This window comes from Hypomesus transpacificus, chromosome 10, assembly GCF_021917145.1.
Source record: "Hypomesus transpacificus isolate Combined female chromosome 10, fHypTra1, whole genome shotgun sequence".
Lineage (NCBI taxonomy): Eukaryota > Metazoa > Chordata > Actinopteri > Osmeriformes > Osmeridae > Hypomesus > Hypomesus transpacificus.
In genome coordinates, this window is record NC_061069.1 from 12,648,417 (window position 1) to 12,764,418 (window position 116,002).

General features: G+C 49.6%; 1 protein-coding gene across 6 annotated transcripts; it reads right to left on the bottom strand.

Annotated features, from left to right (window-relative positions):
• Positions 1-34,928: 34,928 nt before the first annotated feature.
• LOC124472491 (partitioning defective 3 homolog) lies at positions 34,929-112,502 on the bottom strand. 6 transcript variants are annotated; one of them, XM_047027366.1, is made up of 21 exons: positions 112,066-112,502; positions 110,881-110,964; positions 108,125-108,250; positions 105,659-106,041; positions 103,053-103,192; positions 102,505-102,633; positions 100,506-100,541; positions 97,639-97,692; positions 94,016-94,201; positions 93,674-93,844; positions 91,358-91,508; positions 86,631-86,817; positions 85,158-85,309; positions 84,281-84,325; positions 80,203-80,433; positions 79,622-79,877; positions 76,675-76,803; positions 72,755-73,015; positions 43,611-43,731; positions 39,438-39,571; positions 34,929-36,305 (listed from the first exon to the last, which is right to left on the bottom strand). In XM_047027366.1, the coding sequence occupies exons 2-21, from the start codon at positions 110,958-110,960 to the stop codon at positions 35,909-35,911; spliced, it is 3,369 nt and encodes a 1,122-aa protein (XP_046883322.1). In that variant the 5' UTR covers positions 110,961-110,964; positions 112,066-112,502; the 3' UTR covers positions 34,929-35,908. The 6 variants fall into 6 exon arrangements, with proteins under 6 accessions (XP_046883322.1, XP_046883321.1, XP_046883324.1 ...); XM_047027365.1 differs by having other exon boundaries at positions 94,016-94,204; XM_047027368.1 differs by lacking the exon at positions 84,281-84,325 and having other exon boundaries at positions 94,016-94,204.
• Between the last annotated feature and the right edge of the window lie 3,500 nt (positions 112,503-116,002).

The following is a 116,002-nucleotide window of genomic DNA, read 5'->3' on the forward strand; positions in this document are numbered from 1 at the left end:
TTTTCTCTCACTTCTTTCTCTTATCAAATCCATCTGACTTCTCCCACTCTCTCCCTGTCTATCTCAGCCTCTCTCCCTTTCTCTCTCCCTCCATCCTCTCAGGCCAAACTAAGCTGAATCATTCTCAGGTTCGACTAAACCCAAGCTATCGCAGGCTCCAGAGAAGTGCCCTTAATAAGACTAAAGTAATAGTGGACATGAAAAGGAAAAGTAATGAAAAGGTTCTCAGCTTTAATTGGCTCTCCCAGGTCTATTAAACACTCGCTGTAGTCGGGTGTAATTTCTCTCGATCCCGGCACTCGATACGCAAGTTCAAAACGGGAGTTAATTATGGCGGATAGAGCTCCGTTGTTTCATCACAAAAGATTGCACAAGAGGATTAATGGCGCGCATTTGAGGGAAATCCAATGGAGCAGCGATTAACGTTCATTTGAGATCTAGCACTTGCAGGTTCGGTGTATATGCTCGATAATCAGATCATATTACCTTTCTTCATCTGAACACACAACATGTAATTTCGTCCCTGAGGGAGTGTATTTTTCATCAACTTATAAGGGCAAAATCATCTTGTTGAAGAGTGATTGTAGATTACAGGAGAGAGAAAATAAAGGCTTTCTGGCAGTCCAGGGGATTGTTCAATGTGTAGCCTACTCTGTCATGTTGTAGACATATAGCTTCAACTGGAAAGGTTGTTGGAAATGACAAATCTTTAAGGGACAATCAAGTCTCTTTGTGTGTGTGTGTGTGTGTGTGGGGGGGGTCAATCAGGGTAACCAAACCTCTCAATGCCTTCTCATCATCAGAGATCTGACCATTAGGTTACCTGTAGTGTACAGTAGGCTAGTTGTTCAGGAAGCCTGACCACTTGTTAGTTTTTATAACAAACCTTGCAGCAAAGATCACGTTTCTCCTTTTCTTAACCCACTTCTCCATCACAAACACACACACACACACACACACACACACACAAAACATCCCTCTAGAGGCCTGAATCCTTCAGAGTCATGTCACCGTGGGCAACTGTGTTCTAAGCGTTTCCACCGCCCCGCCCAACTGCTGATCCAGCATTCAAACTCTCCGCCCCGTCTGAAGCTGTGGGCTCATTTCATTTCGATTCATTAACATGAATTAATATGTATGTGCCACTCCCCCCTCCACCGAAGATCCAGGATATGGTGAATGGTAATAAGAAATGGATGTGTTGTGGGAATACTCAGTGGTCATGGCGTCCCTGGTGAAACTGGGATGGTAAACCTGAGGTATTTCTATTGATGTTTCTCTGCAGGGTCTGAAAACCCACAGCAGTTCACACACAAGCAGCCGTCGTCGTCGTCGTCATCTGCCGCTTGTCCGGGGATCGGGTCGCGGGGGCAGCGACCTAAGCAGGGAGGCCCAGACTTCCCTCCCCCCGGCCACTTCCGCCAGCTCTTCCTGGGGGACCCCAAGGCGTTCCCAGGCCAGCTGAGAGACATAGTCCCTCCAGCGTGTCCTGGGTCTTCCCCGGGGCCTCTTCCCAGTGGGACGTGCCCGGAACACCTCACCAGGGAGGCGTCCAGGAGGCATCCTAATCAGATGCCCGAGCCACCTCAGCTGGCTCCTCTCGACGCGGAGGAGCAGCGGTTCTACTCTGAGCCCCTCCCGGATGACCGAGCTTCTCACCCTATCTCTAAGGGAGAGCCCGGACACCCTACGGAGAAAGCTCATTTCGGCCGCTTGTATTCGCGATCTCGTTCTTTCGGTCACTACCCATAGTTCGTGACCATAGGTGAGGGTAGGAACGTAGATCGACTGGTAAATAGAGAGCTTCGCCTTTCGACTCAGCTCCTTCTTCACCACGACGGACCGATGCAGAGCCCGCATCACTGCGGACGCCGCACCGATCCGCCTGTCGACCTCGCGCTCCATTCTTCCCTCACTCGTGAACAAGACCCCGAGATACTTGAACTCCTCCGCTTGGTTCAGGATCTCCTCCCCGACCCGGAGATGGCACTCCACCCTTTTCCGGTCGATTACCATGGCCTCAGATTTGGAGGTGCTGATTCGCATCCCAGCCGCTTCACATTCGGTTGCGAACCGCTCCAGTGAGAGCTGAAGGTCACGGCCCGATGAAGCCAACAGGACCACATCATCCGCAAAAAGCAGCGACCCGATCCTGAGGTCACCAAACCGGACCCCCTCAACACCCTGGCTGCGCCTAGAAATTCTGTCCATATAGGTAATGAACAGAATCGGTGACATAGGGCAGCCCTGGCGGAGTCCAACCCTCACCGGAAACAAGTTCGACTTACTACCGGCAATGCGGACCAAACTCTGGCACCGGTCGTACAGGGACCGGACAGCCCCGATCAGGAAATCCGGTACCCCGTACTCTCGGAGCACCCCCCACATGAGCCCCCGAGGGACACGGTCGAACGCCTTTTCCAAATCCACAAAACATGTGTAGACTGGTTGGGCGAACTCCCATGTACCCTCCAGGACTCCGCGGAGGGTATAAAGCTGGTCCACTGTTCCACGGCCAGGACGAAAACCACATTGCTCCTCCTGAATCCGAGGTTCGACAATCCGACGGACCCTCCTCTCCAGGACCCCTGAATAGACTTTCCCAGGGAGGCTGAGGAGTGTGATCCCCCTAAAGTTGGAGCACACCCTCCGGTCCCCCTTTTTAAAGAGGGGAACCACCACCCCGGTCTGCCAGTCCAGAGGCACTGTCCCCGATGTCCACGCGATGTTGCAGAGTCGTGTCAACCAAGACAGCCCTACAACATCCAGAGCCTTAAGGAACTCCGGGCGGACCTCATCCACCCCAGGGGCCCTGCCACCGCGGAGCTTTTCAACCACCTCGGCGACCTCAGCCCCAGAGATAGAAGGGCCCCCCCCGATGTCCCCAGACTCTGCCTCCACGTCGGAAAGCGTGTTGGTGGAATTAAGGAGGTCTTCGAAGTATTCCTTCCACCGATCCAGGACGTCCCCCGTCGAGGTCAGCAGCGCACCATCCCCACTGTATACAGTGTTGACAGAGCACTGCTTCCCCCTCCTGAGCCGCCGGATGGTGGTCCAGAACCTTTTTGAAGCCGTTCGGAAGTCATTCTCCATGGCCTCGCCGAACTCCTCCCATGCCCGGGTTTTTGCCTCCGCGACCGCCAAAGCCGCGTTCCGCTTGGCCTGCCGGTACACATCAGCTGCCTCTGGAGTCCTACCAGCCAATAAAGTCCGATAGGCCTCCTTCTTCAGCTTGACGGCATCCCTCACCTCCGGAGTCCACCACCGGGTCCGAGGGTTACCGCCGCGACATGCACCGACCGCCCTGCGGCCGCAGCTCCGGTCAGCCGCTTCAACAATGGAGGCCCGGAACATGGCCCATTCGGACTCAATGTCCCCGGCCCCCCCCGAGACATGATCGAAGCTCTCCCGGAGGTGGGAGTTGAAGCTCCTTCTGACAGAGGGTTCCGCCAGACGTTCCCAGCAGACCCTCACATTACGTTTGGGCCTGCCAGGCCTGACCGGCGTCCTCCCCCACCATCGAAGCCAACTCACCACCAGGTGGTGATCAGTTGACAGCTCCGCCCCTCTCCTCACCCGAGTGTCCAAGACATGCGGCCCCAAGTCCGATGACACGACTACAAAGTCGATCATCGAACTGAGACCTCGGGTGTCCTGGTGCCAGGTGCACATATGGACACCCTTATGCTTGAACATGGTGTTCGTTATGGACAAACCGTGTCTAGCACAGAAGTCCAACAACAAAACACCACTCGGGTTCAGATCGGGGGGGCCGTTCCTCCCAATCACGCCCCTCCAGGTCTCACTGTCATTGCCCACATGAGCATTGAAGTCCCCCAGGAGGACGAGGGAATCCCCAGGAGGAGCGCTTTCCAGCACCCCCCCCAGAGACTCCAAAAAGGGTGGGTACTCTGAGCTGCCGTTTGGTGCATAAGCACAAACGACAGTGAGGACCCGTCCCCCCACCCGAAGGCGGAGGGAGGCTACCCTCTCGTCCACCGGGGTGAACCCCAATGTACAGGCGCCGAACCGAGGGGAAACCAGTATTCCCACCCCAGCTCGACGCCTCTCACCAAGGGCAACTCCAGAGTGGAAGAGAGTCCAGCCCCTCTCAAGGAGACTGGTTCCGGAGCCCACGCTGTGCGTCGAGGCGAGGCCGACTATATCTAGCCGGAAACTCTCTACCTCGCGCACCAGCTCAGGCTCCTTTCCCGCCAGCGAGGTGACGTTCCACGTCCCTAAAGCTAACTTTTGCAGCCGAGGATCGGACCGCCAAGGCCCCCGCCTTCGGCCGCCGCCCGTCTCACACTGCACCCGACCCCCATGACCCCTCCTGCGGATGGTGAGCCCACTGGAAGAGGGTCCCACGTTGTCTCTTCGGGCTGTGCCCGACCGGGCCCCATGGGAAAAGGCCCGGCCACCAGGCGCTCGCCATCGAGCCCCACCCCCGGGCCTGGCTCCAGGGGGGGGCCCCGGTGACCCGCTTCCGGGCAGGGGCAACTGAGAACCATTGTTGTATTTCTTCATGGTTGGTTTTTTGAGCCACTCTTTGTCTGGTCTTTCACCTGGAACCTGTTTGCCTTGGGTGACCCTACCAGGGGCATGAAGCCCCCGACAACATAGCTTCCAGGATCACTAGGACACGCAAACCCCTCCACCGCGGTAAGGTGGTGACTCAAGGAGGGGCACACAAGCAGCCTTATTGCTCAAAGTCGTGGTAACAACCAGGTGTTACTTGTACTGTGTGAGTACGGAGAGAACTCAGTAGAGTTCCTTCAAATGTAAATGCGAGGGATTACAACTGTGGTGGCTGTATCAGTCGTTGCTTGATAAACCAAACCCCCTGGTTTATCTGTGAAAGAATTGGAAGAGGGTGCTTGGCCAAAGAAAGGTATGTGTGTTGTACAGTATGAGTGTTCTGTGTGCATATTGGTTTGTGGATGTGTTACCAAGCTTATAGCTAGCAGGTGTATACATCTTTCCTTGTTTGTGTGTGCCTGTGTGTGGTGTGTGTGTGCCTGTGTGTGTGGTGTGTGTGTGCCTGTGTGTGTGTGGTGTGTCTTTGTGTCAGTTATCTCCTGCGTCAGCCTGTCTGTGTGTCATCTGGCTGTAGCTCCAGTCAACACAAGTCCACCGGACCATACCGCAGCACATGACATGACAGCTCGTGGTGTTCTGAGTCCAGGGGACCTTGAAATGGGTTTACGGGGCTCCTGTGAAAGGATTGAGAAGGCTCTCTCTCCACCCCTCCCCTCCTCTCACCCTCCCCTCCTCCCTCCCCTCTCCTCCTCTCACCCTCCCCTCCTCCCTCCCTCCCTTCTCCTCCCCTCACCGTTCCCTTCCCTTCTCCCTCTCCTCCTCTTCTCCACCCATACAGAATACAACCCCAGCAGAGCATGTACTCGTCCATGTCCCTGACTCTCTCTCTGGGCAAACAGGGAAAAGCGTCAATTCATTTTGAGGGTGTCCACGTGTGTGTGTGTGACTGTGTGTGAGTGACTGAGTAGATCTATATTGAGGCCTGGGAGCCGGGTTAAAGCGTGTCTTCGCCGTTTCCCTCCACAAGGCAGACATGACTTATGACACAATAAAAGCGAGACTCTACACCCCAGAGGTGAGGACGCTTCGTCTCTTATCACCCATCCGTCAGGGACACGGAGAGACGTGAGGACGGAGACGAAGAAACAAGTTATTGCTCGCCATCTCCCATCATTCCCTCCACTTCGATTTGGACGGAGAATGAAGACAAACTGCTGGGCGTAATTGCTACTGAAGACGGGCTGATGTAACCCCGAAGACAGCCCCGGATCTTGAACCATGACAACAGAAGACGTTAACTGTCCTAAACACCCCAAAATCGTTTGTCAGTGAGGATTGAGATGGTTCAGTGTTAGACAGTAGATCAGAAGGATCCCAGGCTCAACCCCCGCTCCACCTCCCCTCCCCTCACCCCCTGCCCATCCCTCCTTACCCCCGCTCCACCTCCCCTCCCCTCACCCCCTGCCCATCCCTCCTTACCCCCGCTCCACCTCCCCTCCCCTCACCCCCTGCCCATCCCTCCTTACCCCCCCTCCCCCTCCCCTCCCCCCCTCACCCCCTGCCCATCCCTCCTTACCCCCGCTCCACCTCCCCTCCCCCCCTCACCCCCTGCCCATCCCTCCTTACCCCCGCTCCACCTCCCCTCCCCCCCTCACCCCCTGCCCATCCCTCCTTACCCCCGCTCCACCTCCCCTCACCCCCTCACCCCCTGCCCATCCCTCCTTACCCCCGCTCCACCTCCCCTCCCCTCACCCCCTGCCCATCCCTCCTTACCCCCGCTCCACCTCCCCTCCCCTCACCCCCTGCCCATCCCTCCTTACCCCCGCTCCACCTCCCCTCCCCTCACCCCCTGCCCATCCCTCCTTACCCCCGCTCCACCTCCCCTCCCCTCACCCCCTGCCCATCCCTCCTTACCCCCGCTCCACCTCCCCTCACCCCCTCACCCCCTGCCCATCCCTCCTTACCCCCGCTCCACCTCCCCTCCCCTCACCCCCTGCCCATCCCTCCTTACCCCCGCTCCACCTCCCCTCCCCTCACCCCCTGCCCATCCCTCCTTACCCCCGCTCCACCTCCCCTCCCCTCACCCCCTGCCCATCCCTCCTTACCCCCGCTCCACCTCCCCTCACCCCCTCACCCCCTGCCCATCCCTCCTTACCCCCGCTCCACCTCCCCTCCCCTCACCCCCTGCCCATCCCTCCTTACCCCCGCTCCACCTCCCCTCCCCTCACCCCCTGCCCATCCCTCCTTACCCCCGCTCCACCTCCCCTCCCCTCCCCCCCTGCCCATCCCTCCTTACCCCCGCTCCACCTCCCCTCCCCTCCCCTCCCCTCACCCCCTGCCCATCCCTCCTTACCCCCGCTCCACCTCCCCTCCCCTCACCCCCTGCCCATCCCTCCTTACCCCCGCTCCACCTCCCCTCCCCTCACCCCCTGCCCATCCCTCCTTACCCCCGCTCCACCTCCCCTCCCCTCACCCCCTGCCCATCCCTACTTACCCCCGCTCCACCTCCCCTCCCCTCACCCCCTGCCCATCCCTCCTTACCCCCGCTCCACCTCCCCTCCCCTCACCCCCTGCCCATCCCTCCTTACCCCCGCTCCACCTCCCCTCCCCTCCCCTCACCCCCTGCCCATCCCTCCTTACCCCCGCTCCACCTCCCCTCCCCTCACCCCCCGCACACCCCTACTTACCCCCGCTCCACCTCCCCTCCCCTCACCCCCTGCCCACCCCTACTTACCCCCGCTCCACCTCCCCTCCCCTCACCCCCCGCCCACCTCCCCCACCTCTGTACACCACTTAGCATAAAAGCATTTGCTAAATTAAAACCTTTTACATGGCATTTTACATGACTTCATTATCACGGCTGGTTCCCATTTCAGCCCAAAAACAACAAGTGTAAGCCAGGGCAGTGAACGAGTATCTGTCATGCGTCTTACGTGAACCCAGAATGACACCCCAGTGAAAACGCACAAAGAGATTAGGAAAAACATCTGTGAGTATCTTGAGTATCCCCTCAGACGAGGCTCATCACACGGATGTTACGTGATTATCTGAACATGGGTGATGCAGGCTGCTCGTTTGGAAGCAACTTCAAAGGTGCAAAACCCCCTGGTGATCTGTTCCCCGAAGGCTTACGCTCCTCCCCATAGCATGTCTGGAATAATCTCTCCACGACACACCTCTGGTGTTAGGCTGAAGTTATGTCTGGGTCCCTCCCAACTGAATCCTTCCATCCATTCCTTTCCTCTTTCTTTTTTTGCTTTCTTTCTTTCGCTTTCTTTCTTTCATCCATCTATCCATAACTCCTTCTCTCCCTCCATCACGGCATTGTATGACACTAGAAAGTATTTGAGAAAGTAAAGAGAGTAGAAAACTAAGAAGATGAAAATTCTGAGAGAATTTAAAATGATGTGTGTGAGAACAAGGTGAAAACATAACATTCCCTCCAGTTGTCGTCTAATCTGTCCAACAACATCATGGCCAGTCAGAAGTCAGGCCAGCCTTCGTAGGTCGTGGAGCAACAGCTTTCTACTTCTTGTTCTGTAATATCAACCAGACTCTTTCAGCCCTCACATCACAATCTGTCTTCAGGGCTTTTCTTTAAATGTCACGGAGCCCTCATTCACACATCTTAAAATGTCATCCCACTACCTTTGGAGTTCATTAGTTCACCGTCTCTCTTTCTACATCTCTCATCTGGATGACTGGTATATTGGCTGTTTGGTACTCCATACATCTATGCACATCCATGTGCAAGAGCCCCTCTCCAAACACCACACCCTCGCCCAAGTCCACACGCACAAAACTTTTACTTTGACCTCAACAGTTTGTCAAGTTCGTTATTCTTATTCGGTACTGAAAGCAACCGAAAACAAAACCTGTCAGCCGGAATGAGAAATTATATTTGTGAGCTTGTGAGGAGGAATGTCTCGTCTTTCAGACATTATCGTGTGGAGAAACTAAAGCGTACAACACACAAACGCAGGTCCGACCAGTAGGAAACCACTGTGCTTCCAAACACGCGGCGTATCCCGATCGCTTTCAACCAGAACGTTGTCACGGTAGCCTCCCCGTCCTTCACAGCTTCTCATCGGCAGCAGCCCCTCAGTACACAGCGCCAGTCTTTTGTCTGGTGTGTCAAAAATCTTGCCCCGCTCTCAGAGGGCCACGGTTAATATTTGCAAATGAGCGCACCCCCCCCTCCCCCTCCGCCGCTGCCATGGCAACAGGCCCACCTAGTGCGCTGCTCCTGACACCGGGGATGTAGCGAAGAGTCGCTGGTGCTCCGCCCGCCCGCCACCCCCCCCGGCCCCTAACCCCAACCCTCCGCCCGCCCCCCCCACCTCACCCCCCAGGATGCATAATGCAGTGCCATCATCGTGATCCTCATACGCCATCATCACCTCACCCCCCCTCCCTTCCCCCTTCCCTCCACTCCTCCGCCAATCTAGTCATCCACTCCATCTGTTTTAATCACCTCCTGTGGCGGAGAGGGTGGTGGTGGTGGGGGGGGGGGGTGGTGCGAGGAGGGGGGGTGGTGTTCTCTTCAGTCCCCTTAACCCCTTCCTCTACAAACAAGAGCTCAGATCAGGCCCTAGAGTGAATGGAGATAGACTATTCAGTTTGAGGGTAGCGTGTGTGTATTAAAAACTGAAACAAGAGCAGAGTGAACCGGTTGGTTGCTGGCTGAACTGATGAAGACGTGGGAACACCCACTTAGCTTTACGCTCGGCTGTGCTCTCCGCTGATGTTCGTCCGCCAATTTTAATCCTTTCACATCAGAACGACCTCGGCTCTCGCGGGACCAACACAGCGTGCTAATGGAGAAGGCCCGGTCTTCTTCAGAAACACCTACATCTCAAACACATCAACAACGGCTTGCCTGTTTTTAATTCCCCCGGACAAATCTCTCTCCCCTGGGTTTGGCACGGGAGTCGTTCTCTGCGTCGATCAGTGCTCCCGTCCTTGCCAGGACCTGACCAGGCACGGCCAGCTTGGCTCGGCTCGGTTCATCTAACGCCGCCCCGGCAGAGTGAAGAGAGTGGAAGGTTTTCCCCTTAACTGCCACACGACCAGATGACACCAGCCTCTCTGCCGTCTGTTTCTGCCCCTCGGAACGTCGGCCAACAGATTGTGACTCGTCTGTGACCTCACAGACGCAGCGGTGGAGCGCGGACACGAATCTGAGTCTCTCAGTGGGCGGAAGGGCGAGGGGCTGAGAACTCCTCTACCCAGAAGGCCGAGCACGGAATGTGACACGTTTTGCGATGCTCTGTTGGCAGTCTGATGACCAAGCGACCAAACAGGCCGCGCTGTTCGCTCGTTAGAAAAGAAACGTCTTTGTGTGGAGATGAGAGAAGGCGTCGGCGTGGCGTGCGGACCGTGACTGAATATTTGATCTGGCTTCCAAAGGAATCCTTTTTTCATTCCAAGACATTGCAATTATATTGCATATTATGACACTCAATGCAACCTTTTATAAGTAATCTCTCTCTCTGTCTCTCTCTCTGTCTCTCATTACAGAATCTTTAGCAACATTATACAGAACAATTAAACGGCAAGCTTCATAAAACGCAAGCACATTATCTATTAATGCAAAATTCTAATTAGTAGGCCGTGTTGTTTTAGTAATTTAGTTTAATGATATGGATGACCCCGTGTAATATATAGCCCACAGGCTGTAGAATACCAGAACCTCTACATAATACTTTTTTCAAACAGACAGCAGTAGGGAAAGAACATTCGCAAGTTAAAAAGGAATATCACATGAAAATGTATGAATTCAATGAGAATACATTACATCCAAGCAGGATATCCAGCCAATCTTCCGTTTATGGCGGTTGCTCCATCCGCAAAAAAGGTATATTGGGAAACACAAGAATAAGAAATAGGTTGTTCTGGTCCAAGTCTTCTTGACAATTCTTGGTAGTTTAAACCTTGTGGGTCCCCTTGGGAGGATAAGTTGCAGGGATCAATCGCAACTCAAAAGTCTTAGATGGTAAAGTCTGGGGGCGACTCTGCTTTTTGGTGTTTGCGAGCGTCATACATTTCCCTTAGCAGGACTGACCTGACTGACTGAGTCAGGTGTCTGATGACGTCCACAACCTCTGTCTCCATCCCATGAGACTCTCTCTCTCTCCTATGGTATCGGAGAACATCTCAAAAGAACACTGACTAATTTATACGTCTGTTTTGGGGGAGCGAAAATAGCCAGGGGTCGTTGGTGTTGTGTTGACGTGTTCACGGTACTGGGAATACGATGGAGTTGGGTGTCGTGGTGGTAGAGTCTTTCCCAAAAAGAACACTTCTCCTCCCCTCATTGGTTAACTTATTTTCTCCATCTTTCGCCTGTTTCTCTGCTCCCCTAACAACCAAATACACTCCCAGCAGATTGAGTGTTACCTTATCTTATCGGACAACACTATGTTTGGGAGTAGACGAGAGCAGGGAATACCATGTTACGAATGTATGTATTTATGAGGGGCAGGGGGGGGGGGGGTTCAATAGGCTATCGTGCAAATGTAAAGCACCTTTGTGTGTTAGCAACATCCATGTATAAGCAGCAGTGTGTAAATGGGGGTAGCAGTTCTACTACTTCACATTCTTTTGTTTCCTGGTTTCTGTAACACTGAGGGGTGGGGGCGGGCGGGTGGGGGGGTCAGTGTGTACACACCTTTGTTTCCATGGCAACTCACTTTATTTTTTTTCTCTCTCTCTGGCGTTTGTTCTTTCTGTCGCACCTCCATCATTTACCCTAGATGGTTCCTCTACATACATCCGGTCTCACGTCACCGCCTACGGTCGCCAGTGAAGTATGCGAACAGACGAGTGACATGACTTACATATTGTAACGTTTTGTTTTACTGATAAGAGTGACATGCGTCTGGCGTGTACCGTACAGACGCAGGCATGTTGTATGATGCATGTATGATGCACGCATGATTAGAGCTCAGACAGGCCAAGCGGTTTCCCATGGTCCTCCAAGGAGCAGCTGTCAGCGCTGAGTTGATTTACTCCCTCCTTATTGTTTCACAGGCAACTACTCCGAATCCTTCACTTCCTGTGTTTTCTTTATTGAACCAGGAAGATGTCTGGACTGCCTCAGATGAAAGACGTGCAAATGTCCTTATCAGGCGTTAACTGAGGCAGGCTCCTATCAGCAATTTTCGGAACCTCCTTGCAAGCCTTGTGGTCATCGAAAATCGGGTTTTAGCATTTAACTAAGTGTTAGTCGTAAAAGATCAAGATGTTTTTTTTGTGACTGTTTATTTACAGCTGGCAAGCCTAGATGCCAAGCCTGCTGAACCATGGTCTGTTAGCTAACTGAACTGTTTGATAACTGAACTGCCACTGGAGGAATATTCAGAGGATTTAAAATCAGAAAATATTTAAAGAAGGCTTGTCGAATTTGATTAAAGCTGAATCTAGGCACTTTTAGTGGACTTTCCTGTCGTGAAATAGGATTCAAGAATGTCTGACAAACTGTGTGAAAATACAACAAAAATACAGCTCCCAGATTGGGAGAAAAGGAGAAATTCTGGCCTAGCCAGGTCCTCGGGCCATGGTATTAATTAAAGTTGACCATGGGTGGTGTGAAGAAAAAGGATTAAGATCCAAGTTGTGGTGTCAAACTGGGCTGACAATATGCTCCAACTATGCACGCGCTGCAGGGTCCCTGGGGCCTGGGCCAGCGGGTGATAGATTTATCAATATGACACAGAGACACTAGTTCTGTCTACCCTGACGGCTGCTGGAGGTAGGCGTGTGAGTCGTGATGAATGAATGTTTCTGTGTTCACGTTATCTCTATATGTTATCTTGTACTGCTCTCGGTATTCATTCGAAAAACTGTTCCTCTGCTCAACAGCTGTTGTGGAACTTTTAATGGCGAAGGGAAACTGTAGAATGAGACAAAAACTGTCAAATTACTATTCTAATGTACTTTTTTAAACGTTTCAATGTAAACATTGAAACACACAAAGATAATAAAATGCAGTTTTTCAGTTACTTCTGACACAAAAAGGCAGTCAATCAATTCACAATTCTTTTTTTTCAATCTGCAAAAACGGCGTTAATCCTAAACCGTATTTTTCTGTTGAAGCCTTATTTCAGTTCAGGACGACCTTATAAAAGTAAACAGTTATACAGCAGTGACCAGCAGCAAACCTGTTTACCAGTGAAACAGGAGATACATGGCATCCTGCAGTGGTCGGTGATAACATTGTCATCAACGGCATGGAAGCTTCCTCCAACCAAGACTAACACTCGGTTCCCCAAGACCCAGATAAAAATACCCCCACTCACACTGCCTGTGTGGGTTATCTGGACAGTCGCTTTTGGGGGCTAAATGCCAGCTTGTCTGGCTGGTTTTCACAATGCTCTATACATAGCACAGGGTCAAACTACCCGGAGGAAATGGAACTAACTCTCAGCACTCCAACACTCTAGGGTGAGTTTCATCGGCTTGTTAAGTACTCCCGGAACCTCGAAAGCAAACCTGCTGGGGGAAAAAAAACACAGATTCAAGGTGACTTTCCATTCTTCTAGACCACTCCTGAAATGAAACAAACCCTAAGAAGAAACTCACCAATTCTCCCAACTCCAGACACACACAAAAATCCAACACCAGCACTAGAGATGTGTTACGTCCTACGCTCCCCCAACTTCCTGGTTCTTCCAGCTGCACATGTTTAGAGAAGTCTGACACTCCAGCCAATCGTTTCACAGCTGAGGCCTGTTTCCATCTGCGGGAGGCAGTCCCATCTCCCAGGAACATCACACAGCCCGGTGATTGTGAAGGATGATGCACTCACACTCTGTTAACGGGTTCACAGAGACGCACATGCTTAAGCCACCTTGGGCTAATTCAATTCCAGCGCCTTTCCAGAAGTAACAGAGTGTGCCAGTATCTCCTAGTATTGAGCACTGGGAAAGGTGTGCTCAGGTGTTGAGTGCTATCATCCAATATGGCTGAAACAGCGAAACTGACAAGTTCTTTTTCCTGGGATTTTTTTCAGATATTGTTTTTGTGGGATGTGCTCTACACTGATATGGGATGTTGAGCTTTTTGGGAATCAGTTCATGTTTTGGTTGGTTTGTTGTTGTTTTAAAGTTAACAGCTAGGCTAACCCTTTTATTCATTGGTCCACAGATATTTGGTTAGTAGACTCCAACACACACACACACACAAAGACTGCAATATGGCGACCAAGAGACAAACATTGGTACAGTTCACTTCACACCAAAACCTCTTCTAGGAGAATTTACTCAGTTGAAAACAGTTTTTTTCCACAAAGATGAAATGGTTTGTTGTTCAAACACACTTGAGTTGAGAGCAACACGGCAAAATCACAAAAAGCAATCCACACAGCAGCAGTAAAATGGCAACGCGAGTGGCCAAGTCAGTAGCTCACTTATCCTTCTCACAAGAGCAGCATCAACGCCACCTAGTACCTACTTCCTCATTTCACTGCACACTATATTCATGATAGGATAAATCTAAAAAGAAAATCTAAAAACACAGGTTTCACAACCCTGGAAATATGATCTACTAAATATAGCGTTCGAAAAGCCACAACTTTTAAATATCCTTTAAACTAAACAGCCTACGGAAATAGCTGATACAATGTTAGTTGTATTTCCTGCACGTTTTCTTTCATTAAAATAATAAACACACTCCCCTGTATGTGTAGCCCTCCCTTTTCCGTGGGCTTGCTGACTACCTGAGGTGCTGTTCTCTTGTCGGAGAGATATCCTAGCTTGACGGAAGGCGTGCTAACAGCTTGTGAAAGCCTCCGTAATGAGAATGGAACGAGCGCTAGGGTGTTTAGTGCGTGCCATAAACCTTCATTACCAAGGTTCTTCCACCGCCCATAAGGAAAGAGGTGGGCAGTTATTAAATTCATTACTCTGTTGAATGGTTAGGAAACAAACATATGTCATTAGGGTCTCAACAAAATATGCCCGTTATCCGATTCTGGCAGGCGAGTGGGTAAGATGATAGGGTGCGAGGGTGTAGGGTGGCAGGGGAGAGAAGGCCTTGGGTCTTGATGAGTCCGACATTCTGTCGACATAAATTACAATTATTTCCGGCTAGATCATTTGAGAGTGCTACTTAGTGTTGGTTTGTCCGAATGGACATAACCAATAGACTGACAGAATGTCGTAATTGTCTCAGAAAGCATCACACGTTAAGATTTTGTTGAGGAGGTTAACGTCACTCCCTCAAGACCTTCGTTATGGAGAGTCGGTTGGTTCTCTGCGTGTGAGAGATAAACCGTAATTTCTGATTCTTGTTGCAACATTTCACTTATGTAGCAAAAAAAAATTATAATCTGAATCTCCAACATCCCGTTGGAGTAGCGGCTGTAAATGAAGCAGGAGGTACTTGAGGCTTCAATTTCACGACATGATATCACATACAAACCAGTGGCAGTTTCTTAAACCCCAACTAGGTCATGAAAGACAAACAGAGACATCACGGCAGTTTACAACGGGATTAGTCATTCAGGATTAGTCTCAGTGGGGTGCTGTCATAATACCAGGAACATCAACAAATGGGGGAACTCTAACCTGTTCTTTTCTTACCCGCTCATGGTAGGAGATAATATAGCCTACAATACCCTACCGAGCACATTTAACTTTCTGAAGCATACAGTGGATCTTGATAACAATATGCTGCTTGCATTTCAAAAGAGCTGTAATCTCCCTCAAACACACACACAGAAACATATGACTACACACACAGGGTCTCTGTAAAGTGGCCCTTTGGTAACTATGCCCTAGGATGACCATCCAGTGATGCAGACAATACCAGGAAACAGAATGCCGTGCTGATGGAGTTGCTAACTGTAACCAGACAAAACTATCAATACTCTGTTATTGACAAGAAAGCATTAGGGAGAGAGATTAGTTTATGGGTCAGGATATGGAAAGTGTGGTGGGTGATGGACACACGCTTTGTATCCTCATCTTACCCCAAGTGTAGCCTACTGTGAAATAATAACAGGCACTATTGCCAAAAAGTCGACTGACAACCTATTTACTGTTAAATAACGTGATATTACAGTTTCATAGACCAGACTCGTTGAGATGAGACACAATGCACTGTGAACAATGAGACTTGGCCTGCTGTCACTGGCAACCTGCCATTTGGCCAGATAGTTGTTAACATGGCTGACCAACAGCTAATGTGACTCACCACTGATTTCATCATCTCTGCCCCCAGTGCCTCTTTGTTAGTTCAAATTAGCTTCGACACCGACAATCAAGACTGTCGCAACACTTACCCAGGGGTTCGTGTGGTAATTTGATGAGTCAGCTAGCTAGCTAGCTTGTTAATAAGTTGGCTCACTTTGTTGCCATATGGAACCTTCAGAGAAGTCGTTGAACTGTTCTCTACTCTGGGAAAATGAACAGCTTGTCCTTTTGAGTCAACGTGGAGCTAAAGTTGATTTTGACGGCGGCATCTTTCCATAAACAATGAAAACGAGCGTTTACACGAATGCACGTGGGCGTAGCGCTAACTCACACGCTCCATCAGGTTCGTTTTTAGGGGAAATTACGTTTTCGCCAAAAAGCGAGATGGAGCGTTCTTTGAGTGTGGATCAGTTCAAAGCTGTAATATCATAGACGTGTCGAATTTGTCACCATATCAAAGGTTGCCTTCATCATGCGGTACATTACACCACCGTCATTTCTCACACAGTAGGCTAGGCCTAGCGATAGGCTACACCGTACGGCACATACTTTCCCTTTATGCAAAGCAGCGAGCTAGGCTATAGCCTACATTCTCCATCCCTTTTCTCCGCTGTGCCTACTTGAAACATTCACCTCACAATTTCTCTTGATGCTTCCTTCCACCCTGTCTCCAGTCACCTCACGGAGGAATTCCAAGGCAAGCAATGCAAGTCACAGGAGTAGAGACAGACAAATAGATAGATAGCTACAGTGTGTCCTATTTAAGTAAGTCTTTCTTTATACTTCCCTAGAGATTCCTCCACCCTGTAATCTATCACAGACGTGTTCATTAGTCGGTGTGTGCGGAGCGTTCAGGAGAAGACACTCGCCTGGGAGCTAGCATTAACCACAGCATCAGTCCACCATATGTTGAGATCTGGGAGAAGAGAGCGGCAATTAAAATACTTTTTGATCGTAATCTCCTCTTGTCTTGAGGTAAACTCAGACGGAGGGAACACTCACTGTACTGTGTATCTGGATAATGGAGGAGAGATTATGCTTTTTTTTCAGATTTATTTCTGGATAGGACAGTCGTAGAGTCTTATTGAATTGACAGGAGAGCGGTTGGAGAAAGAGAGCGAGAGGGGAAGACATGCAGGAAATGGCCTCAGCCGGATTCGAATCCTGGGCCCTGCGTGAGGGAGTAGCGTAATGGTATGCGCTCCTACCAACAGTGAACCACCGGGGCGCCCCAAGATTATGCATTTTTGACAGATTTTTCTCTTTCTCTTTTTTTTTCAGTCAGAGGGGGAATGCGAACAAATGCCAATGTCCCTTTAATAACTTGTGACCTTCTGTCACAGTGAATGTTCTTGTCATGGGAATTAGGGCTGGGATTGACAGTTACCGTGGCAACCCAGACTGTCAACAGAGATCTGAATGAACTGTGTCACGGGACACCAAGTCAGCAGGGGTTTGCGTAGATTACAGTGAACCAACGGCTGTGAAATGCTCACAAAGCACGTCAAACAAGGTTACTAATAACAGACAGATAAGAAAACGTGTATCCATGCTGCACGTCACTCTTTGTCATTACTTAGTTTGACTGCCTTTTTGACTTCCAAAGCATTTTCTTTCTCAAATATTTAATTTGGAAGATTTTACATTTCAAGGATAAACAAAACGAAAACACTTGATTGGATGTAGGAAAGTCTGGTGGTGGTGGTGGTGCTGGTGGTGGGGCTGGTGGTGGTGGTGGGGCTGGTGGTGGTGGTGGTGGGGCTGGTGGCGGTGGTGGTGGGGCTGGTGGTGGTGGTGGTGGTGGGGCTGGTGGTGGGGCTGGTGGTGGTGGTGGTGGTGGTGGTGGTGGTGGGGCTGGTGGTGGTGGGGCTGGTGGTGGTGGGGCTGGTGGTGGTGGTGGTGGGGCTGGTGGTGGTGGTGGTGGGGCTGGTGGTGGTGGGGCTGGTGGTGTCGGTGGTGGTGGTGGGGCTGGTGGTGGTGGGGCTGGTGGTGGTGGTGGTGGTGGGGCTGCTGGTGGTGGGGCTGCTGGTGGTGGTGGTGGGGCTGGTGGTGGTGGGGCTGGTGTTGTCGGTGGTGGTGGTGGTGGTGGGTCTGGTGGTGGTGGTGGTGGTGGGGCTGGTGGTGGTGGGGCTGGTGGTGGGGCTGGTGGTGGTGGGGCTGGTGGTGGTGGTGGTGGTGGGGCTGGTGGTGGTGGTGGTGGGGCTGGTGGTGGTGGGGCTGGTGTTGTCGGTGGTGGTGGTGGTGGTGGGTCTGGTGGTGGAGGTGGTGGTGGGGCTGGTGGTGGTGGGGCTGGTGGTGGGGCTGGTGGTGGTGATGGTGGGGCTGGTGGTGGTGGGGCTGGTGGTGTCGGTGGTGGTGGTGGTGGGGCTGGTGGTGGTGGGGCTGGTGGTGTCGGTGGTGGTGGGGCTGGTGGTGGGGCTGGTGGTGGTGGTGGTGGGGCTGGTGGTGGTGGGGCTGGTGCTGTCGGTGGTGGTGGGGCTGGTGGTGGTGGTGGTGGGGCTGGTGGTGGGGCTGGTGGTGGTGGTGGTGGGGCTGGTGGTGGTGGGGCTGGTGGTGTCGGTGGTGGTGGTGGGGCTGGTGGTGGTGGGGCTGGTGGTGTCGGTGGTGGTGGGGCTGGTGGTGGTGGGGCTGGTGGTGGTGGTGGGGCTGGTGGTGTCGGTGGTGGTGGGGCTGGTGGTGGTGCTGGGGCTGGTGGTGGTGGTGGGGCTGGTGGTGGTGGGGCTGGTGGTGTCGGTGGTGGTGGGGCTGGTGGTGGTGGTGGCAGTGGGGCTGGTGGTGTGGCTGGTGGTGGTGGTGGGGCTGGTGGTGGTGGTGGTGGGGCTGGTGGTGGTGGGGCTGGTGGTGTCGGTGGTGGTGGGGCTGGTGGTGGTGGGGCTGGTGGTGGCGGTGGGGCTGGTGGTGGTGGTGGCGGTGGTGGTGGGGCTGGTGGTGGTGGGGCTGGTGGTGTCGGTGGTGGTGGTGGTGGTGGGGCTGGTGGTGGTGGTGGTGGGGCTGGTGGTGGCGGTGGGGCTGGTGGCGGTGGGGCTGGTGGTGGGGCTGGAATTACCCTGTACTTACTGTAAGTCACTCTGGATAAGAGCATCTGCTAAATGACTACATGTAAAATGTAAATGTAAGAGATGAGAAGGGGCCAGTGGGTGTCTATAAAACACATGAAAGGTATCTTTCCATCGTTGTTGATGACACTGCCGTCTCTGTTCACTGGTTATTTTCAGACAGTGCTCAGGACTAGGGTAAGGGTAAGGGTTAGGTGTGGAAACACCCTGGGGCCCCAACGGGACCACAGGACTGGTAAGACCCCATGAAGGGGTTCGGGTTAACTCAGCGGGGTTAGGGGTTAAGGTTAACCCAACGTGGCTTCCCGGTAGCTGGAGTGAAAGTCTTCACCCAGGGACCTGGGTTTGAATCCGACCCAGGGCAATTTCCTGCATGATTCCCCTCTCTCTCCCTCCCTACTTTTCCTGTCTCTCTCCTACTGTCCTATCAATAAAAAAAGGCTCAAAAAATAAAGTAGTGTCATTAATCACTTGAGTACAGCTAGGCCCGAGGTTTCAAAATAAACTGCATCCAACATGGGAGAACGGCTATCAGGAAAGTTCAAGGCAGCCCTGCTGAGTCTCACGTTTGCTGCATTGATGATTTGCTTCAACAGCCTGAACTCAATGACTTTGACCTCTTCAAACGAAGTGGAAGTTTAAAAAAGCTTGGCAACGCTTTTGGTGGATTTTTTTTTTTTTGGGACACTGTGAAATTTGATGATAGTCCCTGAGTGATTCACTGTGCTAGAGCAAAGTTGAGTCAGCTTTCCAGTACTGACATTAAAACCCATTGGCAAGTATGATATCATTCTGCATGGTGGTAAAATAGTCACAAATCCAGTGCTCTCAAAGGAATATTACTTACAATTACGGGCAGAAAGAGATCTGCTTTCCCTACAGCATCTTTGTTTAGGAGTTTAAAGGTCTTATGAGAAAGCAATACATCACCCTGTGAGACTTCTTTCTATTGCATCACGCATCCCTTGTGGATAGAAACATAATCCACTCTCTTGATAAACCCTCTTCAGAGATTGTCTGCCAACGATGAAAACAATTAATAGTGTCTGAATGAAGCTAATGATTCTCTGATTTAATCTGCAGGCTATTGAATTCGTTTCTTAGCGACAATACCACAATCGGACTATTGTTAGGGATGGGAAATGAGAGATGGTCTTCCAGTGAACTTTTGTTCTGTGCCAGTATGTCCACACACGCACGCACACCCACACATACAGAGGGCAGTGGGTTAATTACTTCCCTGGCCGGACTGAGACACACGGGGGAGATTTGGACGAAGCGGGAAGAGATAGGTTTGGTGTCGTTGGTTTGGTCACGCTGGCAATTTACCACTCAGGACTCCATTCTTCAGTCCTGCTGGCTGAAATGGCCAGATGGATCCAGTGAATGTACAATAGACACACACACACACGTACTGTACACACACACACACACACACACATACACACACACGTACTTAGCAAACACTGACTCACATACAGTGTGCATGCTCTCATAAAAGCACATGAACAGCCACAAACCATCATGAGCAGACGCATGGGAAAAAAATACACAATCACCTCCAAAAGCAAGGGCATCTTAATGTACACTACAGTATATCCATTAGACAGGAACCATGACAGGGATGAACAACCGTTTAAGACAAACAACTCAGACTAATGTAAACATATACTCTACTGTATATCTCAGACGGAGAATACACTCCAGGATGTGGAGTACTGTATATATAAACAGCGTGTCACTGATTGTGTCTGCTGAAATGATGACACTCACGTTATTGGCCTCTTTTTGATGACAGGCGCAATAAAGACACTAGGTTGGAACAAATCACGCTCATCCAATAAAGAAATTGCGTTTTGCAAATACCTTGTGGGTAACTACCACAGCCATAAAGAAGATACTGCCATGTGCAGCCTTACATTTATTACTCCACTGCATTAAAAAAGCAACAACAAGCTGTAAATTGCTCTCCGGTCTAATAGCTTAATTGCTAATCTCTTCTTCTAGGACAGTGTTTATTTCATTAGCTTCATTTGTGCCGATGCAATCTCTTCGCTAATTAACTTGTTTGGATTAAATGTCTACCCCTTCTTATCTTCTCGCAAGGCAATAAACAAGCAAACGAACGGACCACCGAAGAAAGACGCCCAGCTGTGAGACAAAGACGTGATGAATTAGAAAACGGCTCCATGCAGTCATCTGAAGAACAATAGTCATCATGACAATAAACTGTCAAGTTACCAGAATAGCACCAGAATAATGCCGTCATGTCCTTGGTTTCAAGTGTCAGGTTTATTTGCCTTTTTTGTAACAAGTGCAGTTGATCAGGTAAGCCTACCGTACGTTGGAATGCTTGGTGCAGCTCCCCCTCCACAGTTTAACACCATGATGCAGCGCAGTCCTAAAGGGACTACAGTAAACCACACTGAAGAGACATTAACATTTCTGAAAACGATTACAGTGTGTGACACTATTCCTGAAAAATGACAAACAATGGACGTATTAAATGGATGTGGGCCACGTCTTTCTGACCCATTTTGCACTTTTACCATCTGGTTACAGTGGGACCCCACACACATTTGATACTTCAGGGCCTCTTCAGAGGCATCTGGAAGCCTTCACCGGTCGGCATTTTGTTCAATTTGCTATGTATCCTTGACCCATCATGTGGACTGAATCGAGACATGGGTGTTAGACTTGGTTGAGCACAAGAGCTCTCCCGCTCTCTATCCTCCGTAGTGTGATCCAGGCCTACCAGTCACCGGGGGAGAAAACACAAATTAACCGGGGTGATGAAGGCTTGCAAGTTTGTGTAACCGTGCCCGGTTCCGGTGCAAAGGTTGTGTGGTTTCTTTATCATGTTCTTTTGTGTTGAGGAAGACAGGGAGTGTGAGAGAGAGAGAGGGAGGGAGGGAGAGAGGGAGAGAGAGAGAGATGGGGGTGTAGAGAGAGGGCGAGAAAGGCCAAGATTGAAATGAGTGAGCGAGGTCTCTGAACTATTGAACAGCATATCTGGCAGTGCGAGGAGTCATCTGTGTGCAAGGCACACCTCCTCGCACACTCCTTGAACCTATTTAAATTCAGGACGATTGCACTGTTTCGCAAATCCATCAGAGCTGAGCTCCTTCACGACTTACAGTCAGGGTTCTGAGGCTAGGACTGTGGGTTAGAATTCAGTAACAACAATGCATTTTCTTCTGGGCTATCTCCAGCCTCTCTTTCCTTATCAAAGCAATTTCCTTATCAAGTTTACACATGCAGTCAAATTATTTTCTCCCTTTTAGGCAGTTGTGTTAAATGTTAAGGCAAAAACATATCATTACTTCCTGAGATAGTCTATCCTGTAGATAATCTTAGCAGTAATGCATAACTTAATAAAGTATGTATTATTTCCCACAAACACATCAAAGATAAACATCTTCCAGGTGGAGAATTTCTAACCAGACTTGAATAATCTATGACAATTGACTACCCTCCAAACACACCAATGTTAACATTATGCGAGTGGCCTCCTGTTTCAGCCAATGATGGATGGGCTGATCAGAGGGGGGAGGTGACAAGATCCAATCAGAGGTCTCCGTTGGGACTGTTATCAATGTCCTGCTTCCTGAAACATCTGCTGCCCAGCTATCCATCATCGGATGACCACTGCAGGTTCAGGAAATCATCGGCTTTGCTACAGTCTCAACCTCAGGGGGATTCACAACACCTTCAGGTTTCTGGAGGGCATCACTGATGGGAGTCAGATGGCTGAGCGGTGAGGGAGTCGGGCTAGTAATCAGAAGGTTGCCGGATCGATTCCCTGCCGCGCCACATGATGTTGTGTCCTTGGGCAAGGCACTTCACCCTACTTGCCTCGGGGGGAATGTCCCTGTACTTACTGTAAGTCGCTCTGGATAAGAGCGTCTGCCAAATGACTAAATGTAAATGTAATGTAAATGCATCACAGACCAACAAGCACCAAGTGTGTTTTGGTTTATTGAGTTATTGAGAATGTCCTTCCTTAACTGTAATGGCCTGTGCTGAATCATTCATGAGTCGTTAGTAGTGCTCAATCGGGGAGGGGGAGGGGGTTAGTTCCCGATGAGTTAGTTGATGAAGGTGGAAAAGGGTTTGGGGAAGACTCTGGCGTTGTCCTGAATGTTTAACACAGATGTTGTAACCATCAACCCTCAAGATGACAAAAGAGAGACATGCTGTTGAGGATAATGCCGTCAAGTGCACTGAAACCTCCAACTCAAAAGCAGTGACTAGTTCCAACATGTGGCATACTAAAACATTATATCCAAAACAACCGGCGATGTCAACCATGAACTCATCTCAAGGTTAGACTGGCACTGGGCACCCGGCGTGTCCTATTACAGAGAAACTCAGGTATTCACCGATTCCGTGGCAGATTTGAATAGAATACGGTGCCTACCGCAACCACGGAGTCCACGGAGGTGAGCTTGATTACTCCAGACACTGCCTGGTGGGTAACTAATGAGACATGTCTCACCCCGGGTCAGGTCCAGGGCTGCTGCAGGGCCTTTGAAGCTTGTTTACCCTCCGCCTGGTGCCCAGGAGGTCTGCAGCCTACCTGCTAGCAGACAAATGAAGGAGCTGTGCTCGAAATTACAACAGTGGCTAAGCTAGCTGAGCGGGCTTGCGTTAGCTTTGCGTTACAGGAGATCCTCATGAATAATAATAATATTTTTTATAAATGGTTGGTTGCTATAATTTCGTCTTGAAAGCATTTTTGTTTTAAAATGTTCACCAAAGGAAGGTAAATTGTTTCACCCTGGGTTGGAATACAACATTATCAAGGAAAGCTCACGACCGCAACAGCTTTTTTTCAGTTTTGGAAGCCAATTTACCGTTTTAGTTCCAACCTACGCTACCTGTCTACAAGGCTGGATTTGTTTTTGAACCTTTAGCCCCTTGTTCAGGAACTAACAGTAAACATCCTTAAAGTTTCACAGAAGACCAAGCAATCCAAGTTAACAAGCTACTGCTCTCCTTGCCTGGTGAAGCTGTCCTTTTACAAGCCTGGGTGAGCAAGTGGCTCCTAACAGCTTCCAGCCTCCACATTGTGTGGCAGGGACCCTCAGGTCACTTGGGAGGTAGCCTGTTAAATAAGAAGCTTGGTTTTATTTATTTATTTTTTAGCTGGACGGTATTTTTTGTCGTTTCGTTTTCAAAAAAAAGCACAGAATTGTTTTTAATATAGTATTTTTTTTATAAAAGGTGCTTTTACAATAGTACAACTTTTGGATTGTCTTTTGACATTTCTTCCCCCAAACACTAACAGAAGATATTAATAGCTCAACACAACTCAGAATGTCACTCATCTTCACATGCACACAAGGTGCCGTGGTCTAGAGTTGATGGGATCAAACACAAAACTCGATTCAGTTTCAACACATTTTGCACGCTTACCCCTCCAAACAGTTTTCACCCCCCCCACAATTTTAAGACACCGTGGTGTAACCACAGCATCAAAGACTGGCCGCGTTACGACCTCGCAAGGTCAAACGTTCGCGTGAACCGTAACCAATCGAAGGGTCGACCTCGGCCCGGAGGGTGCTAATCCTTTCACACCACCGCAGGGATACCTAAAAAAAAGATGGCCGACGTGTTATGGGGGTTGAAAGTTCCTCCGCCGTATCTCTTGGCTGTATTGCTGTGACCGGTTGAGGAAACACACAGACGAGGGCAAATTGAGGAGGGAGGAGAGGCGGGAGGGAATCAGATGGAATTATTGAGGATTGGAGGGGATTTGGCCGCGGCCACCTCGAGGTTGGAAGCCTGGCGCAGGAGGATACACCATCTGATCCCGACCTTGAGATCCGCAATCTCCTTTCTCAGTCGTTGCCCGGCAACTTCACTGTGACCGTGTGTGTTTGCGGACAGAGATGGATAACACGGAGGGGATTTAGACGTTCCTTATCTTGACTGTTCCTGTTCTCGATCCTCCTCCCTGCGGATCACAGTCATGAACTCTATTCTAGCGAGGGTCCAGGATATATTTGTAATTAGGAATCAATGAAGGAAAGCTGGCAGGTGCAAAGTTAAAGGTATGAAAAAACAATACAGGGAACAGACTGAACAGTCTAATGCCCCAACTATCATGCAGTAACATCTAGACTGCGTTCCACACATCAAGGTAAGATTCCAATCACATCCCACAATTCCTGTGGAGCAACCAAGCTGAGAGTCCTTCCAGATTTACAGGGCAGTTTATTATTTTCTCATGAGACAGATGAAGGGGTCTTGGGGTTAGCCAGTGGGTGAGAGGCTACAGGCCTCTAACTGGTCCTTGTTACGGCCTCCTCTGCTATCTCTCCCTGGGCCTCTAGTTAAGATCAAAGACCCTCTACTGGACACTTGGGAGCCCACAGAGGGGGATGAGCACCCGTGATGTAATAACCCTCTTTCCGAGCGCAGGCTTGACCTCCGGGTTTGAACTTCTTCACCTCTTTGTCAGAACACAATGACGCGATTCTCGTCCGTTCAAAGAGGACGTAGATGATCGAGTGCCTCGTAACTCCCACCTATGCATGTAACGGCGGAGATTTCAGGTCAGGGGTCACATGGTGGACAGATGTACTGACGTGGTGAGGCGGGAATAAACTCAGAAGAGGACTGTTTTATCAGTATGCACCTGAGGTACCCTCTCTCTCTCACACACACACACACACACACACACACAACCACGCACCTGGAGTGCAGCGCAAATGAGAGCGAAAGCAGCTTTCTTTTCTCCCTCTAGGGAATAGACAGACGAGGAGGTTTATAAAAGGGAAATTAGAGCCGTTCACACTACAGAAGGCAACGGTTCTGTTTAGACAGCTGCTGCGACATCTCGTACAGAAATGAGAAAATGGTTGTGCAGCAGGCAGATGGGCCCACGCCTTTGGACTGACGTTCATTGAGCTACCTCGGCATCTAGTGCATGCTAACTAGTCTCCCAAGGCAGGGGGATACAGCAACAGCAGCCAGGGAGGAAGGAGAGAAAGAGGAACGACGGCAGCAATGACACCGTGAATCACAAGACGTGTTCGTTTCAACCGTTCCTGGAAAGCGTAGCGCATACTGGTGCTGTCGTACTTTCAGCATCAATCGTTCTCTGCAGTGCCAGCAACGTTCAGTCAACAGTGGAAAACGGAGGGGGGGAAAAAATCTAGTTTAGACCAACATCCCTGTTAATATACAGTACAGTCTTACAAAGGTGAGATAAGTGACATGAGACAAGGAAATCGATAAACTCTCACTGGATTCAACTGCTTTGTAGATAAAGGTCAAAGCTAGAAGAATGAGTTGGTTGTGAAATCCATAGTACTGTCCTGTTGCTTGTACACCCCCTTTCTAAGAGCAGAGCATGACACCTCTTAAAGAAGCAAGGAGATACTCTACTCCACCTTCAATTTATTCCAGAACTTTATTTTGGATATTTATTTGACAATTTTTTGGCGTAACATTGGTTTTATGTGGCGTGAGAAGCAGAGTGGTTTTCCTGTCTGACTGGACGGAACCCAGATTGTTTTCAAATTCAGTTGCAATTATTGTTTTGTTTGAATCCGGAGTCCGGGAGCTGTCTATATATGTATGTCAACAAGTGTCAACAGCATATCTGTGTATATAAGAGATTGAGGATTGTGTTCACAAGTGAATTAATCCGACAGTCTGGGAGATTTTGTAGTCTTTCGTAGGGGCACGTTCAGAAAAGGCTAAAGCAAACTGAAATGAACACAGACAACACTTTGAAATGCTCTGGTGTTTGGCTACTTTGTTTATTAGGCTAGACATGAAAGCATACAAATCCTAAATAGCGAACCAAGGCACATCCTTTAAGGTTTTTAAACCTTCTTTGAAGATTATTTTGTTTCCCACAGTCCGCAATGTGGAATTCCCTTCTTGGCAAATATGTATATCTCATAAAGTCAGCATGGGAACGACGCCTTAAACATTATTTTTTACCAGAGGCGAGTGAGTCTCCATGTCTTGACAGAAAAGCTGGATGTCTTTCAAGAGACACCCCACAGCAATGCCCATTCCAACTAAATACACAAAGCAACATATTAATTTAATACAAAATAACCACAATACTGTTCTTTTATGGCAGTTTCGGTGGAATTGGCCTTTTGCGTTTTACTGTCCTATGTTTGGCTTTCGCTGAAGGCTGGCAGTCGATGTGATAATTAGCCGTTAATGCAGTCATGTCCGACCCGCAAGAACCCTCATTGTTTCAGGCTGTCAGGAGGTTGGAGGAGCCACAATGGAACGGCATTTGTAACTGTCTCACTTACGCACCAGGTTAAATCGGGAGAGAATCCCCTACAAAAAGTGTTGCGTCCCTACAACAGAAAAGGCCAAGTAAATATGTATAAATGTGAGTACTTTGAAGCGGAAAGGGCATGTATGTACACACACGCTTTGTTTGTTTCAATCAAACGACATCAGCCTCGTTTTGAAATCATAACCACTAAATAATCACTTCTCTAATAATAGAGGTGTTAATTGCTGTAGATACGTAAAATCACTTGGAATAAAAATCTCACCAACACAGAATAATAATCAGTGCAAAAGATGAGATCCGACTGTAGGGCACCCCTACATGGTATCTAACACAGTACACTGCTCATACTGTGTAATACTAATCGAGAACACACTGTCTCCTCTATCCACCAACCCCCCACCCAGAGACAGTGTGTGGCCAGGCAACCAATCACAGACACTAGTCACAGTCCTACATCTACAGTGGTACTAATTGATTTGGACCCCCTCTGTTCTGTTTCCCATTGGCTACTTCCCTAATCCCCCCGCCAAATGCATCCACCACAGTCCAGAGCTGACCCCAGACCAGTGAACAACACTCACACCCTGGCAGGGCTCTGTGTATCTGCTACAGTCTGGACTGGTCCTGGATCAGTGGAGGAGCTCCAGTAGCTGGCTGACATGGAAGCGCTTGCTTGGTAAATCCCCGGTCATTGTGCTGTGGTTTCTGCGGTTCTTGATAAGCTGGAGGCGCAGACGGAGCAGGTTCCAGCCTCCTCGGGTGTTCCAGCGTGGCTGCTGGTTAAACTGAGCGGCTGAAACAAGCTGCGTCTGATCTGGGTGGGTGTTGACGTGAATTTACGAGCATTTTCGCTGGTGGGAGTGGGTTAGGAGGATTGGAGGATTGACAAATGAGCTGTTGACCAACAGAGAAATGCTGTTTCACCATTCAAACTCTAATGTTCACCCCGCGGTTGGTTTTGGATGATGGTTTCCCAACTCCATTTGAGGCACTGCAAATCAAAAAACACGTCATTCGTCTGACATGTGATATGTAATCACCAACACCGTAACATGAATACACACCCATGCGTCTGGAAAAGTAGGAATCCGATAATACATTCAGAATCACATTGATGAGAGAACTGTGACAATAACCGTCTAAGTGAATCACTGACAGACCCATGCAAAAACTGCATCGAGATCCGGCTCCAGACTCCTGTTGTCTGTAGGGATGGACAGCCCTTGGCCCAGGGTCAGAAGTCCCATGTTTTTCATTTTGGGTATCCATCTTAGACACTCTATGGACTACATTTTCCATTAGAGAAGCCTGAAGTGCCTCAGATGAAATGGATTTTTCCTCACATTGCGGTTGGAGGCTAGAGGTTTTTTCTTATTATTTAGTTTCAATTTCTCTCTCTCCCCCTCACTCCTTCCTCTCTCCCCCTCACTCCTTCCTCTCTCTCTCTCTCTCTCTCTCTCTCTCTCTCTCTCTCTCTCTCTCTCTCTCTCTCTCTCTCTCTCTCTCTCTCTCTCTCTCTCTCTCTCTCTCTCTCTCTCTCTCTCTCTCTCACAACTTCTTTCATCTCGGCTTATGGCTGTGCGCTGCTGTGCTTTCAAACGACGATGAGAGATAGTTTGCATGCTCCACAGGTTTCCAGAGCCCCCGCTATGAAACGATGTGGAGCTGAATAAGAATAGGTAGGGCACAGAGAGGCATCTGAGCTGATGTTAACACATCCTGGATGCTCTCACAAACGAGCTACGCTGAGACACACCTAAAGGCACACAACACACGCACACCTGCAGAAGAGAGATTTTTAGGCAACACGATCATTTATTTAAAAAATCATTTGTTGTGCGTTTGTTTGTCTGTGGACTATGTGTGGGGTGGTGGTGTTGTGTATGGTGTAAGGGAATAAGGGTTAGCTTGGGTAAAAACAACACACACGCACAGCCAATGTGTGGCGTGGATGTGTGTGTGTGTTTGAGCTGTGCTGTTTGGTGTTCAGGGCCAGAGCCTGAGACAGTGATGAATAAGCATTATTAAACAGGCGACATAGTCCTCCTGGTGTCATTTATCTTCATCCTCACTGACTCCATCACAGAACCCCATCTCTCTCTCTCTCCCCCTTTCTCTTTTGCTCTCTCTCCTCTTTCTTTTCTCTCTTTCGCTTCCTCTCTCTCCTTTGTCTTTCTCTCTCTTCCCAGACACCAGACTTATCTACAGCTGATTGTCGATAAAAGAAAGCAGACAATGCTTGGAAAGACACACAGCCAGTAGATAGCTATTGTACCAGTTGCCTGTTTTTATGTGTCAGAGTGTGCAACTCCTGAGCCAAAATGGACCATCTGCAGGTACAATGTAGAGCCACTGCCACCAGGGAATGCGATGTAATTAAAAAGAGGACAACAATAGCAGTTCATGATAGGAGGGATGATGCCAGCAAAATCTAGATTAATCACAGAGTTGAGATGATGGGCAATCCCTTCGAGAAGAATATGAACTCATTTTATCTCTCTCAGAGGGAATTTGAGCCCTTCACAACGACTCTCCAATAAACAGAGACTCATAGCAGCGCTTAATAATATAATAGAGTAATAATACTCTTCAGCAGAGCACAGATTAATATTCCACTCGTTACTCACCTGGAGGTAAAACACTCCTGATTAAAGCACAGGAGTAAGACACTTTTCATCTGTGATTTGAGTTGTTTAATTAGTGCCTGACGTGTTAAGGATGAAGAAGAGATGGAGAGTGAAATGGTAAACCATAGGTGTCCATGTGTGTGAGAGAGAAAGAGAGAGAGGGAGAGAGAGAACAGACGGGTTGAGAGACATAAAAGAGATGAGCACACACACATACACACACACCCATACACACACACACATACACACACATGTAAATGCCCTGGTCATTAGTGACCAGGTCCAGAGTGGGAAACAGATGGTCAGGCACCAGAGTCTACCTTCCACGGGTGCAGAGGCCGTCTCACTCACTCACCTGCCCCCTCCCCCTTTCCTCCCCCTTCCCCCGAACCCCACCCCCTCGATCAAACAGCAGCTGGCTCCACCCGGCCCACCCCCACCTCGGAGAGAGAAACGCAGCCGAAGCCAAGGCCCCCTGGCCCTGACAGCGCTGGGCAGTGATGGATAAAACCTTTGAACGCTAGGAGGCAAGTAGTCCGAGGCTCAGAAATTGCCTTCGGAATAGCGGTATTGTTTCATTATTTTGTCCGTTCATCAAAAAGGATACGGGTGTGTGTGCTTGTGGGTACTTTCTGCGCTACGACACCTTCTCTACTGCCTTAGAACATCCCCTTTCAGCTCCGCTGCTACAGCATAGCAACATCCTTCTGTGGAGCGTGTCCTTCGGAGCGAATAGAGAACGCGGGCCGGTGAATACTTTAGGCCCTGAAGGTTACAGCGTTGGGTACGGGTCCAAGAAGGAAGAGCTTCATGGCTAACAGGACCTAAGCTGAGAGGAACAAGGCATGTTAGAGCCATTTCATGGAGCATTTGACAGAGGCAAGCTGAGGGGGGGGGAATCCTCTTGGAGTGAACGCCTCTGGGATTTAGGACCTACAGAAAGTTATTTATCCCGTCCCCTGCCAGTGCTGCCACCAGCCTGACCTGGCTTCACCGTGGACGGATGCTGGAAAGAGTTAGAGAAGGGAGGGTGGGTGTGGGGGGGATGTAGTCAAAGGGATTGTTTTGGTTATTAACTTAAAGGGGTTGTTTTGGTTATTAACTTAAAGGGATTGTTTTGGTTATTACCTTAAAGGGATGGTGTTATTACCTTAAAGGGATGGTGTTTTGCTCTTCACTCTATTGGGATTTTCTTTTCACCAAACTGAACACACTTAGGTCTAATAATCTGTTGTCTTGAAAGTTATCATATGACGTAGTCTACTGGTTCAATTGAAATTAGGATGAGATCAAGTTTAGATCAAGCTGTACTTTATTTGTCCTCTTCTGAGGTAAAGTCTAAACATTTCAAACAACCTGGGATGTTCCTTCAACCAGTCATTTACTGTGTTGTTTTAGCTAACTACTCAAGACCCTAAAGTGCTTATGCGGTGAGACTGTGGTATGCAGGTGTTAAGCACCATCCAGCTCTTGGTGGCAACACAGTAAAAACACCTCCAGATGTTCCCGTGACAGTCAGGGAAGATATGGGGGACTTCCTCCAGTAGGTTGCCTTTGTCTCTCATCCCAGATTTATGGTTCGGTTTTTCCCCTCCTCGCGGCCCCAGCTTCCTCCCGGAATTCCAGAGAGATGAGTCACCCTTGAAGCCTCCTTCTCGTCTGGTACGTAGAACACGGGGCAGGCAGAAACAGGTGTTAGCATCGACTTCCAACCTCACAACGCGTTCATTAGCTAATCCGCCTCTGATGGAGGTATGCATACGGTCGACAACTGACGTGCTCGGTTAAGCGTGGGCTACGCCGATACGAGGATAAAATAACGGGCGGTGTTTTCGTAGGAGGGAAGCGTATGGGGTCTCGGTTGACAAAAGGCCGATCTGAAATGACCCGTGGCATGGCCCTGGGGTTGTGTCGAGAACATTAAAAGCTGCACAACGTTGTTAAAGAGAATGAGTAATGATAGAGAAGCACAGGAGGACAGGGAGGAGGAATTTTATTATCCTGCACCCCAGACCTGCCTGTGGCTGACATGGCAACCTGCCTACCAAGGAGATTCATGGGAAATACCTGAGCAGAATCCAGATCCGGCACAGACACACTCCTGATGTGACATTTGGGAAGGAGTAGCGATCCTCAATGAGAGAAAGGGCATTCTGTGGAAAATAATAGAATAGAAAATACAGGAAGAACTCCAGTTCTTCGTCTTCTGCTGTCTTGCCCAGACCTGGGTGGAGTCAGCCGAATGTGAATTTGGCTCAAATCTTTGGAGTCGCTTTTGATTTAAGACTCATCGTTTGCGGGGTTGAAAGTGTTGATTTCGGGGTAAATGTGCCTGGCAAGCCAGCGATTACTCAAGCATGAGATATTTTTCCACCAGTTCTGGGATTCCTCACAGAAAATAAGTCCCTCATTGTGGACGACCTAGCCAGGAGGGTGTGTGTAGGCTACTATGTGATGACTATCGTCTCGCTATCCTCATATTTACATTTAGTCATTTAGCAGACGCTCTTATCCAGAGCGACTCACAGTAAGTACAGGGACATTCCCCCCGAGGCAAGTAGGGTGAAGTGCCTTGCCCAAGGACACAATGTCATTTGGCACGGCCGGGAGTCGATCTGGCAACCTTCAGATTACTAGTCCGATTCCCTAACCGCTCAGCCATCTGACTCCCCCCGTACTTAAGACACACATTCCAAATCCAGTCAAAAATACACAGGCAGTTCCCAGCAGGACCCAGGCAACACTCAGACTGTGTGTTGTCATGAAAGAGGACCTGAAGGTTACTCTTTCATCCCTAACAACCGTCGCCGCTCATCTGAGGCTCATGAAGCGTCGCCGCGGCGACCCAGCACGCCGCCGAAAACGTTATTTTTCATGAATCGATAGAAAGGAACAGACAGTCATAAAGATGAAAGGGATGCAGGATGAAGGGGTTTCTCTCCTTCCTGTCATCCCTCCGTTTCTAGGGAGCTCCCCTGTGGGTGGTTTAGATGGGCTGAATGGTGTTTGGTTAGGATGTGAACTTTGACCCTGAGAACACTCACAGGAGCTGGAGTCATTCAACAGGTTGCCATGGGAGACAATAGAACTGTAGAGTTCTGTTAACAACAGGAAACACAATGGCTGTCACAGGGTTACAGCAAGTCGCTGAACACACACACACACACACACACACGGATACTATCTACACCTCCCACACACTCGTGCGCATACACACACACACACACAGAGATACTATCCATACCTCCCCCACACACACAAATACTCAAACAATACCCATAATTGACACATCTCAATCACAGGCGTAGACAGTGAACCAAGTAGTGAACTACTCTCCCTGGTCATACAGTACATTTAGCCCAGCGCAAAACAAAACCTCAGAAATATGTGTTAGTCTAGCAGACACTTTCATTCAAAGTGATGTACATTGTGTTTTGGACCTGCAACCTCTTGATCTGCAGTCAGATGCTCTAACCACTAAGCTACACCCATCTAAAGACAGACTCTGTGGGGGTCAGGTTTGGTTGTAAACAAACAGCCTTCCTCTTTATTTTAAAGTTGATATGTACAGGAAAAGTGCCTAAACACACTTCTTAATACATCATGTAAAAGTCTGAAAAAACAATTGCACCGTGTTTACAATAGCTTTATACTTGGAACACCATCAGACAGCATTGTGAAAGGCAACGTCAAACAGGATTAAAATACACTGATAAGCTGTGTAGTCTTTTCTTTTGCAGTAAAAAAACAAACAAACAAAAAACAATAAAGAAAGCTATTCAGGAAAACAAGTACCCCGATGACGCATTATTAGTAAATTTAAAAAGGTACATAAAAAACCAACACATGGTACATTGTGTGGTGTAGTGTCATCTACGATTATTAACAAACAACCTTCTTTCTTTTCTGACATCTCAGGCACTTAATGACCTCCCAGCCCAAAGCAATGGACACCAGACTCATGCTGTGGATCAATTCCAATATCCACACTAGCATACTATGTAGGGTGCATGGCTAGTACACTATTTTATTCAAAGTAGGCAAGTAAACACAGAACGACTCAACCAGATATTTGATAGCATTGGCCGCTACTATGCTACACATTCTGACTCCCATGTTGCACAGCTGGCATGAGGGTCTCTCTCTCTGTTTCCCTCCCCCCCCCCCCTCCAGGGTGGTGATTGGCCAGTGGGAGGAGGCTGGTTAGTCCAGAACTCCTGGCATATGGAGAACACATGGATCTCAACATCTCAGTGCTGCACCAGCCTGTCTTAAACCACCACAGACTCACAGACTGCATTTTTCCCTTTTGCATGTTTGCTGTTGTCCCCCCCCCCTCCACATCTCTCTCTCTCTCCATCCCTCCTTCTCCCCTCTGTCTCTCTCTCTCCCTCTCTCTCTCTCCATCCCTCCTTCTCCCCTCTGTCTCTCTCCTCCCTCTCGCTCTCCAACATGCTGGCATGCAGATCTCTGGGTGCAGATGTCCTCATGAAACAGGGTGGTGGTGCAGGTAACGGAGGCAGCGTGCGCCTGGCCTGACGTAGCTCTCAGCCATGTGCTCCTCCAGGTCTGCTTCACACTTTATGAAGGAGGCTGGGAGGCTGGGAGGCTGGGAGACTGAGAAGCTGGAAGACTGGGAGGCTGAGAGGCTGGGAGACCGGGAGGCAGGAACTAGGGACCAGGATTCACATTGTCTCCCTTTCTCCTCTCTCTCTCCCCTCCTCTGACTCACTTTTCATCTCTTTCTTCCCTCCTACCCTCTCTCTCTCTCCTCCTCCTCCTCCTCCTCCTTTCTCTGTCAGAAGTGCAGGCCCCCATCAGGGCCTCTGGTGGCCCTGTTCTTTGGCTGTGGCAGGCAGCAGGTGGCTTGTGATGAAAAATTCAGTGTGGGCTGACTAGAGGAGGAGGTGGTGGTGGAGGAGGAGGAGAGGTAGGGGGAAATGTGAGGAAACGACAGGAAGAAGGGTGAGAGGAAGAAGAGAGGGTAGGAGGGAGGGGGGAAGAGGGGGAAGAGGGGAAGCGGGGGAGAAAAGCAAGCGGGAGCACTAGACAGGCAGGCAGGGAGGCAGGCAGGCCAGCGAGATGAGCCCAGAGCTGAGCAGGGGGGCAGGTCAGGCAGCCAGAGCAGCCTCCCCTCTCTCCTGTCTATGCCTAGTCTGGAGAGATGACACACATGAAACATTTATGAGGGGCACTCATTAATAACCAACTCTTTGGCCCCCTTGTTTTTAGACTCTCTCTCTCTCTCTCTCTCTCTCTTGTTCTCTCCCTGTGGGCTAGTTAACTGGGGTCTCCTCCACAAAGAACAATGGATTCAGAGTCGGCCGTTTCTGTGGGGTTGGCGTTTTCCAGGACAGTATCTTGTGCGAGGGTGAGGGGTCGCCGTCGGGTGAGGGGTCAGCGTGGGTCGTCATGTACGAGGCCCAGCAGAACCCCAGGACACACACGTAGGGTCAGGGCTGTGTGTGTGTGAACACCACATTCATACACATAACACACTCAATAGGCACACTCAATCCCTCGCACACTATTTTCTATGCACATACACACGCACACACACATATTAGCCTATACTCAGAGAGACACACACACACACACCAACCCAGGGTTTAAAGGAGTACCCGTTAGCCAGTCTGGTTTGATTGTCGTAGCGTGAGAGGAGTGGAAGGGGAAAGAGGAGTCACGCAGCAGTAGCGAGGCTTGTGTGTCAAAGGGGGGGGGGGGGGGTACAGCACAGTACCCAGAAGGCACTACATGCCCCAGCTGCCTCCAGCCTTGCGTAGGAGGTAGGTGACAACAGGCTATATGTGGAAGGCTAACTCACTGTCACAGCTACAGAAAGTGATTCACAATAAAAGCGCCCGCTGTTATTCCGGGTGTCGGCAGGAACCCTCCGGAGAGCCGGAGGAGTGAGGGTGACAGAGAAGTCTTATTGTGTCTGTGGTGTGGTGGAGGTTGTCTGTAGTGTGGGTGTTGTCGTGTCTGTGTTTCAGGACCCAGGAGAAACTCATGGCTTCGTTCTCCAGCCTCCCCTGGCCTCCAGAGGCTCACCCCAAAGCAGCCCCCAGCCTCGGCCCCAGCCTCAGTCCTGACGTCTGCTTGGCCTGATCCCGATCCTCCTCGCTCAGGACCTTCCTCCCCTCCCTCCTTCATCCCCAGTCCTCCATCCTCCTCTCCTCCAAGCCCCAGCCCCCCCCCCCCCCAGTCCTTCCCTCAGGAGTAGAAGGGCCGCCCCTTCTCCGAGCCCAGCCTGTTGAGCCTGGCCAGCTGGGAAGGGGACGGGGGCACGTCCTGCCGGTACGGCCCTTTGGGCGAGACCGGGTCCCTGAGCGGCGAGTACACGTCGTACTTCCCTCCCCCGTGCTCCGGAGGGGGCGTCGGCTTCCCCTTGGCCTCCTGCTCCCGACGCCGCTGCTCCTGCCTCAGCAGCTCCTGCGCCTCCAGCAGGACGCGGGCGTTGACCCCTCCGCCGGCCGCCGGGTAGCCGTTACGGGAGCCTTGGTAGCTGGAGTAGCGAGGGTTGTCCTTGGCCGTCAGGAACCCCTCGCCTGGGAGGTAGGCCTTGTCCCAGGAGTCCTGGGAGACACTGCTGGGGGTCTTCCTGGGTTGTCTGGGTGAGGGGGGGGAGGAGGGGAGGACAGAGAGAGAGGGAGAGGAGAGAGAGGGGGGGATGGAGAGAGAGAGGGGGGGAGAGAGAAAGCAGGAGGGGAGGAGAGAGAGCAGGAGGGGAAGAGAGAGAGGGGGGAGAAGAGAGAGAGCAGGGGGGGAGGAGAGAGAGGGGGGGAGGAGAGAGAGAGGGGGAGGAGAGAGAGAGCAGGACGGGGGGGGGAGGAGGAGAGAAGAGCAGGATGGGAGGAGCGAGAGAGAGGGGGGAGGAGAGCAGGAGACAGGAGACAAGGAAAGAGGAGATGGGGAGACATGGGAGGGTAGGAGAGAGGGAGAGCGAAGGAAGGAGGGAGGGGGAGATGAGAGGAAAGAGAGTGGGAAGAGAGAAGGAGATAGAGTAGGGATGGAGAGAGGGAGAGTGTGACAGAGAAGGAAGGAGAGAGGGGGAGAGAGAGAGATTAAGAATCCTAGAACTGCAAACCTACAGAGCGTTATCATAATAATTTGGACATTTACGATATCGTCCAACTCTAGAAAATTAAAAAAGAACAAATGAAAGATATTCCATGGAGAGAGACCAGCCATCCAGAGCATTCAGGCCCCACATCCTCAGGGCTATCACAAGTCGATGGTGAAACACACACACATCCGCTAGTTACAGTCATTCCAGTCCATTTAACCTCTCCAGTGATGGACAGACACACACATCAGGCTTGACACCGTAATAGCGGCTCCTCTCGGAGGAGAATCGAGAAGTCGGCCATCTTGTCCCCTGAGCTTTTCCCCCCCCCAGCAGATATCTGACACCTGACATCCCTCTCTGAATTGCTCCTCCCAAGGTTTCTTCCATTTTTTCTCCCGGTGGGAGTTTTTCCTTGTCTTCCTTGAGGGTTTAGGTTGGTTGAGGGGCAGTTCTATGGGCGCATGTGAAGCCCTCTGTGACATGCTTGCGTGTAAAAAGGGCTATACAAATAAATTTGATTTGATTTGATTTGACATGGTGTCTTAAAGGCACGGCTGTCAACCCCTCAGGCTGCCCTCCCCTTTAACAGGCAGGCAGGGAAGACAATCCCTCAGATATGTGACATCATCCTCGTTTCTGCTTCGCTGACCACTTTGTAAGCATCTCTGTGTTGTGCGCATATGATATGCATGAACGTACCAAGCCTTTAAGCTCCCTAGTTATCTTCAGGGCAAGATGAAAGAGAAAACAAAACGAAAAACAATAGAGTAGGGGGAAAAAAACGCAGCGAAACAGAACGTCAAGTAGCTTCTGTCTCAGAGCTATGCATAATTAGCAGGTTTACTGACCAGCTGTGAAAGAGATGATTATTTGTGTTTAAATTTGAGGGTGAAAAAAAAGATATAAAGCCAATTTTTTTTTTTTTCTAACAGAGAGACAGCGAGTGAGCAGAATGGATCCGTGTTCTTAAGCGACTGGATAGAAACACAACCAGACAGTTTATTTAAGCACACGCTCCAGCGCGTCCAATTTTCGAAAGACCTGGTCTGGGTATCCCATTTCATTTCGGCAGTTGACAAGAAGGGCACAGTTGGCCTGGCTCACTGTACAGAAACCCACACCCTGTGTCTGTTCAGTTTGATGCTGCGCTGGTAACACACATGTAGAGAACACCACACAGAGAGAGAGAGAGGCAGAGAGAGTGGGGGGGGAGGCAGAGAGACACACAGAGAGAAGGGGAGAGAGGTAGAGAGAGAGAGGTAGAAAGGACAAGAAAGAGTAAAGAGAGAGAGGGAAAGTGTGGTGGCGATGAGAGAGGTAGAGAGAGATCCACAGGGATAGAAAGAGAGAGTAGGGGAGCAGAAACATGTGTCTTGTCCCAACACCAAGCTCCAACAGCAGCTGTTCCCATCCTCCCCCTGGCCTACAGCAGTCCCCAGTAATGGCATTACTTTGGCTCAGAGATCAATGAAGTTTGTCAATGATGAATGTAGGCTGTGGGGCCTGCACTCGGTTCCAAAGCCTGGCCCTTTGTTTTCACTCCAAACTCCCCTGTTTAAATAAAGGTTAGTTTCCCACTGAGTGAAGCTTTATCTAAAACGAAGGCTGTTTCTAATCGTACAAAACATTAGTCACATCTACTGAGGGCTGAGATTCTTTCAGTCAGCGTCGAGGCATCTTTTTCAGGCCTACGGAGTAGATACTGTAGTGCTAGCCTTAGAGCTAGCCTTAGTGCTAGCGTTAGTGCTAGCGTTAGTGCTAGCGTTAGTGCTAGCGTTAGCCAGCTTTAGCCAGCAGTGATACTCATCGCACAGATAAAAGATGACGATTGGCTCTGATTCTGAGTTCCTACAACGGAATGTGGAAAGGCAAACAATAGGGTTCTTAAGATAATACACAAACGTTTATCCAAACAAAACCGGACGAAATAGAATTAACGTCAAATTACAGAGCAGGTCAAGGGATGTTTTTCCTGACGTTTTACAGATTAATCCTAAAACAACGCTGACTCAAATATTTATCAAAAGCGTTTCTGTATCAACAGGAGTTGAGTTAAGATGACCAGATGAAGGATCGAGACCATATTTTCGTGGCTGCGGACTGTGATTGTTGAGAAGTTCCAGCTTTAGTTATGAGAGATGGACGGTCCACATGTGGATGTTTCACTGTTACTGACTTCAGAGTTACGGTTCTGAATGAGTCATGAAAAATGTGCTATCAGACCCTGTGTACCAAGCACACACACACACATATAGCTTCCTGGCATTGCATGCAGATCAAAGGCTATTACATTATCTCACATCAGACACATCATGTCCGATTCACAGGGAGAGTCATGTGATATGTCATGTGATTTGTCCAGACTGGTGTCTCATAGCTTTAAATCTGGAACTGGATACTGTGTGTGTGTGTGGGGAAGTGGTTACCTGCCAGGTACAGATACAGCAGATTATACTGGATCTGATATCATCTATTTAAGGACCTGCATTATGTTGTCGGTGGTCAGATTTGACATGCGAATGCACACACCAACACAAACAAGACACTGAAATACACACACCCACAAACAAGACATTGAAATACACACACACACACACACACAAACAAGACATTGAAATACACACACACACACAAACAAGACACTGAAATACACCCCCCCACCCCCTCTCTTACCGGGGCAGAGAGCTGTACTGTCTCTGGGCCTGTTGGAAGGAGTCCCTCTCCTCCTGTCTCTGTCTCTGCATCTGTACCTCCACCGACACCGAGTGGCGTCCTGGCTGTGTGTACGTACCAGCGCTGGCGTTGGGCTGAAACCACCGCATCATCATCATCATCAATATCATCATCAATATCTTCATCAATATCTTCATCAATATCTTCATCAATATCTTCATCAATATCTTCATCAATATCATCATCCACCTCATCATCAATACCACCCTAATACACACATAAAAAACCTGTTTTGATCCTACACTTCTATATCATAGTCATGCACTTGCAGTCCTGGCTTTCACAGATTAGATCTCCTTAATCTGTAGAGTTGAGGCACACACACCACAAGACACAAGAGGGAGTTTCCCGAAACACTTTGCAGGTTCTGAAAAGGCAGACAAAAAATCTATTCTCTACTTTTGAGTTCAGAAGGGAATTTATCTCCACAAAGCTTCTGGGAAACTCAACTGGACACTTACCAGGCATCAGACTGAGACTGACCTGTTTACATCCTTCACAGGGGTAGGACAAGTTAGGCTGTGAGACAGACAGACAGACAGACAGACGGATGGAAGGAAGGAGCATGCTGTGGAAGCAGGATGAGGTTATTATGGGATATGCTGTTGTGATGGATGTTAGTAAGTGTTAATGAAACAACAGTTGTCCCACTGACACCATGACAACCCCCCTCCCTTGTGAAGATCATTAAACCTGAACACACACACACAAACACACAGACACACATCATTTTTTCACACCAGCGCACACACCCTCTCGTTCCCTTTCCTCCCTTAATCATTCACTACTTCAGACCCCTCCAGACAGGTTTGTATGTCCCTGTAAACCCCCCCCCCCCGCCCGCCCCAGCCTCCATCCCCCCACCCTCCATACCATCAACCCCCTCACCCCACCCCTCCATATCATCACCTCTCCACCCCTCGCCCCAGTCCTCTCCACCCCTCGCCCCAATCCTCTCCACCCTCCTCTCCACCCCACCCCCGCCCCACTCCTCTCCACCCCTTTTGTTCTCATGTTTATTAGTGAGGTGGGTGTTAACGGTACATGACGTCTGTGGATCAGTCATAACACAAAGCCAATCTAATTATCTTTATGGTTATGGGACTTCTTCAAACGGTGGCCCGGGCTGCTCTGGAGATGAGGAGGGTCGTAAAGCGATTAGGGGCCGTCAGCGCCGAGTAGACACCTTCCATTAAACTGAATTAATCTGGTGGCAATCATCTCTGGGATTGATTGGCGTTACCTGCCCCGCCGGTCTGTCGCCATGGAGATGGCCGACGACGGAATATGGATGGCGGGCGACTACACCACAACGAAGGGAGCAATTAATTCTCGGACGTAAAAAAGGAAAATATATATAATGAAAGTACATTTCAAGAGTTTCATTACAAATAGCCTGAATGTTGAAATTATAACAGCAATATGCTGTCTGGTGTACAGGCCTCCCTTTAGTGTGCCTGTGTAATAGCTCCTTATCCTGAGCAAAGCCTGATCGGGAAAAACACCCAGAAGAAATGAAAGTTAATGGAGGTATTAAAATGGATACACCTCGGTAAAATACAACAAGCAATATAGCGCTTCCAGCTAACGCCATCCCCCTGTGGGTCTCACAGTGGTATAAATGACTGCAATAAAAGTGTTCCCATGTAGCCTGGACTGGGTATCAGTCATTGTGATGGAATTAGACCACAGTACCCACAATCCTCTCTTTCTCAAACTGCAGGGAGAAATGTGGTGTGTGCGTGGAGCCAATAAGGGAAGGAGGGAGGGGAGAGAGGCAGAGGGAGAGAGGCAGAGGGAGAGAGGCATAGGGAGAGAGGCACAGGGAGAGAGAGAGAGGCACAGGGAGAGAGAGAGAGGCAGAGAGAGAGGCACAGGGAGAGAGAGAGAGGCAGAGAGAGAGGCACAGGGAGAGAGAGAGAGGCAGAGAGAGAGGCACAGGGAGAGAGAGAGAGGCAGAGAGAGAGAGGCAGAGAGGCAGAGGGAGCAGAGGGGATGGAGGGCGAGGGTGTTGCGTTGCTAGCAGAGTTGGGCAAAATAGCAACGGAGTGAAAAGGGATGATTGGCTGAAATGAAGGACCCCCTGTTACTGACCCAGGTTGTACTACAGAAGTGTGACAGCGTAAACTGGTTTAAACTGGACTGCAGCGAGGGTGACAAAAGACGATGGAAGGAGAAAATCAACCTGGGTTTAAATCTGGGAGACCCTCCATGTCCTTTCATATAGGTCTGTTGCAAACTGTATCATATATTATGGTCCCCAATTACAGCAGAGTACCCCAGGTAAGGAAGAGGAGGGATTTGAAGAACTACGTTTTTCCCCGTCTGCCTTGTACCCCTTCTGGTGCTATAGTGAATGGACGTGGAATCGGTCAATGAAATGCAGAGAATTTCACAAGATGTATGCAACAGAAGCAAACTGTAATTGAGTTTCAAAGACATACGTTGTGTTCCCTTCTCTCCCCCCCCCCCCCCCCCATGACAAACAGTATGTCGGACTTCTACTAACAGTGAATCACTGGTGTCGTCGTCGTCGAGCTGTTATTCTACCGTCCTGCCATGGGAAAGTGGTAACTTTGTGATGGCTAATGCAAACAAACATAATATGTAATGGCGTTGTCAAGCACTTTAATTATGTGCCTGCTTGACTGCAGAAAGAGGGATTGAGAGAGAGAGAGAGAGAGAGAGAGAGAGAGAGAGAGAGAGAGAGAGAGAGAGAGAGGGATTGAGAGAGAGAGAGACAGAGGGATGAGTAGAAAGAGAGACAGAGAGAGGGCTTGAGAGAGAGAGAGAGAGAAGGTTGTGTTACTCTATCCTACCCTTTCCTCTTAACCCACTAAATTAGTCCCATGTGAATTGTGTTGACATCCGCAGTACCAAACACAACTCAGAACAGACCAAGCTTTTTATTGGATTTATCACCAGCTATATAAAAAAACAGAGGTCACATGGATGTGTTCAAATAGCTCTCTGTCGCAACTGACGCAAAATTCATTAAAATTCTCAATAGCCCTCTTCTCGTTCCAACAAATACACGATACAGATATATGAAATGTTCCGCCTGGTCAGCGTACACAGAGAACTACAGCAGAAACATGGTAAGATATTCGAGGATGACTTTGTAAAATCACACTTATACTGTACAAACATGTTAGTAGGTCAAGTACATGATTAGTGAGGCAATGGTCAAATAATTACATAGTGGCAAGACATCATATAGTTAGATAGAAAACTGGTGATAAAGGAATAAACAAATAGAGCTATGTTAAACATGTACTGTGTTTCAAGATATCCTGTATCATAATTACTGACCAGAAAAACAGAATCACACTTAAGGAACACTTGTGTTATGTGGTGACTCAATACTCAATGTTCAATCAATTCATTACTGTACTTTGAACTGTGGCATTTCTAATTTTGTTCCGTGTGCTTAACCTGTAAACTGCTTTTTAATGCGCTTGTTTCTAGACGTTCTAGTGTAGATAAAAGGAAGGGCAAGACATTGACAGCTCTTAAAAGGCACAAATTAATACCAACATATACACTCGTACGCAAAAACAACAAAGATAATCCCCCCCACACAGCAAAGCCCTAGAGACAGGATTCGATTGGTCCTTGATGTGGTGGGCGGGTCCATGTGAGTGATTGACAGACAAACAGACTCATAGCAGATGGGATGAAGAGTGGGCGGTGACAGATGGGCGGAGTTAGTGATGGAATTGCCTCACATGCAGGTAGAGTTGTGCGGGGCGGGGTTTGGAGGGTTAGCGTTAGCATGGTTAGCCCCGAGAGGCCTGCAGAGGAGTTAATGACTGAAGTCCATAGAGGGTCTCAAAAGTCAGTGCTGTTAGCTTTGTTCAGGGGCTGACGATGGTGGGGGTTAGTGATGGTTAGCTCCACAGTCATGTTAGCGCCATCGCTAGCCTTCCTAGTCCAGAAGCTAATGATGGGAAGCTTCACGATCCAGCCAGCTAGCATGCTAGCCGGCCAGCCAACCAGCACATTAGCCAGCCAGCACATTAGCCAGTCAGCCAGCTAGCTACCTCCCAAGGCTGGTGGTGGAGGTCAGAGGGGGGCTCCGTGGAGAAGCCCGGCCTGCTTTCAGACACTCACCCAGGGCTGCTCGAAGCTGTATGTCCTCCGGCGATCGTCTAGGTCGTCGTCCTGCTGGGCCTGCTGGAACTCATGCCTCAGCCTCTGTATCCGGTCGTGGTTGCTAGGGGCTAGTCTGTTACTGGAGAGGAGAGGGAGGGAGGGAGGGAGGGAGGGAGGGAGGGAGGGAGGGAGGGAGGGAGGGAGGGAGGGAGGGAGGGAGGGAGGGAGGGAGGGAGGGGAGGAAAGGAGAAATGGATGAGTGTGGACCCACGGTGATACAACTGACCCAGTTCTAGTTACAGACTGGGACACGGGGATACAATTTAATGAAATCAAATGATGCAACCTACATTTTCAGATGTGTAACCTTGCAAAGAACCCCCCGAATGAATCACAGGTATTACTGAGAGCAGTACAATCCCACACATCACATAAGTCTCTGATTTCCTTTCATTGTCTTTAGCTCACATCAAACAATAAGACCATCCAGCCATTCCCGTTGTCTGACTTGCAGGTGTTGTTTGGTTACCAGCTCATAGCGTGTGAGAATATCGGAGACATGTCTGCCCCACACACACACGTTTAGAGGAGGGGTGTGTGGAGGTTGTTTGCTCTCCTACAGAGAGGGGCTAATTAGACTGCCATTCCTGTTCCTCCGCCCCCCCTCCCACACACACACACACACACACACAGGAGAGACTGCACGAGAGGCTCCCAAAGGTGACTCCTTGGCTTCGAAACTCGGGGAAAGCCTGTGACTTTTCTCACACTTCTCCAACAGTCGAGGCTTCTTAATTCCCCTGAAGCTTAATAGGATACTTCTAACATGGACTCACTGTCGGTTTGATCTACAGGGGCAAAAGCACATCACTCAACACGAACCTAAGCGCGTTAGCTTTAGCCTAATGGAAAATCAGAGCTAATAACCCACCGCAGTCCTTTCAACCGCGGTCACCAGACCCACCTAAAGGAAGACACGGTTCCATCACGCCTTGTTAAGGGGCCTGAACTGTCATGTGTGATCTGGTTAATCCATGTGATACGTAACCCAGACGGTCTCCCCTTTGAACACGGCTGACCTCTAAGTCAGCACATGTGTGACCTCTGCATGTATGCCTGCCCGGCTAACAGAACACAGTCCAACTCCGATCGAGGCGGAAGTCCTTTATCAGATACGGGGGGGGGGGGGGGGAACAGATGGCTCGGTACCGTGGGGCAGGATGGAACTGAGAGGAAGAACACAGAACAGGAATGTAGAACCAATTTTACGCTTTAAACAGTGGATAAGCAGTTGGCCTTACGCATTTGTGGTTATAAAACGGGTTATAAAAGAGATGAGGAAAATCGATCTCGTGTCAGGACTGCCCGTGATATTTAATGAAAGGATCAGGGATTTTCGACTGAGAATCTTTTGTCTTAGAAAAAGACAAGGGAAAAAAAATCAATCAGAGAGGGATGTAAGAGATACACAGGGGAGAGAGTACCAGGAAAGACCAGGAGCTACACCATAGCATGTAGGTGAGATGGTAAGAAAAGAGTAAGGGATAAAAAAAGCGAGTAAAAGATTATCAGAGAGAGAGAGGGAGACACAGAGAGAGACACAGAGAGAGAGAGAGAGAGAGAGAAACAGACAGAGACAGAGAGAGAGAGAGAGAGAGAGAGAGAGAGAGAGAGAGAGAGAGAGAGACAGGCAGACAGACAGACAGGCAGACAGACAGAGACACAGAGAGAGAGAGAGAGAGAGAGAGAGAGAGAGAGAGACAGACAGACAGACAGACAGACAGAGACACAGAGAGAGAGAGAGAGACAGACAGACAGAGACACAGAGAGAGAGAGAGAGAGAGAGAGAGAGAGAGAGAGAGAGAGAGAGAGAGAGAGAGACAGAGAGAGGGAGACAGAGGGAGACAGAGAGAGAGAGAGACACACAGAGAGAGAGAGAGAGGGAGAGGACACTGTGTGTGTACCGTGTGTGAAGCCTAAAGTTCAGAGTCTTGCGATCGTGAAGGGTCTCTCCAGACCATAATAACCCTCCTGGACTTTGCTGACTGGACGGTTGGCAAGACGATACCCTCCTGTGCTATGATAGGACGGGCTCTGTCACAGTCTGTCTCTGTATTGGGCAGGAGAAGTGAGGGATGATGTTATGAAGAAAAGCATGTTTGGGGACAGATCACAGCGTCAGCGCAATGTTATGATCTAATAGGGAGGGGACGGGATTGAAATTGTTGACGAAATGCTGGGGCAGCTCAGCAGAATGACCTCCCTAACTGTAAACCTTCCGTAAGGAAAAATAGATATAAAATAATAATATAATAAAGATACAATGGCAAATAAAAGAACAAGAGACTCAGATGAGACTCAGATGAGACTCAGACTCAGAAGAGACTCAGATGGCTGAGCGGTGAGGGAGTCGGGCTAGTAATCAGAAGGTTGCCGGATCGATTCCCCGCCGTGCCAAATGACGTTGTGTCCTTGGGCAAGGCACTTCACCCTACTTGCTTCGGTGGGAATGTCCCTGTACTTACTGTAAGTCGCTCTGGATAAGAGCGTCTGCTAAATGACTATATGTAAATGTAACAAGAAATATGAAAATACAAATCTACGGAATAGCTGTTAAGAATTCCATGAAGTCAATAAAGTTGCATTGAATCATGCTGTGTGTTGGAAGGCGGAGACAGCAGTGTGAGGTTGTGGGTGAACACCAGCCTCGCTGGCCTCATCTCTAAAGGTTCTGGTTCACAACAGAAGACAGGCCTTTCAGGTGTCCTCCACAACTGAGGGTCCTCGGGGTTCAAAAACAGGTTCAACAACGCTAACCGTCCTTAAATGCTTCCTACCAAAATGTGGACCAGATGTAGGAGCCAAAACGCTGCTCGTCTGTCAGACTTAGAGGAGAGCAAAGATCAGGAGCATCTGCAACTCACGTTTTATAAGAGACGGAACCGCAGGGTGAAAGGTCAACTGGTCAGAAGGTGTGTAGAAAGTTGACCATTCACATGCTACACCACCATCTGTATGTACTGTATATATATGATTGTATCCAAAAATGGCTGATCATTTACATTTAGCAGACGCTCTTATCCAGAGCAACTTACAGTAAGTACAGGGACATTCCCCCCGAGGCAAGTAGGGTGAAGTTCCTTGCCCAAGGACACAACGTCATTTGACACGCCGGGGAATCGATCCGGCAACCTTCTGATTTCTAGCCCGACTCCCTCACCGCTTAGCCATCTGAACATGCTGTATAAAGACTGTAAGCAGCTACCCGCTCCCCAGAGACAGCACATGAAAAAGACCCCCCACATAAACTGGGAGGAATCTCAAATCAAAGGCTTCCTACACCCATGTAATGTACAGTAAGTGACAGTAACAGCTGATCTCAGCCCAGCTAATCCCCTGGATCACCAGTGAATACTCTCATTCATAAGACCCTGGAGCATCTCTCTGACATGAGAGGAAGGAGCCTCATCCTCTGGCTTCTCCTCCTCTTACTGGTCTTTATAGAGGAGGGGGGAGAGAGGGGGAGGGGATGAGAGGGAGGCGGAGAGAGGGAGAGAGGGAGGGGGAGAGAGGGAGGGGATGAGAGGGAGGGGGAGAGAGGGAGGGGGAGAGAGGGAGGGGGGAGAGAGGGGGAGGGGATGAGAGGGAGGGAAGGGATGAGAGGGAGGGAGGGGATGAGAGGGAGGGGATGAGAGGGAGGGGAAGAGAGGGAGAGGGGATGAGAAGAGGGTAGACACAGAAAGGGGGGATTGAAACAGAGTACCTAGTTTGTGGTGACTCATCTCTGTATGGATGGACCACGGATGCCCCTGATCTCAGGGCCGTTAAAGCCAGCTGCTGCCCCCCGGGCCCCCCGGCCCCCCAGCCCCTCCAGCCCCCCCAGTCCCTCCAGCCCCTCCAGCCCCCACCCCCAGTCCCTCCAGCCCCCCGGCCCCCCCAGCCCCCACCCCCAGTCCCTCCAGCCCCCACCCCCTCCAACCCCCGGCCCCCCAGCCCCTCCAGCCCCCCCAGCCCCCACCCCCAGTCCCTCCAGCCCCCCCAGCCCCTCCAGCCAGTCAGTATTCAACTAATCAATCTTGTTGTTCTGTAAAATAACAGCACAGTATCTAGAACCCAAAGGTATTTCCATTATCTGAAATCTGTAATTTAATTCATTTCTTTTGATCATTTTTGATCATTTTTATGCAGATTTGTTTTATATGGACATATTCTATAAGGATATGGTAATATATTCTACTTCAGCGAATAATCTCTAATGCGAATTTCTAATAAAATAATCAACTTTTAATTAAAAGCCACCACTTTAATTAAAGAACATTTAATTAAGAAAGATTAGTAGATTGTCGATGTGACTGCTTTGCAGATGAAAACTATATAAACATGTTCTCACCATCAGATATGAATGGTAAAAACCGGTGAGTTTTGACACTAGTCCTACCCTCCCAACAACAGCCTTCACTGAAGTGGGTTCCGCTAGGATTTCATCCAATGGGAAAACAGGCCTTGCTTTCTCCGAGGACAAGAGAGAGCATCTGATTGGACCTCCAACTTCACAGGGTTAAAAAGCAGATGAGATTTGAAAACCAGACAATCCACTTCTATTAATTCAGGGGCCTTGAAACTTCCCACACAGAATCTGACGTCCTCGCTAACGGCTAACGCTGTTGTGTATAGCTAACCAACCCACCTCGGTCCTTTAAGTGAAACAGCAGCGCTCCAGTTTGACCTCACGGTCCTCCACCAAGGCTTCGACGAAGTCTGTTGATGGTGTGCAGAGATTAAGAGGGCCTACAGGGCATTCTGTGGTCTTTGCGTACGGCCACATTACACCATCATTAGCCTTGTCTGGGATCGTAAAGGATTACCTGGGATTACCTTGAGAGAATGATTCGTCTGCACTGTATTGATTCCCGACTCCCCCCCCCCCCCCCAGTACGATCTGAATCGATACGGAATCATACCACTTAGATACTCAATCCTAAAACATTAGTGGTGTTTCGATAGAAACCTCACTGGCAGTTTCATTGTTTTATGGGGGGAATTGTGTTGGTGTCACACGAAGGGGAAAATAAAGTATTCAGCAGTTTTTCTCTTCTCCCCCCCTCAGCGTGACAGGATGAAGCCCCGCGCTAATGGAGCTAGCTTGTGTCCATGACCCGGGTCAATTCAGACTCCCACTCTTCTCCTCAAGCTGTCTCTCTCTCACACACACAGCTCTGACACACATACTCATGCAGAAGCACACACACACACACACACACACAGCTCTGACACATACTCATGCAGAAGCACACACACACACACTTCTCTCCCAGAGGGCACTAGTAGTACTGGCGAAACGCCAACAGATGCTGCCATGCTACATCTGTGTGTAAACACAAAAGGAATGCAGATCTTTGCTCACTACTAGGAAATACTGCTGGAGGCATTGGAGAGTAGAAACATACACAGACACATTACACACACACACTATACGCACACTACACACACACGCTAGACCCACACTACACACACACTACACTCGGGTACCGGCACCTGTGCAGACTGAGATCTGACCTGACATGAATCACAAGGTCATAAATCCAGACTGTATATGACCCATCGTTCTGAGGTTGTTGTGTTTCTGTTCAGCTGAGCCACAGAGACGACCTGCCTCTACATCTCCACAGGCTTCCTCCGTCACAACCGTAAATACAGACGGCGTCTGTCGCCACGGGAACAAGCAGACACCAGAGCAGCGTCTGGTTAGGCAACCAGACGCATCACATCACACTGCAGTTACAGCAACCAGACGCATCACATCACACTGCAGTTACAGCAACCAGACGCATCACATCACACTGCAGTTACAGCAACCAGACGCATCACATCACACTGCAGTTACAGCAACCAGACGCATCACATCACACTGCAGTTACAGCAACCAGACGCATCACATCACACTGCAGTTACAGCAACCAGACGCATCACATCACACTGTAGTTACAGCAACCAGACCCATCACATCACACTGTAGTTACAGCAACCAGACCCATCACATCACACTGTAGTTACAGCAACCAGACGCATCACATCACACTGCAGTTACAGCAACCAGACGCATCACATCACATCACACTGCAGTTACAGCAACCAGACGCATCACATCACACTGTAGTTACAGCAACCAGACGCATCACATCACATCACACTGCAGTTACAGCAACCAGACGCATCACATCACACTGTAGTTACAGCAACCAGACGCATCACATCACACTGCAGTTACAGCAACCAGGCGCATCACATCACACTGTAGTTACAGCAACCAGACGCATCACATCACACTGCAGTTACAGCAACCAGACGCATCACATCACACTGTAGTTACAGCAACCAGACGGATCACATCACACTGTAGTTACAGCAAGCAACCAGACGCATCACATCACACTGCAGTTACAGCAACCAGACGCATCACATCACACTGCAGTTAAAGCAACCAGACGCATCACATCATACTGTAGTTACAGCAACCAGACGGATCACATCACACTGTAGTTACAGCAACCAGACACATCACATCACACTGCAGTTACAGCAACCAGACGCATCACATCACACTGCAGTTACAGCAACCAGACGCATCACATCACATCACACTGCAGTTACAGCAACCAGACGCATCACATCACACTGTAGTTACAGCAACCAGACGCATCACATCACACTGCAGTTACAGCAACCAGACGCATCACATCACACTGTAGTTACAGCAACCAGACGCATCACATCACACTGCAGTTACAGCAACCAGGCGCATCACATCACACTGTAGTTACAGCAACCAGACGCATCACATCACACTGCAGCTACAGCAACCAGACGCAACACATCACACTGTAGTTACAGCAACCAGACGCATCACATCACATCACACTGTAGTTACAGCAACCAGACGCATCACATCACACTGCAGTTACAGCAACCAGAAGCATCACATCACACTGTAGTTACAGCAACCAGACGCATCACATCACACTGCAGTTACAGCAACCAGGCGCATCACATCACACTGTAGTTACAGCAACCAGACGCATCACATCACACTGCAGTTACAGCAACCAGACGCATCACATCACACTGTAGTTACAGCAACCAGACGGATCACATCACACTGTAGTTACAGCAAGCAACCAGACGCATCACATCACACTGCAGTTACAGCAACCAGACGCATCACATCACACTGCAGTTAAAGCAACCAGACGCATCACATCACACTGTAGTTACAGCAACCAGACGGATCACATCACACTGTAGTTACAGCAACCAGACGCATCACATCACACTGCAGTTACAGCAACCAGACGCATCACATCACACTGCAGTTACAGCAACCAGACGCATCACATCACATCACACTGCAGTTACAGCAACCAGACGCATCACATCACACTGTAGTTACAGCAACCAGACGCATCACATCACACTGCAGTTACAGCAACCAGACGCATCACATCACACTGTAGTTACAGCAACCAGACGCATCACATCACACTGCAGTTACAGCAACCAGGCGCATCACATCACACTGTAGTTACAGCAACCAGACGCATCACATCACACTGCAGCTACAGCAACCAGACGCAACACATCACACTGTAGTTACAGCAACCAGACGCATCACATCACATCACACTGTAGTTACAGCAACCAGACGCATCACATCAAACTGCAGTGACAGCAACCAGACGCTGTGTTGGAGTCACAGTCCTGGGTGTGGACATGGGCCACATACACACGCACGCACAAGCACATCTAAATTCATCCACATAATAGGTTTATTTTAATTAGCTTCCCTCCCAAACCTATTTACAATGCATCTCCACCTGCAGTCAGAGGGTACTGTTCGAGACAAGGAGGAACACCAGAGACAGTAATACGATATATGTCTGATATTTACAATCATACACACTATAAATTGCGCCGTTAGACAGCGACGGTTAAGTGGGTTTCGATTTCATTCAGTGGCGCCACCGGTAGCAACTGGACATGTATTCAGGGATGTAAGCCGGCTTTTAATTTCTGGCCAATTTCATACTTTACAAGCATTTGCATCAATGGTTACCAGGTTACAGGGAGATAAATTGAACTGCACTTCTTACATGAGCGACTGTCTGGATTTTTATGAGGAGAGTTGGAAGAAGTTGTACATTATGACCTTGTGAATTTACAACTTTTTATGCGTTCAGTAAAAGTACAACACAAAACTACATCTACCCTGTAAATACTCTGTGAGAGATCCCAGAGACAATGTACCAAGGCTGTGAACATTCTAGCAAAAGTTGTCCTCTGTGAATGTTGAGGGGAGTCATGTGAAAGTTTTCTATCATCTTCTGGGGTCAAAATGTTCTGGAAAATGTTTGCATCTTTGCTTCTTCCATCAAATATATGTCTTCTCTACGATAGTGCAAAAGCGAATTCTCCAACGCAGAAATTTTTTGGCCAATAAATCATTAATCAATCAAATCAATGTAACAGCAGCCTTTGGTGCACTGTTCCTTCATCGACCCAAATCGGGCCGAAACCAACACATCACGCAGGCTTCCTACATAGGAAGTCAATTCCTCGGCCGAGTCTCAATCTGTTGTGCGGCCCCCTTGTCCCAGCGTGTCTGAATCAGAGGCCGCGCTCGAAGACGGAGACACAGCCGACTGAGACACAGCCGACAGAGACAGCCGACAGAGACACAGCCGACAGAGACACAGCCGACAGAGACAGCCGACAGAGACACAGCCGACAGAGACAGCCGACAGAGACAGCCGACAGAGACACAGCCGACTGAGACACAGCCGACAGAGACACAGCCGGCAGAGACACAGCCGGCAGAGACACAGCCGACAGAGACACAGCCGACGGAGACACAGCCGACAGAGACAGCCGACAGAGACACAGCCGACAGAGACACAGCCGGCAGAGACACAGCCGGCAGAGACACAGCCGACAGAGACAGCCGACAGAGACACAGCCGGCAGAGACACAGCCGACAGAGACACAGCCGACAGAGACAGCCGACAGAGACAGCCGACAGAGACAGCCGACTGAGACACAGCCGACAGAGACAGCCGACAGAGACACAGCCGACAGAGACACAGCCGACAGAGACAGCCGACAGAGACACAGCCGACTGAGACACAGCCGGCAGAGACACAGCCGACAGAGACACAGCCGACAGAGACACAGCCGGCAGAGACACAGCCGACAGAGACAGCCGACAGAGACACAGCCGACAGAGACAGCCGACAGAGACACAGCCGACAGAAACACAGCCGACAGAGACAGCCGACAGAGACACAGCCGACAGAGACACAGCCGGCAGAGACACAGCCGACAGAGACAGCCGACAGAGACACAGCCGACAGAGACACAGCCGACTGAGACACAGCCGACAGAGACACAGCCGACAGAGACACAGCCGACAGAGACACAGCCGACAGAGACACAGCCGACTGAGACACAGCCGGCAGAGACACAGCCGACTGAGACACAGCCGACTGAGACACAGCCGGCAGAGACACAGCCGACAGAGACACAGCCGACAGAGACACAGCCGACTGAGACACAGCCGGCAGAGACACAGCCGGCAGAGACACAGCCGGCAGAGACAGCCGACAGAGACAGCCGACAGAGACAGCCGACAGAGACAGCCGACAGACACAGCCGACAGAGACAGCCGACAGAGACAGCCGACAGAGACAGCCGACAGAGACACAGCCGACGTGTGAACACCAGATCTTATCCACATCAACACTGCTTCACCCTCAATCTGACTGTCCAACCCCCCCCCCCTGCACATAAGGCTGGGCTGTCAGCGGTATGATCAACTGGGCTGCTGTCGCAGTGTGAAGGGTGGGGTTTTGGGTGGAGGTGGAATGAGGGGGTGTGGGGGGCATACAGGAGGGCAGGGTATAGCGTGGTTGACTACACACACACACACACACACACACACACACACACACACACACACACACACACACACACACACACACACACACACACACACACACACACACACACACACACACACACAGCCCATCCATCTCCTCCCATCATTCAATCAGTCACTGGAGCGATCGTTGCTGTCAGAGTGGGGCCACTTACAGCAATCTATCGGAGACTTCACAATATGATTATGATCCCGGCGACCGCTACCCAGCACGCAATCACACTAATCACCACCTCTCCGCCGGTCACAGTCACTCAACTCAGCCAATCACCTGCCGGATCTGTAACCAGGCAACGAGGCCTCTTAAGGGCAGAAGAGTATCTCGACGTAATCATCCCACTTTGCTCATTCTCGACGGCTCCCACTCTTGAAGAGGTTTCAGACCTCGACCTTGCAGAGGGGCTGTGCGGTCTTGTCTCAGTTGGGTAAACTGGTTCTGACCTGTGTGCGTGTGAAATGTGTAGTGTCTCAGTCTGTCTGCCTTCCTCTACATCACTTCCTTTATCATGAACGTGTACGGATTGAGCTGAAAGTGAATTTCCCTTTCTGGGATCGATGAAGTAGTCTGAGTCTGAATCTAACCCCTCACACCAGGCCTGCAGATGAAGCTGTGGTACGAGCCGGTCTGAGGAGGGTGAGAGGAGCGAGACAGCCGGCTCAGACAGCAGACACAGCCTAGAGGACGCACAGAGGGTGAAGAGAAGGAGAACGTGACCTTGTGTTTGGATTGGAGGGGCTTGACTGATGGTCCTGGCCTGATAGACGATCAGCTGATTAGCTCCGAGAGGCTGAGTGGAAGGGAAGAGGAATCGAACTTGTGCGATCATATAAGCAGTTTTGTTTCTCCATCGTTCTCTCTCTCCCCTTTCACTCTATTCTTCCCTCCCCCTCTGTCACCCCTCCCCTCTCTCAATCAGTTTCCCGTCTCTCTCAATCCCCCTCTTTTTCTGTCTCCCTCTCTCTCTTTGTATCCCTGCCATGTTTCTGTCTCCCTCTCTCTATCATATCTATTCCCTCACAACCTCTCTCTCCCTCTCTCTCCCCCTCTCTCCCTCTCTCTCACATAAAAAACGCAACAACATCTAAGTGACTGATGACGCTTTTGCAGTAATAGTTCCCATTTCAGGTCAGTAATGTCTCCTGGAAGCAGGAAGGCATCCACGGCTCCTGATGGATCATCATCCAAGTCAAATTAGCTTCCATTATCATCACAAAGCCACGGCCCTGGTCCTGTCGGAGAGACAGCGATGCCGGGGCGGGGACACAAACAAAACCCTGTCGTTTTCTGCTTCTACACCGCCAGTGGACACAATCACTTGTGTTGCTGTGCGATTACAGCAGGGTGGTTTTTACCACAACAAAGAGCATTTTGAAAAGTCAAACTCACAGCTATTTTTCTGTGGCTACTCTGTAGAAGTTGATCACGGATGTATGAAATAAGAAGATTTTAGGGATAACATTTGTGAAACAAACCACTACTTGTAAGTAGAAGGTCCTTGAAGAGAAATGCTAGTTTTAAGAAGAGGTCCCTGCCTTAAATGCATAGGAAAATACTGCTGAATAAACAGGAGACACTGGAAGAATGCTTTGGAGAGAGAAAGAAAGAGAGAGATATAGAAAGGGATAACATTTGTGAAACAAACCACTACTTGTAAGTAGAAGATCCTTGAAGAGAAATGCTAGTTTTAAGAAGAGGTCGCTGCCTTAAATGCATAGGAAAATACTGCTGAATAAACAGGAGACAATGGAAGAATGCTTTGGAGAGAGAAAGAGAAAGAGACAGAGAGACAGAGACAGAGACAGAGAGAGACAGAGAGAGACAGAGAGAGAGAGAGACAGAGACAGAGAGAGACAGCAGGTCTGTGTTTCTCTGGTATAGTCTCCTGGTGTTAAGTGGAAACATTCACCCACGCGACACTTTGAAGACACAGATTCCGTCGATGGTCTCTCTGATTTTACGAGGGCCCCTCACGTAAACACCAGAAGACAACGACGTGCCGGCTGTTCCCTGCAGGTTCTGGACGTACAACTGAAATGATTTCCAGATATTCAAGATATCAGGATTTGTGTGGAGAAGAACGCATGTGTTTTTTTTTTTAAACAGAAAGGCATGTGAGGGTTAAAGGGGTGATTGACAGTTTTTTGGGGGACCCCCCCCCAAAAAAAGACCCTTCAGGTCTCCGAATAGGGTATGTAATATTAGTTGGGCTGAAAATGGCCCGGGTGCTGTTATAGGCTCCCTGATGCTTCCTGTGGGAAAAAAACGTTGGTTTTCTCCTTTTATGGTAAATGTTTTTTTTTTTTTTTTACAGAAAGGGCATGTGAGGGTGAAGGGTCTCTCTCGTACAAAACAAAACACAAACCGTGTTAAAAACACACTTCCTTATTTTACATTTTCCTAACAAGCACACCAAACACATCTGGGTCCCACAAAGACCAAACGTACGAAGACTGAAGTCTCGCGCTCATCTACAAGCATTCTTCATTACTCCACAACAACAGACACTAGACAGGCGGTCTACAAGCACTCTTCATTACTCCACAACAACAGACCCCAGACAGGCTGTCTACAAGCACTCTTCAATACTCCACAACAACAGACCCCAGACAGGCTGTCTTCAAGCACTCTTCAATACTCCACAACAACAGGCACTAGACAGGCTGTCTTCAAGCACTCTTCAATACTCCACAACAACAGACCCCAGACAGGCTGTCTTCCTTCCAGATGCGGTGGCAGTAAGCTACCTCGCAGAACAGCGTGACAGTCTTACCACCACATCCACATAGCTCAGAACCAACCGTGGGGCAAGACGGCAGATGTGGCCGTTAAACCTGCTCTGTGTCCCTGGAGGTCTGTCGGCAGCCCAGGGACGGGAGGATATCCTGGGCAACCCTCTTCTTCCTCCCACAGAGATGGAGGAACCGGGGGCCAGGTGCTAAGAAGGGCCAGAGCCATGTTCCCCAAACACACACACACACACAAACACTTTCCTGCTTTTCTTAAGACAAGAATTTCAAAGAAAGGCCATTCAGAAACCCACGGACATCAGTGGGGCACAGCAGTTTCCTGTCCTCCCCTCCTTCCCCTCCCTCCCCTCCTCGGTCTCCTTCCTGTCTTTCAACTCCAAGCTGCCCCTGCTACCATTGTATTGACCCAGAGGGACTTGCCCACAGATGGAATGTTGTCTGTGTAAGGGCTTTAATAGCAGACGTGAGGCCCAAGCTCCTCTGACCCAACACTCCTGCTACTTGATATGTTTCTGCTGGCTGTCTCCCACCTGTGCAGGGCGCTACTGTAAAACCCATCTGCTCTTCACATCAACTGTTTACGATCCCGGACATGCGGGGAGTGACAGACAGAAATATCTCAACTAACTTCTTGAATTCACATAAATATTATTCAATGATATTTTATAGTTAATTTTTTTGTACCAGCCTTTGTGTAAGCTGGTCAATGAAACAGGTAAACTAGAAGATGATTCTGCCAGCCTTCACCTGCTCCCCTCTGACCTGGAAAACAGCTCCACACTAGGCAGGGGAACAGCTGTCCTCCGTCTCAGAGCTCAGAAGTGTGTGTGTGTGTGTCTCCAGACCAGACACCTACATGACAGCGCAAGTGCAGAGCATCAAAGAGTGTGCCTGGAAAGAGTGTCTAAATAAATAAATACTTTTTTTGGGGGGGGGAGGGGGGCAGACAGCGTCACCATGGTTCAAATCCTACCAGGCTGAGCTGTCAGGACGAGGGGGTGTGTTAGTGTGTGTAGGAGGGGGAGTACAGAAGGATGAAGGGGGTTGGTGAAGGTAAATCTGGTGTGTGTGTGTGGAGGGGACACAGAGAGACAGGAAGAGCCCGATGAAAAGAAAGTGGAAAAGGTGAAGGTAAATCTGGAGGCGAAGGACAGAGTGAAGGAGAGGGAGGAGGGGTGGAGAGGGAGGGGTGGGACCGAGGGAGGGAGAGGGGGAGGGGGGGAGAGGGAGGGGTGGGACCGAGGGAGGGAGAGGGAGGTGGGGGGGAGAGGGAGGGGTGGGACCGAGGGAGGGAGAGGGGGAGGGGGGGAGAGGGAGGGGTGGGACCGAGGGAGGGAGAGGGAGAGGGGGGGAGAGGGAGGGGTGGGACCGAGGGAGGGAGAGGGAGGGGTGGGACCGAGGGAGGGAGAGGGAGGGGTGGGAAGGAAGCGGGTAGAGGGAGCGGAGAAGGAGAGAGGGATTGAGGGGACATGACAGCAGTGAAGGTGGTGTCGAGTATAGCAGTAGAGGGGGAACAGAGGATTAAGAAGGATGAGGGGTGGAGAGGAGGTGAGGGGTGGAGGAGGTGAGGGGAGAGAAGGCGAGAGGAACAGAGGATGAAAGAAGATGAAAAGGAGAGAGAAAGGTGAGTGACTGGGTTACAATGCCACACTGACGGCAGGCTACAAGAGAATGTATGAAATCAATCAAGAGACAGATGGAGGGATGGAGGTAGGGAATCCAGGAGAGGTGGAGAGATGGAGGGAGAGAAGCACAGGTGAGGTAGGAGAGAGGTGAGGAGAGACAGCCCAGAGGAAGGTGCAGGGGGCAGGAGGGCCAAGCAGAGAGAGGAGGGGCAGGGGGCAGGAGAGGTGAGGAGAGAGAGGAGGGGCAGGGGGCAGGAGAGGTGAGGAGAGAGAGGAGGGGCAGGGGGCAGGAGAGGTGAGGAGAGAGAGGAGGGGCAGGGGGCAGGAGGGCCAAGCAGAGAGAGGAGGGGCAGGGGGCAGGAGAGGTGAGGAGAGAGAGGAGGGGCAGGGGGCAGGAGGGCCAAGCAGAGAGAGGAGGGGCAGGAGAGGTGAGGAGAGAGAGGAGGGTCAGGAGGGAAGGGTTCACAGCTGGAACAAGGTGTGTGTGTGTGTGTGCAGGGGTCTGGGGGACCAGTCTAATCCCTGGAGGCTGTTCCAGCCAGCTGCTGCTGACACAGGTTGCTTTCATACTGGACTGAGCCTCCATAAATAACGTGTTATGAGGGGCGCTTAAGTGTCCCACTTAAATAAGGACCCCAGCGCTATTACCTCTGTGTCCAGGGGTGCTGGAAGTGACGGACGGCCCCGTGTGTGTGTGTGTGTGTAAGTGTGTGTGTGTAAGTGTGTGTGTGTGTGTGTGAGAGAGAGAACGGGGGGTGGCTGGAGGTTGGGGTGGGGCATAGTGACCTCACTAATGGTCGCTAGATAGTTTCAGCGGGGTGCGAAGGACAGGGAGGAGCCCCCCTGTCACATTCCGCTCTCTCCCGTGAGAAGGTGACTGTGAAGGGTGAGGGGGGTAAGTAGGAGGGAGGGGGGTAGCAGAGGAGACAACTAGAAACCGAGAGGAAACTCAAGGTTGGCATCTGCTCATCGCTGTCCAGGGCTTACAGACACAGGGAGCCCCCGTCACGAGAGACACGTCCCAACACATTTACATTTATGCATTTAGCAGACGCTTTTATCTAAAGCGACTTCCAAAAGAGAGTTTTACGAAAGTGCATAGGTCACTGATCATAACAACAAGATAGCCCCAAACATTGCGGGTAGCCAAAACATGAAACATACATTGTGAAAACTAAATTAGTCCCAAAGGGAAGAACCATACTCAGGAGTCAGATGGCTGAGCGGTTAGGGAATCGGGCTATTAATCAAAAGGTTGCCGGTTCGATTCCCGGCCGCGCACGTCCCCCTACTTGCCTCGGGGGGAATGTCCCTGTACTTACTGTAAGTCCCTCTGGATAAGAGCATCTGTTAAATGACTAAATGTACGACTGCTCGCACGCCGCGTTGCTCTCCATAGGAAGCAGGGACTGGGACTCTAGAGGAAGTACTACAGCTACATGCTACAGTACAGTGTGTGTATACGGAGATGGTCACTAGAGGGTGAGGGTGTTACTGTACCTGTGGGCGTCCTGGCACTGAGGTGGGGGTCCTGAGCAGGTGAGACCATGGGAGGAGGGGGGAGACACACACACACACGAGGGGTTAGTCAGATGTACTCAAGCTTTCTGAGTTAGGGTTAGAGGGGGCATATTAGAAGGGGGAAAAAAGAAAAGGTTTTAGGGATTAGTCTGTGTTATGGGGTGTTCACACCCAATTCAATCTTTATGACGGGATTAAGCGAAGCAGGAACGTAAATCATATGGTATTAAAACCCCCAAAATACATTCCAAAACTGCGTTAAGCCCCTCTTTTAATGAGGATTAGCAGGACTCACAACCACTACGCCAAGTAAGATATTTCTGCCCGGTAATTAGAAGCAAGACGATATTAGAGGGAGAATATAACGTCTCCACCGGTCAGCCTGGGTGTCTGAAGTCTGCTGGCAGTCACACGCTGGTTACCAACGGCTGGGACAATATGGCTGTCACTGCTCCTCCACTCTGACCACCAAAATACTGTTGGAACTGCACACTTCCACATCCTTGATCTACTACTGTACTGTACTTTTTTGGGTGTTTTTTTTGCTTTGGATAAAAAGCGTCTGCTAAATGAATCGCATTTGAAAATGAAAAGGTTCACAATCTCAACCCTCCTCTAGAGTCTCTTCTTATAACAGTGCTTCGTTCCTTTTTGTACATCAGAATCAAAGCTGTTAAACTCCCCTCTCTGGAGGTAGAATATCTATTTTAGTGAGAAGGGATGGAGGGGGGGGGAAAGAAGCCATTCAAATGTATATTTCAGCATATTTGGTTGTCAACGCTGTTTCCTGAATGGGTCCATGGAACCAGATGGGATAGGGGGAGGGCTGTGGTGGTCTGGCCTGACCTGGTGCACTGTGGGGGGGGCACTGCCACCGGAGACCCCCCCCCACCCCCAGGACAGATCACTTACCCTGCCTTCACACACAGGCATGTACACACACACACAGATAACACACATGCACAATTATGCCCGCTCACATAAACAAGTTCACACACAAACATGTGAACACTCAAGCACACAAGCGTGTTTGTTTACTGGAAGAAAAAAAAAACTGAACACGGAAAGGAACACGCTTGTCTTTGAGTAGGTGCTAAATCCATACATGGTGTGATGATGTCACACAAATCACATACGGAGGAACTGCTGAACAGACAGTGAGTGATGGGAACCAAGGCAACAGCACCCATCAACGGCCCCCCCCCGTCCCCCCACCTCCGGTCCACCCCCCGACCCCCCCTCCCACTGGGAACCATCAATCCACACCCCCCTCCCAGCCCGCTGACAGACCCAATCATAACACGCTCCAATCAGATGTCGTCGGGGTCACGGCGGCGTCCGCACCGGCCAATGAAACTCTGAGCGACCGGCCTAAATAATTGGCTATGATGGAAAGGGCCCTTAGTTTGATTGGCTAAATTGATTGGCTGGTAGCTGGAGTGAGGGAGTGCGGAGGACGCTACATGGTGTTGCTGTGGCATAAATCACGTGTTGAGGGGACAACCAGGGAACTCCAGCACGTATTGATTAGTCATTATTTGTGCTAACAGAGTGCGGGCTGGGCTAGGGGTGGGGGCCAATAGCCATCCATTAGCCCGGGACAAACTGCAGGATCAATAGGACTGGCAGAGGATGAACTGTTTCTCTCGGTCTTAAACACACACCGTCTCTCACTCTCTCTGACACCGTCTTCCTTCCTCTCTTTCGCACACACAGAAGCACACACACACACAGAAGCACACAAACACACACACACACAGAAGCACACAAGCTATATCTGGTTGTTTCTTACATCCAGCTGGATCATTAGAAGGAGAAAGTGAACGAGCATGTCTATCTTTCCAAACCCTCAGGGAAGGACTGTACTCCTCATCCTCTCTCACTCTCTCTCGCTCTCTCCCGCCCTCTCTCTGTCTTTCTCTCTCTCTCCCCCTCTCCCTCTCCCTCTCTCTCTCACACACACACACAGCCATCCCACTCCCAGTCTCAGTATACAGGGTGAAGAGTTATGTAGCCAGGTCTACTGTAAGCTGTACTGTACCTTAACAACTGTCATCTCTGGAGGGAGAGAGAGAGAGAGAGAGAGAGAGAGAGAGAGAAAGGGAGGGAGGAAGGGAAGGAGAAGGAGAGAGAGGGAGACAAAAAGAGAGAGACTACACACAGCACATACACACAGACAGGTAAACCCAAGGTATCCCAGACTGACAGATCTGTCAACACCACATCCCTAAACTGCTTTGCCTCCCCTCCTCTCCCCTCCCCTCCTCTCCTCTCCCCTCCTCTCATCACCTCTCCTCTCATCACCCCTCCTCTCCCTCTCCTCCTCTAAAAACCACAGACTCCCCCCTACAATCTGTTCAGAAAACAAGCGCCCCCCCCACACATCCTCCTCTCCAGCTCCCAAGGGGGGAGGCACTTCTGTGTCCGCCAGAAAATGGACCTGGTCTGCTTTTCCTCAGAAATGAGGGCTGAAATGGACATCCTCAGTAACGGCCCCTCTCACCTCCCACTCTGTAGCCATGAAAATGTCACTAATTGGGTCTAATTGGGATTGCTTTAATCTTGGCTTTCCTCTGGTGGAGATTTTAAAAACCTCATTAGCTCTGTCTGAGAGAGAGAAGACAAGCTGTGAGGTTCTTTAGAGTCATACCTTTCTTGTCTTTGTTAAACCTCAAATGTATAACGTTTGTAGGAAGAAAGACATTTAGTTGGGAAAATAATAAGTTATTTCAACAGCGTGTAAAATGTGCACAATTCTGTACATCAGAAGGACCAAATTACATTTCTTTTGCGTGTATTCATGTCGTATCTCACAGCAAAGGCATTTCTTGAACAGAAATCTTGTCATGTCCCCTCTCAGAACTATTTATACACTCTCCACAATACCAGTTTGCATAGTTAATCGGGGCAAAATAAGTCATTCTGTGGTGGTTCAGACCTCAGTTTTTACCAATCTCTCTCCTCCAGATGCTAGCTTCATTCCCCTCACTGCTGCAGTAACTCATTTCTACGACCTCACAAAGGGACACACATTTCCAGATATGAATCCATTGAAATTCAAGGCAGTGAGATCCAAACAAGTGTCAGCAGAGAAGCAGATAAAATAACAAGTCTATCTACTGGTGAAAACCCCAGCGTGCTTTGAATTCTCTCTCTTGTTCCTAATTAGCTAAATTGCTTCTTTCTAGTTAAATCATCTCATTTAATTAAATAAAGAAAACAACTTTTGAACGAAAGTTTTTTTTTGTGTGTGAGAGTGAGCAGGCAGAAGAAGTAATTACTTTGAAGTCAGTCAAAGTCCCATAATCCCAATTGAGTTCCGCTCATTAGCAAAGAGAGGCTTGGCAAAGCCAAACAACTAGAGCCAATTCAATACTTTTTTTTTGTCAAAGTTAGCGATTTATCTCGAACAGAAACCTGTCGTGTGTTCGACAAATTAATACCGGTGGCCTGATTGCTTTGCTCGGTCTACTGTCGGTGTGTAGTGCGCTAAACCCGTGTGTATTTAGGGGGCATTCTCACCGAGGACCAAGAGAGACGAAATAATCGGTGAGTTCCGAACCATAGTCATTTATGATCATATCTTCAGTTCCAATATTTCTCTCTGTAATTATCTTTTTAAATATTTTGCTCTGTAATTATCATATAAATGAGCCCCTTTATGAGTCAATCGGCAAAAATTCGAAGCTTTGTCAAACTGACTTCTGAAATAAACGCTTCAAAGAAAAATAAGTATGAAAACATTAAATTAATAATATAAATTAAACGACTTTGTGAAAGTCATCCTAAATATATTAATATCCATACTGTATGCATTTTTTGTCTGTGCATATTATAGGCATTGTATGCCAACCAAAAGTATGTTTGTCCTGTAGTCATTCTATTACAACTTAAAACATAAATCCAGATTCTAGATTCCCACTGTCAACATTCCATTCCGAAGGCAGTCTTAGGACTGTTCCCCAGCCCAGCTCAGTGACGGGGGCCCCCTGTGTGCAGGTCCAGAGGAGATGACAGCTTTAGTGGATCGCTGGAGAGACCTCCTGCTGGGAGGAAACCTGAAGCCCCACAACAGAGAGCATTCTGGGATAGCTAGCCTGGAGGGTGAGGTCGGCCCCCCCCCCCCCCTAACCCCCCCCCCCCCCTCCCCCCACACACACACACACACTGCCTCCAGGAACACAGCCATGATCCTTCAAAACCACCAGGACATTCCCTCATCCTAACAGACATGTAGATGTACTTGTGGGATACATTTGGATGCTTCTCCTGTACACATGGGAGCACCATTAGTATCTTCGGGAGGGTAGCGTATGACAGGAAACACATCCTAAACTGTGACAATGAGATCAGATTTAACAAGGTTAAGTGTAGTCATGGGAACAACAATTTTACCATTCAGCAACACACCCTCGGGCAAAGCCAAACAATCATCCGTTCTAAACGACCATTTCCACCCCCAGCACCTGGCTGAAAGTTTAATACCTGGCCTTGCTTGTGTGTATATTCTTCCCTGGGCACTCCAGCGCACTGAGATCTAATAATGTGCCAGCCCGAATGTGACATGTCTGATACAAGAGGAGCGGCGTAGTGAGTGAAAGGCCCGGGCGAATCACAAGCACGAGCCGTCTCAGCCATAATAATGGGCTTTTTGGCACGCGGCGCCTTGACAAAACTGTCCGCGTCGCGTCTGATTTAATCGCCGCGGCTCGCCCTTTTCTCTGTCGCTGTCGGTAAGTCGAAGGGAAGCCTTTGAAAGATGACTCGCGAATTTCTCCAACGGGAGACGGGAGAGAAAACATCCGCACATTAATACATTCATGCCGAGTGTCGTCGGGCGCTAGACGGTGGCAGAATACCGAATGAGGGAGAAGGAAAACAAAGTAGAGCATGAACATTATTTAAACGTGACGGGCTGTTGTAACTGTGTGTAACTCTCTCCTGACGCAATGACGAGCTCTGGCCTTAATGACTAGGCCTACTATCCACAAAGTCTGACAAGTTCAACCTTTAATGTTCTGGTTTTTTGTTTCTTCTTTTTCGCCCCATATCTCCAGTCTTCCTTTCTGATGTCAGTTTTAATTTGTGTCCACAGTGTCCAACAGGAAACACCTCTCTCTCTCTCTGCTCTCTCTCTCTCTCTGCTCTCTCTCTGCTCTCGGATGCACGTGAACAGTCTCACCTCTCTCTGAACACGGATGATGTCTGTTAATGGGACTAGCGGCCATGCTGTCAGCTGAGGTCACGGCTCTGTCAGTCTCTCACTCCTTATGAGCCTTACGATGATCGTGTCAGGAGGTAACGGTTTATACAGCCCTCATGGAGGGAGGGGGATCTTCCAGGCTTGGAGAGAGAGACAGAGAGAGAGACAGAGATAAAGAGAGAGAGAGAGATAAAGAGAGAGACAGAGAGAGAGAGAGGGAGACAGAGAGAGACAGAGAGAGAGAGAGACAGAGAGATACAGAGAGAGAGACAGAGAGAGACAGAGATACAGAGAGAGAGAGACAGAGAGAGACAGAGAGAGACAGAGAGATACAGAGAGAGAGAGACAGAGAGAGACAGAGAGAGAGAGACAGAGAGAGACAGAGAGAAACAGAGAGAGCCTCTCAGATCTGTGGAGCCTCTTAACTAAGACCAGGCAGCTTTAATAGAAGCCAGAAGCGTCTCTATGTTCTCAGGACTTCTCTCTGTGCTGCTGAGCTACGTGGAGATGAGATGACCCCCCCCCCCCCCAGCCGGCCTCTATCTCATCCCCCAGATAGCTCTGACACAGGACGGACAGAGACAAATGAGCGTGCACACACACACACGCACACACACGCACACACCTACAATTCCACCTGGTGGGTCTTTATCCCCATCAAACACAGTTCATCCACCTTCTATGTACAAGACTCCCTTCACATGTCTGTGTCTGTCACATCCCACAGCTACACAATGCTACCAGCCCGCCACCCCCCACTCAGATCTAAAGTCTTCAGTCAAACAGCTTATTAGATTGTTCATAATCCCCCCCCCCCCCCCTCAGCTGCATCAAAATGGTACGACCCGCCCAGTCAAGGCTGATCTAATGCTCTGTGGGGGGCCCCACCACAGTGTACCCCCAGGGGGGCTGGGGGAGGATTCAGTTCAGATACAGTATCCGATGGATGGAACAAGCGCATTCTGACACGGAATGTAGGTCACAATGCTTTTAGGTCGGAGAGGCGTTCTAAATGTCCAAGCGAGAGATTCCAAATGTAACACTCAGTTCTCAGTTCCGATTCACACCACGAAGGGTTCGGATCTAACTCTCCATGGGGAGGGATATGCCAGGACCGACTCACGCCATTAAATGAAAACTAATGTGGAGCATACTGTAGGGCATTACGCCTGTGATCTAAGCTCCTTAGAAGTCCATTAAGAGTGTTGGACATCAAATACTTTAGTATGACGGATGAGAAAGTGGATTTGAATGCCGTTTTGAGGGAAAACAACGTTAATGTGTTTGTGTGTGGGTGAAATGCTACTTCTATATTGCTTTACCGCCCTCACCCCTCCCCCCCCTTTGTCTCTGAGTAGGTTGGAGCCTGTTAAGTGATCCGGCCAGAAATAGGTTTTCCACGGTGGGGGGTGCTCAGTCAGATATGAGAGCATGTGACATTATTCTGCCAACAGCATGGTCAATATTGGCCTTCGAACTGTCCCACAGACACACGCATGCAGCAACACACCGTACCGCCACCGGCACAAACACACACACACCCTCACACACACACACTAACCCTCACACACACACACACAACAACACACACACACCTTTAACAGGCAATTTCCCATCATTTGGAAGCAGCTGACCTGTGTGTGGTTCTCTTCCCCAGTGAGGGAGAACAGGATACAGCCTCACTCATCATCCAGGACAGTTGTCTGCTCAGACCAGCATCCTGTCCCCCTAGGGCCACGCTACACACATCACTCACACACGGAGCGGCCTTCACATGACAAAGCAGGTTTGAGGTCACATAACTGGATTGACGTTTGGCGGCCATTTTGCTTCACTGGTCACTGCTGCCGGGACAAACGACCGCACACAGCGCATTTTTAAATAAAACAAATACTATTGTGTTATAGACGATGTTCAAATAAAAAATGAGAACATTTGGTTAATAATCCTTTTTTTTTTTTTTTTTTCCATATCAGTCAACCTCTATGGTTAATTAAAATATGTTTCTGTGTATACAGATCTAATCTCAGTATGTCAGAAATACGACACGTCTGGCACCCAGATGGTCAAATCAAATACACTGAAAAAATGATCATGTGTTCCACAATGCTTATTAATTCAGCCGTCCATTACTGTAAGTAGTCAAATCCTGTCCTATCCTCTCCTATATGGGGTGGGTTGACCCTGGTTGTGAGGGGGGTTGTGTGTGTGTGTGTGTGTCGGGGGCGCTGGGGGGGGATCTATGGCCTGATTGACTGAGTGTTGCGTCAACAGATGGGGTAATCCCTGCGTCCCTGGGGGTTTACATGACATATGAAGAGGAGAAGGTGTGATGGTGACGTGACGGAGGGTGCCTGGGCACGTCCTACACACACTTCAACCTTGCGAACGTGCCACGCAATCCCATGCCAACACACACACGTCTCCAAATCCATCGCACACACACACAAATACAGTACACACATACCCTTGTAAAAACACACTAGCCTCCTTTCCACCTGAAAACAGAGAATTCTGACAAACAGAGGATTCTAAAAACCTGAGGATTCTAAAAAACTGAGGATTCTAAAAACCTGAGGATTCTAAAAACCTGAGGATTCTAAAAAACTGAGGATTCTAAAAACCTGAGGATTCTAAAAACCTGAGGATTCTAGAAAACTGAGGATTCTAAAAAGCTGAGGATTCAAAAAAAACGGAGGATTCTAAAAAACAGAGTACCTCCAGATAATCTCTCTGTGAAACTGAGAGTCCGGGACGGACACCGAAATGACAGCTAAGTGTTGTGATTAAATTATCAATAAAAAAAGAAGGAATAAACACTGTCATAAACCGCTTGGTTATAATCTGGGATTGAGGATGTACCAGGAAAACATCACGCTGAGGGGCAGGTCAGGAGTTTATGGATTATGAAGTCATCGTAAACATTGGCTAAATGAACGCTGCAGATGTCGTCAGATACGTGAGTTCTGGAGGGTGACAGGGCGGAGGTTCCTGCTGCGTGTTCCGACAGGGCTAGCATTCTGTCTCTCAGCTCAGTCACTGAGGCTTCAGACCCTTGTCGTTCAATGTGGTGTTGCTGTGGAGGTTTGGAGAATCCATCACTGGCCGTGCTGACTGACATTACTGCGGGGTGCCTTTGTGTTGTGTGTTTGACATGTAGCATACTCGTGTTTACGTGTGTGTGTGTTTACGTCCGTGTGTTTATTTTGTGTTTGTGTGCTTCTTTGTGCCTGGGGGAGACCATGCTGGGTGCCTCCAAGCTCTCTGAATGGAGAGAAAGAGATGATAGAGAGAGAAATAAAGAGAAAGAGATGAGAGAGAGAAATAAAGAGATGAGAGAGAGAAATAAAAAGAAAGAGATGAGAGACATAAATAAAGAGATGAGAGAGAGAGAAATAGAGAGAAAGAGATGAGAGAGAGAGAAATAAAGAGAAAGAGATGAAGGAGTGAGAGAGACACAGATAAAAAGATGAGAGAGACAGAGAGAAAGAGAAAGAGATGAGAGAAATAGAGAAAGAGAGAAAGAGATTACCCATGTTGAATGTGGGGAATTAATTGCCCTTTGGTACACTTTACTCTGCAAATCCACTCTGGGCTGGCGTTCAACTGCGACTGTGCTCCATTCAGCTGAGAGCGTGAGCACGCCGACCTGGAGAGGTGGTCGCCCCCCGACGGGATCTCTGATGGGTCGGATCGCCCTGCTAACCCTAACCCTGCTAACCCTAACCCTGCTAACCTTAACCCTGCAGGGGTGTTTGTCTCTAACGCCGTGGTCCTGGTGCGGTCGTGATACGGTGTACGGCACCACTATCCCTCCCCAGAGTCCTATCTCCCCCCCCCCCTCCCCCAGGACTAGCTATGCCCCCCAGCCCCCTACCCCCCAGGGCACGCGTTCTCCCTTCCAGCCCCCCCCCCCCCATACATCCCTACCCCCCCTCCCTACCCCCCCCAGGTCCTGGATGAATATAATGAAGCAGAGGAAGGAGAAACAGAGTCTGGGAGCGGAGCGGGAATCTAATCATGTGAAACCCAGATGAGCCCTGGCCCAGGCCTCGTCTGAGCGGGTGAAGCAACATCGCCTCGCGGGGACGATTCACTTGGCTTTCCTGTCAGCCTGATGAAGGGATTGTGGGAAACCGACGCTCAACATCCACAACGATACAATTATCAGGCTTGTATGATGTTGAACGCTTAAGTGAATTACATTTCCCCGTTAATTTGCGGTAAACGCTTGTTGGGTGTTTGTTGTGACTTTGCGCCACTGACATGGAGCAGAAACAAGGACTCATAAAATGATGTTGTCTCTTGTTGTGTTTGCACAGTTTAGGGAGCTACAAAGACGTTTACATGACGACAAAGTAACCAGATGTCAGAGGTCCGCGCAGACCTCTTGTGAAATATTTGCTGTAATTGTGGGAAAAGGTTGCAGAGATGTAAAAGGCGGAACTTTGCACAATATTATGCTTGGCAGACCAGGAGGGCGAGGGGGAACAAGCGAGGTTTGAAAGAAGGAGATTTGCCATTTGGCCAAAAACCAAAGGCGACCGAAGCCATTCTTATTACCCGAAGCACACAGTGCCTTCAATGCATTTCACACAACAATCCCTTGTGACACTATGAAAAATAGTTATTTCAACATATACCCTTTTGTATTCAGGTTCTACCCGGTTGAGATTGACTCTTAAAAGGCTCCCCAAGCTCTAAGCAGAGTTTTGTTTCACATCGCTTAATAGACGTACCAAAAAAACAAAGAAAAAAAGAAAAATAAAAAAACATCTACCTAAGATAGTTTATCCACCATTAAATCTTTACGGCAAACCATCAACTCCACTCAGCGAGGTTTTAGCCCAGCAGTTTCCACTGTCAGGAGCAGACTGATGGAGTTGACAGAACTCAGTCACGGTGTTCAGGGCGGAGGAAATGGCCGTCAGTTCCCTCAGGATTCCTCTCCGGCTCCTGGCAGAGACATTTTACGCTTTACAGTCCAACCAACATTTCTGATGGGCAGTTGTTTAAAAAAAAAAAAAAAATTTAAAGGCCAATTAGAAAATGAATTCCTGCCGTGTATTTACCCAGCTGTTGGTTTGGTTGTGGGGACTCTGCATAGCCATCGTCGGTGGGCCAGTTAGACGTTTGATAACTCTAGGAGGGTTAGACAGAGCGGAGCGCCTCTCGGACTGTCATAATTCCTGCTGTCATTCTGAGCTAGAGAGCACAGAGGGGGCAGGGTGAACTACACGCACCTTCCATCGTAATCCAAACCAATCCAGCATATGGCCTGCCTGTCCACCTTTAAAGAAATTACAGATAATCCAGGGTACGTAGGTCGTACGGTACACTTCAGATGTCCTCTGTCGCCCAATCACCTCTTATCTAACCTAAATCAGCATGTTACTGGATTAAGGGAGGGCAGTCACGTAAAGTTGCGTCATCTAAAACAAGGCCTTTGAAAGATTAACGTTGTTGTGGAAGGGTAACGATATGATGTCATAAGGTTGCATAGAACAATGCCATGTAGAGATTAGTATCATGAACAAGATGGCCTCTGCACCCGTCTGTTGGCAAGCTTGGCTTTAAGCAGTAGATATGGAGGAGGAATAATTTGACGTCCACAATTCTTCAAGGTTGAGTGTTCAGACAGCTTTCAAAATTCCTAAAGCTAGGAAAGTAAGTAAGTGAACAAAGTTCAACAGGTTTGACCTCATTAAGAAGAAGGACCACGATTAAAGGCAGCCCCTGGCCTGTGATGCAGCCCCTGGTCTGTGATGCCTGTGATGCAGCCCCTGGCCTGTGATGCAGCCCTTGGTCTGTGATGCCTGTGATGTAGCCCCTGGTCTGTGATGCAGCCCCTGGCCTGTGATGCAACCCCTGGCCTGTGATGCTTGTGATGCAGCCCCTGGCCTGTGATGCAGCCCCTGGCCTGTGATGCCTGTAATGCAGCCCCTGGCCTGTGATGTAAGCATAAGACTGAGACACGATGACTTCTAAATCACAAACCCTCTCCAGATGTTAGAATTCACACTGACCCCTTAACATTCCAGGTATACTGCTGTTTCTATGATACAAACAAACATTTAGTTTTCAAAATATGTTTCTATAAAGTTTCGAAAGGACGAAAAAGTATAGCTTTTTGGCAAAACATATTTTTGTATAAAAAAAAAATAGATTTGCATCATTGATGAGTACTGTCCTATACGCCACTGTACTCTATTATGATGTTTCTATGATACAGCTGTTTCCATGGCGAACCTGTTTCTAAGATACAACTGTTTCTATGGCAAACCTGTTTCTAAGATACAGCTGTTTCTATGGCAAGCCTGTTTTCATGGTTCAATTCAATTTCTACACGCCATCTTTGCCAACTGTGAGAGGGAGAGAAAGGCAAGATGGAAGACTGGTTTCCAAGGCTTCGGGGCAGAGCACTCAGGCAGGGGTGCCATGACGACCAGCATGCCTGCTGCTTCAGAGAAAAATCCACAGGGTCTCCCCCCTGAACCTCGCAGGGGGGAGGGATCTAGTTCACTTCCTGTTCAGTGGGGGGTCGGACAGGAAACACACTTCCTGCTTCTCTTTCCCAAGATTATATTTTTCTGATGTTTTGAGGCCTGGAGATGAAAGCTAAGATGTGAAGTGTGTTTGCTTTGCTGGTATGTTCAAGGTTGTGAAGAGGAGTTACTGAAAGGAACTGTTGTGTGAGTCTCAAACCAACGTCGTTCAAGACTTGAGCGACATACAAAAACTGTAGAGGATCAGTTATGTTTGACTCAAATGATTTATAATTTGATTATATTTATAAAATAAACTCATTATTTTTTATACTTCCTTTTAGCATGCTAGTAATTACATTGTTCTAACCACTTAGTGAAAAACTTGCCTATCTCCAGCTAGTTCAGGGCCTAAAGAGGCTCCTAGTAGAGTTATCTATGAAACAAAACCAGATGACTACTCCATCCTTCCATGACCTAATGCATTTCTCGTACTCACAACGGCCTCACAGAGAAACGCAAGAAAGAAACTCATCAGAATCATCATCAAGCATGCAACCAAAATAATAAGGACATTCAAACCAGTAGAGACTAAATGAATTATAAATCAATAAAAAGAAATGTAGCACAGCGCTCATGAAATATACACAGCATTGTGTGGAGGGACGGTGGTGTTACACAAAGAACATCACTTTACCCAGACTAGGGAGGTTACCACTGGTCTCTCACTGCAGACAGACCAGGCCTGCAGCACTGGCGGCTGCAGACAGACCAGGCCTGCAGTACTGACAGCTGCAGACCAGAGCACATGCAGTCTGCACAGACTAGAGGTCCTTAATTAGATGAGCAGTCACTCAGTACCGTGTTGTTACCCTCAAACAGGTATCACCAGTCACAACAATGTGTTTACACCAACGAGAGAGAGAGAGGACAGGAGAGAGAGAGAGACAGAGAGAGAGCGAGGACAGGAGAGAGAGACAGAGAGAGAGAGAGAGAGAGAGAGAGAGAGAGAGAGAGACAGAGAGAGAGAGGACAGGAGAGAGAGAGAGAGACAGAGAGAGGGAGACAGAGAGAGAGCAAGAGAGACACGGGAGTGAAAAAGAAAGAAAGAGAGAAAGAAATTAAGACAGAGTAAGCGAGAGAGAAACATGGAACAATTCCCTTCTCTGCTCCCCCGGGCAATCTCCCAGCCCCGGCAGTAGAGCTGACTGTGTCTGCCGGTAGCTGAACGGTGACATTTAATGTCATTTCACCCCGACGTGAGATCTCAGCGCCAACCGATCCCTGAACTTAACAGTCCCTCTGAGCTGCGCTTCAACAGAGGCACACAGTGGGGTGTGTGTGTGTGTGTACATGTTCTTCAAGTCCTACTATGGTTTGTGTGCAGCAGCAGCTGTGGTCTGGCTGATTCAAAAGAATCAGTTTCATTTGAATCAGGAGTGTTGGAGGAGCAGGAAAACATCTAGAACAAACAGGACAGCGGGCCCTGATGACCAGGGGCGAAGACATCTGCTCTACGAGCTCTCTACACATAACACAGAGATATTCCCCCCCCCCCCAAACAGGAGTGTGACCAGGGACCTCCATCCTACCTGTCTGCCGAGGGCGGGCGCCCGTTGCGAGCTTTGCTGACTTGGGTGTAAACAGAGTCTGAGTAGTGGTGCTGGTGGAGGGGGTGGAGCTCCCCCCGGGGGCTGTGAGGCCAGCTGTGCCCCCCGTCCAGGGACGTGTCCAGGGGGGCGATGCCCGCGTACGGGTGCTCCTCGTCGGGGCCCGGGGGCCGGGACACTATCTCGGCGTAGTCTCTCTCCCTTGCCTGCCTCTCTCTCAGCTCCCTGGTCTTGGCCTGGATCCTGGACGGGGAAGAGAGGCGTGGTTATTACCAGTGAATGTGCTGGGTGTGAAAGGGGTTCACCAACATGAAGTCTAGGGTTTATGCAGAACTCAAGAAAGGTTTCGCTAATTCGCTTGAGTAGGTTTTAGTGCGCGTTAAATGCGGGAGTCCCTCAAACTACGACGTCATTAAAAAAACATCACGTCACGCTGCATAAGCAGGGTCAGCACATTGAAACACAACTGTTCAAGGTGTCACATGATCATGTGAAAAGGACCCTGTCAGCTATTAGCCCCTAAACATTCCAGCTAAAAGCTTAGCTCTCAGTAAACACACCTACACAGCCCACGCTGGCCGAGAACAATGCATCACAACAGAAAGACTTGGCGCGTTTTCTGATTGGCTACCTCCTCCACCACACACCCTCAGTCTCACTGGGGCTATTACGAGACGGGCGCTCAGGGCGGCCATTTTACAGCACGGAGTACATCACCGAGCTGGTAATTACAACTCTGACAATTATCAGGCCTTTTCAACCGCCAATTATCATCCACTAACTTTTCTGCAGACCTTTTTAATGTGCGGGGAGGAGAGAGAGAGAGAGACAAACAGCTCTGCCTGGCAAAGCACCCGGTACAACTTCTTGCCCCTCGCTGAAATGACTGAAAACTACCGCCTAATGAAATAATATGTCAAGAAACTGAGATTTTCCTGTTATTTATGGTTAAAATATTTATTAAAAATGATACTACCCTGATGAGTTTGGGTATAAAATATAAAAAATACAAACAAGTGACTCGAGAACGAGAATAAACACATTTCTACTGCTAATCTAAATCTCTGTATTTTGGAATGAGGTTCTTTATGAGGAAATTCAACTCAACACAGCCCTTGAATGTGTGCTGACTGGCCCAGAGACCTACTCCTCAACGCAGACTCAGCATTTAACTAAGAAAACAGCAAGGAAATGCCCTCTCGAGAATTCTATCTTTAAAACCATGGAAAAATAACATTACCCTCCACTCCAGAATGTGGGGCCCAATGATTTGGTCTGCTCACCAGCTAAACTGATAAGATAGAGGGAGACATACCAATCAGGACCCTGGGTTTCCATTACACAAGAGTTTCCATCGGTTTCAAATGGAGCAGGGGACTGATAATGTAGCATCGGACCGTGGTTAAAGTATGGTTAGTAGATCGTATTTACGAAAGTAAAAAGCCTTGACCAGAACAAGTGGACACGCATCTTGATCCTTGAACTGACAAACAAGGAACGCAGCAGCTTTTCTGTTTCTACTGTTCAGCGTATCAGAAGAGAGGCTGAAACAGTCGCCTCTGGAACCAGAACAGACGACACAGAACAGCCAGGAGACATTTTAAAATCCCCTTTTAATAATTATTATCTGAGGGGAATCTTGTTTTTTCTTTCCTGGCTACGCCGCTTCCATGTTCAGAGGTAAATCAATCAAGAACATGGCTGCGTTTCTGTGTTCAGCATGAAGCCCGGTTCAAAGCGACCCCACTGATGCCATTGCAGGTCCTGAGTCGGTACAAGTGAGGCAGGAAGGGGGCCCTTGGCAGACACAGTGTCCCTCGGGCCCCTCTCTCGCTGATGAGGAAACGCTTGTTTGTCTTCATGATTAGCCTTGATGACAGATGGAAATATCTCTGCTTGGCAGAGGAGAACTGGGGCAGAGAGAGAGAGGGAGAGTGAGAGAGGTAGAGAGAGAGAGAGTGAGAGGGAGAGAGAAAGAGAGAGGGAGAGAGAGAGAGAAAGAGGGAAAAAAGAGAAACAAACAGAACGAGAGAGTACAAGTACAATAACCCAACGAGGAAAGGAGTGAGGAGGAAGAGGAGGAGGGAGGGAGAAGGAGGAGGGAGGGAGGGAGGGAGGGGAGGAAGAGGAGGGAGGAGGGAGGAGGAGGAGGGAGGAGGGAGGGAGGGGGAGGAGGGAGGAGGAGGAGGGAGGGAAGAAGAGGAGGGAGGGAAAAGGAGGAGGGAGGGAGGAGAAGGAGGGAGGGAGGGAGGGAGGGAGGAGGAGGAGGGAGGGAGGGAGGGAGGGAGGGAGGAGGGAGGAGGAGGAGGGAGAGAAGAGGAGGAGGGAAGAAGAGGAGGGAGGAAAAAGGAGGAGGGAGGGAGGAGGAGGAGGGAGGGAGGAGGAGGTCTGGACAGAAGAAGGAAGACGAGGATGACGGGTGACCTTTCTCCAGCTGTCAGGCAGAACAATCCACCATTACCACCTATTGTGTCCATTGTGAGCCAAGTCCTTAAGCGCCAACAGCCACACCAGTGATAATACATGCTGGGAGACAGGAAGAACCAGGGGGGAAGGTACCACGAAGGACTCCCATAAAACCCACATCTGGTACATTTCCACAGCGGACAGACGATTAATCACCTCACAGCGACGTATAGGTTAACGTTTTCAAATCAGATTTCAGTTAACGTCTCGGTTATGTAGGTGTCATTAATGAGGGTTAGAGCGTGTGAGTATAAACAGCAGTTTTGTTCTTTACACCGCGTTACCTCTCAGTGATCATCTTCTTCTTGACTTAACGCCCGGGTGTTACCTTTCATAACATCTCAGAAGTAAAACTCAAAAAAACTCAATTTGCTCTGGGGCAGAGAGGCTGCATGGAGCTCCTGAACCCTTCGTGTCTCTGGCTCTCGTCTGGAGAAATTCCCCCGCAGAGTCAATCAACCAGTTAGAATTACTCCAGCCTCAGGGCAGGCCAATCGATGAGCTGGTTTGTCCGAGGAATTTGAATTCCAACTGATCCAGGGAGGGGGTGGTGTGCCATTACAGATGAGGCATTGATTAAGTCGAGGGTAGAGCAACCTTCACCCCCTTCGGAAGACTCGCACACACAGACACACACACACTCACACACTTCCTAACCACATTACCCCCGTCGTACAGCTGAGCATTGATTACGGGCTATCTCCCTCGCACAGGTTTTCAACTTCTCCGCAAAGACGAGACAGCTAAGGACCATCTACAATCATGGGGGATTTCCGAAATTGCACACAAAAACCACACAAACCTTTAAGACAAGAGAAATGTTCTTCCCTTTTTGTGACAAACTCCTGGAAGAAGTTCTTACCTCTGAGGTGATTAGATGTGAACACGGAGGAGGCAGCTCGTCCAACCAGATATGATTTAGAGACCAAAGACTCATTATCCCGTGTGAATAATCTCCCACATAACAGAGGCCCTGAACTTTCCAGCTGTAATCATATCTCACCTCCACTAACTGAGGAGCAGGCAGAATGCCACTGATAACTCTTATCCCAAAAGACTGTATGGGAAAGGAACTAATTAAGTCTTGGCTTGTAATGTCTCTGGCATTTAACAAACTGGTGCCCAAATTACTGGCACATCATTGTGCTTTCCACTGACTGGGCTAGACAGGGTGAACATGTCCCAGGGGGAGTGGTACTGTACAGAACACTCTGGATTCTGTCACATCTGGTTGTTGAATCTCTTCCAGAGATTCTGTAACCTTCATTCCAATGAAGTTTGGTTGAGAAAGCCCATCTCTCCTCCTCCAGCCTCACCTCCCCAGCCTCACCTCTCCACCCTCACCTCTCCAGCATCACCCTCACCTCCCCAGCCTTACCTCCACCTCCACCTCCCCACCCCAAGCCTCACCCTCCCCCTCACCTCCCCAGCCTCACCTCTCCTGCTCCAGCTTCATCCTCAGGGTGTCCTCCTCTGACGCCTGCGTCTCCTCCTGCTTCCACTTGCTGGAGCCCTTCCGCTCCATCTTGTCTCCTGGACGGTCGTCTTTGCGGTGTTTGCCGAACCTGGTGAGGAAAGAAAAGGAGTCGTAATCGGCTCTTGTCGAATGAACCGTAAAGAGAATCTGGTGACAAACAGGACAGGAGCCTTCAGAACCTCCCTGGAGGAATCTGTCTTCAGAACCAGGGTGAGGGAGGCAGGGAGGGAGGCAGGGAGGGAGGGAAGGAATGAGGGAGGGAGGGAGGGAGGGAGGGAGGGAAGGAAGGAAGGAAGGAAGGAGGGGAGGGGAGGGGAGGGGAGGGGAGGGGAGGGGAGGGGAGGGGAGGGGAGGGGAGGGGAGGGGAGGGGAGGGGAGGGGAGGGGAGGGAGGGAGGGAGGGAGGGAGGGAGGGAGGCAGGGAGGGAGGGAGGGAGGGAGGGAGGGAGGGCGGGCGGGGAGGAGGGAGGGGAGGAGGGAAGGGAGGGGAGGAGAGTGGGTGGATTGGGGGGCTGACAAAGCCTAAAGAACAACAGAAACAAACAAACCAAACGGATTCAGATGAATTGAGGGTGTGAGTACAAACAGAAGCGAGAGAGCGCAGAAGAAAGATGAGATCAAAGGATGAGGAGGGATTACCGCCTCTGGAGAGCTGTGGGTGTGTGTGTGTGTGGAGGGTGTGTGTGTGTTTGTGTGTAGGGTGTTTATGTGTGTGCGGTAGAGAAGGAGAGCCCATTACTTCATTAATTTATCAACAAATGGCTCAAATGTAGCAGAAAGCCCCGTTGGCCGCGAAAGGCCGGTGTTCATATCGAGCACGGCGCCATCGATCACGGGAGCAGAGGGTGGCAGCTCCTCTCTCCACTCCGCTGGCTTCCATTACAGCTCCTCCAGCAGGGCCCTCAGTCACCCGCTCACGGCTCCACACACGTCGCCACACCAGGATTCATGACAGGAAGGATAACTTTTTTGGGGGGGTGGGGGTGGGGGGCGTGTCATCACGACACAAGGGCATTGTGTGTGTTTAATATTCAGGGTGCGTATTAGGAGGCCTTATCTTGCGTGTCTGGGAGTTAAGCAGGGCTGATAAGAGGAGCAGGAGGCTGATAGGGATGTGAGGTGAGGCTGCAGTCTACCCACACACTGAATCAGACCCTGGGACATGGGGTTTGCTTCCCAACAACTTCTAAACGAGGGGCGCAAGGCGAAGATAAAACTAAAAAAAGACACGTGTGTTGACAGTGGAGAGTTACTGTCCAAAGATTTCATTCAAACAGACACGCACGATTCCGCTCCAAGCACAGCAGGGATGTTTGAGAGTTGTGAGTTGTTCCGTTTACCATAATAACTCCACTGTCACCCCCCCAACCTCCCCACCCCCCTCCACCTATCTCCTCCACCTGCCCCCCTCAACAACACACCTCCCAACCCCCCTCCATCCACCCATCTCTCCCCTTTCAACAATACACACCAAATAAATAACTTGCAGAACTCGGGTGCAGAAAATAACACTAGCCCCTTCAGTTTCTGGGCGGCAGCCATCTTGGGCTTGCCAAGCTGACAGATTGAGTGCTGCTTTCAGTCCAACTGGTGATTAGAGGCGGGGCTGTGCTGTGCTGTCTGAAGTAGCCTGACGCTTATGAGACTCTGATTGGCTGCGGTGAGGACGGGAGACACGAGAGGGTCAGCTCTCAGGGCGCTCTGTTGATCACACACTCACGTGTGTGTTTACACACACACACACACACACACACACACACACACACACACACGCGCTTGGCACCTCCACCGCACGCACAAGCCACACGTTCACACCACTCACACACCAATACGGATTCCCCCCCCCTGCCTCTATGCTGCACACACACACACACACACTGTTGAGCCAAATCAATGAGATCTCCACAACGGTACAGCAGCTCTCCACATGTAGAGATACTTCCCGGAGGTCCTTCAGAAAGGTTGTCATAGCGATGGCGGTAAACTTTTGGTGGTGGTGGAGGAGGAGCAGGAGGACGAGGTGGAGGAGAGAAGGAGGAGGAGGAGGTGGAGGAGGAGGTGGAAGAGGAGGTGGAGGAGGAGGTGGTGGAGGAGGAGAAGGAGGATGAGGAGGAGGTGGAGGAGAGAAGGAGGAGGAGGTGGTGGAGGAGGAGAAGGAGGAGGACGAGGAGGAGGTGGAGGAGAGAAGGAGGAGGTGGTGGAGGAGGAGAAGGAGGAGGACGAGGAGGAGGTGGAGGAGAGAAGGAGGAGGAGGTGGAGGAGGAGATGGTGGAGGAGATCTGCATAGCAAGCAGCCCCCTCCCCCAGGAGCTCATTCCTCCTCTCAGCATTTGGCCCATCACACGTCACCCCCACTTTAGACCAACATGATGTATGGGTGGGTTATTGGCTGACCCGTGAGAAGACAGAGCCCTGGAGCCAATGGGAATCGGGGGGTGAGACACGGTAGCCTATGAGAGCGTGGATAGGAAGGGTTGTCTGAGGCCTGGGGGAGCCTGTGCCACTGGGGGTCTGGTTATGTGGTTTTACTACCATAACATTTTGTGATGGAAATACAATAGTCCAGAAGGGGTCGGAGCGACCCTCTTAGCTATGTAGGATTTATATCGGTTTTACAGAATAAATATCCATCAGTAATGAAACAAAACAACAAGAAAAACGAATTGAGTGAAGACAGTCAACCCCTTTCCTTCACTTTTCCTCTCTCTTCCTCTTTTTTCATCTTTCCTTCTCTCTCTCTCCTCCTTTCTCTCTTCCTCGCCCGTCACACCCACAAAACAGTTAGCCCTGCTACCGTGCATGAAAAAAGTAAATATATAAATGTATAGAATGCTGAGTGCACATCCACCTTCCACAGCACCGAGAGGCATAAGAAACAAATACATTGAGGATCGGTAGATCTCTTACCTAAACATTTCCCCTAGTCCCTTCAGCATGCCTTTCTTGGCTTTATTCTTCTCTTTCTCTTTGTCTTTCTCTTTGTCCCTCTCTTTCTTCTTCTCCTTCCCTCCCTTCTCCTTCTTCTTGTCGTCTTTGATGCGGTTGTTCCCGTTGACCAGCGGGTCACCACGCGGTCGGTCGGGGTTGGGGAGCGGGGTCAGGTCCGCCACGGTCGACACAGAGTCCCTACCCGACCGCGAACTCTCCTCCGTGTCCTCCTCCACTGGAGACGATGGGGGGGGGAAGAGAGAGAGAGAGAGAGAGAGGGAGAGGGAGGGAGAGGGAGAGGGAGAGGGAGAGGGAGAGGGAGAGGGAGAGGGAGAGGGAGAGGGAGAGGGAGAGGGAGAGGGAGAGGGAGAGGGAGAGGGAGAGGGAGAGGGAGAGGGAGAGGGAGAGAGAGAGAGAGAGAGAGGGAGAGAGAGAGGGATTAAGGAAGAAGAAAAAGTATTATTTTAACAGTGTATTTATTTATCAGATCCTTTTAACCCAAAGCGAAGCAACCTCTCGCTCTACCACCGAGCTCCACCCATCCCATAATATCCACTCACGCGTCTCCATGCCCTCGTCCTCTTCCTCGGGCGGAGCCGGACGGTCGTACGACTTATCGATGGCCGCCCGGAAGCTCTCGTTGCAGCCGCGGCCCCTGATGATGCGCGGGCGCGGCCTGTGGAAGGGCACGTCCCCGTTGAGGGTGACCTCGGCCACGGCGGTCTGGAGGCTCTCCAGGGAGCTGGACTTCTTCAGGCCCAGCGACGGGCCCACGTCCCGGGTCGAGGAGCCTGGAGGAGGCAGGAGGGACACGGCTCATACCACACGCCCGACACACACGTGACATGGATTCACATACTTCAAGACTCTACTTACTAAAAACTCTCTCTAAGACTTGTTCAAAGACTAGTTCAAAGACTAGTTTAAAGACTAGTTTAAACACTTGTTTAAAGACTCGTTTAAAGACCAGTTTAAAGACTCGTTTAAAGACTAGTTTAAAGAATCGTTTAGAGAGTCATCAAGAGAGTCAGTTAAAGAGTCATTAAAGTACTCTGCCAAGACTCAAGTCTCAAGCGCCTCCAGACAAGCAGCGCAGCATCCTCGTACATGGACTCTTCTGACACCTCTTGTTTACATGGCAGCCCCCCCTGTCCACTAAGCCACAGCTCTAACAAGGCACAAGAGCACAGCACCAGACAAGCCGGTGATTGTGAACGGAGAGTCGTCCATCCAGCCCACGCCCAGCCGAGACGGGCTCCACAGGACACAGGAGTGTGTTGAGACTCAGAGAGAGAGAGAGAGAGCGGCTGCCAAGCTAAGAAAAGCTGTCTGGAAAGGGGGGGGGGGGGGGGGGGGCTCCTGTCCATGTGCAGCTCTGGATGACGAGGTGATGAAGTGAAGAAAGGAAAAGTGGTACGGAGGTAGAAAGTGTGTGTGTGTGGGGAGGGCTGGGTGTGTGTATCGTTGTGTGTGCGTGTGTGTGTGTAGTTGGGTGTGTGTGTGGGGCTGGGTGTGTGTGGCTGGGGCTGTGTGTGTGTGTGTAGTTAGGTGTGTGCGTGTTGAGGAATGAGATTACCTCAGCAGAACCCCCACTACGATTCTAAAAAGGCACACTGTTCCAGAACCCTGTCTACATACAGAACACGTGTGTCTGAGTGGGTGTGTATGTGAGTGTGTATGTGAGTGTGTACGTGAGTGTGTATGTGAGTGTGTGTTGGGTAAATACAAGGCTGCAGCTCTAACGTGGGTGGCCAACTGTAAGGGTGGGACTGACTGAGTGATGAGAAGCGGAGGGAGGGATGAGGGAGGGAGGGATGAGGGAGGGAGGGATGTAGAGAGGGAGTGATGAGGGAGGGATGAAGAGAGGGAGGGATGAGGGAGGGAGGGATGAGGGAGGGATGAAGAGAGGGAGGGATGAGGGAGGGAGGGATGAAGAGAGGGAGGGAGGGATGAAGAGAGGGAGGGATGAGGGAGGGAGGGATGAAGAGAGGGAGGGAGGGAGGGATGAAGAGAGGGAGGGCTGAGAGAGGGAGGGATGAAGAGAGGGAGGGATGAGGGAGGGATGAAGAGAGGGAGGGATGAGGGAGGGAGGGATGAAGAGAGGGAGGGATGAAGAGAGGGAGGGATGAGGGAGGGATGAAGGAGGGAAAAGAGAGAGAACGAGGGAGCGAACGAAGGGTGTAAAATGTAATCCATGCAGACTGAACAAGCGACAGCCTGCACACACTCATGATCGTCATCCTGCCCTGTCCCCCTCAGCATCTCATTAAAGGTGTTTAGGTGGGGGTACGCACCAGTTGGGGGATACATCTCAGTTTACAACAGAACTAGGGAGTCAGGTGGCTGAGCGGTTAGGGAATCGGGCTAGTAATCTGAAGGTCGCAAGTTCGATTCCCGGCCGTGCCAAATGGGCAAGGCACATCACCCTACTTGCCTCGGGGGAATGTCCCTGTACTCACTGTAAGTCGCTCTGGATAAGAGCGTCTGCTACATGACTAAAATGTAAATGTACTAGAGGAGCGTCTAACCAATCTACTGTGCCCTGTTTATCTAACAGTGTCTCCTATTTAAACAGCAGATAACCTTACTCTGACAGGGATTGGCTGAGCTGTCAAACAATAACTAACACAGCCAGAGGGTCAGAGGGTCCCTGTCAGAGGGTCCTGCTGGACTGTCTGGATCAGAACTCCCACTTGACATGACTGGGCAGTCCAGGCCTGCAGGTAGTACTGTACCTTTTCTACAGCCCTTTTTACAAGAAATGCCGCGGAGGACTTTGCGTAATGTACGTCCATAGAACTGCTACTGGGAGTCAGGTGGCTGAGCGGTTAGGGAAATCGGGCTAGTAATCTAAAGGTTGTCGGTTCGATTACCAGGCTATGTCAAAGAATGTTGTGTCCTTGGGCAAGGCACTTCACCCTACTTGCCTCGGGGGGAATGTCCCTGTACTTACTGTAAGTCGCTCTGGATAAGAGCGTCGACTAAATGTGAAATGTGAAACTGCACCTAAACCAACCTAAACCCGTGAGCTCCACCTCCCCATTCCACTGAGGGCATCCCTCCCCTCCTCCCCCTGCTACACCCATCACACCAGCGAGGCCTTTGAGCAGAGTGGAGGAATGTCTCAAGGGACACATGCAGCGGCTAACAGTCCCCATATTGTCCTCCCAAACCCTTGCGAGTCCTCGGCAACCATCTGGCCACAGCCTGTGTCAACAAAGGGTCTCAGCCAATCACAGCGGCGCAGGCCCGGGCTATCGTATCCCAGAACAGTTGTCTCTCGGGGCGGTCGTTGGTTTCAGCAGGCTGGTGTTTGGGGCCTGGTAAATGGAGCATGGCTCATTGCTACTTAGCTCAGAGTGGGATGTGTGGATATAAAGGGGCTGGAGAGTAACACGGAGCCTGAGAAAAGAAAATAAACGCGATTCGCTTAAGAAAATAGCCTGAAATCTATTAGCCAGGGACAACAGAGCCGTTAAGGGAACTGAATAGGTGAGGTGTGATATGGGGGGAAAGAGGAAACCAAGAGAGAATTCTATATCTGTATGTCGTTCGTATTTGTGGTCCTGTATACGTCGTGTTCTGAATGATTTTCATCAACTGCTTTTCTTCTCTGACAGACAGGCAAATTAATGACTTCTAATTTCCTCGGTGCTGAAGGGAAAATTCGCTGTAAACAAGAATATCTCGTTTTCCTCTCAAACACCAACGCTGCACACACACACCGCTGAGACTCGCAGCCCTATAAGGGAACATTCATGACGCATTAAGTCTCATTCAAGCACGCCGTTTCACCAGACTGCGACCATATCCCCCCCCATTCTTCTGCTCTCGGTAGCTGCTAACGCCTCTCGGCTAAATCCCAGACTTCAAAAAGGAGCAAAAGCACCGCACTGACAATGATTGACGACTCATCAGTCAGTGTGTTAGCCCTCTGCCAAGGACAGAGTGATCTCTCTCCTTCTCTCGTTCCTTCTCTTCCTCCCTCTTTCCTTGTCTCTCTCACTCTCCATCTGTCTCTCACTGTCTCTCTCTCTCCCCATCTCTCTCTCGACCTCTCTCTCCTCTTTGTTCGCTCTCTCCTTCATTCTCTCTTCCCAGCTTTCACACCCACAAAACAATTAGCCCTGCTACCGTGGATGAAAACGAACATAGATGTATGAATTCAGAAGGCATCTCCACCCACAGTAAAGATAGGTCGTAACCTCCCAGAGTTTCAAGGTCTGACTCCATTCAACAGGAAAGTGATGTTTACCTCATCTCGGTGGCTTAAAGTCACACAACTCCAGAAAGTCTGAGGCATGTGACCTTTTAGCCCTCATTAAAAGGTGATCATTGCTTAAAGTGCACTTCCATTTAGACTGGCAACCAGCTCGCACGTGACATTCTCTAACCCAGACAAACGTTTCCTGCTTTCGGTTGCTTCTCTTCCTGTGTGTGCATGTCTCAGAGACGGAGCGATGTTTGAGTGTGAGAGATAGAGGAAGAGATAAGAGGGAGAGGGCAGAGAAAGAGAGAGGAAAGAGAGAGTGTAAGAGTGTGTTCCCACCAATTCCACAGAAGCACGTACTTCTATAGGCTCTAGAATGAATACCAGAGGTGAGCGGCCCATGTCTAGTCGGTGTCGCACGTCCTTACCTGAGTGGTTCTCTGTGCGTGGGGAGAGGTTAATCTCGTCGGCTACTGTTAAAGAGGTAGACATGTAGGTGTGGTTAGTGCTGGACATTCCTCATGCAGCATTCAGGCAACGTTAACCGAATGTCTCCACAGTGAGATCTCAACGGCAATCATGTGTCATGCAGGATAGTGGGAAATGAGGTAGGGGAGCAGATCTGAGGACAGCAATCAGAGACATTGTCATTTCAGCACAGAGCACAAACAGCACCTGCAGTAAGGTGGAGGGGGGGGGGAGATATCATTATAGGGGTTTCAAAGGGAGAGGTTTGGAGAGAGAGAGTGTGTGAGGGTGAAAAGAGAGAGAGAGCATGAGAGAACGGGGGAGAGACACGAGAGTTGAGTGAGTTTGACAAAGAGACCCGTCAGAGATCGACAGAGACAGACAGACAGAGATAACAGAGCAGCCACAGCCAGTAAGGTTGGGAGGTGTGTTCCAGGAGAGAGGAAGGTTCCGGTCAGGGAGTGATGAGGGCCGCATGCCTACTGGCCCCCATGAGGCAGGAAGAGGCCACGCCCCTGGTACTGGCTGTGTGAGACTTCACACACCTCTCTCCTCCTGGTGCTAGCTAACAACACTGTTGGTGAACAATCAACTAGGGCTTATAGGAAGAGGAGAGGAGAGGAGGAGAGGAGAGAAGGAGAGGAGAGAAGAGAAGGAGAGAGAAGGAGAGGAGAGAAGGAGAGGAGAGGAGGGAAGCAGAGAGAAGGAGAGGAGAGGAGAGAAGGAGAGGTGAGGAATGGGGATAGAAGAGAAGAGAGGCGAGTAGAGCCTACAGTATGTCCTCACATCCCATAATATTTCAGCTAAGAGAGCGGCACCAGCGGGTCAGGTCAGTACCTAGGTCCATGCTCTTGGACTTGCGTGTCTTGATGACCTCCAGCTGGCTGGGGTCTCCAAACTGCTTGGTGCGTTTCTCTGACATGCTCTGTCTGCCGAAGCCCTCCCTCTGGAAGGCACCGTCTGGGTCGTTGTCGTCTGGAACCCCCGAACTGGGAGGAAAATGGAGGGATGGATGGAGAGAGAGAGAGCAAGGGAGAGAGAGAGGGAGGGAGGAAGAGGGGGGGGCAGATAGAGAAAGTGAAAGAGCAGAGAGAGAGAGAGAGAGAGAGAGAGAGAGAAAGAGAGAGAGAGAGAGGAGAGAGAGAGAGAGAGAGAGAGAGAGTGAGAGAGAGAGAGAGAGAGAGAGAGAAAAAGAGGGATACGGAGAGAGCGAGAGGGGGAGAGGGAGGGAAAGAGAGAGAGAGAGAGAGAGAGAGAGAGAGAGAGAGAGAGAGAGAGAGAGAGAGAGGGAGGGAGGGAGGGAGGGAGAGGGCGAGGGAGAGGGAGAGGGAGAGAGAGAGACATCAAATGAGACAACAGATTAGAAGAGCTCTGCACTTGGATTCCATTCTGATCCTGATCAAGGTTTGATCAGAGACCCAGGCCCTCATCAAATCAAAGCGGGTCCTCTCCAGCAGCACTCTCTCCTGCAGCCTCTGATTAGACCGCCAGCGAGCTGGACCAACTCCAATCAGCACCCTGCCCCCTAGCCCCCTAGCCCTAGAGGTACACTGATGAGGGCTGACAAACAGGATCGTCACAGAACCGGGGTCGGGCTCTTTCCAGCCCTGTCACGTCCCTGGGTTAGCAGTAGCGTTAGCTTAGCTCCCCAGCGTTCTCCATGATCACAGCTGTTTGTTAGCCTAGCCTAGCTCCCCCTGCCTCTCCATCATCACCAGCAGTTCGGAATGAGAGGCAGCAGACAAATTGACCGTGAGTAAATTTCGCAGCCAACTAAGGTTTTTTTTTTGTGCATAGACGGAAAGGGGTCCTAAATGGTTAGATAATTTGAGCAGGCCCGTTTCTAGGGTTACGTTGATGTTTAAATCTAGTTTTACATCATATCATGTGATACAATAAACATTATTCATACCGTTCGGGGCAGTTAGCTGATGTCAAATAAACACGGCTCTTTTTGGATATACACTGAGGTCTAAACTGCAACAACTGTAATAACACTAGATTTGGAATTGGACACAGAGTCAAACATGAAGGGAATGTCCAACCGAGGTTCTTACGCTTGGTAAACCTTGTGGTTGGCATGCCGCTGACAGGTTAGCAATGTTTGACAAGAGAACTGACAGATGGAAAGCGGTTGAGAGAAAACAGGGGAACACAATCCACAAAACATCGGGCTCACTTGTTTTGTAAACCATGGTAGCCCCGATATGCACAATTTCCTCTGCCGGGGCAATCAAGATGTTCATTACATTTCAATAAACAAGTACACGCCCGAAGGTATACGTGCCATTGGCTGTCTGTTCACCTCACCTCTCATTCTGATTGGGTGTCTCTTTAGCCCAGGGCGGAGTCACATCTGCAGCAAAGCCCATGTCGTCATGGGAACTCGTCGACGATTGGTCAGAGAGATGGACAGGAAGTAGGGGTGGCCTATCGTCCTCGATGATGACCGTGTCGTCCTGGGGCATGTTGACAGTCGGGGAGAGCTGGTAGCTTCCTGTGGGAAGTCACATGACAGAGAAGTATGAGAAGGTCACATGACAGAGAAGTATGAGAAGGTCACATGACAGAAGTATGAGTAGGTCAGATGACAGAGAAGTATGAGTAGGTCACATGACAGAGAAGTATGAGTAGGTCACATGACAGAGAAGTATGAGTAGGTCACATGACAGACAAGTATGAGTAGGTCACATGACAGACAAGTATGAGTAAGGCTGTCGAGTTTCGGTTTGCGGCGCCCTTTCTACGCTTCCGTTAAAGCGCGGTGTCAAACCGATGAATAGTGTCTGATTACGGCTCTGCAGGGATAAAGGAAGGCCTATCTCGGTCTGTTCACTTCAACCAAGCTGAAGCACAGAACAACAGGTTTGAGGCTGAGGTTAGGTGTGTTACTCATGCGACTGGCTGAATATCTAATCCACAGACGGTTATTTTCAACACCTCAATCTGTATCGAAAGACTTTTCAAAGACAAAGAAAGTGTTTTTAAACGCACCCAGCACAGGCTTAGTCTTTCACCATGAGACGACACTCGGCGTTAATATTTAAAAACAGTGAATTCCCTAATCAGCTTACAGTTAAACCACACAGCGTTTGGCCGTCATTAAAGCATGATTAGTTCAAGCTGCACTGTTGTGGAAAAGATAAAACTATTGCCTTTGGCGAACTCGCAGCCAGGCACCGAAAAAGCAAAAACAACAGTCCCTCTCTTTTCTCCACATCCAAAAGGAGGGATTTAAAAAGCACATTGAGATGCAACGCTTGGCTGTAACGTTGCCTGGCTTCGCTCGGTCTTACGCAGAAAACCGAGAGTCAGAAGAGGGCAGCCTCAATACCTGATTATAACCACATACAATACCACAGGGAGACGTTTGTTTGGATTCAAAATCTGTCAGGGTTTGGTGTCAGGGGAACTGGAGGTTAGCTCCAGGGAGCGGCTGTCTGGTGCCAGCTCTGCTGTTTGTCTCATATTCTCTCACACTAAGGGGGAATGTCCCCGCACAGACCTCCACACTGGGCCCGGCCAGCCAGGGAGAATAGAGGCGCTGACCGATCGGAGCTTAGCTGAATGAGGGCGGCTTGTGTGTGTGTGTGTGTTAGAGGGTTGAATGTGTGTGTTAGTGTCTGTTTATGGGTTGAATGTGTGTGTTTGTTGGCGTGTATGTAGTGTGTGTTTATGGGTTGAATGTGTGTGTGTGTGTTGGTGTCTGTGCGTGATGTTATTGCTGATCCTGTGTTCTCTCCTTATCCACCCTGCTGTGTGTTTGTTACTTTACTAAAGGTTTTTTCTCTTTCAGGCCACCCACACACACACACACACACACACACCAACCACACACACACACACACCAACCACACACAACCACACACACTCTTAATCCCATTTCCCTTAGCAGTCCAAAGCACAACACTGAGAATCACATCAATGTCACAGTGTGAATCACTGCGATACAATCAACTGCAAGCATTGGGTAGTAGGCCAATGAACCTGTCAACACGATGGCTTAGCCCCCAGCCATTCAATAAAAACCCTATTGGTTTGCCTTGGCTCGGGCCAAGCATAATCCACAACAACAGTGGTCAGGTGAGACACATCCAGACACTGTCTGGTTGAATACTCATCTTTTTAATATTCCCTCAAAATGGCCACCAACTGCCACAACCAGCGCAGGTCAGCTGACAATGGAACAAAAGCCCTGGTCTCTTGAAGAGAAGCCTAGACTTGAGCAAAAAACCAATTTTCAGAGACTTTTATTCCGGGAGAGCACTGGAGAATGCTCAGGAGGAGGAAGGAGGAGTTAATGGCTAAGAGGTTAGGGAGACAGGCGGCTGAAATGAAATCAAAGGTAAGAATAATTGGGTGAGAGATTCCATTTCTTCTCTTTTCTTCTTTCTTATCGCGGCCCATCTATTTGCATAATTAGCATAAAAGGGAAGAAGTCAATTACATTCTGTCCACTCCTGTGTGAGAATGAGAGCGGATAAAAAAAATACAAAAAAAAAATAAAAAATCGAACCGATTCTCTCATGGTCGCCGTGGCAACCAAACACATGAGGGATCGATCTGGGGAACGTTTTGGTGCCACAATGAGCTGATATCACCTGCACTGGTGTGTGTGAGTGTGACAGTGTGACTGTGTGTGTGAGTGTGACAGTGCGACGGTGTGTGTGAGACAGTGCGACGGTGTGTGTGTGTGATTGTGTGTGAGTGTGACTGTGTGTGTGAGTGTGACGGTGTGTGTGTGTGTGTGTGAGTGTGAATATCACCTGAGCAGGTACTGGAGCTTAAACCTTGTAGCCTGCACTGGTAAATCTGTAAGAACATGTCTACGTTGTCATGACACCCGAGATAGCGCAACAAGGACGGCGGCTTTCATGTGTGTTTGTCCACTGACACAAGGACCCTCCTGAGGTGTCTGCACGCCTGCCCGCTCCAAATCCATCACACGGCCAGCTGCTGCACAGGAACGACCAACACAGAAGAAGAAACAAGACCGTTTCTACGGCGACAAAACGAGGCTTCCGTTTTCCGTCTGCGCGGGGCAGTTCTGTGGGCGTATGTGAAGCCCACAAATAAATACTGAACTCGTGGACATGACTGAGGAGTGGGGAGAAGTTGGCACTACAGTTTCATTTGTTTTGATCACGTCATCTGCCACCAGGCCTCTTCTCTGTATCTCTGTACAGAAAACGGACACGAGTTACGGCAAAATCCTACCTATAAACTGTCCAACTTCCACATCGCTTTTTGAAGAGGAGGAATATTTTCACAGATTGTTTGGCAGACAAGGACAACGCAGACTGATGGACTCATGAACACCCACACAACTGTGTCAGTTCAGCGCACACACACACACACAACTGTGTCAGTTCAGCGCACACACACACTTTCCGACTGAGCAAACAGACTACAGCCAGTTTATACCTGACTGAAAGCCAGGCTGTGACAGTGTAGGAAGTTCAGTTACACCGAGATTCCGGCTGCTTCCACACGGAGACGGTATCTAACGAGTACAAAACTCACTGAGGAAAAGCACATTTGAGATCCCAACCCCCCCGGTCAAACTGAAGGTCAACACGTCAGCACGTGGGTACAGGTCATGGAATCACTTAAGTCAAATAAATATTCTCCAGCAGTTTCTGCGTGCCTGAGGAAGATGAAGCGTGCCTGAAGTGGAGGGGGTGAGACACCCTAAGAAGGAACAGCTGGAGGAAGGTGATTGGTGGTTGGTGCTTAAGGCTGTTGACTGACTGAGCGTGGTGGTTTGGTTGTGGCTGGGATGTCAGAGTCTCCCACCTACCTCTCCACTGTTTGTCAGTCAGTGGTCACACGTTCTGCCACACACACACTAGATGTGCAAATACCAGCACACACCCGCACACACACACACACTCCTACACATGTGTAAACACCAGCCCACACACACATCCACACACACTTTTACTAAACCTCACTTCACTAAACCTCACAGGGTTGGCCTGAGGCACTGAAAGACGAGACAGAATCAAAGTAGAGAGCTGAGGGACTCTCTCTTCCTTTCTCCCCCCCTCTCCTTCTCTCTCTCCCCCTCTCCCCCTCCCCCTCTCCCTCCCTCCCTCCCTCCCTCCCTCCCTCCCCCCATCTCTCCCTCTCTCCCCCTCTCTCCCTCTCCAACACACATCAATCACTACAAAGGGGCCCCAGCTCTTTACTGTAAGTCAGATTCTATTTTCCCACAGCTCCTCTTAGAGACATTAGTAACTAAATTACACACACACACCCACACACCCACACACACACACACAAACAGACAGAAACACAGCAGTGAAGTTTAAGTGAAAGTCAGAGCACTGGTGTGCAGTCACTCTATATCCTGTGTTGACAAACCTGAACGTCTCACATCATATAATCCACTGGAACAACACAACGGGAACCCCATCTGGAGACTGTGTTTGGGTGTGTGTGTGTGTGTGTGTTTGGGTGTGTGTGTGAAAGTATGCATGTCTGATAGTGTGTGTGAAAGTATGTGTGTATTGTTCTTAGAGCACTCTTACAGTGTTCTTAGTGTTGTTACAGACACCAGGTAGGGTACAAACATTTTAATTGCAAAACTGAATAATACACATTTGACACGATTGTGTAGCCCAGTTCACCTCATTGACAGTGTGGATGCAGGGGGTGGGAGTGTGAATATGGGCATCCATCGTTTGATGGAAATGTTTTTTAGTTTATGCCACATTTAAGTGATTCCTCTCAGTTGGTCGGCTGTACAGTATATCCTAGTGTTGGATGTACAGTACGATATTGATGTATTGTATTCTATTGTTTGACGTACAGTATGGTATAGTGTTTGACGTACAGTATGGTACATTGATGTACAGTATGGTACAGTGACGTACAGTATGGTATAGTGTTTGATGTACAGTATGGTACAGTGATGTACAGTATGGTACAGTGACGTACAGTATGGTATAGTGTTTGATGTACAGTATGGTACAGTGATGTACAGTGTTTGATGTACAGTACAGTACATATGGGTGTGGCCTGTGCAGTCTCACCCATCATGCGGCCCACCAGGCCCTGCCTGGGCATCAGGTTGTCGTCCAAGCCCTCAATCCCCCCGTACAGGGAGTGGGAGATACGTCGCTCGTGGTCGTCCAGAGACGTGTTCAGGGTCTGCTGGGGCCCCAGAGGACCGCCCGGGGAGTCCTGTCAAACGCACCCAGGAAGAGGAGGGAGGGGGAATGAACAGAGGGACATTCGTTAAGCACATTGATGATAACGTCCTCGGTTAAGTCGCTACCATCACGCTACCTTTAACGGTAGCCAGCGAGGCTAACGTCCCTGGTTAAGTCGCTACCATCATGCTACGTCTAACGGTAGCCAGCGAGGCTAACGTCCCCAACCACAGAAACCAGCATGAATGAGACAGGCACGAGACCAGCATCATGCTAACGATACTGCCAGCGCTAAAGGACAGATAAATGAGCATAGATTTCCAATAGCAGTTAGCGGTCCCCGCGGCTAGCTTCCCCTCCTGAGGCGAGCAGCTGACATTTCCCTCTGGGCCCTGTGTGACATTCACTTGTTTACTGGACAAATAGGCCATTCGCTGGCCCTGTCACCTTTAAACACACACCCCTGAGATGGCAAGGAAGTGGGGGATGTAGGAGTGTGTGTGTGTATGTGTGTGTATGTGTGTGTGTGTATGTGTGTGTGTGTGTATGTGCACTTCCATGTTGTTTGTTATTAGAGGCTCCTTGGGCATTGATTAAAACTATTGATTTTCTATAGTTCCTGCATTCCTCGGTTTAAGATGATGACCGGGTTTGACACGTGGATTACCGTCTTCAACAACACTGGATGGTGAAAGATAACCCAACACACACATCTACACACCGGAATCAATAACAAGTGCAATCAACAAACCGTCCCTTAATTCAACGAACTGCAATACATAACCAACCAGAAACACGGTTCAAGATACCTGCAACCAAATACGAAATAATCATGAACCAGCTCGTCTCACTGAGGGAAGCACCGGCTGAAGTTTGGACGCCCTCACAGGTAGGGGAATTTAAGAGTGTGTAAAGGGGATTTGTGAGTAGATATTGAGTTAAAAAAATATAATTAACTGCCTGTCATACTAAACCTGTGCCTCTCTCCCTCTCTCCATCTTCCAAACAAGTCTGAAAAAAATAAAATAGTAATAGAAAACAGCATTTAAATCCTCGTCCCCACCCTGGGAGAAGTCTGAGTCTAGCATGCACACCACCAGTTGAGGACGCCCTCCAGTCCTTCTCAGCTGAGACAGATATCTGAGCACCTCCCTGGACCCTCACAGCCTCCTGTAGCAGAGCTGTCTGGACCACCCCTGGTCCCCTCTCACAGCAGTCTCACTCCGCCAAACCTCCTCCGCTCCCGCATTCAATTACCCTGCTGCACCATGGGAAATCAGCGGGCTGACAAGCAGGGCAAGGGGAGGAGGGGGTGGGCGTTGGGGGGAGGTACCAGAGGCGTACACGACTGCCACCCTGACTCGCCGTATGTTTACCCCGCTAGACTGCTCAGAGAGTACGCCGTCACGACACACACTTCTCCGTCCTCTGGAGGCACTGGAGGTCTGGAGTGTGTGGCGTTGAAAGGTGTGTGTGCCGTCTGATAGTGGAGAAAATCTCAGATGCCCTTGGGGCATGTCGTGAGAACCACTGCGACAGACCACTGGTTGTTTCATCACAGCCTCAACTGGATATTGCTCGGGAAATCGCTCGGGAAAACGCACTGGATATCGCTCGGGATATCGCTCGGGATGGACAAGTGATTCTGATCACTTCCCAAAAATATCACGTGAATGTATTTCACATTGTGAACTGACATGAGAGAGAAGAAAAATGTGATATGTGACCACTGTTAGGCATTACTGCCAAAATCAAATAACATGCAGAAAACAAAGTAAGATTATTACGAAAGCTTTACTCTTTAATTTGGTTTATTTAAAAAAAAGCACACGCAAAATATGAACAGTTAGTAAATGAGGTGTCTTGGCAGTAAAGGATGAGTGAGAGGATGAAGATGAGTGAGAGGATGAAGATGAGTGAGAGGATGAAGATGAGTGAGAGGATGAAGATGAGTGAGAGGATGAAGATGAGTGAGAGGATGAATGAGAGTAATGATGAATCTCGCTCAATGCAGGCTCCCCAACCTTCACACATAGACGCCCTGAGGGTGAGAGACAGGTTTTAACAGACACACAGACAGACAGACAGACACACACACACACAGGCGTTAGTCCAATCATCTCATCCCACTTTTACACGACAGACACGACCCTCGTCCAATCGTCATCCCCGTTGTTTTGGTGTAGTCACGGTTACCTCGTGGCGTTTCGTGACCCTCCTGGCGATGATCAGCTGGATCATGCCGCGCTTGTTGCCCTCCGTCGACATGGACTTGCGTAGCGTCTCCATGGCGTCCTGGTTGGTCTTCCCTAGCAATGACTCACCGTTGATGGCGATGAGCTGGTCGTTAACCCTCAGCCTGCCATCCTGAAATTGCATAAAAAATACTTCTTTGTCATACCTATTCCCACAGGCTTGGTGGTGACACATTCATTCAATGCGACATACAAAATTGTGTGTGTACTAAGTGCAGAGTGGGATGCAACAAGAACAGGAAGTGCACCAGGATAGGAAGTGTGACCAGAACAGGAAGCTCACCTTGCAGGCGGCGCCTCCGTTGATGATGGACTTGACGAAGATGCCCAGGTCGGCGTGGTTCTCCTTGGAGCGGTTGCCCTTGACGCTGACCCCCAGCCCTGCGGAGCCCGAGTCACTCAGGGGGATCTCGAAGGTCAGGAACTCCCTGGTCCCATCTGGGGTCAAGACCAGCTCGTCCTCCTCCAGCTGCTGGAGACACACCTGCAGCTGTTACCTCACAGGAGTTACCTCACAGCTGTTACCTCACAGGTGTTACCTCACAGCTGTTACCTCACAGGTGTCACCTCACAGCTGTTACCTTACACCTGTTACCTCACAGGTGTCACCTCACAGGTGTCACCTCACAGGTGTCACCTCAAAGTTGTCACCTCAAAGCTGTCACCTCACACCTGTTACCTCACACCTGTCACCTCACAGGTGTTACCTCACAGCTGTTACCTCACAGCTGTTACCTCACAGGTGTTACCTCAGCCTCTTACTGTCTGTCGTTACTGGGATGGAGACGGAAGGGAGACAGAAGGGGGGGGTTCAAACCTGGGACCTATTGTTCTCCAGTAAAATGCTATCTTTGGTGTTGGAGACTTTGTCTCTATCGTAAGCGTCGTAGCAGTAAAGTGAGGGACTGAAGTCAGCACAGCTGCTGTTAATGGTTTCAGTGTTAAGCAAAGCCAGCCACATGCTGTTCTACTTCCATTGAAATAGCTCTTTAAAAAAGTGACATTGTTAAAACACTCGCAGCTGACTGAAAACGGGTCCAGCTTCAGCTGCCGAGACGTAGAACACGAACAAGGAACCTACAGAGCGTGGATCCAGCCTATCAAACCTCTTTTCTACTCGCCCTGTCAATCACTGGCCCTACACACATACACGCTACTGTCCAGTCCACAAGCTCGTAGTTCAACAGTCTAAAACCTAAAAATGTATTTTATCAGTATTTGAATTACACTCTACTTCTACCTGGGTGAAGTGACGCATCTACAGTCCTTCACCCTGTACCACAGGTGTCTGTAAAACTGCAGCACAATAAAAGCCTTTCTCTCGTTTCCTTGTTCCAGGACAGCTGTCCCTTGTTAGTAGCGATGCGCTTGCTGCCAATTATGAGCATGCCTAATGAATTCAATCATAATCAGGCTCTGTGTCACACAGTCATTAGCTTTCATTGTTTACTAAGAGCGATTGAATTACTGTGTGCCAAAAAAGGAAGGGGGGGAGGAATGTAGGGTTTTGACAAAGAGGGGTGGAGGGGTTGAGTGTGTGAAAGAGGAGAGTGAAAAGTGGGAGAAAATGAAAGGGAGAAAGAGGAGAGAAGGGGGAGAAGGGGAGGGCGGGGTTACAGTCGAAGAAACATGCAGGAAATAAGAGAGAAATAAATTCACGCGAAGCCAAATAATAGCGCTGAAACAGGAGCTGCCATTGCAGCACTCACAAATCCCTTCATTCAGAGACCTTGGTATTCACAGCCAGCCAGCCAACCTTTAGGGAGGACAGGAATCTATAGGGCACCTTTCTCACTCCTCAATCTCGACCCCTCCACCTCTCTCCACCCCCTCTCTCCATGCCCCCTTCACCTACCCCCACCTCCACACCATCCCACTGAATAGCATAGCACCTGAAGCGATTAGCTCCAGCTAGCCTCCGCCACCCCCCCCCCCCCCCCCCCCCCCCCCCCCCCCCCCCCCCCCCCCCCTGCACCAACCTGTCAATTTGATGCCATCTGAGGGAGGGAAAAAAAAGAAAAGTCACTTGCCTGGAATTAAAAGCGTGGAGAGGGAAGGAGGGAGGGAGGGCCGGGGGAGGTAAAGGAGGGGAGGCAGTGAAGGATGTAATTGCCGGAGGGAGTCCATGCGTGCGGAGCATTGTTGGCTGCCTGGTGAGCCCCCCGTCTTTCTCTTTCTCCCTATCCCTCCTTTTCTTTCCCTCTATCCCTTTCTCTCTCTCCCTCTCTCCTTCCCTCTGTCCCTTTCTCTCTATCCCTCACCCTTCCTCCCTCCCTTTCTCTCCCTAAATTCTATTCCTCCGTCTCTCTCGTTACTTCTCCCCCCCCCCGCTCTCTCAGAGCCTTTTGGAGGCCGCATGCCGATAGACCATGAATATCAAACACCTGCAGGATTGACAGAACTCTGGACAAAAACAGAGAGAGAGAGAGAAAGACAGAGAGAGAGAGAGAGGGCACAGAATGAAGCGCACACACACACCTGCACAGCCTCGCACACACACACAGTGTGAAGTCAGTCAGGCCCTATTGTACTCTAAGGCAATGACTGAAGGGTGTGTGACCGGCGGCAACAGTAACTCATAGTAACTCAGTGATTAAGCTTCATAGGTTTGCATGGCAGCAACCACAGTTTAGTGATGTGGATACTGCAGGCAATGTTACCTCAGCGGTTAAGAACATATGTTCTGAATATTAAACCACTTTTAATGTACCTAACTGTGTACAGTACGCGGTGCATCTTACAGATTTACTTACACGCCCGCACAGAAACACATCCTTACCTTCTAGACCCCTCTCCCTACATCCCCATCCATCCCTCCCTCTCTTCCTCCCCCTCTCCCTACATCCCCATCCATCCATCCATCCATCTATCCATCCCTTCCTCCCCATCCATCCATCCTTCAGTGTTTACAGTCCATGTTCAGCCATCCCCAGCATCTGCTCCCAGGCTCTGTGCTAGCATGGGGAACAGGTGGCAGCTTGAAACATGGCTTTAATTAAACCAGAAGAGCTTGTTCTGGGCAGGAGAATAGCCCCTCTGATTGACTCATACATGGCTGTGTTCAGAGACATGAATGCTGCCTCGCAGCTGCACGGGGACCCAGGAATAGCACAGCGCGCGTAGCATGGCCGCCACAATTACTCATTGTGCTGAAGTTAGCTTAGCGCGGTCGCTACGCAATCCGTTATGCGTTAGTGTGGTGGAGTGGACTGTGTGCGTGGATGGATGGGGGGGTGGAGGGGGGTTGGAGGGGGGAGGGTTTGGCAAGATGTTACTGCTGTAACTAGTGCTGCTGATGGCTTTTCAGTTTTAACTGGTGTGAAGGTGCCAGCCTCAGTGAGACTGATGGACTGAACAGAGAAACAGGAAGTTCCTGCGTCTCAAACTGGACCAACCCAGCTGGGGATGAAACGACTGGCACAGCCTGTGGAGCTCTGCTCTGCAGGGGCTACAAAAGGGACCTAAAACCAAAGTGTGTGTGTGTTAAACTTAAGTGACACATGTATTGCAGGTATTGCACTTATTAAATGCCATGGAACTAGCCCTAACCCCAGGCCCAATCCTTAACCCCAACCTCAGAAATGGCCACAGCCCCAACCCTAACACCAGGCCTAACCCTAGCCCTAACACCAGGTCTAACCCTAGTCCTAACACCAGGCCTAACCCTAACCCTAGTCCTAACACCAGGCCTAACCCTAACCCTAGCCTTAACACCAGGTCTAACCCTAACCCTAGCCTTAACACCAGGTCTAACCCTAACCCTAGCCCTAACACCAGGCCTAACCATGACCCAGCTTCTTTCATATTTTTCTATGGTCTGACAAGCGTCACAGCTGTGCTTGATCTTGATTGGTTGCAGCCCAGTGATGTCATACCGCAGGTGTCCCTGCATGGGAGAGGGGTTACCTCAGACAGCCAGGGGGCGCTCCTCGTCGACCCCGCCCTCCTCAGACCTGCAAGCTGAAGAGGAACAGTCAGACCACCGGTTAAACCCCCCGTAAAGACCCCCTCCATCCCTCTACCCACCAGAACAGACCCCCTCCATCCCTCTACCCACCAGAACAGACCCCCTCCATCCCTCTACCCACCAGAACAGACCCCCTCCATCCCTCTACCCACCAGAACAGACCCCCTCCATCCCTCTACCCATCAGAACAGACCCCCTCCATCCCTCTACCCACCAGAACAGACCCCCTCCATCCCTCTACCCACCAGAACAGACCCCCTCCATCCCTCTACCCACCAGAACAGACCCCCTCCATCCCTCTACCCACCAGAACAGACCCCCTCCATCCCTCTACCCACCAGAACAGACCCCCTCCATCACTCTACCCACCAGAACAGACCCCTCCATCCCTCTACCCACCAGAACAGACCCCCTCCATCACTCTACCCACCAGAACAGACCCCTCCATCCCTCTACCCACCAAATCCTCCCCCAAAGCCTCTACCTATCCTAGTAGCCCCCCCCCCCCCTCTCCACCAGCCCAACTCCCCCCCCCCTCCACACACCCAAAACATCTCCCAGGCTCCCCCACACACACCCTCACACACTTCCCAACCAAACTCTTGCCTCAGCATAAAACAAACAGAATTCATCCCCTCTCCCCTCTCCCCCTCACTACCCCACCCCTCCCTCCCCCCTGCCCATTGTGACCAACATAACATGCCAACATGCCAACACTGAACAAGCATCAGCACCCTTGTGTGTCATTACAACTGCATAGTGATAGTGCTCGGCTTTCTGTTCAAACTGTTGGAGTGCAACTCATCTGCTCCCTTTAGTCAATAGAATAGATCACTCCAGATTTATCTCTCTCTCCCTCCATCCCTCTCTCTGTCAGGCCCTTTCCCTGTTATCCCTCTCTTTCTCTCTCTCTGTCAGGCCCTCTCCCTCCATCTCTCCCTCTCTCTCTCTCTGGCCCTCTCCCTGTTATCCCTCTATCTCTCCATCCCCATCATCCCTCTATCCCTCTCTCGATCCCTACCTATAGAATTATAGAACCTGTATCCCAGCCCGTATATAGCATCTATACCCCAGTCTGTATATAGCATCTATACCCCAGTCTGTATATAACATCTATACCCCAGTCTGTATATAGCATCTATACCCCAGTCTGTATATAGCATCTATACCCCAGTCTGTATATAGCATCTATACCCCAGCCTGTATATAACATCTATACCCCAGCCTGTATATAACATCTATACCCCAGCCTGTGCTCCAGTCTGTGCTCCAGTCTGTGCTCCAGTCTGTGCTCCAGCTTCACAGCCTGGCACCCTCCCTGCCGAGGAGAGAAGTGCACTTGTGTTGAGGAGTTGTTTGGAACAAGGCTCCTAACAAGAGGGAACATCTGCTGGCTATAATTGAGCCAATTATGGGATAGAGGGACAATATGCCGGGAAAAAGAAAATAAAAGATTCACTGGGAGAGTAAAAGAAAAGAGAGAAGAAAAGAGGAAAAACAGAGGAGAGATTGCGTAATATCCAAGGTGTATTTTTTGGATTCCGTTTGTCGTTAAAGCATCTCATTCAACTTCAGTAAACGTTCGAAAAAAGCCTAAAATAAAAGGGGAAAAGACAGGGGGGGAGGTGGGGGCGAGAATACAAATCTAACACTCCTTTCCCGGAGGGAAAGATTCTACCAACAACAGTTAGGAAACTGAAGTGATGGATATTTTCCTGGAGAACAGGACCACCATGAAGCACCCCTCATCCTTCTATATTTAGCTGCTGCTGGGCTGATGGAGGCATTCAGAGTGGACATGCCAGCTGGGATCATTATAACAAACTCCATTACCCACAATGCACCACGGTGTCCCCTGTTAGGGAAGCATGCATGCAGCCAGCAAATATCCACCCGGGCTGAAATTAACCGGCCAATTAAGCATTGCGATGGTTGACGGACATGGTTAGAGTCTAATGGGTGCAGTTCATGCTGGTGTACAAGCAGCCCCAGTTCTTCCCACAAACACAGATATAGGGTGTCACTCCTCATTGGTCAGTTAATGTAAGTAAATGAACCTTTGTGATGTTTTGAATAGAGACAAATTGACATTTAAACTGCCTTCTGTTCAAGAGACATTGAAAAGTCTGGCTAAAGTTCCCCATGTTACTGAAACCGTGGCAGAATAACCCCGTTACTCAATCAGGGAAGGCCTTTCAAGGCCCTGGCAGCCAATCCACTACCTTATGGCACATTCAAGCTAATGACATTTACTTGCTAGCAGTCCACACATGGACCTCAGTGTTTACGCACGCTAGATGAATAGCTAAGGGTTTCGCAATAGGGCTACACCCATATAGGGCTACTGTTTACCCACTGGTAACCACAGCCAGATCAACAGAGACAGGGCAATCTGGCTCCCAGCATGCATCAGGAGCCAGGATGCTAGTTGAAAGCAGGGGTGGTGGTGGTGGTGGTGGTAGGGCAGGTGTGTGGTGAGCGGGGGTGAGGTGGGTATGGGCCCAGAGAGCGGAGCACAGGTAACAGGTGTTCAATGGGCGGAGCACAGGTAACAGGTGTTCAGTTCAGTGGGTGGAGCACAGGTAACAGGTGTTCAATGGGCGGAGCACAGGTAACAGGTGTTCAGTTCAGTGGGCGGAGCACAGGTAACAGGTGTTCAATAGGCAGAACACAGGTAACAGGTGTTCAATGGGCAGAGCACGGGTAACAGGTGTTCAGTTCAGTGGGCGGAGCACAGGTAACAGGTGTTCAGTTCAGTGGGTGGAGCACAGGTAACAGGTGTTCAGTTCAGTGGGCGGAGTCTTACTGTATCTCCCGGGCTTTGCATCACGGGCTCTGTGGTCTGGAGGAGGAAGGGATAGAAGAACGGAAAATTAGTAAACAGAAGAAAACAGTTCAATGTGATCCTGTCAGCATGGCACATGAGTGTAGACTGGAGACCAGGACTCTCTGTAGTGTGAGCGAGCAGGAGGATCTACGACCCTGCTGGTCAGGATGAGCAGGGGATGCAGCGGAGGGGTTCCAACCTACAAACGCACGGCGCGCGGATCGAAACAACGCGGAAACTTCCCGAACGGAACGCTCGAGCGCGTGCGTATTCCGTCTGGGAAACACAAATGGAGGATCTCCCGAGAGCCAAGAACATGCTAAGGAAATGGTACCTCTAACCCGCAAACCACCCACTTCTAATTAGCTTACAACCATAGTCAATATCCACCTTAAAGCCCGGGTATCCCATGACAATGCCTTCGCTAGATCACTGCTCGGCCGATACCGCCGTTAAGCTGTCTCCTGGCATTTGTTACAGCTAGAGGGGAATAAATCCTAACTTGGAACTGAATGACAGTTCATTAAAACACACCAAACCATCCCAGACCTGTCACTAATCTGGACCAGAGTCTCTACTTTAATCTAAAGATGCGTTATCGATCAGGAAGCGTCTCGTAAACATCTACCACATCTAACTGGGCCCCTGAGTGTCAGCCCGACCAATCACACGTCAGCTTCCTCCCCGTAGCAATGCCCCTCACCAATCAGATGAGCCGGTTTGATTAAGATCGGTCGATGGTAGCGGGGCTGGGACGTACTAATGGTTCAGCTTCTTTTGGGGGTGTGGGGCGGTCTATCTTTATGACAACCGGGGGGGAGATTTAAGTGCAGCCTGTCGCTATTACTCAGTAAAACGTTCGATAGCAGGGGTGTTTAAACGCCGTGGCTGACTGTCTTGAGATGCTGGAGTCCCTGCTGTGTGTGTGTGTGTGTGTGTGTGTGTGTGTGTGTGATTTAGAGGTCACTAACAGCATCAGTCATTTACTCCATTTTCATAAACACCTTCGGCCTGTCATACATTCTGCCTTGTCAGGCATCGTATGCTGGTGAAACACCGTGACATTACTCAACCACATTATAACTGTCAATTAGCCAGCAAGTTAGTTTCTCCCAGATGTTCATTAAAGTAATGCAAAATGTAAAACAAAATGTAAGCAGACTAAATTAAAAAATGCTCATCGAGCCTCATGAAACCTGAGCTAAGCGACGGAGAAGAAATCCTCTACCAGACATCTTCCACAGAAACATCTGGATAGGTGATAAACACACATGATGGATGGACTTCTGCATTCTCAGTGCTGTTCTAACGGCATTCCTAACAACACACACACACACACACGCAGGACTGCGGAATGTGCGGGAGGTGATTGATATTCTACAGGACTGTGGTTTTCACTTTGGTCCTACCTGCCCAGCACCTGCTCATTCTGCCATACATCAATCTAGCCAATCAAGAGAGGAGAAGGAGAGAGAGGGAGGAACAAAGTGGGAGGGAGTGAAGAGGGGAGTGGAGGGACATACTGAGAGAGTGAGAGGGGAGACAGAGTTAGAGCAAGAGAGAAAAACAGCAAGAAAGAGTGTGGGAAAGAAAGAAAGAAAGAAAGAAAGTAAGAAAGAAAGAAAGAAAGAGAGAGAGAGGAAGAGAGAGAAAATGTGTGAGACAGAGAAAGGCAGAAAGAACACAAGAAAAATAATTTCCAGAGAGGAATGTTGAAGCAGGATCCTAAAGAGGAAGTCAGACCTGGAGGCTAAACATCAATCTGCTGCGTGATTGGCCCACCGTGGAGACACGCACGCACACACACACACACACGCACGCGCACACAGACACACAAGCACACAGACAGACACACGCACACATACACAGCCCTGCGTGTTAGTCCAGTCATGAAACTTTGTATGGATACACTGGGATGAGAGGAGGATTAGAGCACACAGGGAGAATGGAAAAGTATTATTAACACACACACACACACCACTTCACGAGGCATGAAGGCCTCCTCCTGGCGCAGGATGACCAGTCCCACCGCCCCGCCCATGGGCGTGGCCCGGAGCTGAGCCACCGCCTCCTCCTGCGTCCTCCCAGTCAGGTCCACCCCGTTCACCTGGAGACACGTGAGACAGGTTTAGAGTCAGACAGGTGAGACAGGGTTAGAGTCAGACAGGGTTAGAGTCAGACAGGGTTAGAGTCAGGCAGGTGAAACAAAGTTAGAGTCAGACAGGGTTAGAGTCAGACAGGTGAGACAGGGTTAGAGTCAGACAGGTGAGACAGGGTTAGAGTCAGACAGGTCAGACAAGTTAGAGTCAGACAAGATTAGAATCAGACAGGTGAGACAGTTTCAGAGTCAGACAAGTGAGACAGGGTTAGAGTCAGACAGGTGAGACAGGGTTAGAGTCAGACAAGTTAAAGTCAGACAGGGTTAGAGTCAGACAGGTGAGACAGTGTTTGAGTCAGAAATGTGAGACAGGGTTAGAGTCAGACAGGTGAGACAGGGTTAGAGTCAGTGGGGGTCGGTGTGCTTGCCTCTAGCAGACGGTCTCCAGCCTTGAGGCGGCCATCTTGGATGGCTGCCCCGTGGGGCAGGATGTTCTTCACGTAGATGGGGGCGGAGCCTCCGATGGGCACGTCACGAGAGGTGATGCTGAACCCCAGACCCTCAGGACCTGGGGGAGGAGGAGAGGATGAAAGGGAGGGGGTGAAAGGAGGGGAGAGACAGTGTGTTGGGACACACACACAGACACAGTCAGATCAAGAAGCAGAACATACAGGGTATCTAATCCCCTGGTCTGGCAGTGAGAACAGAACAGTGGACTGAAACACGAGCAGAACGCTAAACCCCTCCCACTCAGGTCCCTCCAAATCCTTCCTCAGCCAATCAGCCGGCCTCCCAGAGAGAGGTGTGCGTTACACTTCCTGGTAGGCTGAGTGTTCCAGAGTTTCAAATGGAGTCAGAGATCGTTAGGACTTCCATTAGCTTGATTGATACATACCTGTCTACTCTGCTACAATGAGGATTTAGATTACTAACAGATTGGGTTTAATCCCCTGGGGGTTATATCCCGGACATGCAGGATTTAAACTACCGAGTGGTTCAAGAGATGATCCTTCACTGAAGTTAGATAATTGACTTGTCTGAGGCGATCTTTTTTTACATTTACGTTCATTTCTTTTACTTTCATTTCTCCTTTATTTGATCCTCACACGGACTGAAACACTTCCAGAAAAAGCCTTTAGTAGCGATTGAATTAAAAAACTATGAAATTCACACCAACACAACAACAAAAAAACAGCCGCACCCACCGTCTACAGATTAATCTGTTTCAGGGGTCGCCCCTTCGGGGTTACCGTGGAGATTTAACTGTCTGTGTCGATACCTAAACAAGCCCTGTGTTGATCTCTCCCTGAAGCAAGGTCCATTAAGGCCTGTTCACACCAAGGACGATAACGAGAACTATAACAAGACCTGTATTTCCACAACCACAGCACCAACCTCGGTGGTTAGAATCTCCGCAATGTCGTCTGCCTTTTGAAATACATGGGTTAAGAAAAAGATTATGGGGGGAAAAAAGTTTCGAAAGTGATTCCAACGATAGCCGTGTAGTTATTGTTGTGCTGTATACCGATTCTTAAAACTAGCCTATATCTAGTTATAGTTCTCGTTAGCCCGTCCAACAACAGCAAACTAATAGATAAGGAGCGTGAAACTGTGTGTCTGAGTGCTGGAGTTAGGGGCTCCATGCCTAGGACATCCATGAATACACGGCCCATATCCCAGTCATGTCATACCAGACCAACATCAAACCTCACACACACCAGAACCCTGGTTTACAGACCAACATCACACCTCACACACACACCAGAATCCTGGTTTACAGACCAACATCACACCTCACACACACCAGAACCCTGGTTTACAGACCAACATCACGCCTCACACACAGCAGAACCCTGGTTTACAGACCAACATCACACCTCACACACACCAGAACCCTGGTTTACAGACCAACATCACGCCTCACACACAGCAGAACCCTGGTTTACAGACCAACATCACACCTCACACACACAGCAGAACCCTGGTTTACAGACCAACATCACACCTCACACACACAGCAGAACCCTGGTTTACAGACCAACATCACACCTCACACACAGCAGAACCCTGGTTTACAGACCAACATCACGCCTCACACACAGCAGAACCCTGGTTTACAGACCAACATCACACCTCACACACACAGCAGAACCCTGGTTTACAGACCAACATCACACCTCACACACACAGCAGAACCCTGGTTTACAGACCAACATCACACCTCACACACACAGCAGAACACACTGGCTGGATCCAGGAGCAGCCGCTGCTTAGCAACAAGCCCTCTGGTCCCTGTGGAGATGGACTGGCACACACACACACACACACACACACCTGGTGTGGGGTTGGCACGGAGCCTATGCCAACCATCTCCACCGCTGTCAGTCACAGAAGCACTCCTGAGACCTACCTCACTGTGTGTGTTAGTGTGTGTCTGTGTGTGTGTGTGTCTGTGTGCGTGTGTGTTGGGTATTTGTGTTTATGTGTGTGCGTTATAAACACAAACAAGCCCTCCTTTAATATCTCATACCAAACACGCCTCTTTCCAGCATCAAGACCAAAACAATCATTTATTTATTGGACTTGAAGACATAAGCTCGCTAACATTTAGATCTAAAAAGGCTGTTTAAACTGGACTGCCATGAAATATGGGCAGATGAGATGAAGACACACAGAGGAAACACCCAGACAAACCTACAGAACCCAGAACTCAGATCAAGAGATGGTTCTAGAATACGTGCCCGGCTTCCGTCTCCAGGGTTCTGTGACTCTGGGCTCTTCCTGACTACCAGGTCTAAACCCAGTCTGTCCACCCCACACAGCTAACGTGTCAGTGTTCATTAGACACCAGGAGTGTTCATTTGACTAGCGTTTCCAGAGTGGTCCACTCTCGTGAGATGAATTTAGCACCCCAAAAGCAATTTGAAAATGTATTTGCAGAACCCCAGATGAACCCAAGGACAGCCTCAAGACACCACCTCCTCCCCCTCCCCCCTCCCCTCCTCCCCCCCCAGGTAGGAACCAAACCACCAACCTTTCTTCAGCTGAATGTTCAGCCTCCGCCCGACCTTCTTCGCGTACCCTCCGGTGGGGGTGGAGCTTAGGATCTTCTGCGGCGAGGGGGCGTGGCCTGTGGGCGGCTTGCCCATGGAGGGCGGCGGGGGGGACTGGGCGTTGGGGGTCAGGGGGGGCCCATGGCGGGATATCCTCTGGGGGGTGTGGTCCAGGCTGGAGGCGGGGGTGCCCCCGGCCCGCTCGCTGGCCAGGGACTCGGGGCTGAAGCGTCCGGAGGAGGAGGGGGGGTGCGGGGGGCGCTCGGTCTGGGACAGCTGCTCGTAGTGGTTCTTCATGGGGGAGGGCACAACGTGGAACATGATGACGGGGGAACGCATCGCCTGGCGGAACATGTTCTGGGCTCTGGAGGGGGAGGAGGGAGGGAAGGGAGGGGGAGGGAGGAGTACAGGGGAGAGGGGTGGGGTAGAGGGGAGAGCGGGGGCAGAGGGAAGGGGAGGAGTAGAGGCGTGAGAACAGGCTTAGTGAACACCACATACACAAAACACACACACACTAACACACAGACAAGTACTGTAGGCGCACAAAGACACAGACAAAAACACCCACTAACACATGTACACACCAAAAACACACACATACAAATACCTGTGAGAACACACACACACACACACATTCACCCACCTACGCTTTACAACAATAATGGACTCTTAGAGTAACAATGGGCCAGCTTTAGAGCAGGCTTGACAGTTTAAACACATCATCCTTCTAATGGCTACAGAAGCCTTCTCTACACTATAGGAGGATTGGAGAAAATCCTTTTAAAACCCCTTAACTATGAGGTACAGTACAGTATGTGGAATGTGGAATAGAAATCTCTACTGGTTGTCAACTTGCTGAAGCGTGAGGCTTGTTAGCAGCACCTGTTACAATAAAGTTGACTTGGTCGTTCGAACACGTCCAATCCTCCCCAACAGCTGAAGAGACAACACAGAATTCCGGAACTCTCCCTCTCTCCCTGTCTCCCTGTCTCCCTTGCTCTCTCTCTCCCTCTCTGTCTGTCTCCTTCTCTCTCTTTCTCCCTTGCTCTCCCTCTCTCTCTGTTTCTCTCTCCCTCTCTCTCTGTCTCTGAGGGAGGGAGAGAGAGAGGGAGCCCCCCCCCCCCTCTCTTTCTCTGTCTCCCTCTCTCTCTTTCTCTCCCTCTCTGTCGCTATTCCCTGACGTTGCCAGCCAGAGATAACATTCCCCTGAAGGTTAGATTCAGTTCTCAACCCGGCTCCTTTACAGTTCCAGGCGAGATGGAGGGGCAGGCTAGGTGTAATCTATCCTCAGTCCCAGGCTACGGGGGAAATATAAATATACTGCAGATGGGTTTGCACACAGGATAGGCAGAAACGCCCGCATCCCCATCACTTGCTGAATAAATCCAAGGCTTCTTTGACGATACGGCCTACTTCTAGATTTTCCCCGTCTGAATCGAGGGGAACGCTGTATAAAGTAACCGGGGCTGAGATTAAATCACAGAACTGGAACGATACTTGACATTCCAGACATCCAGATAGTGTACATTGTACACGAGATGCATGCTGATAATATTTTGTTCTATCTGCATGTTGTACATGTACCTGTGTGTGTGTGTGTGTGTGTGTGCTTGTACAACAAACAGCACCTCTTCATTTGAATATTGCATGAGCACCAGCGTGTTTGTGCTGACATGCAGCATGTAGGTGCAGCAGCTTCATCAGACGCCCCAGCGGGTTCTGCAGACTGGGAACCTGCTGAGGTGAAACTGCTGCACCTACATGCCTGCAAGAACACAAGCACCCTGTATACAGCTCCTACAGAGAGGAGGAGGAGGAGGAGGAGAAGAGTAGGATGAGGTAGCCTTGCATGCTGCTTACAGCTCCTACAGAGGAGGAGGGGAGGTAGGGGAGCAAGAAGCTGTTAGGGTTCTGGTTGAAGGGACTGGAGAGAGAGAGGGAAGGGAAGAGGAGGATGAGAGACAGCAAGCGAGAGGAGAGCTGAAAAGCAGAAGCTATGGAGTATTTTAGGACACAATAGGTATGCGTTTATCTGGAAGAGAGAGGGAGGGGGGGTGAGTGGATGTCTCTGGTCATAGAGAGGAGAGAAGCAGGGTTAGAGTCGCGTTACACCAGAGAGCTAAGCTAAGAAAGAAGAAGCAGCCAAGAGTCTAACAGGCAAACACAAATACACGAGGAGGGTTAGCGTGGCGGCTAACGCAGCATACCTACAATACATGGGAAGGGTTAGCATGGCGGCTAACAGCAGCAGAGCATCATGCGTTCGATGCAGACGGCTGAGGTATGCCAGGGCATGGAGACGAGACGAGGAGGCAAAGAAAGGCAGAGGCAGAGAGACTACTAGCCTAAAGAGGAGAGGAAGAGAGAGGGGGCGGAGGTCGGGGGCGAGGATGGGAGGAGGAGGTGAGGGGGGCGGAGCATGGGGCCCCTCCAGTAAGACGGCTTACTGTTCGAAGCGGATGTTGCGCAGGTCTCCGTTGTTGATGCGGACGATGCAGTCGTTCTCGTGGAACAGGCCCAGCTGCTCAGCCTTGCCCCCATGCTCCAGGCGCTTAACCAACAGCCCCAGAGTCCTGGAACAACCACAACACCGTGGGAGGGGGGGGAGGAAGGGTTATAATGTTTTAAGTCATTGTTTACATTTTTTATGACTATTTTCCTGTCGCAGATTTTGCAATCTGTCTACTGTGCCTTATGTTCAGCTATTGGATTGATGTTGTATACGTACGTTGTGTTTTATCAATTATTATTTTTGCATTTGACATGAGTTTGAGTGTCTGTGTGTCTGTGTGTGTGTGGCAGGGGGGGTACACTTTATAAATCATGGTAAAACCAGAGAGTAGGCAGGCTAACAGCAACATTAGCAGAAGTTACATTAGCGACGCTAAAGACGCCAAACCACACGCCAAAAAAACGAGAGACTTAGATCATTCTCCATCCACCCTCGACCACTCCGATGAAAACAACAGCTGGAACGCACGCCAGCCTGTGTGTTCGCCAGTAAACCATCACAGCCAGAAAGGTTTCCACTCATACTGGGAGATGTGAAAGGTGCTCACGTCTGCCAGCCTATTAAACCCCTCGTCCCACACGCTCGTACGAGGAAGTGGGTGATGTTGTTATTGTTCTTCTTCTTCTTCTGCAGGTGTTCTACCATTCCATCCCCCTCACCTACTACTCCACCCCCTCCGGCTCACCTCCTTATGCATGCCAAACACACACAAACGCACACACACACACACACACACAGTAACAGAGTGGGAGGATTTGGGAAAAGTGCTGCTCTGTCACATTCAGGGCTGCAGACTTGTCAACTGTGACTGGTGCTGGAAGTAATCTCCATGGTAAACCTGCTTAGGCCGTCCACACTGAGGCCCCTCACACACACACACACACACACACACACACACCATCTGACTGCTGACTCCACCTGAACATCCAGATTAGACCAGGAAGGCCTACCATACTGATGTACCATCTAGTATGCTGCTGCACTAACATGCGACTCTACAGCACAGGTAGGGAGAGGGGTCAAAACTCTTAGTAACTCAGTCTCAGATTTCCCCTCCAATTTACCTTTATGATGGGAAACTATTTTGCATTTGTTTTACTATTTGAACCTACATATTGCATATTTTAGGTTCACATACGATAGGAAAACACCCAAATGCCATGGACTAATGTGCTAAAAGAGAGAAAAAACTAAAAACTAAAACATAAGAGCCATGACTGCATTCGATCGTTGCACTAGGCTCACGAAACAACGAGGATATGCCGTATCCTTTCTAAAACCACACTTCAAATATATATCATATTGATTGCTGATACCATACAGCCATTTACAAAATGGCCACAGCTTGCAGTCTTAAAGTTTCAGACCTGGGGAGATGTAGTGCATGCAGATGATAAGCTTCTCTGTGACTTCCTCCACGAGGCCCCAGCTGAACTCAAGGGCTTACAGCTCACATGAATGCAAAGACCCAAAAGTTCGAGAGCACAGCGAAAGTTCACCGACTAACTCCCTGATTGCTTCCGATGAGATGTAACACAATGCAATCCTTTATGAGAGCTTTTCCCAATGATAAATAAGTTCTGCATTTTAATCTTGCGATAACATTTGCCCATGACATTTCCTCAATAAAAGAAAAGGGCTTTATGAATGTGCTTTTACTTTGATTAAGTTGGCAGGCAGAAAACCGTGATAAGATTTGGTTCTTCGACTCTCGACGTCTGCCAGACAAACTGACGTTTTACAAAACGATGAAAAACAGCAATTCTCATACGTGACCTAGTGTCATGAGAAAGAAGATCTGTTTTAAGAGATCCACTAACAAGAGAAAAGTGTGATTCAAGCAGTGTCGGCTCTGGGTTTTTGCCATGTCGACAACTGGAACAGACTTATCCAACCCATACGACCACACATTTTGAAGTATACACAAATCTCAAAAACAGGCCACATTCTTGAGCAGGTTATCCCTTTAACGCGACCTGTGTAAACATTCCGTAAAGCCTGATTCTGGATAAGTCTGAAACGCCCTCCCTCCCACCTCTTCACACTGGGAGAATGTGGTACAACTGTTCAGTAGAAGGTCTTCATCATATAAACCACTGAAGACAGCAACCATGGAGAAAAACAACAGTCACCTGCAAACACTAAGCGACCATGATTGATCACTGTAAAGTGGCAAATGGCTTCATGATGTGAACACAAACTCCACATGTATGGGCTGTGGTATGTCTGTGAGTAAGTGGGGAGGGGGGTGTGTGTGTGTGTGTGTGTGTGTGTAGACGCTACTTTGGCACATGAGTAGAGGACACAAAGTGTGTGTGTACGCGTGTCCCACGGACAGCCCCCCCACCTCCTCCCCCCTCCCCTCCCTCTCTCCCTCCCCCTCAGTATCAGAGCATACACAGCATGAGGGGCCGGTGGTGAGGGCTATACCTGCTCTCTCCCTCCTTGCCCCCTGCCATCCTCCCTCCCTCCTCCTCCCCCCTCCTCCCTCCTCCTCCCCATCCACCTATCAAGAGTTTCACAGTGTGAGCAAAGGGGCTTTACCAGCGATCCCAACTCCTTATCCCACTCACTCCTCCTCTCCTCCCCCTCCCCCCATTCCCATCTCCTTCCCTTTGCCCCCCCTCTTCTTCCTCCTCTCCCTGCCCTGCCCCCCCCCCCCTCCCCCCAGCAGTAGCAGTGGGGCGTTACCTGCGGTCCCTGGCACTGAAAGGCACTACGTGGATCCCCAGGGGCCCACCGTCGTTGGACACTTCCACCAGCTTCACCATGTCACTGGGAGACAGTGAGGGATGGAGAGGAGGTGAGAGGGTGGACGCACGGGGGGATCAAAACAACAGGAAATGAGAAGAGGAGGAAAGAGGGAGAGAAGGAGGGAGGGGGGAATAACAACAAATAGAGAAAGGAGGAATGAATAAAACACGTGTGTGTGTGTGTTCGGTGTGTGTGTGTTATGAGAAGGAAAGGCCAGGGATTGGCATGTGCTGCAGCTTCTGAAGACATCCCTAACGGATGTGTCAGGATTCTCAGAGGGTCGCCAGGGGAAACAGCAGCTTGGAACACAGGGCTTCACATTCTAGAATGGAATCCTGATCCCGGCCAATTACAAGGCATCTCTACACATAGGTTCTATACTTCAGTATCTCTGCTCTTATTGCGACTTCTACCTTTGTCATAATATCCACTCTGATATGAATATGATAAATAGATATAATTTGCTCTTTTGTTAGGATAATTATGCTTATTTGGACAATTATGTGTATAAGAAAGCCATCCACACAAAGCAGGAATTATATTATTTAAAATACTGTACCTGCATAAAAGACTGAAAGCATGCAGGAGAGATAGGGAAAATCAAAATTATAGGTCTATTGATAATAATACGAATACTACAAATGCTATTTAAGATGCACAATTGTATATACAAAGAATGCAGCTCAAAGTGTTGTACATTAAAATCACCAAGGTTACTATCACCATGGACATAAACCAAGTCAGTGAGATGGTTACCAATAGAGAGACTTGTGTAGTTCAGTTCCACCAATCACATTTAAGCAATGAACAGTGGTTTTAAGACAGATTTTCTCCAAACCTGCATTGAATGACATCTACTGGATCAACAAACATTTCTTACAAATTCATTCAAACACTGAACACAAAACTGAAGGTCTCCCTAGATACCTGTGAAAAAAAAGTTGTTTCGCAAAATGAAATGTCGAATATCTGAAAAAATAATTATAATTATACCTGGAAAAAATACTATTTAATAAAATGGGAATAGTACAGTTAAGTTGATCAGACACCATTAGGGTTAAGACATGACGGTTAGAAGAGACTTCCAAGGCAGGGAGGACAGCTTGCGATTGGACAACTTACTCTAGTGACCTCACGGGGGTGTGGTCTATACAGGAGTCAGCTCGGCCAATCGGTTCGATGCGTCCGTTCTCTTCTTCCCGTCCCTCCACCTCCTCCTGGAAACCAGACAGACAAACGCATCAAGATTATTTCATTGTTATTCAATTTACAGTAAAACTAGGTTCCTGGCCTCTTACAGGAACACACACACAGACACACACACACACACAGACACACGTACGCACACTGCAAAGACAAAACGTCATAATCCTAACCGGTTGGACAGTCTCCTCCATATAATAGCGCATTAGCATCTGCCGCTAACCTGATAGAAAGGCCACGCAGACCTGGCATGTGCTGGTCTACTGCTCATGGCTGAACCCTCCAGGACCAGAACACCAGGCTGGCCCAGTAATACCTCCAGGACCAGAACACCAGGCTGGACCAGTACTACCTCCAGGACCAGAACACCAGGCTGGCCCAGTACTACCTCCAGGACCAGAGCACCAGGCAGGCCCCAGTACTACCTCCAGGACCAGAGCACCAGGCAGGCCCAGTACTACCTCCAGGACCAGAGCACCAGGCAGGCCCAGTACTACCTCCAGGACCTTGTCTACAGACCCTGGGTCTGAGGCGTGTGATCATGTCTGTCTGTCCACTTGAGCTCCAGGGGAGGGGGGTAAGAAAGGAGGAAATGGGGAGGTAATAAAGAGGGAGGTGAGACAGAGAGGATGACAGGGGAAATGGAGAGAGGAAGAAAGAGTGGGAGAAAAAGGGAAAGGGATAGAGAAAGAAAGAGATAGAGAGAGAAAGGGAGAGAGAAAGAGATAGAGAGAGAAATGGATAGAGAGAAAGAGATAGAGAGAGAAAGGGAGAGGAGAGAGAAAGAGAGAGAAAGGGATAGAGAGAGAAAGGGATAGAGAGAGAAAGAGAGAGAAAGAGATAGAGAGAGAAAGGGATAGAGAGAGAAAGGGGTAGAGAGAGAAAGAGATAGAGAGAGAAAGGGATAGAGAGAGAAAGAGATAGAGAGAAAGAGATAGAGAAAGGGAAAGGAGAGCAGAACCAGACACTGGGTCATTAAAATTTAATTCTGCCACCTGAGGAGGGTTTTGCCTCTGCAGCAACCGGCCGCCTCATCAGTATGAAAATGAGTTCGCCGCTGTTGCCTCACGTTGCCATGGCAACGTGGCATTTGGTTCGAGGGGGCTCCACTGGGGAGGGGCACGGGGTGGCAAACCTGTCAATCTCAGTGTTGAGGTGGGAGGTTGGAGGTTGGACGAGGCCCAGGTTAGTTAGCTACCCTAGACCCAGCTACCCGGCCATGTAGGCCTATACTAACTAGCATGTAGCATTCCAAGCTAGCTATACAGAAACCAGGGTCCTGAAATCCTTTTCGAAACCGACTCAAACAGAAAAGTTTCTTGTTTTTAGTAAAGTTTTTTTCTTTTTCTTTTTTTTTTTTTTTTACAAAAAAGGTATTGATACCAGAAAAAATAGACTTAATTAAGCTACTTTGTTACTTCCCAACTCTGATGTCACGGTTTGAACTGTGTGCTACTGTACAGGGACGGCAGTTTGGGGATGTCGAGCTCCCCAGTTCACACGGACACAGTCAGACAGACAACAACAGATTCTCAAACCTAGCGAGGGATGACAGGACCGCCCAAACCAAATTAAACATTCACACCAAATCTCCCTAGACGACACTGTCTGCAACGAGAATATAGCTACTATCGGCTTTCTCTCGGGAGGACGGGTGCCTTCAGAGTGACAGCGATGTAGCGACGAAAGGAGACAGAGGGTGCCAGCCACTGTCCTTATCACCCAGGACACAAAGCTAGCACCAAACCATAATTAACCGTTCACCAACGATTAATGATTACCGGTTAAACAGTGCTGCCAAAGTAGCGACAACGTCGATTTTTCTTTTCTTCAAAATAAGCCTTCCTATCGGCATCGTAATGACTATAAACAACAACAGATCTTCATTAGTTCGATCTTGGTCTCAACATGGCGGGTGGTTAATGTGAATGGTACGAATGAATACCGTTCGTATGTGTTAGCAACATTGGCTGACATCATGGCTGTTCGCCCAACTTTACATTTGTTTACCACGCCGTCTCCACTTCACGCTTCAAAAGTCACCGCGAGGAAAACATCTCGCTTCCCTTTCCCGTCCTTATGGTCCACCCAGACCTTCCATTTCCTGAGGTTTCAGACAGAGTGGTTGGACCACGGTCTAAATAATATATGCATGGGCTGGAGGTTAATGGTTGCTGGGAGATAGACAGGTGGGGTGTGGAGGGGGGTAGATGGGTTTTTCAGCCGAGTCATTGTGTGTTTCCTGGTCCTGAAACAGCAGCAGCCAGGAAGCTGCAGCACTAGGTGGACTGTCTCATTAAAGTTTAATAGGGGAGTCGATTGAATCTCTCTCCCCCCCCCCCTTCTGTTAGTAAATGAAATGGTCCGTGTTGCGAGCACTGTAGAGTGCTGCACTTAATGAAGTGAGGTCTCAACGCCCCCCACACCCCAGTCATACTCTAGACACATTCAGTTTGAAGGAACACACGTTTATAGACAGACACACACACGCACCATTTAAACCTTAAACATAGCAATGCACTTGCATCCAGAAATGTACTGCCTTGCACACACCCAGAAGCGCATTAACAGACATACGCTCTTTAACACACACACCCACACACACACAAGCCTGTCTCTCTGAAACGTTCCACATGTCCATCTGGTCCTCCTGGTGTTTTGAAAACAGGAGGAAGACCTGACCTCTCTCATAACTGACTAACTAACCTATCCCCTCGCTTCCACACACACACACACACACATCTGTGTCTTCAGAGAGGGAGAGGGAGGGAGAGAGAGAGCAGAGAGAGGGAGGGAGCAGAGAGAGGGAGGGAGAGAGAGAGGGGGAGGGAGAGAGAGACAGAAGGAGAGAAGAAGCAGAGAGACAGAAGGAGAGCCCCTGGGTCATTGGGTGTGTGACCCCACTCAGGAAGCCCCTCTTGAAAGGCCAGACTCAGTTCCATTTGTTGATGATGTGAGACGGCGCGTCCACAAAGGCCCCAGGTGTTCCATGCATGCATGGAGAACAGCACACATCACTCAAGGTGGGCTTTCATTACCCGGCTCATTCAATTAGTCATCATCCCATCGGTCAGCCACGCAGATGGACGAGTGACAGAGAGTGAGAGAGAGACAGAGAGAGAGAGAGAGAGAGAGAGAGAGAGAGAGAGAGAGAGAGAGAGAGAGAGAGAGCGAGCGAAAGAGACAGAGAGTGTGGCTGAGGGCCACGTTTCCAGGATACTGAGGAGCTCTGGACGGCAAACCCAAACAATACGCAGCATCCATGTTGTTTTCACAACACGGGTTCCTCATTGTGCAAGGCCCCCTTCTGGTGGTGCTGGTGTGTGTGTGTGTGTGCATTAGGTGTGTGTGTGGATGCGGTGTGTGTGTGTGTGATAGCGTCTCCTCCTTGCCAGGGCCAGGCAGAGAGAGCTCTGTAAACAAGCCTAAAGACATGGTGAGGGTGTAACACACGTGTGTGTGTGTGTGCATGCGGTGTGTGTAACACGTGTGCCTCCGAGAGAGAGAGATAGGGGAAAGTGTGTGCCTGTGATGGATATACTGGGTTTGTGTGTGTGTGTGTATTTGTGTTGGAGAGTGTCAGGGAAAGTGTGTGTGCGTGTGAGTGTGTGTGTGTCCGCCTCTCTGTCCATCTCTGTCGTACCAGAAGAGGAAATGCAATAACAATATCAGCGAAATGAAGAGTGCTGGAAATGAGATTTCCAGCACTCTCAAAATGACAATGAGCTGCAATCCACTTAATTCACCAGCAATTTCTGCTTTCCATACAGTCTCACAGCACCAGCATCAACACCGCAGCCCAAATAGCAATCTACATACTAATGTGCTGGAGGGTAAACACACGGTCTAATCAAGA

Bases quoted from the DNA above. Each gene is read 5' to 3' on its own strand.
- LOC124472491 (XM_047027365.1), bottom strand. From the start codon at position 110,960: ATGGTGAAGCTGGTGGAAGTGTCCAACGACGGTGGGCCCCTGGGGATC. The intron at 108,251-110,880 runs GTAACGCCCCAC...TGGTTGTTCCAG, and splicing joins TTCAGTGCCAGGGACCGCAG to GACTCTGGGGCTGTTGGTTA. The intron at 94,205-97,638 runs GTAACCCCTCTC...GTGTGTCTCCAG, and splicing joins GCGCCCCCTGGCTGTCTGAG to CAGCTGGAGGAGGACGAGCT.